This window comes from Micropterus salmoides, unplaced genomic scaffold, assembly GCF_014851395.1.
Source record: "Micropterus salmoides isolate LMB-PRFRI ecotype aquatic unplaced genomic scaffold, ASM1485139v1 Ms_hic_scaffold_10, whole genome shotgun sequence".
NCBI lineage: Eukaryota > Metazoa > Chordata > Actinopteri > Centrarchiformes > Centrarchidae > Micropterus > Micropterus salmoides.
In genome coordinates, this window is record NW_024040041.1 from 11,590,902 (window position 1) to 11,728,271 (window position 137,370).

A 137,370-nucleotide genomic window follows, 5' to 3' on the forward strand; every position below is an offset into this window, starting at 1 on the left:
CTCTCTGTACATTGAACACAGCTTATATAGGACATGTTTAGGTATCTGCTAAAAACCATATAAGGGCACAGTCCCTTCATACACACTAATCTCTACTCCCCCTATCACTGGGTCAGAGGTCAAATTCCATAGAAGGGTTCACTCTTTGCACACCCATCAATCATTACTTCCCTTTAAGGGTTCACTGTCCCCAGCTACAGAGCATTATGTTAAACTGTAATGGTCAAATGCACATATGTTATACACCACAGGAGAAAACACAGGGAGGCAGACAGGGAACAGAAAACCAAGGAAAAAAGCAGAATAACTGATAAAAAGGAGAAAAAACCAGGACACTCACCGTCAGCCGGGCTGCCACCACAGAAACACACACACACACACAAAATCGCCAGCTTTATTAGTCACTGCTGGCAACAGTGGAAATATTAAAGTAGCAACAATTAGAAAAACAAACACATTTTAAGCTTTGAAGAACAAAGAAGTACAGCTTTTCCTTTGTGGACAAGTGGCGTGAGAGAGGGAGCTGCTGTGACGAGAACCACCTCAGTCATGCTAAAGGCTAAAGTTTAATTTTACCTGACAACACATGAGGACAGACCCACACAGGTCCTGTGTCATAATCATCATCATAAACAACAGTCTGTTCTGTTCCCAGGCGTGACAGGTAAAACTGCAAGAAACCCAATCTGATCGTATGTCAGCTGAAAATTGCAGGTCTGCAATACATTGAAAGTTTAATAGTAACCGGTCTGCAGATCCCATCAGTTACACATCAAAAAACAACAGCACCAAAGCTTCAGTAGAAATCTCCAGAAAGCATGCGCCGTGACATGTTCATGTTGCTTCATCTGTTAACATTCTGTAACCACTGCTGATCAGACAGCAGTTATGCCTCACGATCTTTTACCAAGCATGCAACCTTTATAAGTACAATCAGCCACTCACAAAGCTCATATGGTTTAATGCAAATGGCTCCTGCAGGACTAGGAAAAACCAAAATGGATGTTCCCTGCTGTCATCAATAGATGAACCCTCTCACACTGCACGCCTGCATGCGAATGCTAAAAGACAAACAATAAGCTAAAGTTACCAAATTTCAATGTGGCTACGTTCTCAATATAAGGATCCGCAATTAGAAACAGCACGCACTCTGTCAAGCTGGCAATGTTTCAGCCCCTTGCTTCTCTCCCTGTTTCACAGAAATGAAACTCATGGAGCACGCACAAGTGTGCAAATAAACAATGAGTGCATTATTACATGCAGTTATAAACTGCATTGCATGAGATGATAATCATAACAATATGTCTCCAATGCACGTAGAAAGTCCAAGACAGACATGCAAAGAGACAGCAGTGGCAGATGCCCAGCATTATAACTGACTTACTGTTTCTGATTAAGCTCAGTCCTTGAACCCAACACAGAACAGAGCCAAATAGAGAGCATGCACACGCAGTCCTCCCTCCCTCTGTCTGTTTGTCTGTCTGTCTCCTAACTTGAACCGTTAGGAGACGGACAGTGTTGCAGCCATAACGCTCCACACAACACGCTAGTTACAATAAAAATGGATTATTATATCAGGTATCAGAAAGTATACTCCTAGCCACCCACAAAATACACACTCATACTGTGTGCATGTGTTCAAACAGTGTATGCAGTGTTCAAACAGTGTGTTTATAAAGCGTAGATACAAATCAAGCCTTTAATGACATCTTTGTGCCAAGTCAAAAGGAAATCACGATACAAAAAAAACACCAATTAAGTTGTTTCACAGTGAGATATGAGACCAGTTCTTAAAAGCAAAAACATTTTTTGTTCCACACATTTTTCTTCCTTGTCGAAACCTGACGCATTCATGACCTACAATGCAGCTCCACCGTCAATAGTTCGGTGTGTTATGCTAGTTAGCTGCTTGCCTCAATCAGAGGGGAGGAGCGGGCTACTACACAACTCCAGACTATTTTCATCTTCATACTTGTAGTCCTTGGCCGCAACTGACGCTGACTCAAGTGACATCAGCTCATCAGACTTCACGCTGCTCCTTCTGCAGCCACAACTTTACACCACAACGTTTTTCACAAGTGGTCCTCCTCAAGACCTGAAAACATTCTTTGATGTGTAAAATTTGTGTGCATATTTTGTTACTCAAGGAGGCGCGTTGTGATTTTTGCTGGCTATTTTAAAAGACCGCTGAAAGCAACTAACTCATGGACACAACAAATAAGCTGCGGATGGGGACACAAAATGGGCTGTAAGCCTGTTTCTGTCGGGTCTCCATGAGACACATTTTTATCACCTGATGAAGAAGATGAGTGGTAAAAGACTGATATAAAAGGCCAAAATATTCATAATAGGAGTAGCAGGCTGATCTGAGTACTGGTTTAGTACTGATGAAATGAAACTATACGCAGACACTATACTACTTGTAATGTCAGCTGACCTCTAGCCTTTCCTTAACTTTCTTTTTACCTAACTCGCTCTTTTGTAACTGGATACCACGACCACCTGGGGGCTTAGTTCATCTGTCTCTCTCTAAATGTTGTTTACTTGTGACACTGCAACAAGCAGCAGGCTGTCCATAACTTTCATTTTCCTCTATTTTCAAGATTGTTGTGATGATGTGGTGCTGCAGTAGAACAAAAGCTTCCATTATAATGCCATAAATGAAATTTTGTTTAAGGGCAGGGACATCTCTTCACCACAGGAAGCTAACAGTGGAAGAATAAAGGTGACGAACATATTCCTGCAATGCAGTGGGTCTAGACCAGGTCTACACCAGGTTGGCCTCATACGACGTCATGTCAACATGTAAAGTTTTCATGTGCAGCATATTTAGAAATTAACTTGTAATGTCATGCAATGTAGGTTATGCTACTTGTAGTGCTTGCCCAACACAAAAATATTTTGGCATGATTAAGTAACCGTCTGCCAAAAAGATAGTCTGTATGCATGCAGCCAGTATTCAAATACTGCAGCCACAAGTGTGGAAGAACAGCTGTTCAGACTTTTTTGAATTAGATCCGATTAAACTAAATTTTCAGACTCCTCTGAAATAAGGTTTGTGTCACAAGCCAACTCTGTTTGACATAGACTAAATTGATGCACTGTATGTTTGTTTGCTGTCATAGTACAAACTGGTTCTAGTGATATAATTAGAAATCATCAAAGCAAGGGTTTATGACTGCAGAGTGATTTGACTTTATGTGAAACAGGTGGCACTTACTCAGAAACAACACACCTCAGAGTCTCACTTATAACCACCATTTAAACCACAGCTGAAGTGGAATATGAACTGCACCATGATGTGTCATCTGCAGCGTTAATACTCTATAAACTATATGATAAAAAAGGAATTCACAATGGAAATGGCCTGATGTGGCCTAGTTTTGAAAGTCAAAATAGTGAAATGACTGTCAAGAGTGTCACAATACGAACATTTCTGCGATGAATCACACTAAAAGTCAATGCCCCCAGTCAAACAACAGCCTACTATTACAACAAATGAAGAAGTGCAGCAGAAGCACTGATTTGATCTTCCTCGTGGCCCCAGTCAACTGATTTGTTCACTACTGCTTTCCCTTCCAATCCTTCTTGAGTGATTTAAAATAATGCATTTCTGACTGCAGAAATCTCCATTTAAATGGCACTTGGCTACCTGGTTGAGCAAAGGTTAAAAAAAACTTTATCTTTATCTACATGCAAAATCTTAAACCGCCTGCTGAGACTGTTGCCAAAACCAGGCGCGAATGACATTTTACTTGATATGCCATTTATGTTAACTCTTTCAGGCAAGGTCACTCCACATACACTGGGTACATTCGCTCTTTTGAAATGACGGATGTTTTGATGTACAGCATCTGCATGTTTAATTACACATATCTGAATTAAAACCATTAATGAATAAATAAAATAATTAATCTAATAAAAAACACACGGGAGAGAGAGAGAGAGAGAGAGAAAGACACTAACTACTCTAACAATAAAAGGGCTCTTTAAAAAAACACAGGGACCAGGAACATTTAATAAATGCCTCCATTACTCGAATCTGTCACCTGTCTTTCTGTAAACGTCCTATGTGCTGTCACGTGGCCTTCTTCTTCTTGAAATTCTCCAAATAATCTGTCGGCTTCAAACGAACTGAAAGAGCAGAGGGGGCTCTTAGAGTTCAGTTTCACTTTCGGTTGTGTTTCAGAGAAACTGTCTGCCTGCCGCTAAAGCGAGTCCACGAGTTCAGGGAACCAGACCAGTGCACAGGCGGAGCCAGCAAGGCTATAAAGTCAGAGCAGTGTTTACCACGATTTACACACATGAGAGTGATGATTTGACGGGTGGAAATCACAGCTAGCAGGTCCACAAGTTACCTCCGAGCTGTCAAATGCGACGTACCCCTCCACCCGGCGCTGCGTCACGGATTACCTGCAGGACATTCACCGTTCTCGGCGCAGCTCTTGCACTTTGGGATTAATTTACACACAAACGGATCTTTAAGCCACTGTTAGAACAAAACGGTAAGACGTTTCACATTGGTGTTATGCTTCACCGTTGGGCTCTTTTAGCGGCCAAAAATGGTGCTTTGCAACATTCGTGGATGCTTTTTTTCCCTCTCTCTCTCTCTCTCTCTGGGATCTTGCAGTGGAAAATTCCGGATAAAAAATTGTGTGGACGGGTGTGTTTTAGCTTGTACAAAAAGTGGATGGCGTTTCATGCTTACTCCTGTTTGATTCTGTCCAGCTGTTAGAAGCAGTCAATGAAATGCACAAAGATAAACACTTGAAATCTGAACATGTGATGATTGATGTGGCACTGGAGCTAAAAATAAAAAAGAAGTCCCCCAAAATTACAACACCTGGTGATCATGATCTTTTCCTGGAATTTTAAACTTTTGATTAACTTGTAACACAGGTTTTAGGTCCTTTAAAACTAGACAAAAGAAAGTGAATCTCACACAAGAATAGGCCTGTTGATGTGTGATACATTGTTCTGTGTAACTTGTACTCAGCTGATGAGTAGTTAACTCAAACAGTCCAACAGATTCAGTCCAGGCTCCAGTGTTTAGTATTTCAAACCATTTATGTGCTGGAAAAAACATATGTAGAACAAAAACTTCTTTTAGTTGGAAATGTGTAAGCATTTTATCTCTATTTTTGTTTTCATCAGTGGCCGAAAAAAGTTTGATTTCAGCTTGAAATTTCAGTTACTTAGGCAGAATTGCTAAAGAAAAAAATACTGATCCTCTGTGTGTGTGTGTGTGTGTGTGTGTGTCTACAGCAGTGTACAGTAATCTGGCTGTGGCTGACATCAGCATTGACTGTATTCTAGCCAAACCGCAGATTCCAGTCATATCAAACACAGTACCCATCAATGGAAAATATAATGACTTTCTGACCTACACTCAGTCAATGAATTGTTCACACACACTTGAACTCACTCACACACACAAACACACACACACACACACACACACACACACACACAGTCTTTCTTCTTTTAGAGCCTTACATGGACATGAACAACCTGCTTTTAAAGTTGTGTGCTCTTAACTGACTTTAGTTTAGCAAGGCCACTGTAAAAAAAAAAAAGTAATTTAATAGTAATAAATGGATGTTTGTATTCAAGATAATAATCCTGTCTTTCTTGTCTTGTCTCTCTCAGGATGTCAGTGTGGTGGTTAGAGATGGGAGAGGGTCTGGGGCCACTCTCCCCTGTAGGATGGTAGCCGAAAGCACAGTGGAAGGCCTTGACAAAACCCAGTTGTCAAGCTCATCGTCATCATCGTCATCCTCCTCACTGTCATCATCGGTGGCCAGGCACGAGCTACCTCTAAGCCCGCACCACACAGAGTCGGCTCAGCTTCAGCGCCGGGTCGCTCCAGATCCCAACCCCAGATTGGTGTCCGTCCCTTCCGTGTATCTGACCCACTTCCCCACCTTCTCCTGCAAGGAGGACTGTGCGATCATCACAGACACAGCGTCCAAGCTCGAGCGCAGCTCCTTCTACTGGGGCCCTCTGGGAGTGGAGGACGCCCATCGCATGCTGCGGGACGCTCCACTGGGCAGCTTCCTCATCCGCGACAGCCGGCAGAAAGACGTTTTCTTCACGCTGTCCTACCACGCCAAAAGCGGGCCAGTCAGCGTGCGCATCGACTACAAGAGGCAAAAGTTCTCACTGGCGGGCAACGAGTGCTCCTTCCCAACGCTCTTTGCCCTCCTGGAGCATTACATAAATTCTCCCAAGAAGAGCCTGAGCATCCCGTACAGGAAATGGAAGCCAACGCTGCAGGAGCTGTGCAGGAAGCGCATCATGGAGCTGTGTGGTGGAGGAAACCGGGTCTCAGAACTGCCTCTCACCCATGTTGTCCAAGACTTCCTGTTGGAGTTCCCTTACAAACTGTGACCAGCTTGCCTTATAAAGTTTTTATAGTATTATTTTTTATTTCAAGAATGCAGCTTTTACCAAGTAGTGGTGAACAGGAGTGTTTGGTAAAGCCTGCCCATCATGTGGTGGATGCTAAGACTGCATCACTGTGGTTACAGATAAAAGCAGCTCCCTGTTTTGAGCTGAAAAGCTGCAAATCATTTAAGAGACATTATCACCTTTGTCAAATACAGGCGGTCTCCAATTGGAAAGAGTCCATGCATGGCATTTCGACATACATTACCTCCAGTGACTCAACTCCCAATTGCACACGGACAGAGCGCCTTTTGGGCTTGACGAAGCATGAAAAGTTGGAAAACGCTGCATTAAGAGAAAACTACAGACACAGTGGAGATATTACAGAGATAATAGAACTGGTGTGGTCAACTGTGGGGTCTGTTGCCCGTTTGTGGCCACCAGAGGAACAAAAATATTTGAAAGTGGATGGTGGAAGGACATTAAGAGGATCAACAGAATGGACTTTTAGAAACATCCAGGCATGTTGGGCGGTACGGTTGAAGCCATCACAAGTTGGTATGAGTAGGATTTTTTTTTGTAGCAGATTTTAATACTCTAATGTTGTTGAATGTTTACATCACACATGAATGTTTGCCAGCACTGATGGCTCAAATACCATTTGATGTCATTTTAAGTGCTATCATGAAGGTATTGGAGTCACGAGGTCTGGTGTTCAGTTGTACTGTATGTAGAGGCATCTCACCTCTTCAACCATCTCTGCTAGGCAGATACATTTTTCTTTACTGAATCAGATATATATAAATATTTGTATATGTATTATTTTTATTATGAAATAAAATGTATTTAAACTAACCTTGCTGGATTTTTTAATTTAGGTTCTTTCTGATTTCGGTATTTCTGTTCCCCAAACTATGTCATGTGCAGGGGTGGTAGGAGTTGTAGGGGTGGAGAGAGACAGAGGGGGAGGGACAAACACACACGCCCTCACAATCACACACTTTGTCCACGCTATGTCACAAACTATAAGACAGACAGACAGACAGACAGAAAGTATGACAAGGTAGCATACAGTATTGCCACCACAGTGATTCATCTCTGTAAAGTGACAGGTGGGTGGGATTTCATTGGTAGTAAATGGACTGTTAAACTCAAGACGCATGGTTACCAGAAACAAGGGCAGATGTGACACATAATGAAGCATGTGATTGTGTCTGCGTGTGTGTGTGTGTGGTGTAGTTTTAATCTAATGGGGACTGTGCGGATTAAAATTTCCTCAGGAGGAAGTGGGAATTTTTATAGGGTTAGTGGTTTGACAGAGACATCTTAGATCAAGGTCAGGGGTTAGACTTATGGTAAGCGTTTTGTATTTAGCATATGTTTAAAACGGTATCTAAATAAGCAGAGTGGAATAAAAGTAAGCAGTTGAAAAAAAAAAGCTTTACAGAAACTATAAAATAAAAGTGAGGTAGGACGCGAAAAAGAGATTTAATAAATGACTGCTTTTTGAACAAAGGACTGCCATTGTTCACTACACAGTGACTGTAAAATAATCTGTCTGTAATAGGTGTGGCAACACTGAACTAGGTAGGTTTAAACCTGGTAGGAGTGTATGACTCATAGGAGTTTGTGAGTTTGATAAACATACTGCACGCACTACATTTCTTTGAGCCCAGCTTCTCCTAAGACTAGTTTAGTGAAGCATTGCTTAAAAGGGTGGCAGCCTGAAACACATTAGTGATTTAACAGGAACCTTACACATTTTTACAGAGCTGTTGCATTCATTCAAACGGTTGTAGAGTAGACACTGATAAAACTTCTTGTCCTAAACACAGTTGAAAAGTTCAACAACTGCTTTGAATGTAACTTTCCTTGTTTAATGTAGCCTCATCGAAAATGTGGCGCATTCAGCTTGGGGAAGTATTATTGGACTGTTAAACAACAATGACAACGTTTATTTGCTTTCTTGCTGGGAGTTAGATGAGAAGATTAATATCACTGTTTGTACAGTAAGCTTTCACAACACACGGAGCCGGTTAGCTTAGCAGACTGGAAACGGGGAAGCGGCTAGCGAAGCTCTGTCACAAAGGCAACAAAATCTGCCTACTACTACCGCTAAAGTTCATTAAGTAACCCATTACACTTTGTTTTAATCCTTACAACAACAAAAAAAAGAAAAGCAACAAATTTAGTTTTACATGGGTTATGTGCCGGATTAGCTAACGTTATTTCTTGACTGGGCGCAGAAACACTGGTTTTTGTATAAATTAAACAAAAATGGGAATGACATCACACACGAGTTGACGGCGTTCCAGTTAACAAGTCGGAAAACCTCGCTCGGACAGCCATTGTTAACAACTGGCCAGGTTAGGTATTGATACGCCGGTTGATTGCATTGTGCGGTATTTACTCATACTAAACACTGTAGCAACACGACCACATACAGCGGTTGGACAGCACTTTGTGTACGAACATTTCTATGAGACACAAGTACACAGAAGGGCTAATAAACAGTATAAACTAGAGCTTTCACTAATTGTTGATACCCTGACAGCCATCTTGGATCGCGAAGTCGGGGTAGTGCGATTCTCCTGAAGTCGGGATTAAGGAGGCGTTCCCTTTGAACTCGGAAATTCCGACTTCCCATGTCAAATGGAACGCACCATTATTAGTGAGTTTTTATGGTGCAGGTGTATTTTGTTAAAGACAGACAAAGCCTGCCTTGTTTCTCTCTCTCTTTCGTATGTTTGTTCAAAGCTAAGCTAACTGGCTACTAGCTTCAACTTTATATATAACATTACTTACAGACGTGTGGTATCAAGTGATATTACAGAATTTGCGGGAACAGTAAACTAGACAAGATGAGCTGTGACTCCAACTAGCATTATCTTGAGAGAGCAGAATAATTTGGTAAAATTTTGTAGTTTCATGACATTTGTGAGAGTATGTGTCACTTTTTCAGATGGTGTAGTGTACTTTTCATGTCTAACTTGAGGTTTTAACCTTAACTAACCTCCAACCCCTTCCTCATACCTAACCAGAACTCCAACGCTAAAACCAAACCTTACCATAAGGCTTTGTGATCTTTTTGGGGGATTTTTTTTTATTCTCTTGGGTCTAGACAAAAGTAGCCACACACACACACAATGTTGAGTCATACTGAATATAATACTCACAACTTGATTCAAGTAAAGCCCGAGTAGTTTGAGTATATAATTATCTCAGCTTGAGCAAGAGGCTGAACAGGGGTGGAACACATACACAAACCACAGTGGAAGATGAGTCAGTGATGTAAACACTATGATAATGTAATATCTTAATTTTAATAGTACGTGTTATCAATCCTCACTTTTTTGAAGCTTTACTTGGTAAATGACCAGAGATTGGTCAGAGATTCAAGCACAAAGTGTGTGTTCTTGTGGGGCTGGGGGATGGTGAGGAGTGACTCACGTAGCAGTTTCATTGATAACTTTTCACTTTTCAGGACATTCCCGACTATTTAGAGAAGTGAAATGTGAAGTGAGGTGTTCTGTGATTGTATGCTTATCAGCTGATTTCAGTGGAATCCTCTGCTGGGAGTTTTCTGTCCTTTAAACAGACACACACACTCACACCTTTCTACAGAAATCAAGTAAAAACTGATGTATCAAAAGACATGCTCAGAAGAAGGCAGAGGACAAAGTGAGAATTGATAACAGGGAGATGTTCATTCCAAAAAAAATCACCTTGAAATTCGATGTGAACAAGAAGCTCTAATTTCGGCATTGTGATCTTATTGTACATTTATTAGGCTCAGTTGAATGAAATAGATTCTAACAGCATTATGAAGATGAATGATTCCCTGTGATGAAGGCTATTAGTTTTTACATAGACTATTAGCCAACCTATCTGGCAGCCTCACTGGTTGCTTGAGTTTGATTTCTTAGACAAGGCTTTCCTGTGAACAAACACCAAGGCCTGAGTTCCTTGTAAACCAGTTCTCCTTGAAAAGTCATGTAGAAAATAAGTTCTTTGTTTCTTCAGGCTTCTCCACAGAATTTCGTTTCCCATGAAGTGGAATATCTCATGATGATAACTACCTTGTAGGTAATTTTGTGGAAACTAGACTAGCTGTTTTGCTCTGTTTCAGTCTTTGTGCTAAGCTAAGCTAAGCTAAGTCGGCAATATTTATCAGACAAATATAACATCGACATCAATCTTCTAATTTCTCTCCACCAGAAAGTGAATAAGTCAGTTTCCCAAAATGTCAAACACATACATTTAGGGTTCTCTTAACTAGGCTAATTTCACGGCACAGCACTTACCAGAAATGACAATGGCTACATTCGACCACTTCTTCTTTTTAATGGCGAATTGCATGTGGGCGGATCATAATCGGAAACATTTGACGACCCGCCAAAATATCTGCCAGCTTTTTAGCTCATTTGACTTCTATTATTTTTATCTAAGGAGGCGTTCCCTTTGAAATATTGACCTTTGAACTCAGAAATTTCCGACTTCCCATGTCAAATGGAACGCACCATTATTAGTGAGTTTTTATGGTGCAGGTGTATTTTGTTAAAGACAGACAAAGCCTGCCTTGCTGTTTCTCTCTCTCTTTCGTATGTTTGTTCAAAGCTAAGCTAGCTGGCTACTAGCTTCAACTTTATATATAACATTACTTACAGATGTGTGGTATCAAGTGATATTACAGAATTTGCGGGAACAGTAAATTAGACAAGATGAGCTGTGACTCCAACTAGCATTATCTTGAGAGAGCAGAATAATTTGGTAAAATTTTGTAATTTCATGACATTTATGAGAGTGTCACTTTTTCAGATGGTGTAGTGTACTTTTCATGTCTAACTTGAGGTTTTAACCTTAACTAACCTCCAACCCCTTCCTCATAACTACCTTGTAGATAATTTTGTGGAAACTAGACTAGCTGTTTTGCTCTGTTTCAGTCTTTGTGCTAAGCTAAGCTAAGCTAAGCTACGTCGGCAATATTTATCAGACAAATATAACATCGACATCAATCTTCTAATTTCTCTCCACCAGAAAGTGAATAAGTCAGTTTCCCAAAATGTCAAACACATACATTTAGGGTTCTCTTAACTAGGCTAATTTCACGGCACGACAATGACTACATTCGACCACTTCTTTTTAATGGCGAATTGCATGTGGGCGGATCATAATCGGAAACATTTGACGACCCGCCAAAATATCTGCCAGCTTTTTAGCTCATTTGACTTCTATTATTTTTATCTAAGGAGACGTTCCCTTTGAAATTCCGACTTCCCATGTCAAATGGAACGCACCATTATTAGTGAGCTTTTAGGGTGCAGGTAGGTGTATTTTGTTAAAGACAGACAAAGCCTGCCTTGCTGTTTCTCTCTCTCTTTTGTATGTTTGTTCAAAGCTAAGCTAACTGGCTACTAGCTTCAACTTTATATATAGGCTATAAAAATGAATGTACTTTACTTGCTTGTGTGTGCAATTGCAACCACTGTAACTTCCTCTGCCTCCATTTTCAGAAGTTTGAAAATATGTTAGTAGTCCCTCCCCTTCAACTATGTAGACACAATGGCGACCACTGGGGTTTAATAGTGTCCAGTGTTCCACATTTAAGGTTTGGACTGTTATGAATATACTATCCGGGTACTCACAGTGCACTGCATTTTGTCGTAATTGTCAGTGTGATGCACAAATTGCTTTAGTCTGTTCCAGGCCACATTTTGGCCTTTGTCGTGGCTCAAAACCTGACATCCATAGAAATCTGCAGATAAATTCATACCCGATATGTTATGATCCACTAAAGTTAGGCACGACCTGAGATGAACAAATCCCTGTTTTTGTTATCTTCACCGCCATCTTGACTGTAAGGGGGCCGGGAGGGACAATTCAGTGAGATTAAACTCTTCATTGTTTGGGACGAGAGAGAGATCTTACTCTGTGCGGTGTGTTACATACTAAATAATTAAAAATGTGAATGAATGCTGCTTAAATTCATAAGTTTGGACTTGGTGTCCCTTTATTGTTTCCTTATTAAGTTTATACAGTTAGTTAAACCCAGGATGCTCGCTTAGACTACACTATAAAACTCTGCATACATCTATATAGGAAAACTCACACTATACTACATACTATGCAAAAAACTAGAATGCACTCTAGGTCTCAAACTATCTCTAACAAAACCAGGGATTATAAATGGTATTAATCTTTGGTAATAATTACAAACTCAGGGCTGTGCAGACTTAAACAGCCCAGCTGCACAGACAATTCTTCAAAGCTAAGATCTCTACAGTCAAACCTGCTGTGACTGCGGTTTAGTACAGAGAAAATGCACACGCAGACACACACTAGAGCACTTTAGTATGGTTGCAGTACCAGGAACCCATTCACATGTTTACGCACACACAACCAGACTTCCCTGAAGAGAGGAACCGCGATAAAAGCAACACATACAGACCACAAGATGACTGAGGGCTCCTGCAGCAGCCACAGAGGAACACATAGAAGGTAGAACGTGTAAAGGCAACGTCATCTTAGTCTTGCGACCGTCCTGTACACACACGCACTAGTATAAATTCAAGTTTACACCCGTTTGTACAACTGCAGTGGTGGTCGCAACACGTTTTCCCTTACACAAATTCTAGATGGACCTTAACGCTCAGTGTAAATCAGGGTTTTCTGGACCATGTTTTGGATTCTCAACATAGAAATGTGTTTGAAGACTCTCATTATTATATAAACAGTCTCACATTTCTATTTGTAATAAAATTGCATCGAGCAAAAACTGTGCTCCTTTGGCCATGAAACACAATCACTGGAAGCCTTTGCACAATCAGTTATGTAGTATTCAAGGGGGCGTGTGTTCCTGGGATTGGCAGTTCTTTTCTAATATTTCCTGTGGTTTTCTTGCTCAAACACTGAGGAGAACTACCTCTGCTGTTACTACAAGAGTGTGATTCTGTGAAGAAGGGAGGGAAACAATCACAAGTAAGAGAGAGAATGAGCACAGTCCCACAGTGGAAAAAAAACAAACAAACCCTCTTCTGTCTGCAAACACAATGACAAGACTCGTGCAGCTGCCTCACTGTTGTTAAGTAGAATAATTTATTGCAGTTCTTTATTTATTCCTCTGTTTCAGTTCATTAACAATAATTACAGGTTTAAAAGCCAAAAGCATTTACAGAGCATACAAACATATTACATACACACACACTACAATCAGAGACTAAAGTAACGGAAGCTAGTCACGACATGTTTAGAGAGAGGTTGCCAATGGTTACAGGCTACATAACGCCATGTTGTGTCCAAACATGGCGGCGTGTTCCTTCAAACCATCAGTAGCTGCTCTACAAATTGTGCCAAGCCTCTTCAGCACATCTGTAATCATCACTATCATTCTTCTGCTATTTACAGTAGCAAGGTGGAAAAACTAAGAGAAAAACAAGTATTGCTCCAATTTCTCCTTTATAAACTTCTTGATGACTGTACAGAGATAAAAAAAATAACAAGAACAATCGAGCGTTAAGACTTTAGCCGTATGATAATGGCACACAGAAGAAGAGTGTAAGCTGGAAAGCAAAGCCACAAGTCAATAAAAGGATTAAGGAGGATGAGGAGATAATGAGAAAATATGTTCTAAAGAATCCGTGACTGTGCTTTATCCTAACAGTTACAAATCAAGTCATGAATAAAGGATAAAATACACTGATCCCATTCACATTGATCAAACACAGCTGTTTGGAGAGACAAGTTGTCCGTTACATTCATCTCTCCCCTCATTGGTTAGCTTTTAGGATTATTGCAGTAGTAAAGCTTTATTCAAATGATTAAAAGGGGGCAGGGGGGGGTGGTTGTCCCTAGACACTGACCTCAGAGCAACATCTGACAAAATCTAAATGCTGCTTTTCCTAAACACAGCCGTGCATATTAACTACATTATACTACTTCTATATTATAATACTTTTTACTTCCTGAAAGGTATTTTATGGTTCACCAGTTGCTGGATGGAAAGAAAACATGTTTTTCTCAGCATCCTGTTTTGACATGAATTCAGTAAAGTATATAGATGAGATGCTCATTTATCTATTTAAACCCATTCCCAGATACATACTAAAACTGAGCTGAGGTCAGTGCCTGAGGGGCAATCAGCAGATACATTCAACCTAACGTTGTTGTGTAGACCTGAAGGCTCGTCTAACATCACTGATATCTAGTATACTGCATCGCTCCATGAGGCTGTCAGTGTTTCATTTAATCAAGCAAATAAAATTTTTAATCTATTTTTCTAAATATATCCAACAGTACTGTTCAATCAGTAAAACAGCAGCACACACCTGTGTTGCTACAGGCTAAAATACTTTATTTAGCAAACTACTCACTGGCCTGCCATCCCATTTTGTATGACTACATCTATAACTGTACCACTTTTGCAGCAGCTTTTGCTCCATTCAGATCGCTCCATTTCTTCTTTCAGTCATGGTTGCTGATTGGTGGATCACCTCTGTCAATGAACACATGATCTAATTCCTGCACGCTATGAGCTAAAGTATTACCATGGGAAGAAAGTTTGGGATCTGGAATGGAGGTTAAAATAAAAGCCAATCCAACGAGGTCAAAATTTGTTGATTACTGTTGCATATCTGAAAAAAATGCTTTGTTGCAGTGCACTCAAGCAACCCGTCCTAAACTGTCAGCCCAAGAGATCAACAGTAACAATGATGGAAACTGGCGTTGATAATAATCAAAAAGCCTGAGACCTGCTCCCTCCTTGCTCAAGATGCTATTTAATACATTTTCGTTTACAGACACAATTATTAAATGGAAAATTGACACACACACACACACACACACACACACACACACACGTACGTACACACGCACGCACACACGCGCACCTAGACAATGGCAGTTGTACGTGGCAGTAACTGCTGACGGGTCTGACATGCAGGGGTTAAAGGCAAATACAGCTGACTGTGTGTGTGTGTGTGTGTGTGTGTGTGTGTGTGTGTGTGTGTGTGTTAGCATAGACGTGACCACCACAACACAACATTAATGGTGAACCATTATGTGAACATAAAATAGAGCAGGTCTTTTAAAACCGCATGAGTGGATTGTTGCTGGTTACGCGCCTTCACACACGCTTGCTAAAAACACAATGGACACACTCAAATGCAGGGAAACCCAAATGTGCTTTAAGCCTTTCTTGAGTTCAACTGGAGTCCGTCTCGCCTCTCTATTCTCTCTGCGAGTAAAAAGAGTCTTTCTTCATGTGCAAACACAAATGCTGAGATGCCTCCAAAAGCCCCTTAGACTACTCACATCACACACTACAGGCCGCAACTTGAAAATATACCGCAGCCAAGCTGGATACTTTATCTCACATCACTGTCCTCTGTGTGTGTGTGTGTGTGTGTGTGTGTGTGTGTGTGTGTCAGAGAAAGAGAGAGGGGAGTTTGCCCGAATGTGTGTGTGTGCTGCTTAATCCAGTTCAGGTGAGTCTGGTGTTTCAGTGTTTATCCCTGCATCTTCTGTCTCCTCTATGTACTCTGTCACCATTGACTCGTCTCTTACTTGCAGCTCTACAGCAGAGACTTGGTCTCTATTCACTTCGAGCGGTTTGTCTTCACTCTCTGGCGCCTCGTCAGTGGGTGTGACCAACTCCGTCGTTGTGGTTTCCTCTTTTGCGGTCTCGTCTGTCTCGTCCATCGGCGACCCCTCTTCCTCATGCAGCTCCTCCTCTTTTAACTGCCCTCCTTTCCTACTCTGCTCTTTCTCTTCGTCGTCGTCGTCGTCCTCCTCCTCCTCTGCAATGGAGGCGTCTGGTCTCTGGAGGGAGTGCATTGCGGGATGCAGGTGCGGTGAATCGGCGGGGGGCAGCAGCGTGAGCGACTCCACACTGAGGGTGTCTGCGCTGTTGTCGGTGAGGAGGGAGATGGTGGGCTGGGACGCTGGGGTGAGGCTCGGGGCCAGGGCCGCGGCTGGGGCAGGGGGAGTAGAAGAGACTAGTGTTACTTCTCCTCCTTCTCCTTCTCCGCCTGAGGATGAGGGCGGGGTGTGCTCCAAAAACGTACCATCATCTAGAGGAGAGAATGAGGCAGGTGAGGTGAAGACACATTTTTATGCATTCTCCCTTTGGACCTAGTGTGACATGATGAGGCTTCTCTTTAATAAAGCCTTCAAAAAATGTTTGTCCTGCTCTGTAATAGGCTTGGCCCCATTGTCAGTTTAAATGACAACTGACGAAGAAGAAGGAGCAATTTTTGGGGTCCAAAACACTGTCATGGTCTCTGTACATATACATACATAAGTAAGCCCTTATTTGTCTCGTGCATGCTGTCCTTTATTTGAATCACTCTGTCTGAAGCTTACCATGCACTTAACAATTTACACTTGTACCTATCAGAGCTACGGCTGCAGAATTTACCGGGGTCGGGAAGAACAGATCAAGCTGTTGTTACCTTCTCTCTGACCTCAGAGGAAGAAACTACAATTCCACAAAGGCCTCATTAAAATGACGACATCTTGTACAGTACAGGAATGCGGAGTGTTAAGCGAAACTACTGCACAATCACAGGCATGGAAAACAGATTATATTGTTGTTACCATCTGTTTAGACCACAAAGCAACAGGTTACATAAAAGTGTGTAGGCTTAGCTGTCAATATCAAAGAGTTTAATATAAAAAATAAAGCTCTTTTGTAATGTGCTGTTTTCCATACAGTAAAATTAACTGCAGTTATGGCGCCATAGGGCCACTGAATGAAACACTGTCTATGCACATACAGTCCGTACCAAGAAACAGCCTGACCAGTTAAAACACTCTTATGACAGATTTTTCTTGCAGTGTCTAACCAACTTAGGACTGCTGATATGGAACATTCAATCATACATTTATGTAATTATGTAAAAACAGAAATTGTTAATCACCATATGGAGTCCCTTTTCATTTTTATCAATGCAGCGCTTTCTAAATTCTGTGATACTGTGATACTTTCACCTGCTCTGGAATCCAGTTCATCTGAGTTCATTAGAGTTAAGGTGAAACGGACTTCTCCAAACAAAGCATGGTGTACAAACGCCCTGAGTCATGAATAGCAGGAATCTACTGAGGTATGGGTGCAGATAACTTTTTACATTCACAAAGAAACACCACACATTCTCTGTGACTGTGTGACAGAGGAAGCCCTGTGTGTCCCTGGGCTACTTATATACCAACAGCTCAAGTGACACCCCCACAAACTGTGTGTGGGTGCGTGTGTACATTGAGGCATTTTCACTTAGGGGTGTACTCACTTTTGTTGCCAACAGTTTAGACATTATTGGCTGTGTGATTTGTTATTTTGAGGGGACAGCAAATTTACACTGTTATCCAAGATGTACACTCACTACTTTACACTGTAGCAAAGTGTCAGTTCTTCAGTGTTGTCACATGAAAAGATATAATCAAATATTTACAAAAATGTGAGGTGTACTCACTTTTATGAGATACTATATATATGTATAGTGCATCAGTTACACCCAACGCCCAATACTCTGTGTGTCAAGGTGGTATGTGTGTGCTATGTAGTGCAGATATACTGTGTAAGCCACACGTCAGCTCCATAAGTCTAGCTACATCACATTGTTTTCAAATTAGGCTCCTTTTGCCATTTGACTTTCCCAATAGTATTGGCTTTACAATCCAGCATAGAATCTGCACATTATAATGCACCTTATGTGCTTCTGTGTGTGTGTTTGTAGGTAATGTAGATGTACTGCGTGTGAGCTACCTGTGGGGCTCTGAGCTGATATAGTGCTTGCAGTAACAGAGTCACATCTTCCTGTGCTCCCACTCCCACTGGAGGGAGGCGAGGGGGAGGAGAGGGGCGAGGGACTGTGTTGCGATACACATTGAGCCACTGCAAAACCTGGAGATGCGCACATGGACATAGACACACACGCCTGTGTTACCATGGGTGGGCAAATATTTCATCTGACCATATCTAGCCCTTACATCCTTTCAGATGATGAATCTTGCCTTTCAATGTTTTTTTTCCGTCAATGTACGTGATATAAGAGTCTGAATATTGTGTGGCACACAGTATATACACACACATCATTATGTACCTATGCATTCTTTGCATATGTTCACATGTATGAATGAGAGACAGAGAAAATATTACTGCAATTTACTGAAAACACAATACACATGAATACTAATCAGAAAAACTGGCCTTTAGGTGAAAACATGTTGACTTTTGTTGACCTTTCTAGTGGCTATGAAAAAATTTCAATAAAAGTTGACTTAAGTTAGTTTCCACAGGAGCACGTTTCCTTGCTAAGACACACAAAGAGTCCTATTCAGGAACTGCAGCAGGTAATATAAACCTGACAAAAAGGATTTAGCAGGGACAGACAAGGCAACGAAAAGTCAACCTAAAATAAAACTATAGCAAAAGGTATTTAACATAAAAGGAAGTAACATGACTTTTAAAAAAATTAAACGTCAGTGGGGGTTTCTACACAAAGGCTCTAATCGAATCGAAACAACACTGACTCACTGTTACACTAAAGATCAAATCCCAAACCCATTTCCACAGCTAAGATACTATCACCCTTTGTTTTAGAGGGTCTTAGTAAACTTACAATTACCTGATATTCTATCATTATTATTATTATCATCATCATTATTATTATATTTCTCATAAAGAACCCAGTCTGTGTCAATTAGGGGTTTGAGTTTATTACAGTTGTTTTATGATGTTTGTAGGATCTGATCTAGTTTAGAGGTGTTCTGCTACTGATCTTTTTAGTGTCTACAATGTCCAGATTTAAAAACAGAGAAAAAAAGCATAAAAAGTTTTCTGGAGTTTCTGGATCTTCGAAGTAGTGGAGAGGATAAAGCAGTATATGTAGGCGGTGGACCCTTGTCACCTGGTACTTTATCGACGGAGGCGAAGACCGATCGACTCGCTGTGGGGTCGTTGGACGCCCGTCTTGACTGCTCATAGAACCGGAAAGGCAGGGCGCTGGGTGAAGCGTTGGCTGTCTGACCGAAACCCAACACCTCCGTCGCACTTGGCTGCACAGGAAGGTCCAACAGAGCTGTGTTTACAGGAAGCAGAGAGTGTAAGAGGGATATGAACACAGCAACATTAATGTGTCCCAGAAAGGGACTGAAGTCCAACTTTAGGAGAGGATGGGAAATTCCAAACAAAAAATAGTGTCCCTTGTGTGACTGATGGGTAATCCATCAGTATTTACAATACTAAAATATTTTTGATGATTTTATGTTTGAATGTACACATAGAAGGATCAGCCTCTTAGGCCGGGAGATGAAATTAGCATGGGGACATATTTACACTTTAGTTGTGGTCACATAATTCGTCTGGTTATACAAACCCTGTGCTGTTCACCTACCTTGTACTGTGAATTATCACAGATGACAGAAGTACAAGAAAAAGAAAGATACGAAACTGATAGCTAAACAAAATAAAGAAGTAATTTTTAATAAACATATTAATTGATTGATTATATTTGAATGACGAAAAGAAGGACACTGTCTAAATTCAGGGGATGATTGATACTGTGACGCTCTTAAAGACATTAGCTTTCACTTTTGTTGTAAGTAATTTCACTTCTACTAAATTTGAAGTGACTAATGATTCATTGTGATATTTTGGTTTGGCTTTTTTGTTATGTTTGCCAAAAATCTAAGAGGGCTTCATCCTTTTGTTGAGGATGTTGCTAAAAACAGTGCTAGCTGTACATGACTGATGACTAAATTTGATTGTTGTGTACTTTTTTCTATTTTCTCCCATTGCTTTCTATTTAACTGTACTGTACTTTCAAAGTAGATTCTGAAACACACTGCCCAGGACATCAGAGTGGCTGTCCCTTTTAAAAAAGAGGAAATGGGTCATTTGGACCATTAGGGCAGAAGGCTTAAAAGGCTTTTCTTATCACTCACCTGAAATCCTTTGCATCTTCATGCGTCGGGCTTGGATGCGACCCTTCGCCAGTCTCTGCTTGGCGATGATGCAGCGGATGTGGTCGGCGAAGATGAAGTTGGCCTGCAGAATGGGCAGGGGCTTGGCGTGGGGGTTGGAGCTGGGCTTGTGAATGACGATATTCAGCGCTCTGCTGTCGTCCTCAACGCCAGACACCTGCATGTCCTGTTGAGAGAGTTAGGGAGGGAGAGAGAAGGAGGGAACAAAAAGTGAGGAGAGAATGTCAGAGAGATTAAACCAAGATAGGGAGCGAGATAAATGTAAAGAGGGAGATTAGTGGGAAGGAAAAAGTGAAGGAAACAAAGACAGACAAAAAGAAGTGAAACAATTATTTGAGGAAAAGAGAATGAGATATACAAATGAATGGAAAGTGAGTCGAGAGGGCCATGGACATCAACTGCAAGTTAAGACCCAGTACTTAACATGTCATCCATAACAGAAAAAAGAAGACAATATATCGATTCAAAATACATAGGAAACACATTGTAAAAAAATAAAAAATAATCGGTTTCACAATAGCACATTGTGTATTTTCTGAAATTCAGATTTCAGATTTTTTCCTTCGAAAAATGAAATGCAATATCACTTTAATTTATTGTACACTGTTACTGGTAGACAGCATGACTGAACATGCTTGTACTTAAAGGTGACAGTAAAGTATGTTACTGTTTGCTCTCTCATGATATAGGTCTATCAGGTTTTCCAGTGAAACATGATATGAAGGGCTCAGGAAACAACAAATCAACACCTGGTGAATTAAGAAGATAAGAAGAGAAACAGGAGGGACAACTTGTTGGCAGAGCGGGGATTAAGAAAGACAAAAGAGGATGTAGCATTAAGTCTTTAGCACATAGACACATCCACACAGACAAAGAAACACCACGTTTCTCTTACTTGCAGAAGGCCGGCAAACTTGACGACACCCCATCCAAGCCGTTTGGTTTCTGGCTCGACCAGACTCATCTGGTACACATCAACAGCGAGGAACCTCTGGGCCTGGCCGCCATCTTTACTGACCACCATACAGGCTATTAGGTCACTGTTGTCTGAAAAAGATGGCAGGCATGACTATAAATGTATTGCTTTATAATTCAGGTTGAGGTCTGGCGGTGATCTTTACTAAATACAGTATCACCTCTTAGGATGTTAAAATATGCTGTTTGCACAAGATAACACGACGAAGAGTCAGCAGGCAGAGCAGGAAGAATCTGTTTTAGAATAATTATAATTATTAGTAGTTACTGTCATGCAACTTAAGTGAAGTAGGAGCCAGCAGACTGACACACTAGCATTGTCGACCCTAGAGCCACTAAAAATAACAATAGACTGTCTCACTGAATCACATTTTCTAATCAAGGTTTTAGTCTAATTAAGCTCTATGATAGACATGTCCCCTGTGGTCACTGTAATTATATAAAATATGTAATGGACATACAATAGACTGTACTGTAGATATGGACATTACTGTCTGATGGTATAACATCATTTAGATTAAAAAGTATTATATGTGAAAAGTCTCTAATGAAAACAATTAAACTTCCACAAACACAAGTTTAGGAATACAACTGCTAAAACTTACACAGAACACATACACAGTTAAGGATTATTTCACAGGAACATTTGATTACTAAGGACACTGCAGCTTTAACAGCCCTTAAAGACTTCTGTTTTATATTACCCATGAATAAAATGATTCATCTTCTTTAGAAAAACCTTGACGTATGATCTAAATTCCCATTATTGCCACTTTGGAGAAGAAAAAAAACTGCTTCCTGAAAAAAAACTTTAGATGAAACTACTTCTGTATGCTGAAAGCCTCAATGGCAGTGCTCCCATGGAAACTGCACTCACTGCAGGTCCTGTGAAATATGATAGCTACAGTAGCTTGGAATATTGATGTGGGGCACTGAATTTGATTGAATTTCTATTTATTGGACCAAAAATGATAGAATTAGAAAGATAATAAGTTAGCTAGCCTGCTATTTCCCAACTTTATGTTCAGTGGGAGTCTGGTGTTGAGTTTCCATTTCCATATTTAGCTGACGCTTTTATCCAAAGCGACAATTGCTATATATGTCAGAGATCGCACACGTCTGGAGCAACTAGGGGTTAAGGGTCTTTCTCAGGGACACATTGGTGGATGTGTCACAGTGTAGAGTTGAACACACCAAAGCCATGCGTCTTATCCATTGCGCCATCACCACCCCAGTTATGGGAAATGTCAGTTCAGAAGAACTATGAGTTAACATAGTTATCCATGTCTGTGAAGATTCTCAGTCATAGTTATCCAGTGAGTTAACAGTTTGGTTAACAGTTTGGACCCGATTTAAACGATCTAAGCACATGGGGTGAAGTGCATAGGGCACTTGTGTTTAGGGCGTGCCCAACTCCAATTCTGCTAGTTTATCAGCGGGAAAAAATGGTCACTGCGCCAGGCTCAGGGTTCAAATGGGTTGTACTTAGTCTGTGAATTAGGCCATTTTGGCGATACGGGGTGCTCAACGTCTGATTTTACATAGAACTACCAGTTTGCTCCCAATAAGTTAATATACAGCCTAATACAATACCGTGACGTGCATGCAGTTGTTGGCAGCAGTAATGCACCTAAAAGTCTGCACAAGACCGTTGAATGACAGGCGCGCGCGCGCGAGAGAGGGGTCTTCAAAAAGCCTCAGTTTAGCTGGGAATTTACAGTGTAAGTTGAATGAAAGCTCTGCAGCTTCTCAAGCGGAGCGACTGTGTGTAACCCTCCCGCGCTTGCAATCACCGCACACAAAAACACACACATGATTCGACTATAGGCAGGACTTGACGATTCTGATTCGACTATGTAAATCCTTAGTCGGGGACAGCCCTATAATAACATTAGAATATAGCTGGGTTGTCGAAGTTAGCCCACTGTATTAGTGCATGCACCCCATAGTCATAGGGAAGGAGCCGTTGTTTCATCAAAAACACAAACGATAGACCCTCCCCTGAGACACTTTTCACTGACTCGAAAGGTGTTAGTTCCTAATTTAGTGTAGTTGTATTTTTTTACTGGCAAGTTGTATATGACTTTATTTTAAGGCCAGATGTCCACACTAACTTACAGTTAATACATACTGACACAGCAGCTAGACAGAAGCACACAGTCAGTCAAAACAGACCGAGTGCTATACACACATACGGAGAGATAAGATGCTATTCTCCCACATGTCTGCAAGGACGAGATGATCAAGAAACTGTAAGTAAATGTGGAACTGATGATGACTGACACCACAGGTTTTGGTTTAAGTATCACCCACCCTCACTTGCTCTAAACTAGTAATACCACACTGACGTACAACCCCTTGCTAAACATCCCTTTCTCTTGCAGACTGACTTCCACTTTATAATATTTATGCTCTCTAGTTCCTTGATTTCTATTCTCCAGAATCCTGACCAATCCATCTTTAAACTGGTATGTGACTAATGTATGTGCAAAACCTGTTGGATCCATGTCCTTGAGTACATTTGGGTTTTTGTCTGTTTAAGAAGCCCCTTCAGTGCCGTAGTGTTTGCTCTGTGGGATCATTTACCCTATTTTAATAATAATAATAATAATGCATTTATATAGCGCTTTATCATGGAAGCTCAAAGCGCTTCACAGTGAAGTGGGGTGGGACTCACCTCAACCACCACCATTTTCAGTAATTGTGGTCTGTTTCTCGAGGTTAGACAGCTGTAGTGTATATCATACATGTGGCCTTCTGGCTTTTTGACTTTCTCTCTAACCAATATTAATAGATCAACGGGGTTTGCCAAGAACTTGACTTTACCCACTGAAGCTGTGAAAAGTACCTGCAGCTGGAGAGGTAGTCCCCGATTTACTACGACAGCAAAGGGAAGCTTACAGCTAAATGGTCAAAGAAATGAGGGGGAGTTTGACAGCTTAAATCCTCAGAATACCTCGGAAAAAACCCTCCTACCACCCACCTTCTACTTAACTTCTGACTACAGAAAGTGGGGTCAACTAGCCCAGTCAAAAGGCTTGAAAATGTGGGACAGCTAATAAACGTCATGTTGAATCCAGTAGTCTTTTTTTTTTTTTATTGAAAGAGATACAGGTTCAATCACTGAATTTGTTTAGCAGGGAAGCACCTTTCTATCTGGTTTCAGAAGGTACAGTATGTTTCCATGTATTAGTCAATGGAAGTTTTAATTTCACTCCTCCCAGAATAAGGAAGAACAAAAGGCATTTAGATGTTTAAGCAACTACAAAAGGACTGAAATTCTAAGGTCTTACAATGAGACCAAAATCATTTTAGTGTCTGAAGGCATACTGCTGTGTCATGACTCATCACTCATCAGGCCAGTTTCGCAATTGTTAATCATTTAGAAAATACATTGCTGATGCTATTTATTGCATAAATTCTTCAGAAACCTGGTTCTCTTATATCGTTTTTTTGACTTGGATGACCTAACTGAAGTGAGAAAACCTCTGTTCTATTCAGTCTGTAGTTCTGCCTTTTCTAACAGCAACCAACGTACCATTGAGCAAGATATGACATAAGCTGTTCAGTGAAAACACCAGACAAGAGTGCAGTGAGCACCTGCCAGCCTTAATGGTGTGTTTATGTTCCAACACTCCCTGTCCATGCAAGTACTCCCTTGAGATATTAAAGAGGTGGTATTATGCTAATTTTCAGGTTCAAAATCTTATTTAGGGGTTGTACCAGAACAGGTTTACATGGTTTAATTTTCAAAAAACACCATATTTTTTGTCATACTGCACATTGCTACAGCTCCTCTTTTCACCCTGTGTTGAAGGCTTCGTTTTAGCTACGGCGTGATACATCTTGTCTGTAAATGATCTTTGTTGGGAGTTGCACATGCACAGTTCTTAGTTAAGGACTACTAGCCAATCAGAAGCAGGGAAGGGCAGATCAGCGAAAGGCCGGTAATAGCCAATCAGAAACAGAGAAAGGCGGGTCAGCGGAAAGAAGGTAAACAGCTTCGATTCAGCTGTAGGCTACATGTTGCTGACCAGGTTGGCAATTTGGAGTGGTGAGTTATTAATCTGTAACAAAAATATCTTTCATCCATAAAGTTTTAATTGAGCTCTGTCTCTACATCACAGTAACAACTTCAATTCCATTGACTGCTTGGAGGGTAGCTAGTGTTTGGAAGGGAGAGGAGAGGTGTGTGCTGCAGCTCAGTGTTTTTCCACCGGTGTTTTTGAGGGCGTGTCGGAGTAGTCACTCAGCAAGCATTATGACACGTATTTTCATTGTGACGTCACAAGAAAGGGAAGTAAAGGTTGGACTACAAACGAGCTGTTTTCATGCAGTTCAGAGCAGTGTTTTCTGTGGGAGATGGGAACTCCCTTTGGGGTGGACTTTGGGCTTTTTCATTTTGCAAAAATAGTACATGCACAATAAAGGAGAGGGAAAAAGCCTAAAACCATAATACCACCTCTTTAAGGCTCCACATTACTCAAGGTACACAATGCAGTGACTGTATTCACTGGTGCGAGAACAAAACATGTGACTTTAGTTTCAAGCCTCAAAGGATATCTCTTCCTAAATAGATAACTGGTCATGTTCAGTAGAAATATATAAAGACATAAAAATCAGTGTCTTCAAAAGTGACTTTTGAGCAATTTGACACTTTTAACTACTTGCAAGAACCAAAAACAAGTAGTGGTTAATACTTTATAAATCCACTACGCAAGTTTTACAATGAAATAATCCATGTTAAACAGTATCAACATGAATTAATGTCTTCGCATGCTCATTGGAGGCAGACTTTCACACTTAAGGCAAAGTTCCTGTTGATGGGAATGCAACATCATCTTCCACTTGCAAGACCATCTCTGCAACCACAAGGCTACAACTCCACTCACACAATACAGGTGCAGAAATTGGAAAATGATTCAACAGTTACCAGAGGATGTGGTGAAATGGAGGCGGTGGCAGCCTTATGGTCAGAAAAAAGAGTTTGTGGGTGGCAGGTTGCCAGTTTAAATCCCCAAAACCCACAAGGAAAAACCCTCCCTCTCCCCACAATTACTCTGTATTGTGTTCTTAGTCAACCACCTTGCTTAAATGAAAGTGACAGTGACTTAGTAAAACGAAAAATGAACAGAAGTAAACCCAACAAAGGGAATAGTTTTTTTTAAAGCCCCGCATGGCTGGAGTTAAGCCATGCTCAGTTGACAGCAGTTGACAGCAATTGAAAACATTCTAGCCCTTGAGGCTAGCATAGTACTGTCAACAGAAATGAACTGAATAAAACTCACAATCCCATTTCCAGTTCTCACTGAAGAATCAACAACCCGTGTCTCCCCAACCATTTACTCATCATTTGTTTACGTCTGTTTCCCCATGAGATCACGTGAGGTTGTGCCTGCTCCTTCTGGCATAATCTGGATAGTCATATATATATAAATTCAAGTGACAAAAAATGACTGGAATCCATGTCACACCTGATATGACTTAAATCAATACCTCAATCTGCCACAGACTCTTTCGACTGGCATTTGGAATTATGAAAACTGTTACAGTTTCAACCACTGAATTCGATTTGAAAGTAAAGCTGCAGGGAGACATTCTGGTTTCACTAGGTATGTTTCCATCCATTAGTCAAGTGATTTTTTTGCGACACCCACCCCCATCCCAAAAAGAGGGGAGTGGAGAAAACATTTGAATTTGGTATGTTTTTATCACCAGGGTTTGGGACAAACGAAAGCCGAGCTTACACCAAATCACAAAATTGAAATGTCTTTCAAGAATTACAGCTACATCAGTTATTGATATCTGCTAATTATGTCTGTTTTCATGCAGTCTGAAGACAAAAATGCATTAAAAAAATGAAACTGGCAATATTCGTATGCAGAAACCAATGGTGACACAACTGTGACATGTCTCCAGAAAACATTTAATCTGAAGGCACACTGCTGTGTAATTGGTTTGATCCATTCATCAGGCCACTTTCATCAGGTTTACATCATTAGTTGTTCTGCAAATGTGTTTCCAAAAAGTACCGAAACTGCAGCTCAGTCATCACAGATGAAACGATAACTCTTAAATGCTTTGCCTACCTAAATTTGCAGTGGTACAAATAATATAAATAATATAATTATCTTAAAAAGTTTGTGATTTTCTTAAATGTTTATCCTTATAGGAAGGTAGATTTATTTTGTCAGGTTATAGAGTGAAATTGAGTTTGAAACTCCCTTCTGCTAAGTAGCAGACAATATGCAATAATATAGAAGCAAATATGAAAAGGGCAAACAGAAAAAAAAAAACAATCAGTGGGGCAGTGCTGAGGATGAATTAAAGTTTAAGAGTCTGATAGCTTGGGGGGGAAAGCTGCTCTGCAGTCTGGTGGTGTGGCAGCTGAAACTTCTATATCTCTTCCAGAAGGCAGCAGGGTGAACAGGCTGTGGCTGGGTGGGTACTGTCCACAGATGAACAGAGATGTGCAAAGAAAGTGTGAAAGAGGAAAAGAAAACAGACAGAGGAAAAGAGGCTTTCTTTGCTTGCATCACAACATAACTTAATATGGATACTCTATGACATATGACCTGAAATGGGGAATTTATGGTGAACACCAGTTTCTTTCTGAGATGTTCTGCTTCAAATAAAAATTAGGTAATGGGCTCATTTCAAATAATAGAGAGGAGGAGGAGACAACTTCCTGTCTACTCACCGACTCTACTCTCAAACTGAAAGCCATGAGTAAAATGGTATGTATTCTGTCATTTTGATTATTTTATTTATGTACACTGAAATTGTTAAGGTCCCCCCCCCACACACACTAGAGTCACCAGTTCATCTAATCTGCATGTTTTTTTTAACATATAAGTGAACATGCTACTAACATATTTCCACAGATTCAGAGATTAAGTAGAAGGCTGCTTATTCCATTGCTCTTGGTTGGTAAACAGTATTCCGCTGAGTCACACAATAACTAAATTCAGTGTTATGACACCAGCACATTAGGTACAGGTTGTAGGCCGTTCCTGATACATAAAAACATCATCCTGCTCGGTGTATAAAAGGTGTTTTGACACTGACAAGGCGTTTATGATTACGCCATTATATTTCTAAAAAGGAGGGGGGTGGGGGGGGGGTGGTAGTATAAGGAAACAATACAGGAAATATAACATCTTTTACTCATTTATTTAATCATTCTATGTTGGTTATTATCTCCCAAAGCTTCCTTTCTCTCCCAAAATGTTTCCATATGTTCCTTAAAGCAAAAGTTTGTCTCTTTTACAAATTTTGTAGTTAGTGGAGTGCTGTGCGGTCTATGTATTGTTTTAAGTAGTCACAACATGCATGCACATGTCAACCCCCCCCCCCAAAAAAAAGATTTACAGATTTGCAAAGTTTGTGCACTGAGCGTGTGTGACAGAGTCATCACTACTGTTCACATTACTGTGCAGCTGTACTTGTGATATCCTGCAAGGCAGAGCTAACCACGTACAAGTTTCCATAACACCATCTACACACCTGTGTACAGTAAGAGAAGGTTGTTCAGGTTATCTCAAGTGTGTGGGAAGCGGTGTGCGCAGATACTTGTGAGTGTGTCTGTATGCTCGTCTGTGACGTGGTGGTTGTGAATGTTTGCATGTGCATGTGTATGAATATTGCTTGTATGTCTGTGCTGTGCATCTATTTCTTCCTTTCGAATGTGAGAGTGTGTAAGTGCGTAAGAGAAAGTGTTTCAGATATTTATGCTGTAATTGTAGATTGATGGAGGTTCCCTTGGGGTAATTGTACACTGCAAGTTTCCATAACTCCTGCAGGGGTGGTAAGAGTTATTGTTTTCTTCTGCTCTTGTAGTTAGAGAGGCAAGTGTCTGTAATTGTCTTTCCTTGACTTTCTTAGATTATTCTTTTTTTGAACTAATTGGACTTAATTATATAATTTAAGGTGTCTATCCCCACCCTGACGTTTAACTATTTCCCCAAAGTGAAAAAAATGATGAATAAATAAGCACGTTAGTTATCCTGTGGTCTGGTTTTGTACAGTATACAGTGTGCCTCTGTTTCTCTGCATTTGTCTTACTGAGGTCTAAAACGTCGTCTGTCTTGATAAGGTCTTCAGGTCTGGTCAGAGGCAGCTGCGTCTCAGGTTCTCCCTGAAGCTGAAGCGATAAAGACCGCAACATGAAGAACACACGGATTGCCTGTAGAGAGAGTGGGGAAGCCCGTACAATAACACACAAACAGTTAGAGATGTCTATGTGAAATTAATCCTGTCTGAAATTGACAGTTACAACACACCGGTGAAAAGAACAAAGAAATTACAGCGCTCCTGAGAGACACTGACATCAATCACACAATGTTTTCATCACTGTCAGAATCAGACTAATCTCTCCCTGAATCAGATTCCACTTTATTGCCAAGTAGGTTCACAAATATAATGCATTTATAGGAATAAACATGAAATATATACATTTTAAAATATTAAATTAACACAGTATAAAAAATGTACAAGAATAATAAAGAAGATACCAAATATGGCAGTGAATGCAAAATCTGAGCTTTGTAGTGATGCCACTGTCATTTGTGACAAGGGTGTTGCAACCCCACACAGGTACTTTAAAATGTCAACTATTAAAATCCACTTGGTTGATTACATGTCCCAAGGCCTAAATAGGACACAACACATGGATTCCCAGGAATCTCACAACCTGTTTTGTCTCTGTGTGTGTGTGTGTCTCTCTGTGTGTGTGTGTCTCTGTGTGTGTGTGTGTCTCTGTCTGTCTGTCTGCCTGCCTGTGTCTCTCTCTCTCTGTCTGTCTGTGTCTCTCTCTCTGTCTGTGTGTCTCTGTGTGTGTGTGTCTGTGTGTGTGTGTGTGTCTCTGTGTGTGTGTGTCTCTGTCTGTCTGTCTGCCTGCCTGTGTCTCTCTCTCTGTCTGTCTGTGTCTCTCTCTCTGTCTGTGTGTCTCTGTGTGTGTGTGTGTGTGTGTCTGTGTGTCTCTGTGTGTGTGTGTGTCTCTCTCTGTGTGTGTGTGTGTGTCTCTCTCTCTGTGTGTGTGTGTGTCTCTCTCTCTGTGTGTGTGTGTGTCTCTCTCTCTGTGTGTGTGTGTCTCTCTCTGTGTGTGTGTGTGTCTCTCTCTGTGTGTGTGTGTGTGTGTCTCTCTCTGTGTGTGTGTGTGTGTGTGTCTCTCTCTGTGTGTGTGTGTGTGTGTCTCTCTCTCTCTGTGTGTGTGTGTGTGTCTCTGTGTGTGTGTGTGTGTGTCTCTCTCTCTCTGTGTGTGTGTGTGTCTCTGTGTGTGTGTGTGTCTCTCTGTGTGTGTGTCTCTGTGTGTGTGTGTGTGTGTCTGTGTGTGTGTATGTCTCTCTGTGTGTGTGTCTCTCTGTCTGTCTGTCTGTCTGTCTGTCTCTCTGTCTGTGTGTGTGTGTGTGTGTGTGTCTCTCTGTCTGTTTGTCTGTCTCTCTGTCTGTCTCTGTGTGTGTGTCTCTCTGTCTGTTTGTCTGTCTCTCTGTGTCTGTCTGTCAGTCTGTCTGTGTGTGTGTGGACGCACCCTGCGTGTCTTCTCTACGTCTCCACAGGGCAGTCTCTTGACGAAGTCGATGCCAGTCAGAGGGGTGCCAGTGGGCGGCAGCAGTATTGAGGCATCCATCATTAGATACTCCACATTAAGAGGTTTACTCTGCAACATAACACACAGGCACGAGTAGAGACAAACCCACGTACAGCACCGGCACATACATCAGCAACACCAAGGAAATCATGGAGGGGCAACAACCCCCCCCCCCCCCCCCAAAGCAAACGTGTCACCAACTAAAGGTCAACTAACCGTCATGCTCCTGTATTCATCTTCAAACATGTCCAGAAAGATCTCCTCGCCCTGTGATGACACAATAAAAAATTGGATGCCGGTTAAAAATAAGACAGATGGGAATGCGTGGAAAAATTGACGGACATTCAGGATGGACTTTAATACTGACTTTCATCGCCTTTTTGCATGAAGCATAACTCAGCTCTCGAAAAGCCACATGCATTCACACAATAAAAACTGTAATTGCATAAAAGCAGAAATGCATATTTTGTGTCTAGTTATACAGCTCTACATCCTCATCAGTTATAAACACATCTTAATTATCGTTTGTGCATACCAACTCCTCTTCTCATTTTCTTGTTTTGGCATCATGCTGGAACAGTGCCAAAGCAGTTGCTACTCAACTGTAAAACCCAATACACGCGGTTATATGTTGTAAGCCACAATGGAATGTTTCATGTTTTATTTGTTTGTTTGGTGCATCTGCTTTTTTTATTTGATAGTGACAGTAGAGATAGAGACAAAACAGAAACTGAGATATGGGCAATGACATGCAACAAAAAGGTCCCCCTAGGCGATGAGGGGAGCAGCTGTTTTGTTGTCCGTGGGGTGTACAGTGCCTGATTCTGATACTGAAAAGGACAAAAAGTTGTGAACATTTGTCATAAATACGGGAGAACTGTGGCCCCCGGAGAGAGAACCGGGGACAATGAAAAATGGGAATCTCCTGGGAAAGAGGCAAGTAAGGCCAGTAGGAAGAAGGACCTTACTGCATGCATTTATAAATTCTCTATAATTAAAACTCTGATATTACTGTATTTAACAAGCTACAGCCGTGTCCTGAAAACATCATCACATGCCCACATTCCGTCTTTCATGTTATCTCTTGGTCATATCCCATGTTAATGTCATATACTCAGCTGACTCATTGTCTGTGCGTGCAGAGTGTAAAAACAGTGTTTAGAGGTATACACACTCTAACGGCACTTTCTGATTATTATCATTATTTCTGTGGGCATAACGTAGAACATGAGCTTTGTTTGTGCTCATTGTCACATTTCTAGATGCAGGTAGCTGACCAGCGGAACCACATTCTTCTGTTACATTTTCTTATCTGGGGATGTGAAACTACCGCTGTCCCGCTTCTCTCAAACGTGATACTGCCAGCTATGGGCACAGACCCTGTTCATCTGCTGTGTGTTCCAGCACAAGTAAATAAATATGGAGGGAGAGGAATTCTTAAGTGACATCCCATAGGCAAAATTATGTTGTGAACCAAAACAGGAAATGCTGGACAGATAAGACAAGTTGTTTGGACACGAACAGTTGAGCACAGAGAATTGATGAATGTGGTACTAAAAGGAATGAAAAACAAATTAATTGAGTAAAGATCAACATTATTTATAATAGGAAGTGCTTAAGATATTTATATATATATTTTTTTATAACATCCAGTGTTTTCTCCTGCTTCATGTCAGATTAATTTAATCAGATGCAGACTTATCATTTCATTATTTAATCAAAATATACCTTACATACAGGAAGCCTCTATTCAATGGTTATGTTTGGAGTGTTGATGGCAGTGACAATTTCCTGAATACTGTACATCTTTTCTGCCTGTCTGGGCCTTGATGATCCGCGTGTTTTAATGGTGCAAAAGTCAGTCCAACTGAACTCCTGTGACTGATTCCAAAACTGATATCCAAAGATACTCAAAGAGAAACAGAAAGCACTGGATGCGTTTTGCCTACTTGTGTAAATATATCTATATTTATACTTTGTATAGTACACATGGGAAACACTTTCAGTTTTACCTATTACTAAACCTTCAGGGAAATGGTTTCAGTTATAATCAGTGGATACACTCACTCACGCACACTCCTACATGTGTTAGACAATAGGGACTTAACAGGTAGATTGAGATTCAGCTTTTGTTCGTGACAAGGTTCACAAGAAGAACTAATTTTAAACTGGCTGTTGGGCCTGTCTGGCTTTGTTCTTTTGTTACCCTACCTAAAGTACCTTTCTGTGCATTAGCCCAGTCCCAGCAGCAGTCTCTGTCTGAGCAGCCAGAACAGCTAAAGTTTTTCATGGTGTGACTGTTAGCTGAAATCTTACTGTGTTACAGCAGTCAGCAACAGTGAAATATATTGCATCAATATAATTTGTTAGACAAAGTCAGTCTATGTGTCTGTGTGTGTTTTCAAATCCCACTTGTGGCTTTAGTTGTCTTCCCCTTAGTGAGAGAAGCGCTTATTTCTGTAGGTTAGTGGTGCATGTGTGTGCGACCACTGGCCAGGTAAATGTCTGGTTATCCTAAAGAGTGTGCGCTGGTGTGTTGCTGTGTACACTCACCTTGTAGAATCTCCGCAGTAAATGCAGACTTTCTTCCCTAGCACCCTGCAAACAAAAAACATTAAGTATGAACAGTATCAACCATCAGTCACGTGACACACACACACAGAAATACAAACTTCAACTAATGTGTAAAAGGTCAAACAAAGTTAAGAAACAAACTGCCAGAAATCGTGTTGGATATAAAAAAGCAAAATTACCCAATGACTGCAATATTTGACGAACCCACACCAGTGTTTCCCTTATGAGTTCAGGAGCGGCGGTGCGCCACTGCTGAATTGTGACTGCCGCCACAAAAAGTTCCCACAATCATTATTATATCAGTGCGCTACTTATTTTCACTCACACAATGTGCGAGGAAGGTAACACTCAAGGTGCTTTTATAGGAGCAGCATAACTCCAATTCGGGAGGTGCGTAGCAAGTGTTTGATTGAGCGGCAGAATATTAGATTCTGGCAGTAAATGTACTCTGTCGGTTACAGTGTGTCAGCTTCTCAAGGCCAAGAAAAGTCTGTTTGTTGTTTCCCATCTGGTGGAAAAGTGAAGCCCGTTTGCACTAACTTAGCTAACATCTCCCCTCCCCTCAGACTGCGCAGTGTAGCAGGAAAGCTTATACAGTAGGCTGCGTCTTTTGGCTGCTGTAACTTAGCTCTATTTATAGAAAGTAACTGGTTGCTGTATTTTATTACTACCTACTTTTCCAATGTTGAGAACACCAGTTACAAACTTAGACTAAACTGGTGTAGCCTACAGCTCTGTCCTGTTCACAGACTGGTTCATTCTAAATTATTTTTCATATGAGTCTGAAAAAGTGGTTGTTAGGAAAAGAAAGGACAGTGGTGACTGCAGGAGCTGAGGTTAGTAAAGCAAATTAGTGATGCAAACTAGTCCTTTTAAGCTAATGAGGAGACGTTTCTTTTTGTATTTTAATGTGCAAATAAAATGCAGCTCAGAAGGGAGGTGGTTTTTCATGTTGCCTATTTTGTTATATTAATGTCTACAGATAAATGTCAAAAGCTGTCAAATAAAGACACAAAAGGCAAACATGAACAATCGTATCTGTAATGATTCTGAAGTCATATTAACAGGGTTTTCCTGCCATTAAGGCTCAGGGGGTGATTCCCAAAACATGCTGTTACATATTTTTTTATTGGAAAACGTAAAATATTCTTGCGGGAGAGCCCCACCCCCAGACATACTACGCGCACAAATTTTCTTCACTCAACTCCACCCTAGGGGAAACACTGCACGCTGGCTGTTCCTGAGAAAAGGTGACATCTATAAATGGTATTCACATCATTAACTTCTAGTGTATCCCTCACTTAATAGGAATCTGACACAATGTACTGTAACTGTTAGTGATGCCGTTTCTCCTGTGCTGCATTAACCACTTCCTCTGACATCAATAAATCCTTCCCTGGTTTCCCCAATCATATGAGGAATCAGAGAGTTAGAGGAAGGATAGGAAGTAGGTTTTCCTTGAACAATGTGAATCTGTTTGTGATTAACACTCAACAAACTAAAACTGGAAATGCCTGCCTTTTCTGTCAGAGATTAGAAACACGACTAGTCATCTATATCTGCAGGGCAGGAAGAGAATTAGCAGGGTGAGGAAAAATTCCCCATGATAATAAGTTTTCTGGAATTTTAGAAAGCCAGAAGTCACAACTTGACAGATACTTTAGCAAAATAATGATCATGATTCCTGGTAAGACCCTCAGCATTACCATTTCAGATAAAGGAGCACTGACCCATTTGAAAGGGGCTATTCATTAATATTAACCTATGTCAGAGGTGGGAAATTTTCTCAAGCAGAAACCCCCAGTGATGTTAAACTGACTTCAATTCACTTTTAAATTCAGTCAGATTTTTTTTTTAAATGAAATCCTGAAAACCAAAAAGCAACAGCACAAGTACTTCCTGTAAGTCCTGGGAGGAAAGGAAAGGGGAATGCAGTGAAAGAAAGGGTGGGGAGGAATTACCCTGAAGTGAGAGAAGAGGAAATAAAACATTTCCCAGAAAGACTAGGAAGAAAAATCGATGGCTGTGCAAAGCAAAGACAGGTAGCGAGAGAGAGAGAGGGAGAGAGGAAGAGCAGTTGATGAGGGGAGATGTGAGGTTTGGGCACAGTCCTAGGGGAGAGAAATCATGGTGGTCCAGCTTCAATCATACACCATCCGCTGAAATATGTCTTGCTCATAACCACCAATTAGCACTCATTGAAAACCCCCGCAGCTTCAGATTGTGAGGATGTTAAATGTAGAGGGGCTGTTTTACTGCACTGGAAGAAAACCTATGGATGACACAAGATCCAACCTTCCACCTCAGACCCTCTGATCCCTGACACTGTGTGTGTGTGTGTGTGTGTGTGTGTGTGTGTGTGTGTGAGACAGGTTTTACAGGCCTGTATGTATATGAGTAGTGTGTACATTTTGTGTATGCTGTACCTCCAGGCAGGCCAGATGGATGTCTTTGATTATACAGTGGCTTCCAGACAGCACAGACTGCTTTAATAAGAGGCAGCTCAGCTCCATGGTAGCTAGGCGCACTTTACCATCTACACATAAGAGAAATATATGATTAATAAACAAGGATAACTTACTGTAGTCCCATATTGGCCAAACAAAGCATTGTTTACATGGAATAATGTGTACAGTGTTAGTGTTAATATTTAATTAATGGGCTAAAATGTGTTTATAACGTGTATGAAATTAAATGTACATATGGTTTGAGCATAATAACAGCATCATCTACTACATATACAAACCCCATTTCCAGAAATGTAGGGATATTTTCCAAAATGTAATAAAAACTAAAATCTGTGATATTTCTTCAACCTTTATTTAACTGACAAAAGTACAAAGATTTTCAGTGGTTTTACAGACCAGCACAATTATTATTATTTTATGTATTTTGTTGATATAAACAAAGTTTCATGCCTGCAACACATTTAACAAAAGAATGGACAAAATTAAAATATGATTGAAAAGTGCACATCAGGATATATATAATATCCAAGTAACACCTGTTTTGAGGACAATAAGCAGGCTAATTGGTAACAGGTGAGGTGTCATGATTGGATATAATAGTAGCATCCGCCAAAAGGCTCAGTCTCTGCAAGTAAGGATGGGTCGTGGCTCACCCCTTTGTGCCAAAATTCATGAGAAAATTGTTAGTCAGTTCAAAGTGAACGATTCTCAATACAAGACTGCAGAGGGTTTAGGTCTTTCAAAGTCAACACTACATAATATTGTGAAAAGATTCAGGGAATTTGGAAACATCCAAGTCTAAAGGTGAAGTTCAGAAACCCCTGTTGGATGCATGTGCGTGACCTTCAAGGCCTCAGGTGGCACTGCCTAAGAAACCGTCACACTCTGTGACAAATATGAGGCCAATGTTTTCTTTCATTACGGCTCCGTCTCCTCCTGGCAACAATAACAGAAGCCATCTCTGCACAACACTTGGCGGTTTGCACCTTCCTTTCATACGTATTAAATACAGAAGCTGTTGCACTCACTTGAAATTACGTTTAGGCTTGGTAGATCACATTTCTTGTAGTAAATAAATGTATTTGCATGTTACGCCCCAAAATGTATATTCATAAACGCAAAAGTAAATGAACAACAGGTGCTATCTTGCACGTTTGAAAGACATCATTCTGCGTGCACACAGTTAGTAGATCAGCTCAAGTGCTAATTTGCTGGTGATATCAAGTTTGCACACGTTTTTACTCACGCAAACCTTTAGTAAATCAGGCCCAGAGTGCGTGTGCTTGACTGGCCTGCTGTCAGACCAGATCTGTCTCCTGTTGAAAATGTATGGCGCGTCATGAAGAGAAAAATCAGACACTGGTGACCACAGACTGTTGAGAAGCTTAAGTTTTCTATAAAGGTCAGTAAAACTACAGAAAATCTTTTCTTTGTACTTTTGCCAGTTAAATAAAGGTTCATGTGAATTAACAAATCCCAGATTTTAGGTTTTTTTTAATCACAGTTTGGAAAATATCTGTATAACTTTTTTGGAAATGGATTTCGTATTTTCGCTTGTATAGAACTTCTCATAGCACCTGTTTTTGGTTGCATGTTCAGTGTGAAAATATGCAAATAACATCCAAAGAAAAGAATAGTGTTTGTGTATGGAACCGCTTTAAATTTCATATTCAGAGCCATACTCAGTAATGGGAATTCAACAGAGGGACTGGCTCGTATGGGTCATTAAGATAACTAAAGATATTCAAAATGAGTTTGTGTGTGTGTGTGTGTGTGTGTGTGTGTGTGTGTGTGTGTGTGAGAGACCTGGTTGTGCTGCCTGGCTCATAACTCTGATCAGTCTCTCTACCAGCACCAGGCTGTAGGAGCTCTTCTCCTGGTCAGGAACCGGCAACTGCAAACGCTCCAAAAGATCTCGGTTTATACCTACAGCCAGGCGGACAGGCAGGGAGGCAGACCAGGTAAGAAAAAAAGTTGCACAGGAGATTTGGTGGCATAAACATGAACACTGATGGTATAGGCTTGTTAAAAAATTATGTAAACTTCAGTCCTGTGTCTACTACAAAATAATCTGAGGCAAGGCACCAACTCAATTAACAATATCAACGTGTTGTATCATAAAAGTGGCCATTATGACTCTATGGGTCATGCCAATTCTGCACTGGCCACCTCTATTATAGTAATTGTGTGTATTGTATTGTAACAGTGTACAGTCTCCTCCAACAGTATTGGAATGGTAAGGCAAATTCCTTGTTCACTGAAGACATTTATTTAAGATCAAAAGATGAGTGAGTTCACAATTTCAGCTTTTATTTCCTGGTATTCACATCTAGATGTGTTAAACAACTTAGGACATATCACAGTTTGTATTAGACCACAGCATTCTTAGGTGAGCAAAAGTAATGGAACAAATAATCTTAAAGTAAATAACATTTAATATTTGGTGGCATAAGCCTTGCTTGCAATAACTGGCTCAAGCCTGCGACCCATTGACATCACCAAACTGTTGCATTCTTCATTTGTGATGCTATTCCAGGCTTTTACCGCAGCTTCTTTCAGTTTGTTTGTTTCGGGATGTTTCTCCCTTCAGTCTCCTCTTAAGCAGGTGAAATGCATGCTCTATTGGGTTAAGGTCATGTGATTGACTTGGCCAGTCAAAAACCTTCTACTTTTTCCCTCTGATGAAGTCCTTTGTTTTGTTGGCAGTGTGCTTTGGCTCATTGTCCTGCTGCATGATAAACTTCCTCCCGATTAGTTTCAATGGGTTTCTCCATAAATTGGCAGACAAAATGTTTCTGTACACTTCTGAATTCATTCTGCTGCTACCATCATCAGTTACATCATCAATAAATATTAATGAGCCTGTTCCAGTAGCAGCCATGCTCGCCCAAGCCATGACATTACCTCCACCATGCTTCACAGATGAGCTTGTATGCTTCGAATCATAAGCAGGTCCTTTCTTTCTCCTCACTTTGGCCTTTCCATCACTTTGGTAGAGATAATCTTGGCCTCATCAGTCCATAAGATTGTGTTGCAGAACTTTTGCGGCTCATCTCTATACTTCTTTGCAAATTTCACAATGGCTTGCTTTTCTCCCATAGACAACTCTCTGGTCTTGATGTTGGTTTATCCTCTTTAACAGGAAATGCAGTCTTTATAGGATGAAAATTTAGACTAGTCATGCAGAGCTATTAAATGTTTGGACAATCAACCTAAAAGGCAACACCTGGGCAACAAGAAACAGTCACATGTTCCAATGAGAGCTGAAATTCTGAACTCATCTTTATGATCATAAACCCAATGTGTTCAGTGAACAAAAACAAAGGAATTTGCCATACCGTACTTTTGGAGGGGACTATATATTGAAACAAATCTTTTTTAGAAATATACGAAGTTCTGCACAGCCTATATGGATGCGGGTTAACTTAATGTACCAGAACATATCTAAATGAGCCAGTATAACCAACCAAATAAGTATAAAGGGCAACCTTTGCTGTGTGAGACGGCATAGAGCAGGCAGAGGACAAACAGGGCGTGGTAGTCATCGTTGGTGCAGTCGAGAGCACTGTACACCATGTCTAAGAACGGCCTGCAGAGAGAGAGAGAGAGAGAAGATATCAGCAGTCCACAGACACTTTTGTCTTTTATTTATTCTTTCCACTATCAGACGAATCTAACAGTTCAGCGTGTTCAGATGTGTGTTTACATGTACCTGCTCCTCTGTGTGTGTGTGCGGGTGGCGGCAGCAGTTTTCTCCTCATCGGTGATGTTCTGCTCCGTCAGCTCCGACACCTTACACTTCTCCATCACCACCATCTCGATCTCTGTGCACACACGCTTTGTACTTAACTTACGGAAGTGACTATAAATGTGAAGATTGACAAACACATCATTGCTCTGAAGTCACCAGTGATTATGAATGTTCACTCTGAAAATACTTCCTTCTCGACCTTCACCGGTTCAAAAAATATAGTAGCAGAAGATGGGCCAATCGTGCCATCATTGTCTGCTAACTATGACTAAAATATTGATTTTCATATCTGATTTTCGTAAGCATGTAAAATGTACGGAATATTTCAATCAATGTACATTCCTGTCTATCCTATTTATCACTTTTCTGATCAATCAGTTAAATAGGGTAGGTGTTGTAAGTGTTTTTTTTCCACCCCAAATGGTACATGTCTCATTTTGAAACTATCCGTTCCTCTACAGCCCACAATGACATTTGTGTTAAAAAAAAACAAACCCATGCTGTCAAATTCTGTGCAATGGGCCCTCAGAAGCCCTAAAGATTGTATAGTCCTGCAATGACTCTCTGCAAAAAGAGTCTATCAGCAAAAGTAAAGAAGGAATCATTTCAGATGAGTGAAATGGTCACACTTTTATTTAACACACACACACACACACACACACACACACACGGATGCTAACAAACATACACACATGCACACAGAGGAGGAGTGAGAGACAGGCGGAGAGGTGAGGAGCACAGGATGGATGGTGTGTCACCGTGGATATGGACTGTGGGCTGCCATGGAGGTTGTATTGGACATGTGATCCGTGGAAGCCATGGCAACCACGGGGTAATTAAGAGGTGCCAAACAGGGGGATGCAGCAGAAAGAGGGAGGGCCTCATCTCAAAACCAGCCAAAGAGGAATTTCTGATTAAAATTAGTGTCTTTCCACTTCTACTCTTTTTCTCCCGCATTTTGTCTTTTTGCCTCAACTTCTGACTCTTTCATTTTTTGACATTTGCTGTTTTCAGGAGTCATGCAAGTGCTTATCTTACTACTTATGAGGCTGCATAGTCTAATCTGAATTTGGCACAAAAAAAACAAAATACAGGAAATGCATGGAGATGACGGCAGCAGTCATGTGCACACAAAAACAGAGCACTTTTATAGTAAAAGTTTAGCTGCCATCATCTTTTTAGTTATTCTGTTTTTTTAAGAGTTAGTCTCCCTCTTTTCTGTTAAGAGACGAGGTGCTGCTGCTGTGGTGCCTGTTGGGTAACCAGGGTGCATCATGGGAGACTGCGTCTGATTGATGGGAGTAAAGAAACACTCACAAACACAGTCCTGTACTGCTGTATCTCAACGAGACACCCACTCACCTTCCGCCGTCTCCCCACTCGCTCTGCTTCCCTTAGAACTCCCTCCTCCTACTCCCTCTGTACCTTTTCCCTTCTCTCTCTCTCGGCCTCCCTCCCTCTCTCTCCTCCGCGGCCGTCATCGTCCCAGCCCTCCTCCCTCTCTCCTCCTCCTCCTCCTCCTCCTCCTCCTCCTCCCCCCCCTCCCCCAGTCCTTTCGTCCTCCTCCTCCTCGCCCAGGTTCTTGTAGTTTGGCCTCCTCTGAGTTCTCTTGCGCCCACGGTGGCGGGACAGCTCCAGGGAGCGCTCCAGAGACTCCGGGGGCTTGGCGAACCGACGCACACCTCCTGCACTGGCCTGGGGTGTTGGAGACGGACAGAGAGGAATCACAGAGGCAAGAGTGTGAGATGGGAAGAGACTGCATGCCTGGAGTAGGCCACAGAGTAGTAATTATTTTATCAAGTTATATTATGTCAGAATTCATTCTGGAGATCATTAAATAATTTTGTTATCAAGTGCTTTCATAGATGATTTTGGTTAAAATAAAGCTGTGGTGGTCACTTTGCTTCCTGGTTTTTAATATCTACAGGCAGATAATATACAAGTGAGAAAAAGAAAATGGCTGTATGATGAATGTATTTAGTCAGCTAAAGATATTCTGGATTAAACACACTCAGAGGCCTAGATACTTGGAAGAAACTGTCTCGTTTCCAGAAAGCAATATCACTGCAACCTAAATGCAAAAAACAGACACACAAACTTGCACGAGAACACATGCATACACAAAAACACACTTGCACAACTGATCACGTCCATATCTTATCACACATGCACACACAGAGCCTTACAGTAAATCCTTCTTGCACTATCTTGTTGATCAAAGTCAGTTAAAACACCCAAGCCACTTCCTCCCTGATAAACTCTCAAAGAAAAATGACCACTTGACACACATACACACAGTTTATAACTGGCTTTGAGGCTACTTCTGTGAAGCCATACTGGAACCAGAACCCATTCTCGCATATAGCCTTCAAACTTGCAGCAAAATGCAGATACGCACACAGGAAACAGCTGGTAAATGACACGATGCTGAACGAAGATGTCAACACTGACTTACAGTAAAACTGTGTATTCATAATGACAACAACTACTACTACTGATTCTAATGATGAAATTGAATACAGAATAGTGACTATTAAAAATTTTAATGTTTTTAATGGTTTGTGTTTCACATTAAGTCAGCCCCAGTTTTAGACCAAAACTCCTGTGCTAAAGCCTTAGCTACTCATTTCCACAGAATACTTTTTAATCCTTCTTGTAGTCAGCCACACTTTCAAAAACACTGATACCTGTATCACCTATCTGTTTCACTGGGTACATGGGAGCACTTAGGATTGTACTGTAGTTGCTGCTAAAAACACTCTGTGTATTCTGTCAGACATAAACCACAGACTAGTCAGTGTGTGTATTGCACCTGTTAGCTGACTCTGTTCTGGTAAACTGCTCACACTCTGAGCCTATGCTGAGAAATTAATGGAGGTCAGAGAGCATGTGAGGCGCACATGCACACACACACACACACACACACACACACACACACACACACACACACAGGGCACCATTTACAGTTCAAAGATATACTTGTGAATGCATAAAACTAAAACAGCTGCATGTGCTTTTCAAACAAAGATACTTGTACAGACATGCAAATGTTGACATGATGAATCTAACTGGTGCATTTGCAAGTAAACAGGGGTGCAAAACACAGAAAGAGATAGAGAGAGAGAAAAAAACACTTCTTCCAGGAAAGAGATCTAGGTTAGGTGAGCCAGCTCTGTCAGTGTTCCATCATGAGACCTAATTTCCTTCCACATCACAGACAAACAGGAAGGACCATTTGACCACGTGCATAAAACCGAACCCGTGCATCATCTTTCTGTGTTTATTTACAATAAATCCAACCATAACACGACAACAGCTCTATCTTATGTGGCAAAAACAATTAACATCTACAATCCAACATGCAATCACAAGAAATCATTCTGAAAAAATGCTGGTGTCCTAATGTGTCTGCAAACATGCAGGTATGAGCACATACCAGCAATGAACGAAGGACACAAACACACACACACACACACACACACACACACACACACCACTGCAGGTTAACTGCAAGTGAATAACACCGCCATCTGAAGTAGTAACCAATCTTCTATTCAGAGTAAGAAAATCTTAAGTGAGTCCTAAATATAGAAAACATTTCATTTGAGTTATGGGCCATGTTGAATTCTGTTTGAGGGAATTATCTGATAGAACATTCATTTCAGTGGCCTCCTGAGCGTATATACACACTATGCTGCTCTAATATTTGGAAAATTGCAACACAAATACAGCATGGCAAGTCCACAAAATGCAGAGAAAGAGAATAGCACTGCTGAATGAATAGCTGACAGGTACTAGTTTGGGTCTGGCTGCCTCCTGTTGTGGTAGACCGACACTGACATCACACCTCAACTCACATTCACTGAAAAGGTAGGCCGCTTCTTACAACAGTCACAGGTCTAGCACGCGCAAACACGCAGACACACAGACACACGCTGAGCAAAGAAAATAACCACAAGGGTTCTCAGAAACGCTCACTACCTCTGCACACCCACCTGGCTTCAAAAACAGATGGTCAAAAAAAATTAACAAAAGGGAAGGAGGTATGAGGGAAGAGAAACTGAATCACGGGCGAAGACAAAAATGGGAGGAAGAGAGAATTAGAAAAAGAATAGTGAGGCGAATCGGATGGGGAGGATGAGGGGGAGTTAAGGGGGAGATAGAGAAAGAAAAAAAAAAGAAAAAAGGGAAATAACACCAAGATACAGACGTAAATACCAAGAGATACTCGGAGAAAGCCCATACAAAGACAGACAGAACGTTTCAATCCAACGCTTAGAGGTGAGAAAAGACGGAAAAAAGGGAGAGTGTGTTTGAAAAATGTAAAGAAGAAAAACAATGTAAGTAATTTGCATATTGCTGCCTTGATGTGGCTGAATCACGGAGAAAACACATGACCCTGTGATCTCATAACCACCAACCTGAACTTCTGGAACTCTAGTCTGTCTGTGTATGTATGTATGTGTGCATGTGTGTGCGGGCACGTATCCATGCAGTCACCAACTTTGGTGTGCATTTCTTGTTTGTATGCTCCCAGCGTGTTTATGTACTAGTGTGACTGTACCTCAATGTACAATCTGCCGTGTGTGTGTCGAACATTACTGTGTTTCTGGTTTGTATGTTGGTCTGTACAGTGTGCGCTTACAGCGTGTGTGTGTGTGTGTGTTACCATGGTCTTCTGCGTGCTGTGTATATCCGTCTGTGGGGTGAAGACAGACAGGTCTCCATTGAGAATAACTTCGGCCAGGGCGTTGACCATAGGCTGATAGTGGATGATCAGAAACACCTGTAAAAACACACAGATATACCCAATAAAAACCAAAACCGTCTATAAAAACAACCCGTTCATTGCAAAGGAAAGGTAAGGTTCATAACTCAATTCTACATAAAATGTATTTTAAACGATGTACACCTGTAGGAGGACTTGATACTGCTCTTTTAACTGTGCTGCATGTCAAATAAAAGTGAACAGCTTACGTTGAATTTCAAAGTCAAATTTTGGAGTTCACTGAACAGGTTTACCTTACATGGGAAAGCAAAAGCAAAAGTAAAAGACAACCATAGCGGGATTCAGAACAGGACAAAACTGCCATAAAAATGTACAAAAGTGGACGGTATAAACTTTACTCTTTGAGCATAATTTCGTATTCCATGTGTAACAAATATCCTGAGGGATTAACCTATAGGATAAATAGGCAGCATGACTGGAGGATCAACATCCAACCACACAACTACAATATACCGGTGCTTTAGTGATGGCTGGTGGTGGCGTCTGATGTTTGTGCGTGTCTTGCTTACTTGAGACAGCAGGTAGAGGGACACCTGAGGGTTGATCTTTCGCTCTTCAGACTAAAGAAACAGAAAAATTTAAAGGCCAGTCAAGGTCACACATATAGCAGTCCTATAGCTAGTGCAGAAAGGGAAGGATTAGTGAAATGCATAATGAGATAAAACTGGAGAGAGTGAGGAGAGACAAAGCATGTTTAAGTAGTTCAGACCTTCACTTTAGCACGTGGACACACCACCTAGGGCTGGGCCGCATATCAGTATAATGAGGTATATGGAAATAATATAAAAAGAAATATAAAATTAGACAATACCATTTATACAGATATAGTTTGATGTTGAGTTAATTAATATGTTTACGCAAAGTCCTGCCAGCGTCTGATCCTCTCTCTCTCTCTCTCTCTCTCTCTCTCTCTCGTGCAGCCCCGCCCCTCTCTGTGTCTGTACGCAGCTGTCTACTCACAAACTCTCTAACAACACGAAGCGAGACACAGTGCTGGTAGCCACTGCTGAAGACCTGGCTTGTAAAAAGAAAAACAACAGTTCAGTGAGTGTTTCCCACACATGCGCTTTACTTTGACGGGCCGCCCAGGTATATTGGGCGACACATTGTAGCATTTATCAGAAAAACACATTCATTACGTTACAAGTCCGACACGGTGGATATTTTACAAGAGAGGACCAGGTAAAGCGACAGTGAACACACCAGTGCAGACGTCATTTGTTAGCTACCGTCATTAACTCATCTCTTTAGCATGCGGCGCAGCTGCTGCTGTGAACGGAATTGCGAGTGAAAAAAGTACAGAAGATAAGCGACTTTATATAACGTAGCCTACAACTGATGTCGCCGGAGCAGACACACGGAAAGAAGCATGGTACGCTGACGTGTTTGCAGCAGAGGTACGTTAGGTCTGTGAGTGTGAAGAGAACTGAAGGAGGCGGATTCAAAAAGTGAGTGACACTGAACATGGTAAATGAAGTATAATTAAAACGGTGAAACAAGCTACTACAAATAATAAAAAAAATGCCCGCTAAAACTGATGAGATTAATCACTAAAAAATAATTGTTAGTTGCAGCCTTCAATGGGCAAAAAATGTTTCATCGGTGAAATCACATTTAAATAAAAACCAAGATGACACTGTACCCACACACAGCATTTCTCTGACGTGTTCTTTAACACGTTAACTGGAAAAACACATACTTGCAAATGTGTTAAAACCATACACTGTAAAAAGGTTTTAACACATCATGTGCTAACAATTTGGCATTACCGTATTTTAGACATGCATGGAGGACGCAGCTTTTATACACTCACCTAAAGGATTATTAGGAACACCTGTTCAATTTCTCATTAATGCAATTATCTAATCAACCAATCACATGGCAGTTGCTTCAGTGCATTTAGGGGTGTGGTCCTGGTCAAGATAATCTCCTGAACTCCAAACTGAATGTCAGAATGGGAAAGAAAGGTGATTTAAGCAATTTTGAGCGTGGCATGGTTGTTGGTGCCAGACAGGCCGGTCTGAGTATTTCACAATCTGCTCAGGATTTTCACGCACAACCATTTCTAGGGTTTACAAAGAATGGTGTGAAAAGGGAAAAACATCCAGTGTGCGGCAGTCCTGTGGGCGAAAATGCCTTGTTGATGCTGGAGGTCAGAGGAGAATGGGCCGACTGATTCAAGCTGATAGAAGAGCAACTTTAACTGAAATAACCACTCGTTACAACCGAGGTATGCAGCAAAGCATTTGTGAAACCACAACACGTACCACTCATCTCCACTACAAATAGGAAAAAGAGGCTACAATTTGCAAGAGCTCACCAAAATTGGACAGTTGAAGACTGGAAAAATGTTGCCTGGTCTGATGAGTCTCGATTTCTGTTGAGACATTCAGATGGTGGAGTCAGAATTTGGCGTAAACAGAATGAGAACATGGATCCATCATGCCTTGTTACCACTGTGCAGGCTGGTGGTGGTGGTGTAATGGTGTGGGGGATGTTTTCTTGGCACACTTTAGGCCCCTTAGTGCCAACTGGGCATTGTTTAAATGCCACGGCCTACCTGAGCATTGTTTCTGACCATGTCCATCCCTTTATGGCCACCATGTACCCATCCTCTGATGGCTACTTCCAGCAGGATAATGCACCATGTCACAAAGCTCGAATCATTTCAAATTGGTTTCTTGAACATGACAATGAGTTCACTGTACTAAAATGGCCCCCACAGTCACCAGATCTCAACCCAATAGAGCATCTTTGGGATGTGGTGGAACGGGAGCTTCGTGCCCTGGATGTGAATCCCACAAATCTCCATCAACTGCAAGATGCTATCCTATCAATATGGGCCAACATTTCTAAAGAATGCTTTCAGCACCTTGTTGAATCAATGCCGTTCTGAAGGCGAAAGGGGGTCAAACACAGTATTAGTATGGTGTTCCTAATAATCCTTTAGGTGAGTGTATGACACAAGGGCTCCATTTAGACATGCAGGTCAGGGTTACATACCGTCTCTGGGATAACCAAAGAGTACACATAGAGGGGCAGGAACAGGCGGTTGAGGAGGTGGTCGGTCAAAACGTCATTAAGGAATTCACAGTTGATGATGAGGATATCGTTCAAGTAGTGGAGGTGGTCAAGGTGCTCTGCTACCAGGTCACTTAACTTTCCTCTGTTCTTATGTCTGGGACACAACAAAGAGAGTGGGATGTTACTTAGGTAGTGAAAGTGGTCAAAAACCAGAGACAGGCCTGACCCCTAGAGGCCACGGTGATAATTACACTAAGAAAGACCGATGGCACTTACTCTTCATCTGTCTGCACACACTTGTCCAGTTCGATGACATGGCTGCCAATAAACCAGACCAAGTTGCTGAAATATGGGACAGCTGTCTTATCACGGATGTAGTGCAGCATGTGCTGGTTGTCCACTGGAGAGAGTAAGGTGAGGATCAAGATCTGGGTTAGGGTAGTTCCCAAGGCTGCCCAAAGGTATGAAATCCCCCCCCCCCCCCACACACACACACACAAACACTCACACATATTCATACGCACACACACTTTGTGATCCCAGAGAACTAAGAGAATGTCACAGTTAAATATGATTTTTTTTTTTAAAACACCATTCAAATAAAAATAAGAGGAAAATTAACCAACCACATTAAGGCAAATTAAGTGTTAATACAATATAAAGGGAATACAGTTGAGTGGGATTAAGATGAAAGCCAGTTCAGTTTCAAATTGAAACAGTGTAACTTGGGCTATTTGCACTGTGAGTAGAGAAGAGCCTGTGATCTGAGCCTGCACTCATGAGTATGTCACACTCACTTTGACACCTTCTTAAGAGGAACTATCTTTAGACAAAAGCAAGATCTGAGCCATATTTGGTCCAACTCTGTATCAGTAGTAATGAAATTCACAAGATTAGTCACTGAGCGATGATACAAAAAAATGTAAGTTCATTAGTGTGCAAATGTTAAACCGGAACTCTGCAGATTTTACACATGAAGATGTGTTTACAGGTCTTGGGGAGAACTACAGCAAATGTGTAAAAGGTTTTCCTTTGTGGCTGCAGAAGGCGCTGTGTGAAGTCTGATAAATGACCTTAAGTGATGTGACGCGAGTCAGCATCGGTTTGGGCGGAAGACTACAAGTGAGAACACACAACAATCTGAGGTTGTGGAGAAGTGGATTTCACTCAAATCTCAGACTGAACTGTGTGCAGTTGAATTGCTTTGTGGGTAATGTAGTTGCCAGGTTTTAACAAGGAAGAAGAATGTGTGGAATATAAGACGATATCTCTGGTTCTGCAGCGTCCATTTTAAAAACGTCCTTAAATTCTTACTAGATAGAAACTACAGAGTAGAAAACCCTGACAGCTGTGTTTTGTTTAATTTGTGTGGAATAAGAGCATTTGTCTAACACAAAGGGCACTTTGAAAACAAAATTTAGACAATCAGAGGGAATAGGATACTTCTGTTCTGTGAATGACAGCTTAACTGACTAGAAATGTGAACAGTCCTGGTGGAGCAACACTTTCTCATGTAGTAGTCAAAATTCAAATAAAAGCCAATTTTGCAATGCCATGGGTCAAACTGGGACAAGTAGTGAATGAGCAGCCAAATCAAATGAAAGAATTATATAAACACCAGAAAACAAATAGACTAATCACAAGCTGCATCTACTCAAGAGCCACAGTGCCCAGCTTCCAGCTTAGTCCATTAGTGGATGGACTGAGAATTAAAGCAGAGGGGGACACTGACTAAATAACCAGAGTGACAAAAGCTGTCAAACCCATCACCAAAATGGCAACCACCATGTGGGGCTGAGCTGAAATTAAGTTTGTGGAGCAATTAACCCAAGATGAAATTTAAAAAAGGCATGCAGTTTTTCTGCATGTGTGTAGGTGGGTGATACAGAATGGTTTACAAGAACAACAATTGCAAGGATATTCATACCAGTACATTTATAACAGATACAATATTAGGAACAAATAGGGCTGGGTATCTGCAAACAATGGCATGTAATGTGCAATAATAACTCATTTTAAATCAACCAAACATTTTATATTTGAGGCATTAAAATCAATATAAGACAAGTCTCACATTAACAGCACTGATTGGTTTATTATTTAACACTTTTTTTTTTTTAGAACTGTATCTGCATCAATGTACTGTATGAACAACTGGTAACAGTAAAGGGGAAAACAAAATAACAACAAAACATGGTTCTAGGATACCCAGCCCTAAAAAAAAAAAAAAAGACTCAATGAATGGAACCAACTTACATGAAACTGGAGTTAGGCAGATGGGGCGCGTAGAGGGAGGAGGGAGAGGAGGAGAGAGACAAGGAGAGGAAGAGGAGGAGGAGTGGTTGTTGAAGAGGAGGAGAAGGAGGAGCAGGGAGAGGGGGAAACAGACACAGGGTTAATGTGAGTACAGGGACAGCTGTGGAGGGGTGGAGTTTGGGAAGGACCCTGCAGGTATTTTAACTAATAAACTGCAAACAATGGCACATCTGGCAAAGGAGCTTATATGTTACCTAAACATTTTACACTTATTTTTAGGATTTCACACTGTAGTAACATAATGACTAAAATATCTTGACGCCGTCTATTGTAAGGTCAAAACCCTTTTCCAGGTTGTCATTTGTTGCAGTGTGTGACCCAAGGAATCAGTAGGAAGCATCAAACAGTGGCTCTATAATGTTCAACATTATGATACTAAAAGCAATAGTAGTTTTCATTCATTCTGACCCATTTTCAGTCATTTTCAAGTCCTTAAGTCGTGGGTTAATCTAAAAATTAGTCATTAAATTTGCAAGTTTTTTTGCCACAATAAGCCACAGCTTTCACTGCATAAAGTCACAATGCAATGAATATTTTGCATTACAGCGGTGTCTCAGCCTGTGCTTTAGGATACAAATGTTCTTCTCAGAAGTTGGGGGAAAAAAGCCATCAGTCAGAGTTGCTGCACTGAGTTGATGCTTCCCGCTTTGACAGATTCTTTACTACAGCAAAGCTCATGTCCAACCAATCACTGATACATCCCCCACACCACTGCGCTACTTCTTAAGTGACTAGTATTTCTAATATAGTTAAAGTCAGTCAGTTGTGCGGTAACAGTAATGACGTCACAGTTTTACAATGCAAAGGATACACGCAGGACTAGACAAAACAGGTACGGAGACAGACAGGACGCTATTGTTGATATATGTTTCAGTGACTGTATGTTGAGGCAATGTTATGTATAGTGACGAGAGGCATGATGTGTGGAGAAAAGCCTATCCCGCTTAATGTCCCACCCGCCTCCCCTGGAGAGACCAGCTCCGAGCCCTGAGGAGCCCAGAGAGACGGCAGGAAGGAGAAGCAGAGCCGGACGCAGCACAGCGAAGAAAGCAACACAACCTTAGCAAAAATCCAATTGTTTACAGACTCACAGCATCACTGCTGTGCTGCTCCTGAACTCATAGGACATTTAGTTTGAACTTGAAGTGCTTATGCGTATGCACAATCGATTTGTGAGTGAGGGAGTTTCAACCACAACTTTGCATGCTGGGTAGACTGGACTTGCTGAAGAGTTAGCTTCTTTTAGTTTGTAAATATGTGCGCGTGGGACCAGGAAAGCAGTTATGCTGAACCTTATCCTTGTGTGCTACGCCGCACCAATGGCGTAGATCACAAGCGAAGTTCAAATTCATTATATATATATATATATATATATATATATATATATATATATATATACACATATACACACACACATACATATCTCATACATATATACATACATATAGATAGATAGATAGTAATAATGATAATTTTCCTCAATAATATAATAAATGTTAAATTTATATACTATTTGGTTTAATTAATTTGAATCACAGGCAAATCAGCACTTAATTTTTCTAATAAAAATATTAATTTTGTTGAGAAAATGATTTACTAATCATATTTGTTGAAAACAGATTTTTATCATAATAGTTTTGAATGTTCCACCTCAGATTTGTGAAGTGATCCAGTGTTTGTCACATTCTGACCATAAAGAAAAGTTTAACCACATAATTAACACAGGAGCAAAAATCAGCCTTTAAATTTGAAAGAAATAATGATTTGACATAAATCGTGATAATTACTGATATGAAATGTTTTTATCGTGATAACATTTTGTCCATATCGCCCAGCCCTAAATAAGAGTAAAGGATGACAGTGACTTATTGGATGCTGAATGTCCTTACGCGGTGCACATTGCAGTAAACTTTTTGCAACAAAACCAATGGCAAATGTCTGAATTAAGTAACTGCAGATGTTAGTGATTTAATGACAAATGTGTAGAATGAGAAAAAAGTGATAGTTTGAATCAGTATTTGACAATAGGGAATAAAACCCTTCATTTCTCCCCTTATAGTCAGATACTGCTGTATATAGATTTAAGTATTTTCACAGTTCCTGTAGTTCTGCCATTTCAGCTGTCAGAGATGCACTGAGCAAATAATTACTTTCTAGTCTATTTTGTCCTAATAGCAGATAGTATCACTGTGAGATGCTTGAAATTCTTTCCTTAGTAGCAGGTTGATGTGAATAATGAACAGATTTTCTTTGATTGCAAGATCTTTTGAAGAACTTCATAAAATAAAGGACTGTGTCCAATCATACTTCCGGAGAGCCACTCTTTTAAACGACAATGATAATAAATTGCATACAGAAGAAGGAAAAGAAACATTTAAGGCCAGAAATTCAGCAGGCTGTGTATTTGTGCGTGTTTGCTACAGCGTTACCTGTTAGTCATGCTCATGCACCAAAAGCAGCAGCAGGAAGAGGGAAGGATTACAAAGAACGGCGGTTTGCAGTCCCAGCATCCCGTGAGCGTGTTTGCACGTGTGTGTGTGTGAGTGTGTGTGTGTGTGTGTGTGTGTGTGTGTGTGTGTGTGTGTGGCCAGTATGTGCGCATGCTCGTTATTGGCACTCACCTTTGTAGACGTTGAGTGTGATGGTGCGGACTGCGATGCGGACCATGCTTTCAGGGTGGTTGAAAAACTTAATGGCCTCGGTGTACAGGGCAAAGTCATTAGTGTGCTGTGTGTGGGAGACAGAGAGGGGGCGCCGGTGAGCAAGGCACGGCATTGCACCGCCGTGCTCAGGCCACAGACGACCACAGAGAGAGAGACAGAGAGAAAGCAACTGGCGGACACAGAAATTCTGGGCAGTACTGCATTTTGATAAGAAAGGACTTCATGAAAAGAGCAAACTGGTATTTAGTTCCTATTTAACTGAGAAAATGTTCTATAAATTTTAATCTGCGCATTACTTTTTTTCAGACATACAGGCTGTGCAATTTCAAAAAAGTCAAAGTTATTTCAAGGTGTCACAGAGTTACTGTAAGAGTAAGCATGATCCTAAAGAAGGAGATGCTATATTGGATGGAAGATTAGCATTAGGCAAAAGAACACTGTAAGCTTTTGACATGAATGTTTTTGACCCATCCTGAAACATGATAGACACTCAAGTACAAATTGTACTAAAGAGACGTTTCCTCCTCACAATCTAACGGGACTAACAGTATTTTAGACGGTCAACACCGATTAACATAACAGCATGTTGCGCTTAGTATAAATGTGTATAAAAAAACCAGCAGCTCATCATCTTACAGTCATCTCTCTCTGTGCCAGTGTGTGATCCTCTACCCAAACATCCCTCAGTCACTGTGACCGCCAGCCAATCACAGGTGAGTGTCAGAGAGCAGTCACCCAGTGGTCATAGCAAATGAAGAAAGCTGACACCAAACCCAAGCCAGGAGTGTGCCATGATCTGCTCTTAATAGTGTCACGTGTGTATATCTGACAGCAACAGCAGAGGCCAAAGTAATCAGCTATCCTATAGCGCCCTCTGGAGGAGGATAAACTACAAATCAATAAATGATAGATTAATTACAATAAATAAAGTGAGAGGTTAATTATAAATAAGACAATTGTAAATAGTAAAAATTGCTTTCACACTGACCAGATGTCAGCCGAGTTGCTTACAACGCTACATCCAGAAACAAAAAAAGTCTTCCTTTGCATTCCAAAGAGGTAGGGTTTATATTTATTGTTTATTTCTAAATAATTTCAGAAAGTAAAATTAAGCTAAAATAAATAAATCTATTATAGGTTACTTAACCACATATATAAGTACTCTCAGATCTACACACTGGGTGTGGTTTTGGCTTCAGGGGTAAATCTACCAGCAACAGTACACCAATAACTTTCCCCAGCACACACAGGCCAGTGGAAGGATTAAAGCTACTGCTGAAACAATGACAGGTAAACAACATCTTCAGAGATTATTCAGGTGGACAGTATTCTTTGGTTTTATCATCTATTACCACAGACACACAAACACAGACACACAACTATTCTATATTCTTATATAACTTGCATTTGTTTATTACATATTTATATATTTCTACATCTATTTATGTCAGCTGTATGTCTGCGTGTAGCATCTTAACACCAAAGCAAATTTCTTTTATGTGTAAAACACTAGTTGGCAATAAAGCTCCTTCTGATTCTTCTGATTCTGACAAAAGACCTGAACTCTGAACTGTTCAATAATATTCGATGAATATTTTTACATAAAGAATAACAACTGTTTTGAAACTCAATTTCAGAGGAACAAGATATTGTTGCAAACACTGTGATCATTCTTTAGCATGACTATAATATATTAAACATTCCATCAAATGTAGGTAGGGAAGTATGCTGCTGAAGATTGGTGGATAGAAGTCACCTGAAGTCCAAACACAGGTTGACAAAAATTTTTAAAAATGTTTTTATTTTATTCATTTTTGTACAAATTAACTGACTGACTGACTCTTTAAAATATCACCAGTAATAAAATTGCAAAATTTAAGCATGCTGTCATTTTTCGCTCTCTGTGTACCTCAAACTCAACCACTCATCTTTTGTCTATTCAGTCGTTCCTCTTTCAAAGAGAGTGCACAAAAAGTTGTTGACATCGAATAAAAAATCCTCAACCCATCCCATCTCATCTGTCTATGGCCTCACCTCATTGTAGAAGAAGTGCACGGTGTGGTTGTTGAGTTTGAGCGACAGGGTCTTGAGGAAGGAGATATAGTAGGCCATAATCTCCTCGTCCGAGAAGTCAAACTTGTGGACGATGATGGAGTTCACGTGGTTGTTCGACAAGAGGTAATCTGACAAATGAAGAGAAACAAGCTCAGCCTTGTTCACCGAGCAAATGTTTTAGGAAGATGTTTTTTTTGTGAACTGCTGACAACCGTACCCTCTTAGCTTCACTACACTACTTTCATTTTTGCTCTCCTATCATCAGATCACTACTACTGCAGTGACTATTGTGTGCAGCGAACATGAGAAAAGACTATTTGTTTTGTCACAATTCCACAACTCTTGATTTTTTTAATACCGCCACAAGTTACCAAAGTGCAAACCTTACTTACTTCATACAAAGATGCCAACCAGCTGCATAAATGACAGCATATCACCAGCTGAGTCTTTGGTTGCCTAGCAACAACAAAAAATGTGGCAGGCTCCTATGCATTGTAGAGAAAGAAAGGCAATGCCCTGCATTGTTAAGCCTACAATATCCATCAAAAACATGGACACATCTACGAGCTGTACATTTCAAGGCAATTCAATACAACAGTCCTGTAATAAGTACAATCGGTGTATGTCACTGCTCACTTTCAATTCAGATTCAGACTAAACATTTTTCAGCAGTCTCAAAAAATTAAAAATTAAAATTGAAGAAATGTATTATTTTATTGCAATGCATTACTAGAGTTAGGCAATACGGCCACAAATGTTATGATGAAAATGTTCATATCATTCAATTTTAATAAATGTCAAACCATTATTTCTTTCAAGCTTAAAGGTTTTACGCTATTCTCTAATTTTCAATCTGTTCATTATTTACATCAACCTGTAGTGAAAGAATTTCAAGCATCTCACAGTGATATTATCTGCCATTAGGACAACAGACTAGAAAGTAAATATTTGCTCAGTACACTCATTACATCACATTACATTCAGTAATCCATTATTAGCTCAGCTTGTATTATTTTTGCTAACTCCTGATAAGTCACTGTCATCCTTTACTCTTATTTAGGGCTGGGCGATATGCCCAAAAATGTTATCACGATAAAAACATTTCATATCACTCGATATCGATAATTATCACAATATATGTCAAATCATTATTTCTTTGAAGTTTAAAGTCAGATTTTTGCTCCTGAGTGAAAATTTAAGAAACCAGATGGTTAGTTATGTGGTTAAACGTCTGACAACAACTGATGTCAAACAGTGGATCACTTAACAAATCTGAGATAGAAAATTCTAAACAATTGTGATAAATAGATGGAAAAATGAAGTGACAATAAATTCATGATTCAAATAAATTAAGTCAAACACTTATTGAACATTCATTAAACATTGGTTATATTGTTTTGAGGAAAATTATATTGTGATAATTATTATTGTTTTACTGCCCAGCTCTACGCATTAAATCATATATGTGATCCTATATTTTCAGCCGGTGTTGATTCAAATACTTACACAGGGAAGTCTCGTGGCTGATATTCTCAAATAGTATGTTGAGGGTCTGGAGGAGCTGGACGCACACGTAGCGTCCTGACTTCTGACGTAGGATGTTCAGAAAGAAGGCAAACATGTTCTTCTCCAAGAAGAAGCTGAACATACACAGCAGTGTACACACAAACACACAAAGGATTTAATTCATGATGACTTAATCTGATATATAATTATCAAAAAGAAGATTGTTTCTCTTTTGCAGCATCCTGGACTAGTGGTTAAGAAGCAAACCATACACCCACAACATCCCTGATCTGATTCTGGCAGTTGCATTTATACCCTTCTCTCTTCCTTTGTTTCCTATCTGTATCTATACTGTTACAATCTAATAAAAGCAATATGCAAAAAATGTTCAACCTTAATTTCTGTGCTGCATTATGCTGATGTCTTTTACTCACATACAGCTCATACCACCCTAAGAAACCTTGCAGTTTATCATTTCAAGCTAATGTTCACTGGACCAGATCATATGAAGATCATTCTCATAATGTTTAACTATTACTAAAAAAGCTGCACATTTATACAGCCAATGACTACAAAATACCGAACAGCTTCAAGCCTCGAAAATTATGGGTGACCCTTCATGCACTGTTCATGTCATTTATTCTAAGGGCTTCCTGATAGCAGAAAGTTTCAACATCCTGCACTTTCAACATCCTGTGTGGCTTTTCTGCTCTTCAAAGCCATTTCCTGTATCACATAATGAAGATGTGGCGAAGTGGACTGATAGAGGCGTTGACATGTAGCAGTCCCCAGAAACAAGTGCAATATGTAAGTGGTTTGGGGTGAAAAGACTTCCAAGAACAATTTCCTGCAATGTTTAACTGCATCTTAACTACATGAAATACACACATATAAGTGGTTGTCTATTGCTAGCTCAGCCGAACATAAATTTGCCAAGGGCTTACAAAATGCAAACATTACTACTGCTTTTTGTAAAATACGTTTTCTCTAGTCAAATGTTACCACTTTGTGGAGAGCCAGCATAACAGGAAGAAAATCAGCAATGTCTGAGATACAAAAACAGTTTTAATTTGTTTTGAATTGTTCACAGTCAGAAATAATGGGAGTTCGGTTGTTGACAATGCTGCTATACGGGAAGAATGGGGGTGGGAGTCTTAAATTTCCTATGAGTGTAAATTGGAGTATGATTATCCTGATATGTTTGTTATGTTGTTTGCCTTTTGAAACACCTCCAGATCAGGTGATAAAACATGACTAGTAAAGAAGCGATGAAGAGGAATCTTCCATGACTGACATCAAGATGCTCTTTGAAAATTCACAGTTCATTTGTTTACAAGTGTGCATCTGTTCAAACGCATCAGTGTGAGGTTATACAAGAGTGTGCACAATTAGCAAATCTTTTTGAATAGAGATTATTCAAATACAAGCAAATGTCACTTCGATTCCCATGCAGCAGTCACGTCTGCATATTTGGAGCTACTATGGGGAGGGATTTGGCATAAAGATGTTAACTCGTACTTACTCAAACACAGAGCTGTCATTCTGGTCCCCCCAGATGAGGATCTCTGTGATGGAGCGGATGGTCTCCACTAGAAGGTTTCGGTTGTGGTCTGTCACTGTGGTGTTTTTGGTCAGGACATGGTACATGTATCTGAGAGATGAATGGGTGGTATATGCAGGGAACAATGTGGTGAATGCACATCTCAGTTTTAATTTGTCAATATGTACAAATTTTTCTTTAAACTTAACAGCAGCAAGACAGGCTGCAGTGATCTAGAGATGTGTCTGGAAGCTGCTCCACAGGGCAGAATCATGAAACAACATGGGACATTGACAGCTCCAGTGGTGATAGAGATATGTCTGCTTTGAACCCTATGTTCAAATGAATCTCTTCTGGATGTAAAACAAAAAATTCATTGCTACGAGCCCACAAAAATAGCCTCTAACTTAATAATGGAACTTCTCCAAAATAGTGTAATGTAATAACCACCAAATTAAAGCCCCATGCACTTAACATCCTCACAGGTGTTTACAATTATTGTGCCTCATTAGAAACTCTTCTCAGGACTCTATGGGTGTGCCCAGACTGAGCTCGACTGATATCTCCCTCATACTGGTTAATTTGCTGCTCTTCTTGTTGTGGGACAACTTTAGGTTTTGCCATAGGCTTTGGTGACATCAGTTACTCAGTAACTCCAAGCATAGCTCCCTCCCTACTTAAACCTGAGCAGAGGTCTTTCCTGGACCACCTAGAAAAAACATCTGTGCGGGCTCTATAAGTCTTGACACTTCTATTTTCAGCTTATGTGGCCAGTTAATGTTCGATGTTCCATAACGTTACTGACTTTACCGTCCAAACCCATTAGAAGATTAACATTACAGTGTCATTTCTGTTTTAGGGTGGATTTTCACTTTAATGCTAACCATTACAAGCTAGCTAACATTTCTACCTCCCATGCCAAGCACAACAGAAACGGTATGGACTTTATTAGCTGACTGGACATCTGCAGTTAGTTAGCTACTATTATTTTAGCTGTTAACAACTGGGCTACTGATAACACGGACAGTCATTCTCAGTCGGTTATGATACATGCTAACGTTAGCATAACGAATGCTAGCTACTTACTTCAAATGGTCCAAGGAGTGGATGTTTTTCGCTTTCCCCTGTCCTCCAACCCAGCTCCGTGACCGGCCAAACATGGCTGCAGTTGTAACGGAGGTGATGTTTTGCCAGGCGCGTTATTTTGCTAAGGATAGCGTCCGCATCTATCCATTACACCCACTTTCCTTTACAGATAGCTTCTTAGCAAACAGAAGGTGATAGGCGGCGATAGCTGCGCTCAGCGGTCATTACGTAACAGAGCAGGCGGATGGTTTGTCTGGGAGTTGCTGTTCCCTCCCTACTGTGGACACTTGACACAGCATACAAGAGCGTGGGGAAGAAAACTACAACACTCTCTTCCCATGTTTGCAGTGACGATTAAAGCACGCGACACGTCCTCGCGAGGGGGCCATTAAACTGACTGACACCGTAAAGACCAATCACAGCAGAGCCTGTCATACGGTGAGCCAATCAACTGCCGTGGCCTCGGGTGTCCCTTTGTGGTGAGGAGGACTGTTTTGATGCAGTTGGCAAAAATATTAGAGAGGGCATTTACCTGTAAAAACATCGGCAGAAGCGTATGTTCGTGAGTGTTTCGAATTTCCCCGGTACGGATGTGTAACGTTACGCAAGAAAACGCCTAATACTTTGCTTGTAGAAATGTTCGCCTTTGTTTTCACTAGCATTGCGTGCTACTGTTTTTAGCCCTGGCCAAGTGGCATGGCGTGAATTCCGCAAACCCAAAGAACCAATGTTAAGAATGCGTCGAGCTAGCTAACGTGATATTTTGATACTGTCTGCCGGTTATTATTAGCTATGAACGTTATTCCCTTATGTCGACCTGTGCTGCTGTTTCCTTCTGGACCTTACAGATAAAGTAGCACTTACAAGCTGCCTCTCAGTCACTCTTTGCAGGACGGGACTAGCCGAAATGGACGCCCCAGCTCCATCACCCCAGAAAGATTTCTAGCGGTGACACCAGCGACTCCAGTCTGCCACATCCTGGCCCCGCACAAACGCAAGGACCCAAACCGTGGCTTCCTTTCTTTTCTATGACACACCCAATTTATGCCCAGCTAGATTCGGTAGAATCTCTGTTGGACGAACTTCCATATATGTTTTATCTGGGCCTGTTCTTTGTGAACGTCCTGATCCTCTACTATGCCTTTCTGATGGAGTACATCGTCCTGAATGTGGGGATAGTATTTCTGCCTGAGGACATGGACCAGGCGCTGGTGGACCTCGGGGTACTGTCCGACCCGGCCTCTGTGCCCTATGACGCGGACACAGAGCTGGATGTGTTTGAGGGGTATCTTGAGTGACAGTGCGAAAAATAAATGTACAGTTCATTCAGAAAGTATTGAGACACCTGCACTTTATTTCTTTACATTTTGTTATTTTGCAGCCTTATGCTAAAATCGTTTACATTAATTTCCCCCTCATTAATCTGCACTCAATACCCCAGAATCACAAAGAGAAAACAGGATTTTACACATTTTAGCAAATTTACTAAAGGGGAAAAAAACTGATAACACTGACTAATTATTCAGACCCTTTGCTATAATGCAGTTTAGCTCAGGTTTCTCCCATTTCTCTTGATCATCTTTGAGATGTTACTACACCTTGATTGGAGTCCACCTGTTGAAAATTCAATTCATTGGATACGATTTGGAAAGGTACGCACAGCTGACAATGCACATGACGTCTGCCAAGAAACTGTCTGCAGAGCTCAGAGACAGGATTGTGTTGATACACAAATCTGGGGAAGACTAAAAAATACCTTCTGCTGTGTTGTAGGTTTCCAAGGGGCCAGGGGCTTCCATAATTCTTAAATGGAAGAACCTTCATAGAGCTGACTGCCCGGCCAAACTAAACAATCAGGTGAGGCCTTGACAAGAGATGGGACCACGAACTCTGTGGTCCCCCTGGCTGAGCTCCAGAGATCCTGTATGGAGATGGGAGAAACTTCCAGGACAACCATCACTGCAACACTCTACTGATCTGGACTTAATGGCAGTTGGCCAGACAGAAGTTTCTCCTCAGTGGAAGATGCATGAACGCCTGCTTAGAGTTTGCAAAGAAACACCTAACTGACTCTCAGACTGTGAGAAACGAGATTCTCTGGTATGGAACCAAGAGTGAACTTCTTGGCCTCTGTTCTGAGCAACATGTCAGGCGGAAACCAGACACCACTCATCACCTGTGCAATACCATCCCAATGGACTCGAGGCTGTATGCTACCAAAGGTATTTCAGCTAAGTACTGAGTTCTGTTAATATTTCAGGTTTTTCTTTTAAACACATTTGCAAAATCAAAAGTCCTGTTTTTGCTTTGTCATTCTTTTTTTTATAAACATAGTTTTGTCATTAGGCTGCAAAGTAACAAAGTGTGCAAAAAGTGCAGGGGTCTGAAAACCTTCTGAATGCACTGTAAGTGGTGGTGATGCAGCGGTCCAGGGCAGACTGGACCAGTGTCAACAATCTCTGATGCTCTTTCTGCCTTTTTCTCAGACATATCAGTGGAAAAGTAAGCAGAGCGCACACACTATTCTGTGTTTTGGGTGTTGTGTCTGTTTCATGCTCAGAATGAGATGCTGAGAATAAAACGTTAGGTGCTATTGGACCCAGTGATTACCTCACAGGGCAACTGATGCAAATAAGAGGTGTTATTCTTGTGATCCTAAACACAGTTTTTATCCACAAAACTCACCCTTTTTTAATGTTGTGTTTTAACATGAGCTATAAGAAATGTTTTGGGGATGACCTGCTGTAACACTTATGTGTCACGTGTCTCCAGGTTGCCTCGGCTCAAAAGAAGGTAGCCTGAGGAAGAGAGATTCAGGCCTGCATCTGTCGCGCAGGAAGAGCACTCTGCACTGGATCGACTGTCAGTCTCTTGCCATTCTAAAAGCAATTGACTGCAGTCGGACACCATGGGGTTAGCACTGGCATCTTTGTTGCCCACTTTGGACACAATTAAAGATAAAAAGGAACCACGATGTGTTGCTAGTGGAAAGAGACAGCTTTTTTCCATGTGGATGAAAAACGGACGTACCAGAGATGTGGAGGATGATTCAGGTCGTCTGCATTGCAACCAGTTCAGATACACTTTACACTGAGCAGTTACCTGGGCTGCGCAAGATCTATTAGCAGGCTGCTGAAGGAAGTGAATTAAAAATTGCCACTTCAATCACAGTGTGACATCTCAGAAGAACTGGCAACTTTTTTTCACTGTGTGTCCTTTTGTTTTAATTTTTAAAAAACAGATTGTGTTGCTGCTTTGCATCATGAGGTGTAATTTGAAATGTGTCCATACTGTATGTCTTTCAGGGATGTACACACTTGACTCTCAGGAGCACAGTTAGGAACTTGTGCACTGGTAAGACATAACTGACACTGGCCATAGGCTGTGGCCTACAGGATTATGGGACAGGCTTTAATATTTTTAAAGCTCCCTAATGAATCAGGAGCACCATCCCACACTCACCTAACTCTTTAATACTCTCTGCATTACAGTAAAGTGTGCAGGGAGAGTTATTTCTTAGTCTTCTGATAACCTATATTGCATTAATATTTGGGGGCATATGCAAATTTCTTTTCCACTTAAAGTTAACTAATAGATTAGTTAAAGCAGCTGTGATCACAGCTGGCCAAATGTGTCAAACTGTTATCAGTATGAGTAGTGTCAAAGGCTGAAACCGCCTTAAGAAAGAGCGCCAGAAGAAGTGCTTCAGATACTTTTTCATCCATTTGTTGAATTTTTTTAATAACGTTAAAAATTTGTGTTTGACAGAAAAACACTACGCATGATGTTAGTTGGATGTTTAAAAAAAAGGAAATCTGTTTTTTTTGTGTTTTATTGCACTTCTGTTTTACGTTTTTATAATTTAGAATTCTATTCATAAAATGTATATTCTTGGCAGCAATAATTTACTGGATTTAAGCAATGGGGCAGTTCAATGGTAAGATTGAGATCCTACACAATTGTCAAATTATGCCACCTGGATGAGTGGAAGAAGATCGCCTTGTGTCAGTGATATTTTTGTAAAGGGATAGATCACTTGATTTACTAGATTTTTGTAAGCCTTGAAAGTACTGTACATGCTGTAGGTCTGAACAGCAGTTATAGCCCAGCTAATTAACTACATGTTGATTTTGGAAGCAATATTTTCTCAATGAATACAGGATGTGTCTGCCAGAATAAGCAACGTGTGCATAGAAATCATCGCAATGCATTTGTTGTCCAACAAATTACTGACACTTCACAGACAAAAATGTTTCAAAACATTGCACATGCAGGTTTCATACTCCAAACAAACTTTTGTTCAGACCTTTGCCTGACTTGTCAGTGTTTTGAACATTACATTCCGCTAGACAACCTTTCACCGAGATGGACCAACACTTGGTACACTAAGTGTAGCCAAATAATTGTTCACAGCCGCATCACGCGACGAAATAGAAAGAAAAGGCCATGCTGCAACTCAAGATGAAGGATGTAAGAAACAATTGTCAAACATGTTGACGGCAGTGCAGTTTAGAAGGAATAGGTTTTGAGATCAAACATTTTTTTTATGCCATGCAAGGCTGTTTCTCAAAGAGTTCATACCAGAACTCAACCAGTATCGATTAATGACGGCTGAAAACCAAATTCATTCTTTTTGGATTGACTGTGCTAGTAGTAAGCAATATTTTGGGGTGACATTAACAATGTTTCAATTGGATTGTGTAAACCAGTGTGTCCATAAGAATTATATCTTTGGCAGGATGAAAATTCATCTGAAACAGCATTTAGATCACGTGATGACGAAGCTCAGGACACATATTCAGTGTAAAACATGTTTGTATGGAATTTGATCAAAAATTCCTAAAATGATACCAGGTAAGGGCTTACTGTAGAGGAAAAGTAATCAAACTGCTAAGGTCAATGTCAGAACAATAAGTCTGGTATTAAAGTTGAAAAATGTTTAGAAATCACTAGTTGCAGCTAAAACTGTGCCCTTCCCTGGGCAATACAAAACGCTGCTGTCAGGTTCTGATCAACTCTGCTCACAGCATCTTAGCTTAGAGGAAACCTATGAGACTTCATGAGGACTGTGATGGATGAGAACCTTTGCTTGGATTGTTGGATGTCTCATCACCATGGACATACAGCCTTTACCCAGCCTCCACATCTGCTTCTTTGCAGACATGCACATGCTATAGCCTAATAAGCTAAGGATCGTAACAGAGTTTTATTTTACAATGTGTATTTAATAAACTTTGAGTGAATGCCAGCTTTTTGTCTCACTTCAACTGTCATATTTAGATGTAATTATTGATGATCATGCAATAGATGAAGAGGAGCAACAGGGAAGTTGTTCTGCTCATTTCATAATGTTTACCTGTAACCATGTGCTCTTTTGGTATCCCTTTGCATTTTGTCCACAAGAGAGCGTAGGTGCACCATACAACTGGTCAAACAGCAGTCTTCAGATTTATGCATCTCTAGAGCAGTGGTTCTCAAACATTTTCATGGACCACTAATCTCTCTCAAATTAAACCGCGGGCCCCCATTTGATAAAAGTGCCCTGGTTGCCCCTCTGATAGGATTTTTGCTTTTAGAAGTTTTGGTGTATGAAACCGATGACAAACACATTCTGCTATTGCCCTTTTTATGATCATCTGTAGCCTGTTTTCCTGGTCTACTGTGAAGATCCTGTTATTTGGCTGTGAGCATCCTGGTGCTCCAGCCTGCAGCCAAGTGGACTCTGCCCCCCTCCCGCTGTATCTAAATAAGGAATGGCTGCGTGTTTGACACCTGTTTCAGTCGTCCCGACAGTGACTCCTGACGTTTAAACTTCTCTAGCTTCTAAACTGTAAAGCTTTGACATTTAAAACTTAAGGATGTGTTAAAATACTAACTAATCATTCATGTGATCATGACCATGACACATGGAACAATAAACACAAGTCGTCATTTAAAAAAAGATCGCTTGAGTGAATTTACTTTCCGTGATTGAAAACAGCTTCTTTCGTATAACTCCGTGAAATTATGACGTATCCACCTGATTTTTCCCTGTTCTGTTAAGTAGGCCTACTGTGTTCTGTATGTGCTGAGGTAATTTGGCACATAGGCCTAGATATCCATAATGAAGGCTAGATGTCTCGTCCGCGCTGCTGGCCAAAGGAGGTCAACGTCTCCACCTGGCGGCCATCTTGTCACAGGCAGCTCGCTCACTAGTAACATTGTGTTTAAATGGTGCATGTACTTTCTAAATAACCATAACTTCCTCAATTTTATTAGCCTTTATTATGGATATCTCTGATTTGGCATATCAGACGTGTATGGTCTCCAAGAAAATCGCTGTTTCATTCGTCCCGCGTTTCAATCGTCCCGGCTCTCCCCTATATCACTCACTAAAATACAGAAAAAATAATTAAAAATAAATATTTTCTCCAAGGGCTGACCCCCAATTCATAGTTTTCAGTCACGTGACATTCGCGGTACCTGGAGGGGAAAACAACAGGCCAACATAGCGGCTCACACCGCGACTCCCCCGTAGAGACGCTGCGAAAGCAGTTACATTTATTTGGATCACCTCTCAACTTAAGAAAAACAAAGATATGAACACAAAGTGCAAGTGTACTTGGGCACTTCCGATCCATGTTACAGCATCCGCTGCCGCATTTCTATCGTCAAAAAGCGGCAGGTCCCTGCCGCCGCTCGACTGCGGTAATGTTTATGTTTACCTTGTGGGCAATCCCTCACCTAACACAGCTCAGGCTTGTCTCTTCCTCGATTTGTGCACCAGAAAGGACAATTACCATCCAGCATCATTTAATGCTGTAAATAAACATGTAAAAAGAAAAACACTTTAAATAAATGTTTTTAAAGTGTGTAAATAAATTCAAAATTGTAACCCTAACCATGGGTCGTCAGTGAGCATGTGTATGCGTAGCATGTGTGTGGTGGCCAGAGGAACACTTGCTGAAGACACTGAGCCCCAGCACCTCGCGGCACTTTCTGATAATTTATCACCGTTGATGAACTAAAGATGAATAAAGAATATTTTATCGTTTTTAAATAGCCGGTTACTTGAAATAGACCTGCGAGGAACCGCTACGTGCATGTAGTTGTCGGCAGCAGTAATGCATGTAGAAGTCACACAAGACCAGTGAATGACAGGCGAGAGAGAGAGAAAGAGAGAGAGAGAGAGAGAAATGCCAAATTGGCACAACGGACCATATATTTACCCTCCAGACTCTAATTGATCAAGAATTAAACATTAAGAAAAGAAAGGTATATGCCTATTTTGTTGACTTCCAAAAAGCCTTTGATTCCATCTGGCACAAGGGCCTTTTCTATAGGCTAAACTTGAAAGTTGGCATTGGAGGAAAAACATATGAGTTGATTAAGAACATGTATACAAAAAGTGAATGTGCCAGGGCCAGGGAGTGAGGCAGGGATGAACATTACATACACAGGGAACTTCAACATGGCTGTGAAAGATCTGAGGGACAAAGCAAGGAGAGCTTTCTATGCAATAAAAAGAAACATTAAAATCTATATTCCAATTGAAATCTGTCTTAAAATTTTCCAATTTGTACTAGAACCAAAAATTCTATATGGTAGCGGAATTTGGGGACCAAAACCTAATAATGAATTTGACAAATGGGACAAAACAAACATAGAATCTTTCCATACTGAGAGCATCCTGCAGGTGCAGAGAAAAATACCAAATAACCTGTGCAGAGCATAGCTCGGCCAATACCCCCTCTTACTAAAAATACAGAAAAGATCACTTAAACTGTACAATCACTTAAAATCAGTTAACCCCCAGGCATATCATCACAAAGCCCTAACATACCAGGAGCTGAAACCAGAGAAGAGTCCCCTCAGCCAGCTGGTCCTGTGGCTCTCTGCAGTAACAAGTCCCCAACAGCCTCAGGACACCAAATTATCAGCAAGCAGAAAGAAAAATATACTGAATACTGGAAAGAAACGACCATAACACAAAGTAAATTACAATGTTATCTGACCCTAAAAAGACAATTCACACTGGCAAATTACCTGAGTACAATAAAATGTCCTAAACTAAGAAAAATGTTGACAACATACAGACTGAGTGAACACAGCCTGGCCATAGAAAAGGGTCACCACAGACAGAGCTGGCTACCACAAGAGGAGAGACTCTACTCCCAGTGTGACAGAGGACATAATACATAAATAACCGTTATGTTTTTATTACCTTAGAATGAGCCATTCTATCTAAATACACCGCGGGTCCTTTTACATGGGGGTCCATGTTTCTACAGTAGCCCATATAGACAAATGGCTCTACAGAGGTCATTTCGTCACCACGTTCAATATGTGAAGAAGGTGTACTGTTAGTAGTAGTAGTAGTAGGAGTAGTCGATTGGTTTTATAGAAGAAAGGAAATAAAGTGTACATGGGACGCAAAGAAGTATACAGAACTTTGATTCATGTAAAATAATGTATTGCATATTTTTGCAAACATGTAATTTGTAATATGGTTATACACGTTTGTTTGCTGTCCCTGCAGAGTGAACTAGATGTCTGCAGTTGGTTGGAAGTACAACTTCACAAACTCGGGAAATGGGACCATCCGAGGAGCATGTGAATGCAGGTTGCTATTCACAACCCTCACCACTAGATGCCACTTAAACTTACACACTGAACCTTTAAGTTCTCTGATACTCATTTTTGTTTAATCTTACTTTTAAATTCCCACTTCAGTGATTTACTATTCAAGCCTCAGAGCCTCAGATATTCCTGACTTTTAATCTCAAGTATGGGTAAAGCCCCCAAAACACTTTATCCTTTATTTCCCATAATGCAACTCCACAACCTGTGTGGTAGATGTCTATGTCTTTCAAATATCACACCCTCCAGTTAGCATATTTTTATGCTATAAATTGTTTCCAACCCATTTCATCGTAATCTCAAGAGACACGAGAGGTCACCAGAAGGAACAAGTGTTTATGTTTTCAATACAGTTTACTCCCCCCCCCCCCCCTTTTTAACCATGAAGTCAAAATTAGGAGATGTCTGCCCTCACTTTGTACAGTCATTAACATTTTGGCTGAAAAAACATGGCGTTAAGAAAATGTAGTAATAATCAACTACTCAGAGTTGAAAACACCATGACACCATCATTAAAGGTCAGTTTGCATCAAAATAAAGAACAGAAACCTGTTGGGAAGGAAGTGAAAAGAAGTTGTTAATAAACCAATGACTTCAGTGAACATGTGAAATGATTGGTGAAAAACGGAAAGAAAAACGTGTACCTGCTGACAACATTAAACATTTTATTTACATTAAAGTGCCGGGTGATCAATAAGCAATCTATAATTTACAGCCACAGAAGGAGTGCAAACAAGTACAATTTCCTTCTTGTAAGTACAAAGTACTACTTGTGCCACAAAAAAAATAACAAAACAGTACATGGCACAGGTCCCTAACCCAATGACAACAGACAGAGAAAAATCTATAAACGGCACAGCCAACATCATGAGAAATACCACAGTGCAAATGTGCTTGTTGAATTTGTACCACACCCATGGAAACATGCAGTAGTACTGCTGGGTTCAGAAGGATTATTATTTCCTTGTTTCCTTTAGCGAGATTAACTGCTGAATAAAGCTGCAAAGCATTTTCCATATTTGCTTTATTTTCCAAGGTACAAGGTAGATTTATTCATCATTTTACAACACCGGGTTGTATAATGAGATTCATTTGTAGCTCACTTTACGCTACTCAGAAAAACAAACTTTATATACAAAAATGATAGTGGATGGGTGAATAAATAATAAGTCATAGAAATACAATTATTTTACATGGTGGAGTGCTGAGGATGACTTTCCACAGCCTTATAGAAGAAACTGCAGATAAGTCTGGTAGCAGGTGCGAACACTCTCCTGTCACAGTGATATGTTGAAAAAAGCTTGCCAGTAGGCACAAGTTCTTAGTACACTCTCAGGGATGTTATCAGGCTGAGCTATTTTCCTCATGTTCACTCTCAGGACACTTCTCACATCTGCTGTGGACAGCGAGAGTGACCGTTCTTCTGGAGGTGGAGTTGCTTTTGTAGCCTGTGATGTTTTTGATCGCCTACCTACCACATATCTTTGGTGTTATTGATGTTGAGGTCTCTCTCCAGCCCCTGCTGATGTCTCCACTTTGCCTTCTTGTTGCTAGCACACATGATTTAGAAAATGTATTTTGTAGTGTAAACATGCATGAGATCCACGATAAGTACTGTACTATCGTAAAGAGGTTTCAAATTGTTCTAATGCCAAAGGATCCGGCTGTCCTGCAGCTGAAGTCTCTCAAACACTCCATATGGAATACACTGGTTCCACATCCTGTTATGAGAAGAGGAATAAAGTAATGTAACATATTAGGGAATGGAATTAGGTAGCAATACTTCCTTTGTGGCTTGATTGATGATCTCGAACACACCCCCACACAAAGTTGTGTTTCGATTGGTTTTGGGGATATTACATCGAATTACATGAATTCCCTGAAGACTTACTAACCTAACCATAACAATTACCCTAACCATAACTTGCCTAAACTTACCCCAACCCTAAAAGTTTATGATTCAATATATGGGGACTTGCATTTTGTCCCCATTAGGAAGGCGAGTCACCACAATGTGACTGTGTAAACAGATTTAAGTTGCCAGATAAAGATTACATTAGCACCCGCCCATGCACACACACACACACACACACACACACACACACACAGACCCCCACCAACACACACACAAACAAACACGATTTTCTTACCTCAAAGTCTTCATTCTTTTACAGTTCCTCAGACTGACTCCTAGGCTGTGTGCGCCAACATCTGTTAGCTTGTTATACTTCACACTGTCAGACGAAAGAGAAACTTTTACACTTTAGGCAAGGCAACTTTATTTATTTAACACAATTCATACACGAGGCAGACTCACTGTGCTTCAGATAAAAACATGTTATACAATGCATAAAATATAAAAGAATGCATAAAATTACATTTAAATGAAAGAATGAAAGAATAAAATCAAAATGTAGTGCAAGGTTTACAGCTTTACAAAAGTTTGCACGGCACTTTCTACTACCCCTCTGGTCAGTCATCACACTGCTACAATTATTTGACACATCTTTTTCTCTCAGAGTATATGAAAGGTTTGTAGTCTAGTAGAAGGCCGATGGTAATTAATAATTATAAAATAAAAGTAATTTAACCTACCTATATACTTTTATATAATTGTATACTTTTAGGTAGTCTAATCTACAGCAATGCATCACATTCTATAACTTTGTAGTAACATAGGAACACTTTAGTTAAATCAATTCAAATCACCAAATTTGGAGATGCATGGTTTTCACTGGAGAGGAAGGGTATGAAAAATTGTATTCTGAAAAGAAACTTCAGCAGTCTTTCTAATGTTTGTTAAAAAGATTTGCCTCTGAGATGTAGTGGAGTAGAAATATAAAGTTGCATAAAATGTAAATACTCACATAAAGTTCCTTGAATTTGTACTTAAGTGCCGTGCTTAAGTAAATGTTCTTAGTTACATTCCACCACTGCATATTGGTAACAACATTCAGTTGTATCTAATCATATTTTACTGGTTCCTCTTTTGATGTATGTGTGTGTGTGTGTGTGTGTGTGTGTTTGTGTTTCTGTTGCAGGTTTGGTGACAATGATATACAGTACAAAATAGAACAATCGCAGTGCAGTTTCTCATTAATTAAATGAAATAAACAAGGTTACAGTTACTTTGTGTTTCTACAAGGTATTTGTTGCTGGGATGAGTACGATAAGAGGAAAACAAGTTATTGCAGCAGACACATAAATACACATAGCAATCATAAATTTCTAATGAAAATGTGAGATAAATATAGTCTTACTCCAGGTCAGTGAGGGAGGCCATGTGTGGCAGGACAGCTGCTAAACTCTCTGCCCCTTCATCAGAAATCACATTACTATAGAGACTGGAAAAAACAGAGGGAGGGAAAGGGAAGTGAAAAAGTGTTGTCTACAGTATGTGCTATTTTGGGTGTAGTTGTGTAGGGGTGTGTGTGTGTGTGTGTGTGTGTGCATTATATACCTTAAACAGTGCAGTTTGGGCAGATCCCTCAGCGTAGTTGACAGTTTCTTCACCCCTTCGTCACCAATACAATTCTGTGACAGACTAGAAACCAGAAAGAGAGAGCGCACACTTAGTTCTATCATCATATATCTACGTTAAAAATTAGATGATGTTTCTTTATTGTAAATCATCCAAGACTGGGATAAGATTGAAACCATATGAGAACATACTGTACTCACTTTAGAATCTCCAGGAAACAAAGTGAGACCAAAGCATCAGCCAATTTCTCTGCTCCTTTGTCCCCTATCTTACTGTTCTCAAGACTGTAGGAGAGAGAGAGCTACTGTCACACACAAGAAAAAAACACATAAACACAGAGATACCCATGCGCTGAAAGACAACTAGGAATAAGGTTGTGTATATTTACTCTAAGTGTTGCAGGTTATGTAGACCTGGCAGGAGCTCCCACAGCTTGGGAAGAGCCAGGGGACCATTCTCTGGACCTAGCCTAGAAGGAAAGACAATATCACCATCACCATCATCACCATCATCATCATCACCATCATAATAAATTCAGATGTCTAATGTCAGAGCTACTCACTCAAACTCCAGCTTGTGCAACTCATTGACAGCTGGTACGCCCTCTGCCAAGATGGAATGTGATTGGCTGAAACTAAAAGTAAACACACAAAAGACACATATACTGTAGTTTGTATGTTGCAAAACATAACTGAATGTATTGGCATGTGGTTGTGTCTGTGTGTGTGGTGTAATACCTGTCCGACAGCCTCTTGTGCATGTGTATGTTCACCATCTTTGCCAGGTGCTCTATGTGACACACTTGTGTGGCTTTCAGAGGGTGGATCTTGAATTTGGACACTGCCCCTTGTAGGAGACTTTCTTCACCACTCTGCTCTAGCTGCTCCCATAAGGTGATGGCATCAGCAATGCATGCCCTAGAAGACACCCAAGAGTCGACAGTGGTATCAGTGGAATGTCATTGGACACTGATGAAGGAATACATCGCCAACAAATGCAGAGCTCTCATGGAGCAAATGAGGGCAACCTAAAATTCTATGTGCTCTTTGGCCTTGGAAGTGCAAAAGATTATGTTAAAGCAGATAAAAACAGTTTAATTTATTAAGCACATATCCACTGGTTTTGGAAAGGGAATAAAAACACACCACTACACTCCAAACACTTTCCATGAAGTGTATCTTACTACATCCACATGTGCATGGCCTCGGAATGTGGCAAAATCTAAAGCTTGACAGATCTGCGCTACCCTGATTAGGGTTTCTAAGCTGTTCAGGGAAGGGGTTTAACAAGCTCAGTTGATACCAAGAATACTTTTGAGATGTGGATTGTAACCAGTACCTGTATGTGTTGATGTTGCTGAGCCCCACCAGAGCTCTGAGTCCAGAGATATGTATCCCAGAATCCTCTAGATCCAAACAGAAACTTCTACCTTCAGCTCCACCCCTTTCTAGAACATTCTGCACAGCGAAGACGTCCGCTGGGTTTAGTGGAACTCCATGAAATGTTAGGACTTCAGGAAGATTCGCTGCCAGGTGAGCAACTAATTGTGTGTTGCCGCTGTCTCTGCTACCATCACCATGTGTGAAACTTGCCTCATAAACATAGTGACAAGCCTCCAGGACCTGGGCGGGGCTCAGGTCACCAAGAGAAAGGCCTTCAATGTGTTTTGTTACTAAAGCTTGCTTGCCAACCACCACATCTCTAAATACTGTCTCTGTGCAAGAGTGAAGCCTCTGCAGCTCTGTCCTGTTGTGGAACAGGAGCCCGACCACAAATTGTTGAGTGAGCTCAAGCTCCTCCCTTTGAATTCGACGGCGTCCCTTTGGGACCAGCTGGAAAGGGAGGGTCTGGAGGAAAGTACGATCTGATGCATTCCTGGAAAAACAGAAAGTAAGAGAGAGTTAGGAAAATCAGAGTGGGTAGTGCAAGTGAAAGAGAAAAGAGGCTGGGAGTGGAAAAGGATATGCTCTTTCACTTTCAATCTAACAAGGGACAGAGTTTATTCAAATATGGTCACTTCTTTACCAAGGTCTTCAATTCACTCTATCAATCACTCCTCATTTTTTATGCATATTATTCAAATGGAAACATTGAATATGACTTTACTCTTTTGGGGCCATATTACAGGAAGTTCCTATCTTAAGTCTTAAGTTGACAGCTAGGAAGAGTCTAAGATAGGATTTTTCTCAATTTGGTATTACAGAAGCAAATCCCAACTAACTTTAGGAATCCTATCTTATCTTACTTCATCCTATCTTATCTCAGGTTAGGAAATCATAAATACTCAATCCGACATCGGTTATCAACCTTTAATGTCTGTTACCTAGCAACCGATGCTACTTTTCTGATTTTGCCAAGCTAAATGGTTGTTAATCGCTGTTTTTTGGTAGTTTTTTTAATGAAACACACACTGAAAATGGAGCAGAAACAACAACTATCATTGAACTTTAAGTCAGATGACTTAGAGGTGTCAAAAATCAGAATTCAAACGCTTAACTGGGGAAATTAAAGAGCGGATACAGTCTCGTTCTCGCATATCCAGTGTGACACCAAAATGTGTGACCTATTAGATCCTGTGACCCCAACGGGAAGTTAAGCGCCAGTGGCTTTGTTGACGATGTGAAGCGGCTGCAGTTTGGTTAGGTTTAGGCACCAAAAGTACTTGGTTGGGTTTAGGTACTAAAAGTACTTGGTTATGGTTAGGAAAACATCGTCGGGTTTTGGTTACAGAATCTGATAGGTCACAGATTTTGGTGTTACACCGGCATCCAACGGATCAGCGATATGAAGACACAGGTCACTGTAGTGTCCAAAGAGCAGATGAAACCGCTGGTTGCTCCTCCTGTGCTCCCTCACTGACCCCGGCAGAAACCCGTAGGCTACTCTTCTCGGGAAAGTTAATAATGACGAAAAGAAAATCATAATAATAAAGGGGGCTAACCTTTTTATATATAGTCTATGGGGCTAACATCATCATGTTTTTCATTGTATTTCTTGAATTTAATGATCTCCTCCTATCAAAGACTTGCATTAGGATCCTTGTTGTTACATCAAGCCTTTACATTAGCCCCTATGTTATGTAGTGAGACATTATCTAGCGTTACATTGCCTACAGCCTTTCTACTAACGAGTGTTTTGTCATCAAATGCATCGGTAGAATCAATTAAGTTCCGCCTGTTGACATTTTGTTGATTTTGTAAAAGTAATTAAAGAGCAACCATGTGGATTAAACGAGTTAGCAAACACTACCTGGTGGAAAAGTAAAAGTTAGGACAGCTCAACAGTTATCCTAAAGTTAGGAGAGTTTATTTAAGATTTTACGAAGTTAGGATGCTTCTGTAATACACTTTTCCTATCTTTAGTCAGGAAAGGAATGTTGACTTAGGAACTGTTAATCTGTAATGGCCTTTTTCCTAAATCAGTTCCTAACCCTTATTACGATGGTTACCAAGCAGTTACGATAGGATATGCCGGTTAGGAAGTTTCTGTAATACGGCCTGATGAATAAAGAGACTTTTACCTTGACAGAGACAAATGGACCCCTGCCAAGTAACTCTGAATGAAAGGGTTGGCCCACAACAGGATGTGTTTGTCACCGGTTTCAGTGTTTGCATTGTCGGTCCTCCCTCTCTTTCCCATCTTTTGTGCTTTCTCTCCTCCTCCTGTTTCTTCTCTGTCCTCTCTTCCTCCTCCCTCTTTCTCACCACTCGAGACAACCTGCCTCGTCCTCAGTTGATAAGACAAGAAGAGCCCTGTCCTGTGGCCGAATGCCTTGAGTTTTGTAGATATGGTCCGTCCTGTGGGGAGGATGGAGGAGTTTGTTTTGACCCCTTCCCAGGCCAAAGCACTCAGCTGAGACAGCAACTCTCTCTCCTCTGTTCTATCTACTTCCCCGCCAACACTCTTTATGTCCTCTCCATCCACTTCCTCTTCCTCCTGTATTTTTGCCCCCCTTGCTCTTTGGGTACGAGAACGAGTGCGAACCTCTGCACTCGACTTTGTCCGAGTATTTTTGGGATACTTCTTCATTTGAGAACTACTTGAGATTTGTGTCTGGGTTTCTTCTACAGATTGCACAGATATTTGTGTTTGAGGTTCAGCATGTGAGTGTATGCTCTTACTGTCCTTTTCAATTATTAGGCGAAGCACTTGATGGCAGAGCCCAGTTAAAGTTTTTGGTAGGACCTCCAAACCATTGGACTGTTCTAAAACCAAGCAGACCAACCGACATAGTCCGGGATTCCAGCAGAGGAGATGTGGATAGCTACAGTTTTTTAAGCAGTCCAAAGCAGACGCTCTGACGGCAGGATCAGTGAAGTATTGGGACAAATATGTCTCTACATTTGTGGAGGTGAAGCCACACACCTCCAAAAGGCTGTCCGTCCGTCTGAGTAGCTGACTGGCAGTGCCTCTTGGTCGGGTAGAGAGCAGAAGAGTACAGCCTGGAAGGAGGACCCTCTGAAGGATGGCAGAGTACAACTGTCTTACTGTGTAGATCTGTGCTTTACTGTCTTTCTGCAATGATGTTACCAGGTCTTTTTCCTGAGTCTGGAGCAGAGTTTCATAGTCCCGCAACTCAGCAAACCCATCAAAAATGATGAGCACGCGCTTAGGGGCTGCAAAGATTTGAGTGTACACTGCCTCTGGGTCCATGCAGGAAGGGGCAAAAGAGGACAGGTTTAACAGGAGAGTCTGAAGGCTGAAGGCCGGATCTGTTAAAGTGAGTGCTTTGCCGTCTAATAAGAAGATAAAGTCAAACTGGGGGATACAGTCTCTGGACCAGTCAAGACACAGTTTCTTGATCAGCGTTGTTTTTCCCATGCCAGCATTGCCGAGTAGCAATATGTAGCGTTTGGGTTTGTCTCCATTTGAGCCTTCGAAGATCTGAGTTGAAAAAAATACAAACAGGCACCAGTGAGTTGCAGCCAGTGATTTCAGCAATGTTTTTATTTACACAGCAATTAAAAATACTCACGCTCATAGTATTGAATTTGGCAGAAATGTACATCACTAGATCATAGCTGTTTTGAATAAAAGTGAAACTCTGACCTGACTCTGCCCCAACAAGCTTTTTTGCCGATCTGTGTGTCCCATGATGACTAGCTCCTTGTCCAGAAGTTTGTTCGTACTTTTTCCAGAGCGAAGAATCTCTCTCTGGCTCACTTGCACATCGACGTAATGAGAGTTTAGGCTAAGGCCTGTCTCCATTTCCTGGCAGGTTTGACTCATGTGGGCTTTAGCCTCCTGAATGTATTCCTTTACTACCTCTGAAAAACCAGCACAATTGAATAACAAGCTGATCAACGCATGATTTGTACTTTCAGGAAATTTTTGATCAAAGTAGAAGAGTGGAGTATAAGAATGTAGCAACTTACGTGGAATATCAAGGACAGTGGGGGATGGAGGAAGAGGTGATTCCTTACATGTAGACTCTGAAATTATCATGTCGTGATATTTGTAAGATGGCAATAACCCCACAGGCTTATTGCACAAGCAGAAAGAAATGAGACAGATATTGATACTCACCATGGCTGGGAGAGAGTGGTGAGGCACAAGGGGGAGACATGGCTTTGCTAGCTGTGTCCGACAAAGATCCTGGAGGGGATGAACTCATTTGGATTGGTGCTACTGCACCGTCCACTACAAATGCAAGAGGAGAATGATGAGGAGCCTGCATTCACAAACACACACACACACACACACACACACACACACACACACACACACACACACACACACACGTTCATTCCAGGTTAAAGGGGTTTTTACTCACCTGGGGAGAGGGGTGGCACTTGGCGTTTGCAGGGTGGTGAGGCAGCAGGAACTATATTAGAAATATGGGTTAGAGTATGTACTATTGATACAGTGCAATAAACAGATGTACATGAGGGGTTTAAGGCAAGTTAATGTAAATTATATAAAAACATTTCATATTGAAAGTGCCTCATATAGTGCACTGCAGACATTAAATAAAAGAGTAATTTAACATGCATTTAACTTAATAAAATACAAATTAAATGGAAAGAAACAAAAAATTTGGGAATGAAAACACAGATACAGATGGAGGGAGTTTTGGGTTAGATTTACAACAACAAATCTATTGGGAAGTGTATTAAAGCAGTACTGGGGAATTGTTTTTAAAAAAAACTTTTTAATTAAATTAATTAAATTAAATTTTTATACTTCATATTTGCTAAAACTCACTCTATGCTGACAGTAGGGCATTAAACAGACAATCTGTGAAAAATCAAGTTCCTCTGCATCCTTTTACTGCTCCTAATGTCATTAACAAGAATCCACCACTCCCAAGGTAAAACAACCAATCAGACCAGGAGCAGTATCTAACACAGTGTCAGTCTCTTCATTGCGTAACTTCAGAAGTTTCTCAAACACAATGTCTGAGAAAAAAACACCAGCAATGAAAGAACTGCCCATCCCTCCTTTGCCAGCAACAGCGTACAGTACAAAACACGTCTGTAAACATGTTACGGTTCCACACGAGTTTCTGGCTCATTGTGATTGAATCGATGGCACAACTGGAAAGGGGGCATGACAACAAACGGTGGGGAATAACATTTGAGGGGGTGTGTGGTACTAGTCTCTCATCCTGCTATTCAGACATTTTGGCAGCTGCCTAGACCTTAGAGCTGGTCCACTATGCCCTAGGCCGCGAAGCACTGGAGGAGCGTCTTTGAGAAGACGAGTAGATGCGAGAGTGACTGGGGTCTCATCGTGGGATGAGGTTACTCATTAATGATTCATCAATAATAAAGTTGTTTCTGATTCATTCCTCACTCGTTTCTTAATTATTTATTAATTTATTTATTAATAATCATTAACTAATCATTAGCTATTAGTTGGTCATTATAATTATAACTAATGATTCACTAGCAGTTAGTTCCTCTTCGTTCCCTAGTAACTATGCAAAATGTTGTGCACCCTGTTGTAAAGTGTTACCAGTTCTCTAATGACAGCTGGATCAAGGTTACACTTTTTAGTAGAAGCTTGCTTAATCTAGTTTTAGTTTTCAGGGTAACTGAAACTTGCATATCAACTGAGACTTAATTTCCTCTATGGGCACAATGTCAACAAAAATGGAGCACTATAAGCTTCAAAAGCAGGACATTTTACAGGGCTATTGCACTAGAGTGCACTAGATTGTACAGGTGTACCTAAAAAGAACTGGTAACTCAGATTATGTGGATACTTTACTCACCTAATATGTAAGTAGGTGTAGTAGCTGTATTGGAGAGTGGAAATCTAATAACTGGAGGAGAGAGCCTCAGTGTCTGAACGACCTGATATTGTGGAGTGTCTGGGATGGTGATAAACTGAATGGAGGGATGAAGATGAACGATTCTTGGAGGAGTCGTGGAGAGGCCTGCTGTCGCTGCTGGACTTGAGTCTGAGCCTGTGCCAGAGCCTGCAAAACAAGCAGTAACAACATTCTTATCATTCTCTGCCAACAGGTTTTGCCAACCTTGAGCGTATCAAAAAGGGAGGTTAAACAAAGAAAACAAGTGGATAGTTTAGTTTCCGAGGCCAAAACAACGATTCAGAGGCCAAGATTTAGTGTCATGAAGAAGACTTTCATATTTGCAGACTTAAGACTTGAAAATGAAGGCTCTCTTATCAACAGTCGGAGACTGACAACAGTGCACTGTAAGTGACAATCAACACTGTGGGTGACAAACAATTTTCATAGTATTGCGAAATCGGATATCTAACAAGCATCAAACTGATCTGGGGGAAGTCGAGGTAGAGTTCTTCTTTTGGTTCATCAATGCGACATCTTATCTGAAGCATTCAAGATTAAACTTCCCATTAGTCTGAAGCAGCCTTACATGGTTTGCATTGTATGTAAAATGTCATTTTATTTATGTAGTCTCATCTGCACAGTGCTCACATGTTGCTACATGAAACATATAACATACAATATAGTATGTAATTATGTACGTATGTAATTTAATAGTATGTAATATGACGTTAATACCCTGTTTTGCTTAACTGTCCACTTTGCAGCAATACTGATACAGACATTCTCGTTGGTTTCTCCAAGTGCAGTTAATTAGCTTTTTAATTTACTGCAGACCTGCACCTCTGAGGCAGATTCATTTTGCTTGTTGCCCCTTTAAATGTTTACAAAACCAACAGTGTCTTCCTCTGTTCCCCTAAGAATCAATTTACTGTAGGAATAGAAACTTACATTGAGTGACAGTTGGCTCCGCTTGTGCCTCCGCTTGTGCCTCTGTGGTTTTTGGTCGGCCTGCAAGGGTTGAAGAACCAACATTACCACATGAACACAGCCAGACAAAAAGCCCAGAACCACCAGTCTGAACATTATACTTCAGACGAAAAGCACTACACTACAGTTTTCTGTGGCCTCTAGTGGTGCTGTTTCAGGTTGCAACCACTACCTTCCCACGCGTGTGCTTGAACGATATTGGACGATAACAAAAACGGTTAGTGAGCTAGACTAAATATTATAAATTGTTGCCACACTTTATGATGCTGCATACCGCAGTAAGTAACGTTACTGTAGTGAATAGGTCCTCTGCTACTTGTTGTTGTCCTCTACAGTTATGTTGCATTATTGTATATTATGTGGGTCACGTAAGTTACTGCGACTGAGACCAGAAAAGTGGCTGTGTACCTGAGAATCGGTAAAATGACAATCGATGTAAATTGAAAGGCAGAATGCAAACATCATCAGATCCATGCTAATTTAGCTGGCTGCCCAGCTATTGGTTTTAGAAACAAATTGTTCCACATTGTGGTTTTTGTTACATCATTTCGTGCAGGCTAAAATCAACACTTTGACATTATACTGGTACACAGAATAGTAATATGGATCACGTTAGCTCGTAAAGTAATGTAGCCAGTTTACAACTAAAGTACTTTGCAACGGATAACTTTGGCAACAAACCTTGTTTTCGCCCAATGTGGATATGATTCTCATTTGTCCTGACGAGCTTCAGCACATAAATTGTTTTCGTTGTTTTTTATTCTTGCATTGAGTTTGTGTGTTTGGTGTTAGCAGACTCAATTTTGTTGTAGCTGTGTGTAGAGTTCAGAATCAGTAGGCAAGAGGCTCGGGAGCAGGAATCCAGAAAATCCGATTTTTTCACATAGATGCAGAATAGTGGCTATTTTTAAGCAAGCGAGAAAGCAGGTGTGTGGGTTATTTTTATGTGAGATTACAACCCGTTCACAAATAGGCAATAAAAAAGTGATTAATTGATGGTATGATTTCATAAAAAAATGACATATAGCCCCTTTAATGGAAAGAACCAATCATTATATACCATGGTGTTGGCAAGTTTTAGCTCCTTCTCTAAAAATCATGTTAGCATCTTTAGCCTTTTTGCTGACTATGCGTTTGCATGCTGTATAGTTACCAACTACCAACTATTAGACTCTTGAAACTTGCTTGAGTGGTGTAATTCACGACAACGAATATCAAGTTCGCATAATTGTACTTACTGTTGCATGATAATGAAGGTTAAACACAGATTCATTTGAAAAATCTGCACCTCATATCAATGTAACTTTGAAAAACATTGATGTTGACTTGACTATGATGGAGTGTTCAACTAAAGCAAGTTTCAAGAGTCAGAAAGTTTGGTTTTCATATTGTACAGAAATGAATAGAAACCAATGGCTGCCTGGAGCAGCAGAAAAAAACTAAATCGCATTCAAACACATAGCATGGTAGCATGGTTTGCAGAATGATTAAACATCAGCTATATTTCACAGTGACCCACATTTGAAGCCTCAGTTAACTTAAGAAATGAATAAAAGACTAAACCAAACAGTCTGGAAACGCACCTGCTGCTCTTTGCCTTTTTGGCCTAGGTGTGTTCTCATCAGTGCACCGTTGTGATCGAGGAACTGGAGAGGAAAAATATAAACAGAACATGTAAAGCTGCTACAAAAGCAAGTACAACTGAAACAAGTTCAAGCTTGCAAAATGTTGCGGCTGCGATCCCCAAAATTATGTTTCATATGGCATAGGGGTGATCAGGACAGTTTTCCAACAACTGAGCAGGCACTGAGCTGTAGTTAACAGGTTCTAGTTAGCGGCTGATCCTCTACCTCTGGGTCTTTTCCTCTTGTCATTTGTTTTGGCTGGTAGTTTGTTCTGCTGTCTCTGCTGGTGGGTGTCTGGCCTGGGCAACTCTGTTGGGATGGAGACGTCACCTGGCGTGCATGAAAGAAGAAGCAAAAGAATCAGTGAAGCAACTCGCAGACACCAGAGAAGGTATGATTTTCAGTACTGAGCTGAAAATGAGTAAGTTTCTCAGAACATCTTGAAGGTTTGAAAAAGGAAGTGGTAGACAAGGTAAAACCTAATGCAACTTTCGAACATCACCAAGTAAAAAGTTCCTTAAAGGGATAGTAAGTGATTATAATCCAATACTTAAATTCAACAAATATTTTTTCATGGTTTGCTAGCTCTCTGTTCTCTCAGTTTTCTTAGACAGCCCTGGCTCTATAAGTGGAAAACAAAGAAATTGCCGTGGACCTTCCACACAACATTGTTCTAGCCATTCAGCAACAGGTGCCATTAGAGGTCGTGCACAGGAGGACGGGGAGGGCAGTGGGAGAAAGAGTTCTATACAACGTACGCATTTGAATGCGTGGGACTCTAGGCACTGTGAAGAAGGACAGATGAGAAGAGTATAAATAGAGACAAAAGTTATATGGCCAGGCAAGGGCAAAGGTGTTTCAACGCTGGAGAAACTGCCAATATTTGAAAGTTGAGGGGCGGAGCTTCTGAGGGAGCACTGAAGGGAGAGGTATATTAGTTTGGCACTTGAGTTCAAATATCAACAATCCTTCTGAAGAATCACTTACTCTCCCTTTAAGTTGTCTGGGTTCTCATGGTATTGTATCCTATAGAGTGATGTGACTTATGTTTAGGGTCAGTCATGGCCTGTGGACTAGATTAACACATTATAATATCTAATAAAAGTTAGTAATCTAAATGTTTCAGTGTGTCTGTCTATCTATTATTCATCCACTGTCAACTGTGTATGTTTGTTTTAACATTTAGCATAACCTTTTATTTTCTCCTTGATTGCATGTTAATGTGTCAGCAGTTGCAAAATGAAAAGAGGAGCTCCTTACTGCAGTTGTTGAGTTCCTCCTCACAATTCCACCATGGATCGCCAAAGAGCACTTCTGTGTCTAAGTAAAATGACATGGAGGGAATTAGGCAATAGATAATGTGCAAGTCATGTGGCAAGCCGTTATTGTGTGTTATTGCAATCTGTACACTGAATTCATGAATGAATATGTGTGCAGAGGTTTGTTTGCAACTTACCCACTGTCTTTAACAGGTAATCTTCATTCATGTATTCAGATAAATCATCTGAAACACAAATAATGAGCATTAACGACAAATCATTTGTCAACGACAAAGCAACACTTTGCTTTCCTATCATTAATTTATAGTTACTAATGAATTCACAATTGATTCACATTTCACAATTCAGTGGACTATGCACGTCTGTTTCTGGGGCTGCTTTCCTAAATTCAGCATTTCTCAACTATTATGATTGAGTTTGAGTTGTACTAGATTACAGGACCAACAATTCATCAGCATCTATCAAGACAAGAGGCTGCAACAGCAGAAAACATCCACGTTCAGATGGGCTTGGCACCTCTTCGTAAAGGAGAACTCTGTCTGAATGACCAGGAGGAGACCAGGTGGAGCATGACCAGCTGCTACAGCCTCTAATTGGAGTCTTACAGATATCTGGGTAGCCCGTCCTGAACCTGAGGCCCCATTCACACTAGTTCGTTTTGGTTTAAAAACAAGTTTTCAAACGAATACGATCTCTGTCCACACCAGCGTTTTAGCTGCGTATCAGAGTTGATCTCCGTCTACATTAAAACGACTGAATCTAGTGGCCGCTCATGTACACTGGGCTTGCGTGTGCCAGTGTAAAAATGAAGCAGATGGTCTATTCTGTTACAGACGATAAGGCGAAAGAATAAAATACTCCAGACGAACAACCACACCAGATATTCTTTTGCATGGACCAAGTCAAAAACACTTTTAAGACTCAGAGAGCCAAGCATGAGCGTCTGCGTCATCGTTTCTAAAGTCATTCTTTTTTGCTCGTACATACTAAAAAGCCCTCCGTAGTTTCAAAACGAAAAACAGGGTCGGCAGCGTTTCCAAACTTCTCTGTTTTAAGTTTTTTTTTTTGCCGTTTTAGTCTGGACGGGAGGTGCAAACGTAGCAAAAGGTCTCCGTTTTAAAACCAAAACGCAGTAGTGTGGACAGGGCCTTAGGCTTAGATATGCAGCTAAAACTGTTAGAATGAATGAACGCATTAAAAAGGCCAGAGTTGTGCACTTAAAGTAAAAGTAACACAAATAGCGCATACAATAGCATTAGTGTTTAACTGTATTCCTGTGCCTATGTGGCATTCCTTGATCTGGTTATGTTGAAAATGTAAATGTAAATCGCTGATGTGTGATTATTTCATCAATCACCATCTTTATTGCTGCATTTCTGCCACAGTAGTGCAAACCATCAAATTCATACTGACCTGTTTATTATTTACCTTAGTGCAGTTGTTGGTGGTGGTCCTGGTGCAATAAGTAATGTTAAACTTATTGTATTATCTTCAGTTCTATATCAGTATATCTTACACAGTTTATCTTGAGTTTTGTTTCATTCAACAGGCTATTTAACAAGGTCTGCTTCATATTTTGGGTAAAGGTTTCTCACTTCATCATCTCACCTGTCTAGTTTGGTGAGATTTCAGATATTTTTCAGATATTTTATCTGGGCTCAATCAGTCACTGAATAAAGAAATGTGTCCAGTTACACCTCAAAGGTGATATTTTAATGTTTTTCCAGAAGTTTTATGAAGCAAACTATAGCAAACTTCCATGTAATCAGTGTGTTGATACTCAAACAATACAAACCTGGTAGATCCCCTAAATCAGGACAGATAATTTGGTCCAGTTCTATTTCCTGCATCTTGGCTCCTGATAACACACACACACACACACACACACACACAAAACATCACATGAGGATTTAGCATGTCTTGGTGAGTGTCATTGCTGGCAATTTTCTGTAATCAAGCTTTGCACGTTCCCACGTTATGTTTCAGAATTTCCTCATTGCTGAATGAATGAAAGACTTCCTGCACTCTTAAAGACTTTTAAAGAGCCAGCTTAAGAGGGAAAACAAATATTCTCAGCAAAAAGCAAAGAAAACAGATTTATCAAGCAACTCGCTAATACTTATTTGCAAACAAAACCGGTTTTATTTTCTTAGCTATGGTGTGTGTGTGGTTTATGTCTGAAATGGACATGTGGGGTTCTTCACTATCCCAAAACATATCTCAGGTACATGCTTGCCTCTGTCTCTGCAGCTACATAGGACGCTAAAAAGCTTCTTATGTCAAAAGAGAAAATAACTTTTATCTCCGACTTCTTTGCGAGTAGAGATGGATTTTTACGTACACTTGTCACTTTCACATTTTATTTTGTGCAGTCTGATAATAAGATGATATTTTATATAATAAAAATATTTAGAGAGAAGAAAAATGATGATTAAAGACAAGAATGGTAAAACAATAACAATAATAAAAATTGTGTTTAAGAAATGATTTAAAAGACGTCACTGATTCTGCAAGCCTTATCTCCTCAGGCAGGTTGTTCCAAAAGCCGAGGGTTCCTGATGGCAGAAGCACGGTCACCTTCAGATTTAAGTCTCGACCTTGGAACGGCCAGACTTGCCCAGAGATAGGCAGCATTTATGATACATATATCAAAAAATAAGTATTTCAAATACAAAATAGGATTTTGGAATTTAATAGGGTAAGTGAAAATAGCTTAATATTTTGTATCAAAATTCTTCAGTCTTTTGTATTTGGTAGTTTAAAAATACTGTGCAATACTTTGTGAGAAGTCTAAACGATGACATTATAAAAATGCTGCCTCTGATTGGTGCCTACTCAGTAATTTGCCCTACTGAGATCAGAACAGAAAATTGACCCGAAGAAGAAGGTCAAGGTGAAAAACGTGTAGGTGTGTTGCTCCATCGATTTTTGGCATAAATTGCTACAATTTTTGACAGTTCCTGTTTTCGTTGGTTGTGCATCCACCACCGGTGTTTGTTGTAGCTCACAACTTCTTGTCACGTCTAAATGTGGAATTGTTCCCAAATAAGTCTGCTATCGGACAAGACTGTGTGGGTACTGTATTTGAAAATGCATGCCTCCCAGGTCATTCTGAGTCAATGAGTTTTTCTAGGTCAGAGTTTCTGAGCAGGTTTCATTTTGGAGATGATTCTCATTTGAAAGAAGCAGAACTGGACAACTTTTTTGATGTGTGGTTTCGAAGCTTAGATCTGAATGTATAGTACACGCACATTTCTGGCGGTGGGCTTCACCTTAGCAGACATGGAACCAAGGCCACTCTCAATACGACTAATGTTTGAGATTAAACAATATGATTTCTGAATTTAAACTATTGAGTTGAAGAAATTGCTGTGCCATCCAACAGCTGACAACACTTTATGCATGCTTCTGTTGGTTGTTCTCTCAGAGTTGCAGAACTGCAGTATATGTTATAAATTAGCGATTTGAGGGACGCCACTGTGACTGAGGGGTTAGGATGCCTGCCATGAACTACAATATCCTGAGTTTACATACAAGTGGAACAATTACTTGCTCACTGTTGAAACCCAGTGACATGCGTGACAGCTTGTGCCAACGTTGCTAAGTCCTACTGGTAGTATTGTACTGTTATCTGTTTATACCTCGTCATTATCACTTATAATGCTTGTGGGTCACAAACTAAGGCATCACACAAACAAGCCCCACATGATCAAATGGCTACATTTGTATTATTCAAATGTAATATTGATTTAGCATGTTTGCATCATTACAAACCGATTGCATCAGTAATCTGTATGATGGGTGTTGAAGTTAAGCTTTAATATTATTCTGCCTGTCTGCTTTATCCTGGACACATCCTGCAAGCTTAACAAAACATTTATTGTAGGAAGTATCCACATCCATTCTTTGCTTCCTTCAGTTTAACTCGGACTAACATTAAGGCCAAGCTAAGTTATGCCTAGCGTTTAGTCACAAATGAAAGATAGGGGAGGCACTGTGACTCAGTGATTTGCACTTTTACCTTGTGCCTATTGGTATGAATGTTGATGGTGTTAAGTTGTTTTAGTCAGGACAACTCAACCTGCTGCATTGTACCTTCTACAGTTTCAGTTAAGAGACTATGTGTTGACGGTTTTCGATTGAGTCCTGGTACAGCCCCTTAGTATATAAAGTCAGAACACTAAATAACAGCCAGAACAAAGACCCGCTGCATTAATTGTGGACTTTCAACTCAGACTAGTAGCTTACTTTGAACACAGATTGCGTGTGAATCGTGTTACTCTGGGCATGCCGTTTGCAGGATAGAGGAGGTTAAGGGTGATAATACACTGGTTGCTCATGCTATTGTAGACTTTTTTTTAAATAAATAGTGGTGGGGGTGATTTGATAACAGGCAAAACAAAGAAGGACCAATATGAGACACTCGCCAGTTTAACACAGCACCATGTTGCATGCTCTGTCACAGTAACATCATCAAAACAACGCACAGGGTTGTACAGAAAGGTCATATTGCTAAAACACAGAATAATACTAGGTTAAAAACAAACAAGTAAAGGAATAGGTCATATCTGTTCATATTATATATTATTTTTCTATTTCTTTGAAATATACTGTGTTGCGTACTGATTGTTTATTTCTTTGTAATCTGTCATTTTGAGTATTGATGTTTTGGTGTGTTTTTTTCTCTTGTGTGTTGTGTGTGGACAAATCAATAATAACAAACACACGCAGCACAAAAAATGGCCAGGGTGAGAAAAAGCTATATATAATATAGCTACATCCTGGAAATGAATGAGTGAAATTCTTTGTTGCTGGTATAGTATGCTCACACACCCCTACACACAATACATCCTGCAACCTTGATTCTGTTTGGTGTTTTCACTTTCTTTTATTCACTGGAAGTCCCCAAAAACACCAGGATTTCACCGACTTCGCCCTACAACAAACTTTCATCTAACTTGCACAATTTTACACATTGGGGATATGATGGCTGAGCCACATAAAGGATATTTACACACATGCAATGGAGTTGACTTGCCTTATGATGGGTGAAAGTTTGGAACATACATACACACAAAACATCACTGTAAGCTATTAAACTGATGCATTTTTGGGGTCATAATTAACCTTATTTAAAGGCAGAACATACCAAATAGAAATTAAGCATTTTTAGATATTAACTTTTTTTTATAATGATCACCTAATGATGCAAGTCATAGAAAAAAACGTTTTCCTCTGTGTATTCTTTGGTAAAACAACTTGAAATCATAACAAAACGCCTAATTTACATTTGAAGAGATGTAGATGAAAGTGAAGACCCCCGAAATCTCTTCCTAAACATGCTTGCGCACTTTGGATAAACGCGCTTAAATCGCCCTATCGCAGTTGGGATAGCATTTATCTTACCGGGACGATCTTATTGGATGATGCTCAAATTCGCTGACCTCCTGCTGTATATTCCCTGTGCGATGAACTCTCAGTCGCGTTAATTACCGCCGTATGTCCTCATATACCCTATACCTAACAGTGCGCGCAATAACCTGCTCAGTCAAACAACACACTCTCAGCTTTTACTTTCATTTTGCCTTTCACTGTGCCTTTCACCTTCAAGAGACTGCTCCGGACATGATGAGGCAACGGTTTGTTTCTAGACCAAACTGCATGTTCTGTTTAGGTCTTAATGTAACTTCTGTCATTACATTTTTTTTGAAGCCCATCACCACTCATTCGCAATGATCAGTTGGCACAGGGTAACAGAGAGGATGTGGGTGACAAAGTCACACCTTGAACCTAAATAAATGAGCATTACCACTTTCACCAAAAGTACTGCGCTGAAATACTGGTGTTACTTTCTAAACCAGCAACCTGTTAGTTAAATAATTGAGTTCAGGAGTATTCTGCCAGAGTTTGAACTGGAGCAACAACAACTAAAAAAGAGCCTGTATGCTCTGGCTTCCTTTTCCATTTCCTTGATTATGATGATGATAAATAATTTTGAATCACCGGTTTCCTTAAAATATATATTGCTGGGTGAAGATGCCGCTCCACTCAACCTCCAGAGCGGCATCAAAAGAGCTCCATATCTTATGGAATTGCATCTCTTTCTTGCCCTCTGACAACTCATATTTTAGGAATGTTTTCCATTTTTGAAGGGTGCTTCCTAATTTTTGAGCTTCTGACATAATAATTTGCCATCCAGTTTCCACCCCCCCCAACAGTTTGAATGAGGCAGATCATTTGTGAAAATGTAACTTTACAATGAAGTTCTTTAAAACCATCTTTCAGTGTTCTCCCAAATCTTTCTAATTTTGTCACGATACCAGAAGCTATATGAGGCAGTCATTTTGCCACATTGTAAACAACTTAAAGAACCACTGCTCTGAATATTACTATATTATAGATAGTCTGTCCCAGGTGAGCTCACATCAGGTCCTCTGTGTCTGATGCCCTATTTCTTTTCTATTCAGTGCTATCTGAGTATGAGCTCTAACTACCTGCTACATCACAAACACACATGTTCATAGTTTTCTTCTTCAGCACTTTTTCCCAGCAAGGTCCTTGTATTATTTCTGTTCCAAATATTATAATATAATGCTCATCCATCCATCCATCCATCCATCGTCAACCGCTTATCCTGTGTACAGGGTCGCGGGGAGGCTGGAGCCAATCCCAGCAGACATCGGGTACACCCTGGACAGGTCAGCAGTAATATAATGCTTATATTGCTTGAAATATACTATTGCAACCCTGACTCCCTGTGTAACCACTAAACAACACAGATATGGCCTCTTGCTCTGGGCAAGGAAACATGAGGACTTCCGGTTATAAACTGGAAAGTACCTGTTCTACCAGTTTATCAGAATCTGGTGAACCACTTAGTGCCATGGTGCCACACAAACTCATACCATAAATGTCTGTCAACCTTAAAACAATACAGGCAAGCTGTTTTCTTTAGAAACAAAAGGTGAGTGTGTGGACATGCAGTATACATTCTATTTTCTACTGACCTGCTTTCTATTAATTTTTATTTTCCTTAATATCTTAATATGCAAAGTGATCAATTGTAACAAAGAATTTCCCCTCGGGGATCAATAAAGTATTTCTAATTCTTCACACAAACACACGCACGGTCACCACCGGTATATATGGTGCTCTAAGAGTAAGGAAGGGGACAGAGTGAGCAAGACAGAAGGTGGGAGGATGCAAAGACAAAGAGAGGGGCAGAAGAATTAAACTTTTTGTGATGAGCGTCTATGCTCAGGAAGAGCAAAAACACAAAGTTGGACATGTGCACAGTGTGGCATGTTAGAACAAAACTGTTGATCTTAATATTATTTTGAAGTTGTAACAGTGTTGACTGTGCTGAGTAATGGAATGCAACACTTGTTACCTAAATGATAAATAATAACAACTGCTGACTGGGAAATCAAAGGTCGGTCACACCTATTTGCATGAAAGCCAAGCGCCGCCCCTTTAATTTGGTCCTATTGCAGTTATCTCCACAGGGCTAAACATACTTTGCACCCAACATTCTTGTCTTCCACCAAAGCTTTGTGTTATATAACACTGATTCCCACAGCAAAGTCCATCATGGCTGTTTAGTGTCCAGTTCACCTCGCTTTGCATAACAAATATTTCCCTGATTTAACTCCTTGAAACCCAGTGTCTGATCTGTGGGTGCAGTACAGTACCAGCCTCCACCTTCTTTTGACACTCTGTTTTTGTTGCCTGGGGATTAGGCTACTCAAAATGAAACTGAAAGTAAGGCACACCCAATCCACCAAAACTTCTCCAGGTATTGACCCAAAATAGTAACTTTAGCTTTTCATGGAATAACCAACATTACTCATGCAGTGGGACAGAGCCGACTTTCATTTGGTGTTTGTTTTTCATGGAAATCAACAAAGGGAAAATGAGATGCACCCAGAGATCTTGGACAGAAGTTTCTTTCTGTGCTAACCATGATGTCAAGGCTTTGAGAGTGTTCTTATTGCCCCAGACAGAACAGAACAGAAAACACTGAGCAGGATTAAGAGCAAAAATTACATGATAATTTGACTGCAAACTCACCCCAGTGTGAATCCACCCTTTCCTTATCCTCTTTATCCTCATGGGTGTCTGTTATGCCATTAGTGCTGCACGTTTTGGTACCATAAGCAGTCCTGAAAACATTTTCTACATTGTCTAAAACACCTAATGCCATGCTGTGATCTGTGTTGGAGTACAAGTAGTTATCTTGTGCGTCAGTAGGATTGTCTTTTGCTCTGCAGGAAGAAAGTAAATATGCAAAGTCTCCTGTAAACCCTGCATCTGTGCCACACTGAATGTCTCCTGCCAAATGAAGCAGGTTGTCCGTTGTGTTTGTTGTCCTGTCAGCGACCCAGCAGACATTGAGATCACCCTCCAGCCTGTCTGTGATGTTGTTGTTAGTGTCCGTTGCCATGCAGGCTTTAACAGGTGAGGCACTCTTTTCTGTGCCAGAGACACTGAAATGATACCTGTTCAATGCAGGTGTTTCTGTGCCGTTTAATGTGGAGAAACACAGGCCTTTTGGTGCGTCGACGGCTCCCTCTGTATCCAGTGTGCCGCTTGTGACTTCAGCCTCTGTGCACCTAAAGATGTCAGCGTACAAATCAAGTGTCTTGCAAGCGACTGCAAGCTCTGTTTCCTCTTCCATATTCAAAACAGCGCATTGTGCTGCAATGTCTGCCGCTGTGTTTTCACTTGTTGCACAGCCAGCAGTCATACAAGGAACCAGAGGCAGCAACATCGTTTGTCCTCTGTCCCAGTGCTGCCACAGAGGGACAGCTATCCTTCTGGCCGCCTCCTCTACCTGCTCTAACCACTCCTTCTCATCCTCCAAAATCCCCTGAGCCCTTCTTTCATTATCACTCACTGCCTTCTGTGTTGATTTTGCACTTCTCAGCAGTTCTTTCATTTCACCATCTATAGCCAAACTGCATTGGTAGTCACATACTATCGGTGTAGAAAATAGCCTGTGATTTTGGTAGTGCTCATCAGACAGTGGATGAAATGTTGGCCTGGACCTTGTGCCGTTATGGTCATCCACTGACAATACAGGCTCCGATCTTGACTGGTTGTGGTCAGTGACGGCACATCCTGTGAGATGACCTTGGTTGAGGTGCCGGTGGGTGGCAGATCCTGGTTTACATGTTGTTTCTCTATGAACTGACTCAGGTGTGATCCCCTCAGTAAGTCGGTGCAGACTCAAGCTCTTGCTGTAGGCCTCCGAGATGATCTGCTCCTCCACCAAACACTCCAGAAGGGCTCGGATCTCAGCAGGAGAGGCCCTGGTCAGAGCCAGACGCACTCCGTCCAGAACTTCCTCGAACCGGGCCATGGCGACAACGGATGCCCCTGGACATTGATGACTAGATAAAGAGACAGCTACTAGTAGAGAAGATTAAGTTGGGTTTTTTTTTTAAGAGAAGCAATGATTATGTTCAGGAGGCGTTCTCATTTAAAGAGGGAGGAGTTTGTTTGGTTGGAGTGGGAGGGTCTGTTTGAAGAATTGTTTCAGTTTTTGTAAGATACTTAAGTGGCCTGGAGGGAGAGATGTCATTTTTATTAGGACATGAGGTAACAATACGCTGACACAGCCTGACCCTCACACTCCTGTTGTTTTGTTTATTCAGCAATTTTGTCTAATGGTACCTAATATTCTACTATTTTTCATTAAACCAGTAGTCTACAACATACTTTTTGTTTGATTTACACATCACGTTGAGTGCAGTATCACACCCCACACACTTGACTTTTTTGACACAATTACTCATTACTTATTCATTATTGCTTTTAAAACTTTTCACTGGATGTTTCATATTTCTGAGCACCGTCTACAATAAAAGTGACAAAGGAAGCCATTGTTTCACTGATTTAGGGACTTTTACTTTGTATGACAGACTACAACAATAGAGGAAATAGATGACAGATTGTTTATTTCCCTAATTAAAACCTCACCCAAATTCCATTTTGGGTCACTTATGATTCAAAGTTCTAGCACGAAAACTGGTTTGGCTGAACAATGAATGCCCAACTGCCATGCCGCGTTTTCACCATGCTTCATTTGCTTAGTATCACCAGATCCACACCTCACCACAGAAGTTATCTGCGATGTTAACAGTGGAAATGGGACTTGTTAAAGACATTACAAGACTTCAAAATTTTGGCGCCCACTGGTGTAAAGAATTCCCATACTGAAAAAGTTCACCGCACTGCTTTTTACACTGATTTTATTTAGTGAGAAACCTACTTTGTACCCTCTGTATAAGGTGTCCTATATATTGAACCCTTTACATCCAATACAATCCTTTGCAGAATTATATAATAGTAACATATTTGTTATGTAGGCTGTAATCTTTCGTTTTTCATTCTTTAAAAATGTCTATGAAGATTCTCAAGTCCAGTTGCCCTTGACTTTAACCTTCGTTGGATTCTTTAAAAATGTTTGCTTCTATTCTAGGAAATTAAAATTACAGTATTTTCTGTGATTTCTGTATTTTACATAGTCTGAACTGCCTAAAATGGAGGAAAATATGTCAGTGCTTAAAGTCATACTTTTATCATGCAACAGACTGCAACCCATGTAGCATATATTTAAGCATATGCCATGTGGGTCCTACAAAGAGAATGTGTGAGAAACATGTCTGCGTGGTTGTGATGGCTGTTGTTTTGTCTGTTAGCAGGATGCAGATGCAGTTTCACATGTGTTTTTTGGTTGACCCTGGAGGAACTACGACTATGCATGGCAAAAGTACACACAAGGACACGCACACAAAAATAAACATGGTGGGCAAGACTTGGGAGTACAGACCCTGTGAAGTGGTGTTTAAAACTGACCACATAGCCAATCACCATCACCATCAGTGAAATATGTTGGCAAAATACCTGAAGTGAGGTCTTTGGCAAGGTTATCTCAAATAATTTTTGATTTATGAATAAATTAAACAAAAAGGATTAATAGTTTGGTAAGTTTGATAGAAAATCCATTGACGTTGATTTCATGTTGGGTTATTTATTTTACAAATCAGTAGAAGCAAGTACTTTACAGAAAATAATATGTATTCAAAACAATTGTTCATAACAACGTAATAACTAACTAGTTTACTTAAAAACACAAATAGACAACAGGGAAACAACCTCTAGGTTATGTTGTTGTTGATATATTTACTGTAAAATAACTGAGTTACTCATGTCTGTCAATAAGTGAAGAAAATTTAAACCCACCATGAGCCAAACATTGGTACATTTTGCCTGCAGCTTTTATGGATTATTATTTGAATTCACATTTTTACATTCACTAGACATGTGCTGAAAACAAAGCAAACCATCCAACCATGGCTCTACAATCAATCAATGACAAAAACAAATCAAATGAGAAGTTGAAATCTTATACTTTGCTGATGATACAGTGCTTTGTATACAGATGACTTGATCAACTGAGTTTATATCCCACTGATTTGACTTTCTCTCCATACTTTTGGAGAGAACTTACTTTTGCTCATACTTTTGCTCACTGTCCCTGGTTACAGTGGGTCACACTGTAACCAGGGACAGTGAGCACCAGTGGATACACAAACACCATTCAAAATATCCTTGGGGGAAATGGTTAAATGCCTTATTTACTATATGATAATAGATTTAACTTCCCCAAATATGTTCTCCCCTACCACACAACAATGGGAGTGTCTCTACCTCTTTTCATCTGCTAACGGAAGTAACAATTGAAAGGGCAGAAAATTGTTTTATTCTTTACTTATAATCCTTCCAGAAATATATTTCCACAACAACAGTATATATTCAGGATCTTAGGGCGCAACAGTCTAATTTAACACTTTTACCATAAAAAAATTAATCTGGTGATAGTTTGTATTTTTCTTAATCTCAACACATTCCATGAAAAGTCTTACACAACGATGAATTGATTGAAGTATTGCCTGCGTTTCCAAAGCCTCATATAGCTTCCTCTAGAGCAGCACTGTTGTCCTAAATGATTAAAAAGTAGAATTGAGCCACATTGTAACACTGGAAGACATGTTGCATTGTTATGATGATACATACACTGGGTCCTGCTGCTATGACTACTCACTCAGATACCAAATGTGTATTAATCTACAGCTGAAAATAGTCCCCAACAAAAGCACTGTTTACTCCTGTTTCAGTAATGTTTGTAAAAACTACAGTGCCCATTTGCTGTAGCGTTATTAAAGATTTCCATTTTCAGTATGAACCAACAGACTTGTCACTTAGAGGCACATAGAGTCTGTGTAACGCTAAGAGTACTGAGACTGTGTAATGCTGCGCTGGTTTTGGTCTTCTCAGCTTTAAGGTTTCAAGTTACGTTTTTACAGAATGTATTGCTTATTAAATGCTTATCACACCGTGGAACTACTCCTTATTAAATTAAAATGAAAGGATCATTATCATCATCATCAAAGCTATATTGGCCGGCCACTGTAGAATAAACCACTGCACTCCAATGTCTCCAGTTCACCAAAGTGGTATGCAAGCTGCTGCCTGTCATGACTTGAAATGAAGACATTGAGATCATTCTGGCAGGCTTTGGTGAATGTTGCATTGTTAATGATATTAGCTTTCCTATATGTGTTTCTTATTCAGTAGTTTATCATCTCTACCACACTCTCATCACATGGCCGGCATCCGAGTGGGTTCAGGTGGCGCTCTGCTCCTCTGTCACACGGTTGGAACAGTAGTCCTTAATACCTGGCGGAGGAGAGAGGAGAGGAGTGGAGTGTGACGATGATGGACTTGATGAAGATTTCAAAGGACACAAACAAATATACGTGTTTTCAATGATGCAAAATCCTCGTGATTCATCTGGTTCACAAACCTAATTTAATTCCCCAACATTAATCTCATGGTGCAAGTATAGTTTTAAAATTGTATTCTCTCCTTCTTCCCCTTTAGCCGACTGCTTCCCATTTATAAAGCGATCACTTCTTCTTTCATTACATTTAATCGGGAATTGGGACGTCAAGTAAAACATCTAGGTCATCAAAAATAACTTCGCTGGAAGTATGAATACGTACATCTAACTTCTATACACAGGAATGTAACTATACACACTCTGAGGTCAGAGGTGGCAAAAGAGATGCTTGCGTATGTATTCCTGTTAACACTCACTCTGCACAATTATCTGGTAGGCTCTGGCAGCAGGAGAGTCGGGGACTTCATTTAGGAAAGACTTGCCCTCGTCACAGCTACGTGCTATCCTTGGGTCTAGAGGTACCTTTCCTAACAGGGGGAGATTTAGATCCGCACACATCTGCTCAGCTCCCCCACTGGTGGGAGGGAAGATCTGTGATGTGTTCTACAAGAGAGCACAAAGAAAAATATCACATGAATACTGCAGAATTTCACACATTCACTCATGATATGCAAAACAATACTCAGCCGCCCCAAAATATCTCTTGTACAGAGGCTGATTTAGCCGCCTGACCTGTTGCACTACCGTTAATAAAAAGCATTTTGCATTCAGTAACATTCGATCTCTGTCAGTCATGTTATCTGACGTTACTGGTTCTTGGATGAAACGATGTATGGACTACATTAATCTACAATCCACTGAAAAACATGCAGGCAAAAGTTGAGCCAGTGGAACATTAACAAGTGCTGTAGATGTGATGGTGACAGCTATAAACTCAAAATGCTTAGAGGACATAAAAATGAGACTAAAGCTAAACTAAAACTAACAAAAGTTAAGTGACTTAACTTGACCCTGATGACATCGCTCTGACATCATCAGGGTTCTGTTCTCAGACTTGCCAAAGCTCCCTCTAGAGCCACAGAAGACATTTTAGAGCTGTTTTAAACACTGATAGTTACGTGCAACAAATAAACCGATTCTTATATGGGCCCCTTTAAGAGCTGAGTAACTACATTAAAAAGATCTGTAAATGCAACATGCGTCTCTTCTTGTCGGACAGGAAAGACTTTCAGTAGAAAGTGTGCTGCAGGTGGATGTGATCGGAATCCCTCAGTAACAGACGGGGAAGGTTGGAAAATCTGTAGGTGTGAGATTTAAGAATCAGCCCTGCCCTGTCACATCTGATCCAATTATTCTAATTTAATAACATTTTAAAAATCCAATGATCAACGTCTAATGTATTAAGTGTTCTCTAGGAAGGACATAAATATTGAGGGGAAAACAGAAGTGTGTGTCATAGAAAGACACAGTACTTGGTCGATACATTTGTTTAAATGGTGAACTGCATGCAGTTGAGGAAACCTGAGCACTGCATGCTCATTTTGTGGTTTCTGTGAAGGCACTCCATCTCAGTCTGGGTGTTAACAAAGAACGGCTTCAAAGAGAAACAGGGGCAGCATTTGCTCATTTCGAGTGTAGCAGGGACTACAGCAGAGGGTGCCCCTGAACCTCTAACTGCTCCTTGGATGCTGCAATGGCTTTCCACAGCTCCTAGTTAGGTTAAATGCAGGGAACAAATTTCCCCTTGGAGTAAGACAAAGTATTAAAAAAACAAACATTTTGAGAACATGATAAAGATGGCTGCTTAGAAATTCTAACTGGCTTTCCTGTGAACAGATAAAGTAGCTCTGTGGTCATATTTGTTCTACGATGTCTGTAACCTCTTTTCCTCTTTGCTATGTGTGTTCTGTAGTTGGCAAAACTCTCCAGATATATGCTTGCTCATATGCTGACTTCTTAACACACACACACACACACACACACACACACACACACCTAGCTGTGATGAAATCTGTACTCCCAGTTTATATGTACATTGACTGTCTGTTTGCATCGCTGTGTATGTGCATGTCCATCTGTCAGTGACCTTGCATTTGGGACACACGAAGCCACTCATGTTCTCCACCACTCCAATGATCGGCAGTTTGACCTTCTGACAGAACCTTATCTCCTTACGCACATCCTGCAACGATACCTCCTAGAGACAGAGAAAGAGAGAAACGGAAATACAAAGACAGAAAGAGAAAGGCAAAGCAAGGGAGGAGGGAGGGAGAGGATACCTCAGAAGACAAGAGATGGGGTGGAAACAAAGACCCCGGTGAAAAGATAGAAAGAGAAAGGGTTAGCTCAAATTGTTTTCCCTTCCCTCACAACTGCTATCATAGTTCTGTTGAGAAGTCCCTGACAATCTAAGCAGTACCCACGTGTAAATATGTTAAAATGTCTGGGTGTGAAAAAACCCAGCAACCCGTCTCTTAATATTTACCAGACTGGCTCATTTGTCTGGGTAATTCCCACTGTGTGTATGGTTACTTTTGGTTAAGAGAGTGTTGACGGAATGAGGAAATGATTCTACTGCTGCCTGACATCACAGGTCCTGGTCTAATTTAAGTATTAGGTCAGATTTTGTCCCTCACTAAGCGCAGTAAAAATGTATTTAGAAACACACATCTACAGCTTCCCCGCGACCCAATCCCGGATAAGCGGATGAAGATGGATGGATGAATGGATCTACAGCTTTAAACAAGAACACAAATTTATTGTCACCACAGTAATTAGGATCTATGGTGAAATACAGTCAGTAGATTTGTTTATTTTAGTTGGGCAGTTTTTTATAGCAAGCTGACAGATGTTTATTTGTAGCAACAACAAGAAGTGCTACTAATTACTGTACAAGAACTGGAGTAAAAGCCACACTTGTTGACAAGACAGTGATGTTTGTAGCAGCTAGCCAGGAAATGCAAATGTGTTCATTGACCCAAGTAGTACATTTAAATGGATGTCACTGGGTGCTATTATTATAAAATTTTTTTGTCAATTCAACCATATACACACAGTGAAGCGAGACAGCGTTTCATCTGGACCATGGTGCTACATTATGTATGCAAACACTACATATAATCATGTCAGTGTGTTTATGTGTGCATCTGTGTGTCTAAAGGTTTGAGTCAGTCACTGTGGCTATGGCATCAGACTTGTTGGTGCCTGTACACACACGCTTAAGGTGTGTGTCCTTCCAAGAAACATGTGAAAGAATGTGAAATCAGCAACTAAAGCCTGTTCAGGGGTATGTTGTTTATGCGTGTCTGTAAAACAAACACATACCGTTTATACTAACAATAGATTTTAGAGAATTTTAGAAAAGTACACCTGTAAACCACGCATAGGGTAATTTTTTATGTACAGTGCTGCAATCATTTTACTGCTTTTATTGTATGTTCTGTAAACAAATAACTACTAAACATGCTGCATTTTAACTTTATATTATGGGTTTATGATAAAATAGCATCCTCTGTTGGTTGCTTTATGGTAGTTACATTTTGCACATACTCCTGCAAGCAGTTCTTTTTGAATAACACTGTAAAAATAAAAGAGAGAGGGAAACAACAGCTGTGCGGTTCTGGCTTAACTGATGCACTGGGATTACTTTACCGCCAATCGTTCTCCTGAGAATATACCACTATTTTGCAATAACAAAATGTTTCTTCAGTGTCTCAGACAGAGCTTATATATCATGTGTACTGTATCTGCAACATGTTCTATCTTCTAAAATGTTTTGGTTATCCCTTCAATACTGACACGTAGTAATACAGTACAGTGTGGTAAAGTCAGCAGAAGATATCAAGTGCATTCTGGGATACATCAATAACACAATTTAATTGTTCCCCTTGTCTCTCAATCTGCCGTGTACCTAGAATTTCCCAGAATTACCTACCATAACCAGCAACAACAGGTGGTAACTTAATTGAACTGACAGTCACAGCAGTAGTGGGTGTGAGGGGTTTTCCATTTGAGATACAATTAGATTAGATCCTTGCTGAACCCCTTGCTTAAAACACTACATTGCATAAAGCTCAACTGAGGTTACTCCTCTCTTCACCTATTGTAGTTTTCTTCCTTTATGACTGCTGAAAATTCAACACAAAAGGTCTTTCTTCAGGGACATTACAACAAATATCCCAGTGTATTGTCGTGTCACAAAGAGGCAAAGATATCCGTTTCCCCATTGGGCGTAACAGCAAGCTCATCAGCACCAAAGCAATGTTGTGTTTTGAGTAAAAGTTGCGATTCTTGCTTTTTAGCCCACAGGCAGCTCTCACTCTCTGTCTGTTAATATATCGTTGTGGCTTTTAGTGTCACTATCACTATGATTATTACTCACTACAGTTATGTAAAAACCACCCGCAGAACGAACAACTCCAGGTGGCTGAAATTCATTCTGGGAAATGTAGTAAATCACCAACTGAAGTACAAGTAGTCAAATCAGGTGGCGTGGAGCTAAGGAGTTTCCCTTCCCTTCCTATTAATGTTACACGCTGTGGTAACTGTCAAAGGTTATATGTCTGAGCGCGTGTGTGTGTGTGTATGCGCGCTACCTGTGGTGTGGTGATGATGACGGCTCCATCGATGTGGGTGGAGCTTAAGTATTGGACAATTGACAGGTGTTCATCAGAGGTGCCCGGGGGAGTGTCCACGATAAGGTAATCCAATTCACCCCAGTCAACATCTCTCAAAAACTGCTTGATCATCCCTGATTTTAGACAAACACCACACAGGTTATAGTTGTGTGGCATGTGGAAAAAGTAAAACCAATTTTACACACACACACACACACACACACACAACCATTCTTCTTGGGTCCTCTCCAGATCACAGCATCATCAGGGCTACTGAGCAGGAAGCCAATAGACATGACCGCCAGGTTGTCGTCCACATACTGCAACATACAGACACAGATACATTTATCATATAAGCAGTTTCTTTATTAACTTAAAAACTAAAGCAGGATTGTTTGAATTGACTCACCACAGGAGACCAGCCTGAGCCGCTCTGATGAACCTGTGCACAAGAGGACAGATTACAGAACTACTCTGAAGTAGAAGCTTAACATGAACTTATTATGTGTGGTACTATTACCAGAGGTGGTCCTTCAAAAGTACTGTTCCTTTGCAAAAACAAGTAGTAGTAAAAGTAGTCAAAAAATAAGACTACTGAGAAAAAAAACAACACCTGAAAATCAGTGTCTTATATTTCAGAAAAGTCTCATATCATATCGGATTTAGGCTCATCAGGAGTGTGCAGGAGCATCTTGGTTTGATTTTCTGTCTCTCTTCATCGGGGTACACCAATGAGTGTGACAAGTTAAATGCACACCGCTTGCACACTGTTATAATATTCACATTGCAGCAGAAAGCAGGAGTTGTAGTAGTTTTGAAGCACGATATAATGTGTGAGTATATTACTAAACTTATCAGCAGTAACACCACAGACACTCACTGCTCTCTGTCAGCTCGGGGTCAGCACGGTTCTCTGATGTACTGACCTCAGACCAGTGTTCCCTGCACTGTGCGCTGTTAATTCATCTGTAAATATTAGCTGCTAGTGCTATTTGAAAGCCATAACATAAATGTTACTCCTGTTGAAGCTTCTGCCATTTACAGTGGATATAAAAAGTCTACAAATCCCTGTTAAAATGCCAGGTTCTTGTGATGTAAAATAATGACAAAGATAAATCATGTCAGAACTTTTTCTACCTTTAATGTGACCTATAATGTGAACAATTCAATTGAAAAACAAACTGAAATCTTACCTAAATCTAAAATAAAAACCTTCCAATAACCTGGTTGCATAAGTGTGCAGACCCTAAAACTAATACTTTGTTGCAGCACCTTTTGATTTTATTACAGCAGTCAGTCTTTTTGGGTAGGTTCAGAACGGATAAAAGTTTATCTAATTTATCTTTGTCTCATTATTTTACATCACAAGAACGTGGCATTTTAACAGGGGAGTGTAGACTTCTTATATCTACTCTATCTGCTCTGAACAGAGTGGAGGTGTGACTGTGGTAGGATAATAGAACACCAGCAGACCTGGGACCAGCTGACCACCTGCCTCTTAATGGATCATACCTGCAACAATTTGAAGAACAATTTACTCAAATAAGACTGAGTAAATGTAACTTGCAACTACCCACCTCTAACTATTACAAATTATTCTTATTAACAAACAACTTTGACTAACCTGTTCTCCCTCTAAGCCCATGATCCTAGGAATTGATGGACCACAGATATCTACGTCCAGCAGAGCAACCTAAAAAACAGAGAGACAGCGAGCAGAAAAACAAAGAATGTTAGCAAGAACAGAGTGACCTAAAGTCCAGAGGGATAAAAACAAGAGAGGCTGTATCCACATTCTTTGTACTACAGCAGCTTTAAACACACTTTCAGCAGAGGCAAAGACATTGTTAGGTATTTAATCCTGCTGATATGTAGAGGAACATCAAATCTTAAGAACAAGGGAATGAGTTAAATATTAGAAGGATGAAACTTTGAAAACATGCAGCGGTTTAAAAGTTGGGCCTGATCTCTGTTGGAACATTTACATATTTATGACATAAAATAACTACAATCTACTGTAATCTGCCAGAAATTTCATTAAACTGCAGCTGGAATCATTATCTATTTTTACCTTTCTGTGACTCATCAGGTGACTCAACAATTCATGCCGGACATAATGCTGGAGCAATAATTAATACACGGTTGTTATGAAACAACCTTTTCCTTTTCACTGTTGCCTTCAGAAGACTAAACAAGGTGAAAGATCTGACTGGTTAGGAATGAGTTAAATGATTTGATTTTAAGTCTGCAGATGGCTACTGAACTTTCTGACCTTAAACCTCAGTTAAACCGTGTCTACAGTGACCTCTAGAGGTGTTAAGTTGATAGCTACATGCTACAGAAACATTAAACCTCAGGTACAGTGTAAATGGCATCTTCAAAGGGGTTCAGAGACCACTTGATTTTGTTCTAAACATCACAGGTTTGAGCTCATATTAATCCTCAGAAGTAAAACGTACATACGGTCTTCGACAACAAATAAAAAATATCATTCCGGCAGTAATATGTCTGAGTTTAAGTAAATAGTTTTTGTTGAAGTATTTGAACTACTAGCAGGTGGCTCTGTGCTTTACACAGTGAAAACCAAAATATTACCTCCTTCGTGCTGTCACTTGCTAGGGCGTGAGCCAAGTGAGCGCTGAAGGTACTCTTCCCTACTCCTCCTTTCCCAGACAGCACGAGGATCTTGTGTTTGACTGCTGACAACTTCTCTCCTATCTCTGCTATGGCTGCCGATGAAACAGGGAAGAGGAGATGAAGCACAAAGATGGGATGAAGAGGCAACACAAAACTCTCGAAGGAGACAAAGCAAGGGTTCGCATTAGTTATTTTAAAGCTACTAACTTTTGCTGTTCAATATAAATCTGCTTGACCATGAGTCAATTGATTACATTTTCATTCCACAACTTCTCCGGCCGGCCTGACTGTACATAGATGAGGTAACAGTCTTACCAGGGTCGGGGGCCTTGGTGGCTCCAGAAGCACACAGTTTCTGGTTGGGACAGCCCTGACATGACGATGACTTTCCTGCTTGCTCACTTGTTGTACCTGGGCAGTCTGAAGGGATTAAACAGTGTTATCAGTTATCAGTGTGTTGGCTTTATCAGATCATCTTAAACTGATCAGAACCCGATGCATGTTTCTGGCTGAAGTAAAACTCAAATTTAAGGTTAAATTATATTTGTTAAAACCTCTTCAACCTCACTACCAGCTGGTGGGGCCGTCATTTCAAACTCATGCTGAGCAGCCAAACTTTGATCAAACCCACAGGACGTTCTTTTAGATTCTAGTACAGATGCCAGAGTTTCCAAACATACCAAATATTTCACGATACAATATTTCATTTTCAAGAATCAGAATCAGAAGGAGCTTTATTGCCAAGAAGTATTTTACACATACGAGGAATTTGCTGTGGTGTTAAGGTGCTACACGTAGACAAACATACAGCCAATATAAATAAATGTAGAAATATATAAATATGGAATGGAAGAACAACGTTGCAGATATATACACGTGCATTATTCTGGGTCTGTGCCGTGCAGAAGTAACGCAACGGAAGAGAATATTGTGTACATATAAATATATAAACTGACAACATAAAAAGATACAACAGCAAAGATCAACAACCAACAACAAAAATGTGCTACATGCCAGGTCTGTGCTCGACTTGAGATGAAACAGTATTTACATGTGCAGAGACATTGGTATCATTTGCAAGGGGGGAGTGTCAGTGTGGGACCTGGGCCTTGTTAATGAGGCTTGTTGCAGACGGGAAGAAACTGTTTTTGTGGCTAGAGGTTTTGGTCCTGATGGACCGCAGCCTCCTGCCAGAGGGGAGAGTCTGAAACAGTTTTGTGTCCAGGGTGGGAGGAGTCAGCTCTTTCTCTCTCAGTTCTTCAGCTGCCGCAGGAAGTACATCCTCTGCTGGGCCTTCTTGGTGAGGGAGGTGACTTGGGGTCCGGGGAGATGATGGTGCCCAGGAAGTGGAAGGAGTCCACAGTAATGACTGGGGAGTCACACAGGATGATGGGGGAGGGTGGGGCTGGGCTCTTCCTGAAGTCCACGACCATCTCCACTGTCTTCAGAGCGTTGAGCTCCAGACTGTTGTGGCTGCACCAGGACACCAGCTGGTCGATCTCCCACCTGCAGATGGACTTATCTCCACCCGAGATGAGCCCAATGAGGGTGGTGTCATCCGCAAACTACAGGAGCTTGACAGACTGGTGACTGGAGGTGCAGGTATAGGTGTACAGGGAGAAGAGCAAAGGGGAAAGAACGCAGCCCTGAGGGGAACTGGTGCTGATGGTCCTGGAGTCAGAGACATGTTTTCCCAGCTTCACGTGCTGCTTCATGTCTGTCAGAAAATCAGTGATCCACCTGCAGGTGGAGTCAGGCATGTTCAGCTGAGAGAGCTTGTCCTGCAGCAGGGCTGTGATGATGGTGTCGAAAGCAGAGCTGAAATCCACAAACAGGATCCTGGTGTAGGTTCCTGGGGAGTCCAGGTACTGGAGGATGTAGTGAAGGGCCATGTTTACTGCATCATCTACAGACCTGTTGGCTCTGTAGGCGAACTGCAGGGGGTCCAGGAGTGGGTCTGTAATGGATTTTAGGTGGGACAACACAAGGCGTTCAAAGGACTTCATAACCACAGAGGTCAGGGCGACGGGTCTGTAGTCGTTTAGTCCAGTGGTCCTTGGTTTCTTGGGGACAGGGATGATGGTGGAGGCTTTGAAGCAGGCTGGCACATGACACGTCTCCAGTGAGGTGTTAAAAATGTCTGAACATCATAGACAGCTGATCAGCACAGTGCTTCAGGGTTTCTGCCTCCTGAAAAGACCGTTGACTTCCCTCTCTGTGATGGAGAGAGGAGGGGAGGGGGTGGAGCTGGCCAGCTCTGAGGAGGGAGGGGAAGATGTGGTGGACTGAGGATGAAGCTGAGTGGAGGAGTCACAGGTTCAGCTCATTTGCCAGGTGAGAATCGTTTATGGAGTGGAGGACTTTGATTGTGTTTTCATCAACAGTAAAGAATTATAGGATAGAATTATAGAAAACTGCATATTTAGGAGACTGAATGTGGTTCTGGGATAATTTTTAAAAGATCTAAAAACTGTTATATAAATACAATTTCATGTTGTGGGTGGGACACTGTAGTTAAATGTAGTGTGTTACTAAGAAATAAAAGGAACCGTGGTCACTTTCCACACTGATTCTGGACGCTGAGAACTGTGTCACAATGACTCAGCAACATTTCAGGGAGTAACTTGGAGTGGCAGTTCATCAAATAAACACATTCACTTGTAGAAAAAAGAAAAAACACTTTAAGTAAGTGCGTCACTGAATTTCACAATTCAACACGCGATTAATTTGATCTAAAAGACCCCAGCAGTACCAGTCCAGATGTATATTTCAACATGTGTTAATAGCTAACTGATAGTCTGCATTGATATAAAAACAAAAATATGGAAAGAAACGGTAACCTAACGGCGGTATCAACAGTAATAGAGACATTTCTAACAGTAACACTGAGTCGTTTGTTTAACCCCACCACCACAGCCTTACTATACAGTAAAGACGCGATTAGAAAAAGAGCCAACTATATTTTCTATGAAGTAAAAGTTATTATTTTATTTTTCAACTCACGTTCTGGTGCGTCTTCTGGTACGTCTGCCATCTTTGCACCAGTGTCCTCCCGTTAAGGTCTTCCCCCTTCGAAGGTTCCGGATACGCATAACAGGAGACAGAGTTGAACGATATCTTTAGCAAAGCAGTGAACAGTTAACGTTACAGGCCGAGTTGAATCGACTTCAGTTGTGTGGGCATGCAGGACTTTGCTTACGTTTCCAGTGCTTGAAGTGAACAAAAATACGCGCACTATCCTCAACCTTAAGGTGAAACTAGTGCTCAATAGGATTATAGTAGCAATTGTCACTAGTAAATATTATAACTTGACTTGACTTTGAGCAATATATACTTATTTTCCTGCATTCTGGAGACATATTCTGCACCAATTTAGGGTGGAAATGACTTTATTTATATGAAGGGGAACATAATTAAGGTGGCAGGTGACAATTCAAAATTTAAAAATATAATGGAATCTAATGCAGTAATCAGCTTTAGGACGATGCACATTTGTTTCTCCTATATTTCAATTGCATTGCATGTTTCTTATTGTGCATTGTTTCATTTGTCATTTAACATTTATTGTTGCTGTTGTTCTGAACATTTTTATGGAGAGGGCGGGGGAGAGTACAGTCAGCTTGGGAGAAGTCACGGTACCCCAAAGAGTAAACTGTGCCGCACACATCAAGCACTGTTTGTTTCTATTCTTTCTTCGAGTTTAACCAAGTAGACAATAACGAAAGCTGTATAGGCTATAATCCACAGACATGTTTAATGAAACATTGAAAAGTTGTAATATTTTGAAAAACAATAGAATATAACTCGAGAAAATAAACGGATGTATTTAGAAAAGATTACAACTTAATCATTGTGTGCAGTGACGGTAGCTGATTGGTGCTAAAGTTATGGGTTATTGTAAATATGGCCTGGAGATCACTGCTGCCCTGTCCTAACCTGTGCTGCTGTAGCCACCAACAGCCACCTGTGACCTATTTTTTAAAGTTTTGTGAAAACTCAAAAACAAAACAAATAATGAATCAAATACAGGTGCATATGATATGCACCAAAAAAACATCATTGTTTTCTTGACAGTGGTTGGCTCTGTTATTCCATCACTGCAGCCCAATGAAACATGGAGCCAATTTGTGACTAGAAAACAAAATTTATGAGGATGTACCATAAATAAATGAATACAATTAAATAATCTTAAATTAATTAATTAAATGATCTAACCAAAACATATTCTAACACCATTATATATATAATAATTATATATAGTATTGACAGTAGTCAGCAGTCACTCAGCATTTACACTCACCTAAAGGATTATTAGGAACACCATACTAATACTGTGTTTGACCCCCTTTCGCCTTCAGAACTGCCTTAATTCTACGTGGCATTGATTCAACAAGGTGCTGAAAGCATTCTTTAGAAATGTTGGCCCATATTGATAGGATAGCATCTTGCAGTTGATGGAGATTTGTGGGATGCACATCCAGGGCACGAAGCTCCCGTTCCACCACATCCCAAAGATGCTCCATTGGGTTGAGATCTGGTGACTGTGGGGGCCATTTTAGTACAGTGAACTCATTGTCATGTCCAAGAAACCAATTTGAAATGACTCGAGCTTTGTGACATGGTGCATTATTCATTCTGTTTACGCCAAATTCTGACTCTACCATCTGAATGTCTCAACAGAAATCGAGACTCATCAGACCAGGCAACATTTTTCCAGTCTTCAACTGTCCAATTTTGGTGAGCTCTTGCAAATTGTAGCCTCTTTTTCCTATTTGTAGTAGAGATGAGTGGTACCCGGTGGGGTCTTCTGCTGTTGTAGCCCATCCGCCTCAAGGTTGTGCGTGTTGTGGCTTCACAAATGCTTTGCTGCATACCTCGGTTGTAACGAGTGGTTATTTCAGTCAAAGCTCTTCTATCAGCTTGAATCAGTCGGCCCATTCTCCTCTGACCTCTAGCATCAACAAGGCATTTTCAAGGCACTGGACTGCCGCATACTGGATGTTTTTCCCTTTTCACATCATTCTTTGTAAACCCTAGAAATGGTTGTGCGTGAAAATCCCAGTAACTGAGCAGATTGTGAAATACTCAGACCGGCCCGTCTGGCACCAACAACCACGCCACGCTCAAAATTGCTTCAATCACCTTTCTTTCCCATTCTGACATTCAGTTTGGAGTTCAGGAGATTGTCTTGACCAGGACCACACCCCTAAATGCATTGAAGCAACTGCCATGTGATTGGTTGATTAGATAATTGTATTAATGAGAAATTGAACAGGTGTTCTTAATTATCCTTTAGGTGAGTGTAGAATTCCTCATTGACTAACTGTGTCCACTAGGGGATGCTATTGATTTAGTTATGCCAGTGTCCTTCCCCTACACACTTCTTCACACACACACACACACACACACACACACACACACACACACACACACACACACACCACACACACACACACACACACACAGAAAAAATAAGACCTGAAGAGATATGGAGAAGCGTGTACACAAGTTTCATACAACTTGAAATTAAAGCTGCTGCATTTTGAGAATGTATGGTTTCACGCAGTGCACATTCCTTTAATGGCAAGCTCTGCTGACACAAAGTATGTTGCAATTAAGCAAAATATTGAAGGTGCTCTATTTGGGATTTCAATCAGTATTTCTGTTAATGTGACATTTGAGTACATACCACATAATAAAGGTGAGCAGTTCAGTGATTCGGGAGGACCTCAAAGTGCAAGGAAGCATCAACAATGCAGTTGAGTATTGTTGTGTAAACAATTTATAGATATGTTAATTGGCCCGATAATAAGTTAATTTGACAAAGAGGCTTTAAAAAAATGCTACATCTCACATCTTTAAATTATGGCAAATCTTTTCCCCCCTTTCTAACCTTTCCTCACTCTGGGACTTCATAGGACAGGTGTATGTGTGTGTGTGTGTATGTGTGTTGCATATATTGTTATGTGGGTCTTTGCAGTCCACAGTTGTTTCTCTTTAAACACATTTAAACTTTGTGACCGAGCTGTTTTATTGGATCCCTGGGATTATAGGGAAAGGTGATTGGTCGTCTGACTTTGCAATACAAGAGCAAGGAGAAGTGTTAAGTGTCCAAGCGTATGTCTGTGCATGTCTGTGTGTGAGTTAAACATCCCTTGATCCTTTACTAGCATTTGCAAGTGCCTTGTCAGTATATGTCTACACACACACATTTCTGTTTTTTTAGAGGTAGGTTTATGTATTTAGAGCCCGTGTGTGTGCATGTGTGGGCCTTCCCCTCCCCCAATTATTTCCCCTGTTGAGTGTGTAATATGATATTTTCTTTGTGTTGTCCCATCCGTCTCTAACTGACAAACTCATTCACACAAACCATTAAAGAGTTTAATTCACTGCTTACCGCTGCTTTCACAAGCATGGTAGGTTGTTAACCAACAGTTGGCCAGAACACAGTGTATTTAAACACTCTTACTGTGTTGTCTGGGCACTGACACATCAACAGCCACAAAGATTTTTCAAAGATTGTAAATGGCTTTAAGAAGAAAGGGAATAGATATTAGGTATATCAGTATGATTCCATAAAATGTGTCTGATGTGTCAAGACTGTATGAATGTGTCCTGGATTTAGTAGACACAGGTGAGGCTGTCATAAATAGACATAGAGGAGGAGACGCTATTGATGCTGAAAGACAAAAAGGTGACAAACGTCTTTGAGTGACAGATAAAAGATAAAAAGAGAGATAGTGACAGACACTGAGACACATACAAAGACATGAACAGCACAGACAACGAGCGTACAGACAGGGTTATTATGTTATTATGTGTGTAATTCATCTCTCGAGGCTACATGAAAGTCTAAGCAGAGAAAAACAACAGTGCAGCTGGAGACTTTCGTTTGAAAGAGTAGTTTCCTTCCTCTTTTCCTTTCGCTATTCCTCCCATGCCTCTCCACAACCTTTAATGGAAGTGCTAAAAGGGTTGAAGTAGCTCTTTGAATGTAGGCAGAAGACAGTCAAAGCCAACATTAATTTGTCTGTTTGGGGGTTTGGGGTGTATTATAACCATATATAATAGTTAAATAGTCCCCTCCCTTTCCAATCTTTGTGCTAAACTAAGCTAAGGGGCTGCTGACTGTAGCTCTTATGGCTGGCTGGCTAACTGACAGATATAAGTGTAGCATTAATCTTCTCATTCAACTCTCAGCCAGAAAGCAAAAATTTCCCAAAATGTTGAACTCTTCCTTTAATGGCATAAGATGCAAAAATATTATTACACAAGATAAAGTTAAAAAGACTACGAGTAAGAGGGAGTCTACAGCCACGTAGCTATGACTCTAAGGCTGTATTTTAGCACCGCCATGTTTTGAATTCAATGCTAACAATGCTGACATGCTAATATTTAGCAGATATATTGCTTACGATGTTCACCATCTTAATTTAGCATGTTAGCTTGCTAACATTAGTGTTTTAACACTAGACACAAAATACAGCTGGGGCTGCTGGGAATTAGTTTTAGTCATTAATTTTTTGAAACTTTGACCTGATGATGGCACAAGATGAAAAGTTAAAGGTTCAATGTGTGAGTTTTAGTGTCATCTAGGGGTGAGGGTTGTAAATTGCAATCAGTGGTTCATGGTGCATTCACATGCTCCTCCGATGGTCCCATTTCCAACAGACTGAACAGGCTGTGGATGGGGTGGATACTGTCCTTTAGTTTCCTTTGGGCACTGTGTAGGCACCTCACCTCACCGATATCACTGATGCTCGGGAGATGGGTACCAATGATCTTCTGAGCAGTTTTAATCACCTGCTGCAGAGCCCTCCGGTCCTGGGCCGTGCACATCCCATGCCAGTTTGTGATGTTTCCAGTCAGGATGCTTTCAGTTGCTCCTCTGTAAAAACTGACAAGAACTTGGCGTGGGAATTTGGCCTTCCTAAGCTTCCTCAAGATATACAGTCGTTTCTGAGCTTTCTTCACCAGCGTGGAGATGTGAGACAACCATGTCAGGTTCTCTGTGATGCTGATTCCCAGGAACCTGAAACTGTTCACCTGCTCCACCTCAGCTCCACTGATGTAGACAGGAGTGTGTATCTTAGTCAGCGTATAAAAGAGGTGTTGGCTTCTGATCCCCAAACTTGAGACCTCTATAAATGAATGAATTATTTGATGCGTCTTTGTGGCCGTACACCTCCACAGTTTGCCCGGTTAGAACAATTAAGATGTTAATCTTCCCAATCCAGTGACACTCTCACACTCCTTTTCTTGCAACTTGTTTACTGTAGAATGAAATCTAGTATGAGTATATGTTTATGTGTATGTGTGACTGTGTGTGTGTTAACTGTGTGTGTTAACTATGTGTGGTAACTGTAAAGAGAATAAACAAATGACATTTCAGACATCTGATATAGTAATGAATAAAGATAATATAATAAACAAGTGCGAATAATGACAGACATGAGGACGAAATGAACAAAGATGGATAACTGCTGAAGAGAAAGCATGAACTAAATAAAGGAGCTTCCATATTTTACACACATGGACTGAAAAGGCTCTGTTGCATAGGCTTACTAATGACACACAGACTAGATAATTTTGTGATGGTCCCTTACTGACCCGTCAGCGTGTGCCGTACTAATAAATGGGAGGGAAAGTTCGACATAAACTATATATTGATTATATTACGGGAGGGAAGTCCAACCTAAACTATATATATATATATATATATATATATATTGATTATAAACATGAAAACAAACACAGCAATATATAATATATGCTACGAAGTGAGACAGGGTGATAAAACACACAGCAACATCACACGTGATAAACCGAACAAACTAGACACTGTACTCACTTCTCAAGGACGCACACGGAATATGGAAAGAAAAATGATATGAATGAAGCATTATCCAGAATATCCATTGTCCAGCAAAACTCCTCTCAACTAGAGACAAAAGATGTGACAACAGTGTCCTCCTGAACGGTTGCAACTGAAAGAGGGGAGACTGAAAACCGTCTCTTCGATTGAGGCACTTAATAGCTGACATGACATGGTCCAGGATGACACGAGGGCCGCATTCACGGTGCCACAGACTGCGCATGCATGTTAGGTGGTGCAGTCTATAGGCCGAGTGAGAGACCTTCTGAACAGCCGCCCCCGATTTTGTGGAGCAAAATTGAGAGTCAACCAGGTTTGTCTTGTGGGAGTGCTGGGAGTCTGATGAGCCGTGCAACTGGTCGTGTGTATGACTTGTCTTTGACTTGGATCAGGGCTGTCCGCACTCTACCATCAACCCCAGGGATGACAGCCGTAACCTTCCCAACTAACCACATAGCACGTGGGAGCTGCTGGTCTACTATAAGGACGATTGTTCCAACAGTTAGATCATCCCTCTCCTGTTGCCATTTGGAACGGGTCTGGAGAGAAGGTAGATAGTTCCGGATGAAGTGGATCCAGAATTGATCAGCCAAGGCTTGGCACTGTTTCCTTCTGCGACGGCTGAGGAGTTCTGTGTCTGAGATGACCTGTGGTGTAGATGGGTCAGGGCGCCCCATCAGCAACATGTTGGGAGTGATTGGATCTGGGTCTGCAACATCAGATGAGGTGTAACCCAGGGGCTTGGAGTTTACAATGCTCTCAACCTCAATGAGTATCGTTCTCAAGACTTCCTCTGTGACAGTCTGAGATCCCAGCGTGGTGTGCAGGGCAGACTTGATGGTGCGGATCTCACACTCCCAGGAACCTCCAAAGTGTGGAGCATGTAGAGGATTAAACCGGAAATGAATCTGCTGACTTGACAGTTGTGACTTTAGAGATGGGGTGAGTGAGTTGAATGCTTCTTTGAGTTCTGTGCTGCCACCCTTGAAGTTTGTTCCCTGGTCAGATAGTAGCTCATAGGGCTTTCCCCGTCTTGCGATGAAGCGACGGAGTCCCATCAGGAATGAGTCAGTGTCCATACTGACTAAAAGGTCAAGGTGCACAGCATGGGTGGTCAGGCGTTTGAACTCTATGCCCCACCGTTTATCTGTTCGCCGACCAATCTTAATGAGATATGGCCCCTAGCAGTCCACACCGGAGAAATGGAATGCTGGGCGATGAAGCCGTAAGCTAGAGGGCGGAAGGTCAGCCATTTTAGGGACGACTGGGTTACTGCGCCATTTTCGGTATTCTGGACAGGTGTATTGGTGTTTGCGAACAGCCTCTCTGCCACGAAGAATCTAGAACCGTCTGCGTAGCTCGGCAAAGACTCTCTCAGGTCCTGGATGGGCAAGGCGTGCGTCCTTAATTATCAGCTTGGTGATGTGATGATGAGGGTCAAGCACGACAGGATGTAGAGTGTCTTGGCAAAGGAAATCACATCTGTGGAGCCTCCCACGCGGATCAAGATTCTTGATCCGCGTGGGAGGAAGATTCAAGATTCCTGATCATACTCGGGAGCTAAGGTGAGTAATCTGCTGTTGGTTGGTACTGCTTTCTGAGATGTCAGGAGGTCAAATTCCTCTGGGAAACAGTCTCTCTGTACCTTCCTGAATAGGGCCAATTCAGCTTGCTTGTAATCCTCTACTGTTGGATCTGAGGCAGTAGCCGCCCCATGACGTGCTCGAACTGAAACGTCAAGCAGCTCGCTGAAGTTCCTGAAGGTGCTGGTATCAGGCAGACAGGGATCAGCTGTCACAGAGATGTGTCCACAGAAGCTGATCTTGCGAAGTTCAGCTGGATCGTCAGATGAGGAGATGTCTGGAGTTGCAGGCCAAGATGATTCATCTTGATGCAGGAATGCAGGTCTGTGGCTCCAGCGGTTGTGGCCAAGGAACTGTGATAGATTCAATCCTCGAGTTATGTTGTCAGCGGGGTTGTCTCTTGAGTTGACATAACACCAAACACTGCCTTCAGTCATCTCCTGAATGTCTGCCACTCTGGCACCAGCAAATACCTTATAACGGCAAGACTGTGACTGCAGCCAGGTGAGGACTGTAGTTGAGTCAGTCCAATATGTGATACTCGAGAAGGGGAGGGTGAGCTCCTTCCTCAGGACAGCAGCAAGCTGGGCACCAGTGTGAGCAGCACAGAGTTCTAGCCTCGGGATGGATTGCTGACGAACTGGAGCCACTCTGGATCTTGCGGCTAGGAACGATACTTGGATCGAACCTGCATGATCCACCGTCCGGATGTAGGCTATAGCCCCATATGCCTTCTCTGATGCATCTGAAAATATGTGAATGCTATGATTGCAGGTTGAGAAGTCCGTCTCTGGGTGCACATAACATCTGGGAAGTGAGATGGCAGGGAGGTGATGGAGTTCACTCTCCCAAGCATGCCACAGCTGAAGTAGATCGGTTGGTAGTTGAGGGTCATCCCAATCTCTTTTCTTGCTCCAGAGACGCTGCACCACTATTTTGGCTCGGGTGGTGTAAGGGATGAGCAGTCCAAGGGGGTCGTACTGTCTGGCCAAGACTCGATATATACTACGCATAGTAGGCTCAGGATGCTCAGTGTGACGTAACTGGTAGGTGATGATGTCAGACGTACAGTGCCATAGTAGTCCTAGAGCTCGCTCAGGTGGATCAGTCCCATCTGGTGATAGCCAGAGTTCGCTGCTATATGATTTCACTTCTGGCGGCAGGTGACCGATGACGGCTGGCACATTGGTAGCCCACTGGCGTAGCTCAAACCCGCCTTTGAGGAGGAGTTCCTGCAGCTGTTTGACAATTTGCTCTGCTTCTGATATGGAAGTGAAGCTCTGCAGGAGGTTGTCAACATAGAAGCAGCTCTCAACTGAGTGACGAGTGCCTTCACCTGGGCTACTGTGATCCAAGACGTGCTTCTGGAGGGCGAAGGTGGCACAGCATGGGCTGCATGTAGTGCCAAATGGCAACACTTGCCATTCTTAAACGTCGGGTGATTTGTTGTGAGCTTTATCACACCAGAGGAATCGGAGGAATGGTTTGTCCTCGGCTAAGAGGCGGACCTGATGAAACATCCCTTTGATATCACTACTGACTGCAATGGGATGTTCTCTGAAGCGGAGCAGCACACCAAGCAGAGTGGACCCTAGGGTGGGTCCTGGATGAAGATGTTCATTCAAGCTGGCACCTCGATGTGTGAATGAACAGTTGAACACAATGCGATCCTTTCCGTTATGCCGGACCATATGATGAGGTATGTACCAGGAGTTGACACTGGATTGCGATTCAGCTGGGGTGAGTTTCTTGATGTAACCAGCATCCAACAATTTGTTAATCTCCTGGTTGTAGGTATCTGCTTTAACAGGGTCTTTAGAGAGGCGTTTCTCAGTTCCACGCAGAAGACCCAGCACCGACTCCTTTGGTGCGTTGAGGGGGGGAACATTCTCTTTCCATAGCAGGAGGATAGCGTATCTCTGAATGCCATCTATGTCCACTCTGATGGTTTTCTCTTCCAGCATCCTGACTGCTGCTGTGTCTTGCTTAGATCGTGTGATGAGCTTCTCATTCTGATACGGCAGGACGTCCATCTGCCACAGTCTGGTCACATGACTGAGGAGTTCAGCGGATGGAGTCAAGGTGTTGGTAAGCAAGCAGTGAGGGGTGAAGGACTGGTGCTTCAGGACTTTGGCAGGACCTTGAAGTGTCCAACCAAGTAGTGTCTTGAGTGCAGCTGGTCCACCTGGCGGTCCTAAGTGCACGGGCTCGACTGGACTGAGGAGATGAGGATAGTCAGAGCCGATGAGTAGCAGCGGTTGTGCTTGAATGAATGAGTGGAGGGGCAGACCTCTGAGATGACGGTACATTGTCTGTAGCGTTTCAACAGGATGAGAATGTTTGGAAAGGCCAAGCTCTATGGAGGTGAATGCTCCGTGGATCCTGAATCGTTTCAGAGGGTGAAAGGCAGAGGACACAGAGAAGGAGACTGACCTGCCTGGAACAGTACTGATATCTTGACGAATTGTTCTGAGGGCGAGGTCCTCACTCGGACCCTGTAGGCCCAGCTCTTGAGCAGCACTGTGGAGGAGGATGGTGTGCTCTGACCCATCGTCCAGAATGGCATATGTTTCAAGCCTCCTTTTTCCATTGTAGAGAAGCACCTTAACCATCTTCAGCAGCACGCAGCTAGTTCTCCATGAGGGATCTAGGTAGTACGTCACTGGCTGTATAGGTCCTGAGCCTGACCTCTCTGGTCTGACAGGTGCTGATGAATTAACATCATGTAGTACTTCCAAGTGAACTTGATTGCATTGCTGACATTAAGCTTTGAGATAGCACTGTGCTGCTCTTCCACATCTCCAGCACCATTTATTAGTCTTGATCCAAGATATTTTCTGGTCCTTTGTAAATGCCTTAAACGCTGAGCACTGATTAAAGTAATGCTGGATATCATCACAGAAGGGGCAATACTTCTTGGGCTTCTCTGGATTAGTGATCTTGGACCTTGATTTTGTAGACAATTCTGATTCCTTGGCTGGTGGGTCGCATCCAAGTAACACTGTTGTGGAGTGAGCTGCAGACTTCTGTTTGACTTTTACACCTCTTTGGCGGTCAGGTTGCAAATCTTTGAATGGTCAGGAGGAATGTGTTTGGATTAATGAAGCACTTGAACTGTGCTCTCAGGTCATGTGGCAGCTTGGACAGAAGGCGTGAGATGTGTGACCCGCACTCCAGCTCCGTTCTCCCTTCTTTCCCCAGTTGATCCAGCATCCCTACTAGTGCCCTCACTTTTAGTGCAAACAACCGAAATCCTCTTCCATCACCACTCTTGACTGCTGGTTTAGCCAGGACCTCAGTGATACACTGCAAAGCCAATTTGTGAGGCTGGCCATACAGCTCCGTCAGTGAGGCCATAGTGTTGCTGTAGGGATACATACTATTGCTGTATGAGTCAGCAATGAGGAGTGCGTCTTCCAGCTTCAGATGGTCGACAAGGAGGTATTTGAAGCGCTCAGTGGCATCGGCAGGTAGGATATTGTCAAGCGCTATCTTCAAGCGAGCAAACTGACGGGGGATCATCATCAGTGAAGTGTGCGATGTGAGGCTTTGGGCCACGATATGTCATCTCCTGATGAGCTGGAGGGCGTGGCTCATTGTAGATTCTCCATCCTCTTGTGTCTGTAGGTGGCCAGTGCGGTGGGTCACCTGATGAGCGATGGAAGCAAGATGATTGGCCAAGGGGGAGAGTGTATGGCTCTGCGTAGTCTGGTGTGAGCACTGAAGGTGCAGCATGATCATAGTTTATGTTCATGCCCTTGAGACGATCTGTCAGCTCAGTAACATATGGAGGTTGATACTGATGATGTGATGATGTGATGATGTCTGCATGAATGAATCCTGAGGAGCAGAGCTGTCGGGAGGGAAGTATGACACTGGCGGTGGCGGTGGAGGAAATGGCTCACCAGCTTGATGTGGAGACAGTGGAGGAGATGAGTCCGGCCATGGCACATCCCGAAGGCCCTCCTCTGGTAGACCGGAAGGCTGTTTGGCATATAACAATGGAGCTGATACATAGTCTGGAGGAAAGGCCCTTGTAAAGGAGGCGCTGCTGTCCTCAAACTGGGGCTGCCTTTGATAGAGACCTTTATAACGTGAAGCAAACAGTTGAGATGCAGCTGATGGCTGTGGCGTGAGAGCACTGAAGAGTGTCTGCATCTCTTGTCTGAGCTGGTTATTGTCCTCTTTCATGTCTCTCAGTGCTGACAGGACCTCTTCTGTTGCAAAGCTCTGAGATGTCTGTCTATGGGGTATGACTTTAGATGCAGGATGATGCTTGCTATTTCCATTAGTGGAGTGATCATAGAGTGTGTTTGACTGTGGTCGGTGTCGTCTTGGAAGCTGCACCAGGAAGTCGTCAAGACAACGAGGTGGGTGAACATCGTGGCAAGGATGAGTATTACCAGGGAATGCCATCATATGCTGTGGAACTGTACATCTGGCTCGAAGGACCATATAAAAGAGGTGTTGGCTTCTGATCCCCAAACTTAAGACCTCTATAAATGAATGAATTATTTGAAGCGTCTTTGTGGCCATACACCTCCACAGTTTGCCCGGTTAGAACAATTAAGATGTTGGTAATCTTCCCAATCCAGTGACACTCTCACACTCCTTTTCTTGCCACTTGTTTATTGTAGAATGAAATCTAGTATGAGTATATGTTTATGTGTATGTGTTAACTATGTGTGGTAACTGTAAAGAGAATAAACAAATGACATTTTAGACATCTGAAATAGTAATGAATAAAGGCAATATAATACGAGATAAACAAGGACAGACATGAGGACGAAATGAACAAAGATGGATAACTGCTGAGGAGAAAGCATGAACTAAATAAAGGAGCTTCCATATTTTACACACATGGACTGAAAAGGCTCTGTTGCATAGGCTTACTAATGACACACAGACTAGATAATTTTGTGATGGTCCCTTACTGACCCGTCAGCGTGTGCCGTACTAATAAACGGGAGGGAAAGTCCGACATAAACTATATATTGATTATATTACATGAGGGAAGTCCAACCTAAACTATATATATATATATATATATATATATATATATATATATATTTTGATTATAAACATGAAAACAAACACAGCAAATATAATACAGTGGGTACGGAAAGTATTCAGACCCCTTTAAATTTTTCACTCTTTGTTTCATTGCAGCCATTTTCCAAAAATCAAAAAAGTTCATTTTATTTCTCAGTAATGTACACTCAGCACCCCATCTTGACAGAAAAAAACAGAAATGTTGAAATTTTTGCAAATTTATTAAAAAAGAAAAACTGAAATATCACATGGTCATAAGTATTCAGACCCTTTGCTCAGTATTTAGTAGAAGCACCCTTTTGATCTAATACAGCCATGAGTCGTTTTGGGAAAGATGCAACAAGTTTTTCACATCTGGATTTGGGTATCCTCTGCCATTCCTCCTTGCAGATCCTCTCCAGTTCTGTCAGGTTGGATGGTAAACGTTGGTGGACAGCCATTTTCAGGTCTCTCCAGAGATGCTCAATTGGGTTTAAGTCAGGGCTCTAGCTGGGCCATTCAAGAACAGCCACGGAGTTGTTGTGAAGCCACTCCTTCGTTATTTTAGCGGTGCGCTTAGGGTCATTGTCTTGTTGGAAGGTAAACCTTCGGCCCAGTCTGAGGTCCAGAGCACTCTGGAAAAGGTTTTCGTCCAGGATATCCCTGTACTTGGCCGCATTCATCTTTCCCTCGATTGCAACCAGTCGTCCTGTCCCTGCAGCTGAAAAACACCCCCACAGCATGATGCTGCCACCACCATGCTTCACTGTTGAGACTGTATTGGACAGGTGATGAGCACCTGTTTTTCTCCACACATACCGCTTAGAATTAAGGCCAAAAAGTTCTATCTTGGTCTCATCAGACCAGAGGATCTTATTTATCACCATCTTGGAGTCCTTCAGGTGTTTTTTAGCAAACTCCATGCGGGCTTTCATGTGTCTTGCACTGAGGAGAGGCTTCCGTCGGGCCACTCTGCCATAAAGCCCCGACTGGTGGATTGCTGCAGTGATGGTTGACTTACTACAACTTTCTCCCATCTCCCGACTGCATCTCTGGAGCTCAGCCACAGTGACCTTTGGGTTCTTCTTTACCTCTCTCACCAAGGCTCTTCTCCCCCGATAGCTCAGTTTGGCCGGACGGCCAGCTCTAGGAAGGGTTCTGGTCGTCCCAAACGTCTTCCATTTGAGGATTATGGAGGCCACTGTGCTCTTAGGAACCTTAAGTGCAGCAGAAATTTTTTTGTAACCTTGGCCAGATCTGTGCCTTGCCACAATTCTGTCTCTGAGCTCTTCAGGCAGTTCCTTTGACCTCATGATTCTCATTTGCTCTGACATGCACTGTGAGCTGTAAGGTCTTATATAGACAGGTGTGTGGCTTTCCTAATCAAGTCCAATCAGTATAATCAAACACAGCTGGACTCAAATGAAGGTGTAGAACCATCTCAAGGATGATCAGAAGAAATAGACAGCACCTGAGTTAAATATGAGTGTCACGGCAAAGGGTCTGAATACTGAATACCATGTGATATTTCAGTTTTTCTTTTTTAATAAATTTGCAAAAGTTTCTACATTTCTGTTTTTTTCTGTCAAGATGGGGTGCTGAGTGTACATTACTGAGAAATAAAATGAACTTTTTTGATTTTTGGAAAATGGCTGCAATGAAACAGAGTGAAAAATTTAAAGGGGTCTGAATACTTTCCATACCCACTGTATATGCTACGAAGTGAGACAGGGTGATAAAACACACAGCAACATCACACGTGATAAACCGAACAAACTAGACACTGTACTCACTTTTCAAGGATGCACATGGAATATGGAAAGAAAAAAGAACGCAGTCCAGGATATGAATGAAGCATTATCCAGAAGTCCAGCAAAACTCTAGAGAACTAGAACTAGAGACAAAAGATGTGACAACAGTGTCCTCCTGAACGGTTGCAACTGAAAGAGGGGAGAATGAAAACCGTCTCTTCGATTGAGGCACTTAATAGCTGACATGTCATGGTCCAGGATGACACGAGGGCCGCATTCACGGCGCCACAGACTGCGCATGCATGTTAGGTGGTGCAGTCTATAGACCGAGTGAGAGACCTTCTGAACACAGCGTCTTTCTAAAATCAACAATCAGCTCCTTGGTTTTGCTGACGTTGAGCAGTAGGTTGTTCTCTGAGCACCTCTATACAAGATTATGAATTTCCTCCCGATATGAAGTCTCATCGTTGTTTGAAATCCGGCCGATGATGGTGGTGTCATCTGCAAACTTCACAACAGAGTTCTCTTCATGTCAGGGGATGCAGTTGTGGGTGTGCAGCGTGAACAGGAGGGGTCTGAGTACACAGCCCCGGGACGATCCGGTTTTGAGCACTAGAGTGGAGGAGGTGAGTCCGCCAGTCTGACTGGGATCTGTTTGTGAGGAAGTCCAATATCCAATTGCTTGAGTGCTGAGTTTTCAGTTTCATGGGGGAGATTGTGTTGAATGCTGAGCTGAAATCAACAAACAGCATTCTGATGTAGGTGTTGTTTTTCTTAAGGTGTGTGAGGGCTGTAAACAACAAGCAGACATCTAGTTCACTCTACTTTGACAGTAAACTAACCATCATAACCATTTTACAAATTATATGTTTGCAAAATATGAATATGCAATATGTGATTTTGCATGACTCAAAGTTCTGTATACTTTTTATGTCCCGTGTATACTTTATTTCTCTTTTTGCAATAAAGATTAAATGAGGGAAAAAAATATTGTGATTATTCCGACACCACATGAATGCACAGCTCAGCTTGCTTTCCAAGCGCGCAGGAGAAGCTACCGTGGCTGACACACTCTGTTGGCTCTTGTGCTAAATAATATGTGTGGGCCTCCATTTGTCCAAACTGAAGAGCAGTTTGACTGTTCAGGTTACTGTAAAAACATGGCGGCGCAACATGGTGACATCCATGTAAGAGGACTCGCGGTGTATGTAGATAGAAATGGCTCATTCTAAGGTAATAAAAACACAATGGTTCATTATGTAAGGTTACACACCACTGAAAACATGGTTATGTATATATTTATAATGCATGTCTGTCAATAGATCCTCAGAAATATTACACACTGAACCTTTATATGTATAGGAGTTGTTGAGATATTTTAGAAAAAGTGATGGACCGACAGACATTGCCATCCATAGTCATGCCACTAGCAGGGCTACAATTTATGCATGTGTATAAATTAATTAAATTATTAAATTATCCAATAAAACATTGAATATATATTAACTGATGTAGTCATAAAAAAAAGTTGCTCTCAAGTTGAGTTGACTAGATAGGCCATCTAGATAGAAGTCAGACACATTCTGTCCATTCAGCAAGTGGTCTACGCACACACACACACGCGCACACACACACTCAGGTCAGATGTTGGTCACAGAGAGTTACTCAGCACAAAAGTTAAGCCTTGGCTGCACAAGCAGTCATCACACTATAAACAATGCCACTCTCTCTCTCTCTCTCTCTCTCACACACACACACACACACACACACACACACACACACACACACACACACACACACACACACACGCAACTCGCACTTTTTCAATAAGGATTAACAAAGGGAATTGTGTGTGTGTGTGTGTGTGTGTAAAAAGAGTGTGGCAGAGCAACGATGTCACACAACGAAAGGGGAAAGAGGAAGTAAGTTGTTTATGGAAAAAAGATGGGTGTGATCTGGACACGTTGCTGTTAAGGAACTGCATGTGAAAACTAATGAAGCACAGTAGGAAACAAAACGTTTGTGGATTTCATTTAATTTTTCAATGCTAATAAGACAGAGGTCTCGCATAGACTGCTACAATGCACTATTCTCATTACTTACCATGTCGGCCCTTGATCGTCTGCAGGTAATCTAAAATGCTGCCACGAGGCTACTCACTATGACAAATAGGCGGTCTCACAGTACCCCCATACTCAGATCTCTTCACTGGTTCCCTGTCACATACAGGATCCAGTTCAAAATTCTCTTTCTGCATATTCATCATATGCTTCCTTAGTGGTTTTTGTGCTTAAACCTAACCAAACCTTAAGCATAGTGGTATGAGAGCAAAACAAACGATGTTCTGCCGATAGGGTTAGGGTCAGATCAGAAAACTGCTATAAGTGCTGTTGTGGAGGGCAACTACTGAGTTCTCAACAGCAAAATCACCTGCCGTGCCAACACAGTGGCCTTATTGAAATGAATGAGAGGATCAGGGTAGCCTGGTGATTAGAGTCACTGCCCCACAAACAGAATGACATAATATCACAGGTTCAATCCTGTTTTGGGTTCCTCCTCCACCATTCTCCTGCCTCAGATCCTCCTCTTTCCTCCCTCTCTCATGAAATTCCCAGCTGCTATGGTCATGTTGGGTCATCCCTCTGAGACTATTTTAACTGTTTTAACGGCACCTTGCTGGCCAACACTCCGGTGTCTGACCACACGATATGGATGTGACTGTAGAGTGACAAAGATTTTGAAATTTCTTTTTGATAAACTGCAAGCAGTTTCACCTGTTTTAAGAGAGACTTTTAAAGTTCCCTTTTCATCTGAGAAACACATGTTGGGTACACAGGCCACACCCAACGAAAATGCAAAGTAACGCACACCCACGGGCATTAAAAATGGACTATGCAAAATCATTGCTCACCACCATAAGGAACACATTGTACATGCATACATTTTTTGATGGTGCTTTTGCATGTGTGTGTTTAGACACTCCCTGTATGATAACACATTCACATCTCTGCTTAAACTGGTTGGTTTTGTACTTTTATAGAGAAAAGGGTTAGAGAAACAGACTACTGAAGATGGACACAGACAAAGAAGTGATACATTTCTCGATATGCTAGAAAAAATGTCATATTAGCAACTACTGCTACTACTATAATCAAGTTGGGTCACAGGTGATAAAATGCTAAGTAAACAAACAAGATGAATAATTATTTTCTCCTAATTTGCAAAAAAACACTTAATCCTTGCTGCTCCCCACTCCCTCTGTTTAAGAGTGCAGAAACAGCTTCGTGCTTCATGTTATACACATGAACTTGCCAGTGAGAAGCTTTTAAGGACTAGTTTGACTTCTTTGGGAAATACACATGCTTGCGTTCTTGCTGAGAGTGAGACTAGAAGGCCACTCTCATGTCTGTAGGATAAATATGAAGCTACAGCCAGCAGCCTAGCTTAGCTTTGCACACCAGGGGGGAAACTGCTAGCCTGGTTCTGTCTGAAGATAATTGAATCCACCTACAAAATCCCTCCCTCTCGCTTTTTTAAATTAACACTTTGGTGTAATCGACATGTATGGAAATACGTGTAATTGCACTAAGCATATTCAACACAGTCAATAATGTCTTCATGCCTCCATCCCTCAGCCTTTGTCTCACCAGCCCGCAACTTGAACCACTGACCACATACATCACCCTGCTTCTGGGACCAAACTAACAGCCTGCCCTTCACCGCAAACAACTAAACTCAAACCTCCCAAATAAACCTCAGAATGCTGGCGTGGCTGATGAACGCAGGCTTTTTTTTTTTTGAGCAGCACTCACTTTAATGTTGTTTTGAAGTAGAGGATAGTGTAATGTTTGTACGTGTAAATGTGAGATGGGGGTGTGTTGGTGGGGGGATAGTTTCTGGACTTGACCTTTGACCAGCCGAAACCTTCACCCTTCAGCCTCCATCGCAAGGCTGAAGGTCTAAAAAGCTTACGTGCTTGTGAACACACACACACACACACACACACAAGTGTGAAGAGGTCAGAAGCCACTGGAAAGGAGAGTTTATGTGTTGGCTGATGGGAGGCTGGGCGGTGTCCCCTGCTCCCTCTCAGCTGTCCTGTCTTAGTGCCTGAAAAGCATAACCCCAGAATAACCATTGTTTTTTTTTCTGTCTTGGTTTGTATGTTTAGATTTGACAGGTGGGGGGTGGAGGGACAATGGAAATATCTTGGTTCCAAGGAAGGGAAGCCGGTTGTGTGTGTCGGAGTGTTTATGTAAAGGAAGGAAGATTAGCTAGCATCCTATTTCTTGCCATGCAGCGTTGGATAGAAGTGTTTTCCTCTGCATACAGTGCTTTCTAAACTTCGAAGACAGGAGGAAAAAACTTCACTGCATTTCTTACCATCCAAATGACACAGAAAGATGTGACTAGTTATACATCTGTCATACTAGTCATACTTTTTTTTTTTTATTTCTCAAAAGCAAAATATGAAGCTGGAATAAGCTGTGTGCATTAGTGGCACTGCAAAAATCTCATCAAAAATGGATTCTGCAAGGGGCTATTTTTAAAGGGATAGTAAATGATTGTAATCCAATACACTTTTTGTTAAATTCGGCAAATATTTCCTCACAGTTTGGCACCTCCCTGTTTTGTGTGTGCTCTGAAAAGAAAACTGGTTTTCCTACACAACCCTCCTCTGTAAATGGAAAGAAAGAAAGTGGTGGTGACCTTGAAACAAAACGTAGTTCCAGCCAGTAACACGTAGTGCTCATGCACAGGAGTGATTGGGGCAGTGTAAATGCTCCGTACTTGTATAGCGCCTTTTCTAGTCTTTTCGACCACTCAAAGCGCTTTTACACTACATCTGCATTCACCAGTCATACACATTCATACACTGAGCCTAAGTGCTCAAACAGAAATTAACATTCACACTCATTCATACACTGGCGGAACAGCCGCCAGGGGCAGTTGGGTTCAGTATCTTGACCAAGGACACGCAACCAGGGGGAGCCAGGGATTGAACGATTAACGGCCAACCCGCTCTACCTCCTGAGCCACAGCCGCCCCGGTGGGACAGAGGTTCTATACACAGGCAGATTTGAAGAAGGAGTGATGTTTGAGAAACAGCCAAAGAGAAAAAGAGCAGAAGAGTACAAACAGAGAAAAGAAAGACCAGATTCCTGTACCACGAAGCAAGATTTTAGTTTATCCAGGTAACTTCAGGGTTAATCCTGGGTTTTCAGTACCACAAATGTGGTTGACTTCTTACCGGGGTAGATTGCCATGGTAACTTATGCTGTACGGCTAACCTGCTCCGGAGCAGGTTATGTTCCAGATAAGAGAGCAATTCTGTGAAAACGCCGCCTACTGACCAATCAGCTCTCTTGGAAAATGACATCACCATCTGTAGGAAATCCCACAGACTGTTTTAGCCTATAGGCTGCTTTATGTTTGCAGCGGTGATGTGGAGAAACTTTTGACTATAGCGATATAATCCTACAGACAGGGCCGTGCAGAGACGTTTGGAAGGGCAGGTGCTCAAAGTATAAAAAGTGCACATGGAACAACAATTTAAATAGGACTCTTCTCATACTATTGACATAGAAATATATCGTTATGTATTCCTTGTTGACACCCAAGGAAATACCCAACTCTAGCATTAAAACACTGTGGGATGACATAACTTACAGGGAACAGTTGCTGTTGAGGGGTTGCTATGGATGCGGCTGCTGCAGCTGTTGTGTTGTTGCTGATACTACTGGAGGTGATCTGTGACTACAGATATTAAAACAACTATAGGATATATATTAGCAGATTAAACAAGTATGTGACCATAAAAAGATTGTTGAGTGGGACTAGCTCACAGTGACTGACCTGCTGTAATACTGCAGCATCTGCCAAGGCTGAGTGCTAGGGAGACACTCACAGAGCTGCACACAAAGAGCTGTAGGTAGAGGAAATTAGATACCAGATTTTAAAAAGTGTGGGAAATAATCTGAAAAGGAAACTTTAATGGGGAAAGGATGAGGGTGGCCATGGCAGGGGTAAGAGTGAGACAAACAAATCTATAGACAGAGGTGTGTGTGTCTGTGTTGCTTGCTTGTGTGTCTACAGAATGCAAATTAGTGATAATGATTTTATATATTGCATTGTGAATCTGAGATATATTTGGATTTTTATTGACTATATGTCTAATCATATATCTAAATAAATAAACTAGCATTAATCTTTTATAATATTCCTAACATCAAAGTAAAGAGTGAAGAAGAAACGGCCCTATTAGATTTCAGAAAAATGTATGAAATGTTGAATCTGGTATCTAATTTCCTCTACCTGCAACTCTTAGTGTGCAGCTCTGTGAGCGTCTCCCTAGCACTCAGCCTTGGCAGATGCTGCAGTATTACAGCAGGTCAGTGAGCCAGTCCCAAACACTCAACAACCTTTACATCTTTTCATGGTCACGTAATTGTTAAATCATCTAATGTATATGTTTGTTTTAACAATTCATACATTTTTCTGAAATCTTATAGGGCCATTTCTTCTTCACTCTTTACTTTGATGTCAGAAATATTATTTATTTTACATTGGCACTAACATTTTTGTATTTCCAGTTACAGTTACATTCCAGTTCCAATACATTATATGTATTTCCAGTTATTTAGTTTTTATTGTAGTTGAGCTGTTGTAAACACTGTTGCTGTCAAATGTAAATATATTCAATACTGTTGTGAATTTAATGATTTAAAAAAAAAAATTTAAAGGCTGAAGGAGGCTATAAATCGGAGGAATAGGCTTAGAATTTTACCAATGTTGTTACTTATTTTAAGGCACAAGGCTTTTATTAAGTTACTTTAATAATCCTAGTTCAAGTGCAAAGATTTTAGTCAAATTGCAGAAAAGATCAGACCTCTCGACGCCCGTGAAACTTTTCTCCCCCAAACAGAACGAAGTGAACAGAGAACCTTTGTTTATAGAGTAGAAGTATCGTTAGCTGTTGGCGTGTGGTCGTGTTGACACCTATCGTGCCGAAAAGTGATTGCCGTCTGCTGGAGCTGTATTGCCCAGTCTCATCAATCACTTTCTGGCAAGTGTAATAGAGTACTAGGTGAGCTATAATCTGTCAAATATGACTCTTCTGAATGAAATCAACTAATTTGAGGGCAGAAATAACCTTTCAGTCAATAAGAAAAGGCTTCAATCATTTTCTGGCAAGTGAAATACTGCATTTTAAGAGTTGTATTGGGCATTTAAAGGTATTATAACAGGTAAAAAAGAGTGGATTGTTTGGTAGGCCTACACAGCTAGTAAAATAATGCAGAGTCATAAGGATAATTGCAAAATTGTCTTCTTTTTCTATCTAAGTTGGCAGTAAGTCATGTTAATTAGGCTACAGCCCGTTTTCCAAATATAAACAAAGATATTACACATAGGCCTACCAAACATCAATTTTCGGCAGACGGTCACCGGCAGCTGATATTACTGCTACAGACAGGCGACACACAGCAATATACACAACAACTGTACATACTCTCTTTGCAACAATCCACAACAAGCACATTGCGGCAAACCCCTCTTACTGGCGGAATCGAAGGTGTCCCGTAGGCAGAGCTGCTGAATCACTAACGGTGTCTGAACGGGAGGGCTCGTCACAGATGAGGTCATCAGGTGAAAGGTCATCAATGGGGTCATTTTATTTACGAAATTATTATCAATTCATTTTACTGATAGTTTGATCGGGCATGCCTTCACAAAAGGGCCTTTACAAATTTTAAAATAAATACAATGAAAGTAAGTTTTGCGTTTGAAAAATCTTTGGGCAGCAAAAGGGCAGGTGCTCAAGCACCCATTTGCACCCCCCTCTGCACGCGTCTGCCTACAGAGACTGATTAAAAGACTTAAGCTATTGTTGTCTACAGGTTTTTACAGTACAGCAGGATAAGCCTACTTACTGCTTTGAAATGTGTTGAATATTTTTTATTTGCTCCCAGTTCGTTTCACACACCCTGACGCAGCCGTTAAAATAAATGGGTTTTATTTTTCTTATGTGAGACTGAATATTATGAGCAGTTTGGTAGGGATACTGAAATACTAAATTTTAATATGAACGTAGGCTATCTATTTTAGGTTAGTATAGCTTTCTTAGGCCAACTACAGAGAGTAGTCGTGTTCCTCCGCACTTTTTGCGATGTGGGCGCAAAAGGTGGGACGGTGAGTTTTCAGTAGCCTAAATGTTGAGATTCAGTCTTTCAACCACTATTTGAGCACATTTTATGGCATGAATGGAGTTTTCGTTTCATTGCTTTATGAAGTAAATTTAGAACAATGTTTGGAACACTTTTGAGTGTGTTAAATAAATTAATCTCATTTTTGAAGTGACGACAAGTTTTTTAAAGTGAGGTGGAAGACCACTTCTTCAGTGCCCGAGCTAGTTTATTTAGGCATTTACACTGTCTGCGATTTTCTGTCTCGCCTGCATGTGTCAGATGCAGGCGTGTTACTGTCGTATTTCTGTAGTGTTACAGTTTAATCCTCGTTCATAAAATATGACGCTCTGCTGACTTGTTCATGTCTGTGATTGGTCATCTGCTGCTAGCACCGCCTCTTTTATGTGAACGCGCTCACGGCTGAATTGGGAAACCCTGGGTTGACTTACCGAGTCAACCAGCTTCGTGGTACCGCTTGTCCCGATCGCGATTGTTAGGGTTAGTTAAACCAGATAACGAAAATATATCCTGGGTATGTTGAACTCGCTTCGTGGTACAGGCCCCAGGGTGAAGGCATTTCAACACTGTAGAAATCTCAGAGAAATGAAATTGGGGAGCAATGAACAGAGGAATGTATATGTTTGGCAGTTCAAATATAAACAATCCCTCTGCAGAATCACTTACTCTCTCTTTAACTGTCCAAATTCACTTCTAAACAATTAATATCAGAATGAGTCAAATCACTCATGGTTGTAATAATTTTTCTGACAAAAGCATTTTCACTGCTAACTCTCAACACATGTGTTAATAATAATTTCAGCTTCAAGAAAGAGTAGAACTGTTTTCATAAACAAATATGACAAACGTTTCTTTTCTGATATTGCCAGATAATTACACAATAACTACAATACAAAATCCGTAAATATGATTTGGTTTAGACTGATTAGGGATTAAACACAGTGTGTGTCTAAATTTGTGTGTGTGTGTGTGTGTGTATGTGTGTGTTTTGTGGGTGCATCTGTGTTTGTGTGTTCTTCAGCTGCAAGAGAAAGTGGTTATAAACCATGATGACTGTGTAAATTACATATCATTAATGGCGACCTTCTTATCAGTGCAATACTTGTGCCAGTGGTCATTTCCTTGTTGACTTGTGAGCTATGGGTGGCTCTGCCCTCTTTGTTTATGTGTGTGTACGTGTGCGTGTGTGCGCACGCGTGCATGTGTATGTGTGTTTGCAAGGGACAACCCTCGATATTGCTGGGCTCCTGACCTAAATCTCCCAGTCACTCCCAGTTTCTTGTCTTTCTCTATTTTGTTTTTCGGTTTAATTCCAGTGTGCTTCTCTCGGCTCTTCCTCTGTCCAACATTGTCTCATGTGGCCAGGTGCTTAAGCAAATGAATGAAAATCTGGGCATGCAAATGTAATGGAAAGTAGTGTGTGTTTGTAAGACTGTGTGTGTGTGTGTGTGTGTGTGTAATAGATAAAAAATAAGATATCACACATACACACACACTAAAGGGAAGGTGGATGCAAAAGTGGTGAAAGGTTCATAGTTGCAGAATCCTTTACTTCTTTCTGTTTGCTGATTATAACCTTGGTTTTATTATTTTATTATACCCAGGCTGTTCATGCAAACATTGACGTCAACTTAGCTACTTAAATAAGACACACAATTTAACACACATCCTTTTTAGAGATGTCTTTTCAGCCTCCTCTTTTAGCCAAGAATTCACCTAGATGGTAATGTTGAACATGACAAATGCATCTCCAAAGTGTATGCATACTCTTATATGACTGTATGTGACAAACCTTTCATAAATGGTCTGCACTTGTGTAGCGCCTTGCATCTTAATGGTCTGTGCTTCCGACCACTCAAAACGCTTTTAAACTACATCACATTCACCCATTAAATAGCAGAGGCAAAGGTGCCAACTGCCAGCAGAAACGGAAATACACATTCACACACTGATGGAACATCCATCAGGAGCAAATATTCAGTATCTTCGACAAGCAGACTGGGGGAGCCGGGGATCGAGCCACCAACGTTCTGATAAGTGGAAGAATGCTCAACACCCTGAGCCACAGCCAGCCCATAAACACAGGCAATGACTTTCGGCAGACCACCAATGGGTCTCAGTGCTGTAGTATTTATGATCCTCCGTGCAGCTGTCCAACAACGTCATCAGAAAAAATGTTGCAGTGACGACGCCTCTCTTTCATGTTTTGTATGTCAGTGTTTGTCAAAAGGGTCTGGATGACAGCATAAATACATAGCTTTCATAAAGTTGATTTAACAATTACCTAAAATTGGAGGAAGAAGATATTTAATAAAAATAGAAGTGTAAGCTTTGCAGTGCGAATGGAAAACATTTACAAAATTTCCTGAAAATGGAAATAGTTTTATCTGTATCTGCCAAAGCCTCTTCCTCCTGCTATCAGAGGAGAGGAAGGGAGGGAGGGAGGGAGGAGTGATGTGTAGAAAAGAGTTTGACCGCCAGCATTGTTCCACAATCACATCTGTCTGTTTTGGTCAATCAACATCTCTGTTTCTTTCTCTCTCTATAATTTTCTGTATATTTTCCCTTTCCAGAAATATTGCTTCTTTCCTCCACTATCTCTTAAATTTGTGTATTTTTCCCCCCTGTGCTGTTCAATCTGCCTCCTGCTGATTGCCCACAGTAGCCGGCCTCCACACACACACACACCACACACACACACACACACACACACACACACACACACACACACACACTTGCATTCTGTGAGAAACAGGAACAGGGGAGGAGGGGGGGTTACTTCCTGTCTGGCTGTAGACCTGTGTGTGTGTGGGTGTGGGTGTGTGTGTGGGTGTGGGTGTGGGTGTGTGTGTGTGTCTGGCATGCATCCAGGTGGTAGAAGTGCCGAAGAAGGAGAGACGAAGGGTGAGACTTTAGTTTTAATGGTCACACAGGAGGCACTACTGTAGGTGAAAGAAGCTAACATACAGCAGAAGGCAACAGCAGGCTCCACTTACTGCTGGTGGGAAAATGTATTTATTTTAAGTGTTGGAAACTCTGGAGGGGTTCAAAGTGAAGAAAAACATCTCATGTGCATGTTACATATTTTAAATTGTATTATATGTATTAAATGACTGACATTCTACAGTAAAAACTGTTGTACTTACGAAGGGTGAAGGGTAAGAGTAGTGCCAGTTTGTGCCTCTCATGTATTAGTGAAATGCTACATTCGAGCTCTGCATATTATTTTATGGAAAACAAAATAGCATGTGATGTTTGAAAAATTAACAAGGTCTAGAAAACCTGTGTCTCAGTGTATAGCCAGTGTATAACCAGAACAAATGCACAATTCTGAAATGTCAGGAGATACCACTATAACCCATAATAAAGTTTTTATTGATTTTGTGCAAAATAAGTATGTCAGAACACAGGTACAACTTGGGAAATGGATGAGCCTCAAAGACTCTGGTTAGAAGAAATGTTAGAGGATTCTGGTAATCCATCGAATGACACAGAATTTAAACATCCTCCTGAGCTTTTCAAAGATTAATTTTTCATAAAATTGTGCGCTTATCTCCTCTTGTGTATTAAATTCTCTACTTGGATGTAATACATGAGAGGAACAACCAGCCACAGCATTCATATTATATATCACAGTCTATTCTTTTATTTCTCTCTAATATGATACATATGACAATACATCACCCAGTAAAAGGCCTTTAAGCATAATAAGCATTTTTTTCTGCTTATAGTACTCATGTACATAAGTACAATTCTGACTGCAGGACTTTAACATGTAATTTTTTTAAATTTAAATAAATTGTTTTGAAAAGTTCTTCCAACACTGATAATGTTTGATGTGCACATTTAGATTAGCAGCAGTTGGGCCTCTTCCACGTTCATTATGCAATACTCTTCTGGGTCTTATTGGAAAACATGCCTAAAACATAATGTTTCACAATTTGGGCAGAGTCTGTCTAGTTCTCCTTGTTTGGAAGAAACACAGACAGAGACATGGAGTGAGAACATCCAGAATATATACACAGAAATAATAAACGACTTTGTAGTGATGACAGGAGAGGAAAGTGTGTATTACAGTTTTTCTCAATTGCTTAAACACGATAACCAAACTTTTGAATAAAAAATTCAAAACCCCAACTCCATTTTTCAAAAAGCACACCCATTTTCCTACACTACACACAAACCCCTTTCATTTCTCATTGCCTACACCACGTGGTCATTGAGAAAGCACTAACATTCAATATTGTTCACTCAAGTCAGCGCAGCTTAAGCTCAATTAGCACACAACTACCCAGGTGGAAACACAAACAGTGATCATACAACAGTCAGATACTAGCTTTCACTAGTATCTATTGTCACTTGTAGATCTCTTGCTGTATTGGTGCTTTATTGATGCTTGTATGTTGTTCCTCAAGTGTAAGTCGCTTTGGATAAAAGCGGTTGAGGACACCTGAGAGGTGGAGGAAGAGATTCTCTGGCTTGTCCCAGAACAAAGATGGGACGCTGGAGCAGAATGATTTTTGGTTGCTGTTTTGTGTATTGTACTTAACAGTACATTAAGGAATTTTTTTAAAAAAAGTGCAAATGTATACATCTTGTTTCATTTGATGTGTTCATATTACAGTTTTTCCTCAATTGTTTACACACATTTTCTGAAAGAATGCCTCATATTCTGAGAACTCTACACACAAATCAAAACCCCTCAATTCTCCTGCAAAATGAAACTTTACATTCAAAACAATGTTATTTCTTCTCAAAATGGTGTTGTTTTCAAATGACACACAAGCCATCATATGAATAGACATTCATAAGAACCAGTTGAACACTGATGTGCTCAATGTAAAACACTATGATGAATGGAAAACACTTCTCTATTCATCATAATGAGTTAGGCCTTTTTTTGTTCAGTGTTACACTTACGACAGTACATACATAAGTGTGTTGTAAAATATTTGAGAATATTGTTTTTATACTCAGAACACACAAATACACGGTAACAAATATATTTTATTTACAAAAACAATGTACATCCCATTCCCAACCAACACAAAGTTGCAATACACTACATTCAAAAACAGAAGAATTTACTGTACACAGTTACAGTAAAAAAAAGAAAAAAAAAACCCACACACCTAAACAGACTATGCTGCATCCTCTCTTCTGTTGTGGTCTGGCCACAGCACCTCATCCACATCACAAGCAATGTTTTCCCTGGCCAAGCAGCGGGGGAAATATTGCCTAGCATGGCGATTCCAGCCATGAAAAGCATCAGCTGCTATATCTCCACATGCATCCTCCATAGCTTGGAGATGAGGTATACGCGTTTGTGGATTTCGGTCATACACTTTCCATCTCCAGGCAGAAAAAAAAATAATTCCTCAATAGGATTGAGGAATGGAGAATATGGAGGGAGATAAACTAAAAAGCATGGGTGGGCAGTGAACCAGTTACGAACCAGAGCAGCCCTGTGGAAACTTACGTTGTCCCAAATAACGTAGCTGAGCTGCTCTGGGCCATCTACCTGATCTGGTGGAATGAGTGTGTTGTGTAGGGTGTCCAGGAATGTGATCAGATGGGCGGTGTTGTAGGGGCCAAGGGTAGCATGGTGATGGATGATGCCATGGTGGGTAATCGCTGCACACATTGTGATGGTCCCTCCGCGCTGGCCAGGGACTTCAACAATGGCACGCTGGCCGATGACATTCCTTCCCCTCTTTCGTCTTTTCATCATCAATGAAGATGAACTTGTGCTCCACTGCAGCCACCTCTAGCTCAAGGACTCTCTGAAACACACATGACAATATCAGAAATAGACATGAAGTGGTCACTATTGTGAAACACAATCATTGTGATTACAATATTGAAATATGTATAATTTACTGTATACAGAGTTGAGAGTATGCATCAATTGTGGGACTCACTTGCACATAGTTATATCGCAATTCTTTGACCCTTTCTGAATTGCGTTCAAATGGCACCCTGTAGATCTGCTTCATCCTGAGATGATTTCTGCGCAAGACACGGTCCAGTGTTGATAAGCTTACCCTATCAATATTTTGAAATATGTCATTGTTTCTATTATTTTTCTTTGTATTTGCTGTAATGTTATGACGTTGTTTTCTAGGACCATGTTTATGATTTCAGTTTCCTGTTCAGGAGACAGAAGACGTTCCCGACCACCTTGTGTTGGTAATCTTTCAGTTCTGCCAAACAAATAGTAAAATACTGTAAATACAAAGTAGGTATACATTTCCTAAATACTTGAAACATACTTTACAGTATTTTTACAGTCCTACAGAACAGTCCACAGGCAATACTGTACTATTACGGTCCTTGGCCGTCGCCGTCGCCGTCCTCGTCCTCGTCCTCGTCCTCGTCCTCTCACTCCTCTGGCTCTGCCTCTGTTTCCAATGTTAGCATCCATTGCTCCATTGAGGAGCTCACCTTTTATGCTAAAGCTCTGATTGCTAATTGGAAAACTGTGTGACGGGTGTTTGCCCTTGTGATGAGTCACTGTGCATATTTGAATGGCAGTGTGTTCCTTGTGAAAAGCAGAGAATTTTGTGTAGTGTTTTGAAAAAAGTGTGTTTTAGAACTGCAATTTGAGTGTAAAGCAGGAATTGTGCTTGTAGTTTAGCAGAATTGGTTCAGGGGGTTGGTGAATGAGTTACATGTTGTGGTCATTGCGTCTCAAGTACCAGAATTTGTGTGTAAACAATTGAGAAAAACTGTAAAGCATTTTGGGTTAGTGTGCACACCGTATTGTTTCCACCTATAGGTCTATGACAATAGCAGGTAACTGATATGTGTCTACAGTAACATGCAGTGTAAGTGGGTCTCTCAGAGTGTTTACCTGTGTGGTGGACACTTGACACCTTGCAGAGAGGTCAAACCTGTTACCACCACTCCTGTGTTTGTAATTAAAAGTGTGTTCTGGTGAGAGCAATGATGGGGGGACAGTTGCTTGCGCAGCTGAGGATGATGCAGGCAATAACTGTGGGCCTATGTGTGTGTGTGTGTGTGTGTGTTTGTGTGATGTTATGTGCAATGATGCGATGTTGAAATGATCCAAAAGTGGGCAGCAGGCTGACACACAGGTGAATAAAAGAGACACCTGGTGCAAGAATATCCAGTTTAATTATGCTATTCTGCAGAACACCACTTTGCCCATAAAAATCCAGGATTTGGTTTTAAATTCTTTTATGAAATTATGAGGTATGATCCTTCAGAAAAGAGAAAAACTGTGATCCGGTGACATTTTATGGACAGTTATTAGTCTAAGGATATAATAAATATCAATAAAAATATACAAACATGTAGAGTGTTATGACCCTGTGGTCATATTTTGTTGTTTGTTTATCTCTCCTGGCACTGTCAGCTGTTCTCCTCCATTAGAGTGTGTGTGTGAGTGTATGCAGGTACTGGAGAACAGGTGGACACACTGGATTGGTCCGGTTGAGCTGATTGGCACCTCCTGATTGGGCACCTGGATGACAGCAGCCATCTTAAGCCCTACTGACAGGAACTCTGCCCCTCTCTCTGCCATTCCCAACCTGCCTGAGGACTGTGTGTTATGTTTGTGTTTTATTGTACATAGTGAACGGTTGTGACTATATTCAACTTAGATTGTAAGTAGTATCGTAGTCCTTCTGATTGTCTTATGACAACCTGGTTTTGTTGGCTTTGCCATTTTTGTTGCTATGAAGCAATTTCCTTTGTAGCTATATTGTGTCAGCTACTAGCAGTGAGTAGGAGTGAGAAGCCCTTTTTTTTGTTTGCACTGTTTTCTCCTGTTTTTGGACTTAGAAGCCTAGTTTTAGAGCTTTGTCTTTTCTTTACCTTTTGGTTTTGGGTTTAGGAAAGATTTAGGTTTTCTTAGTGTTTTGGTTGTTGTTTTGGGCACTGCTCATCTCTGATGTATAATAAAAACTGCTAAATTGTATTTGTTGTGTGCTGGCCTTGTTTGGGAATGGGAAGAGTGGGAGGCCACACATTTATGTTACATCCAGGACACCCCTAGACCTTGGGATGTAACAAGAGGGTAGACATACTAATGGGCAAGGAATCCATTGAGAAAGCATATAAGAGAATTCATTGTGGATTAAGTGTTATAATGTGGCATCATCAGCTCACCATACAGATTCCATCCATTCCTCTCCTGCCTGCACAGCACGTTATGTGTGTGTGTGTGTGTGTTTCTCAGTGTATGCATACGTTATGCAATAACTCAATGTGAATGAGTGTGTGCACTCGGCATGTGTGAGATCAAATTGTGGTTCAACGAGAATTTTTGTCTATGGTAACCGGCTATTCTTGCACAGCAACGCGAGGCCCTTCAAAAGAATCCTAATAGCTTTACTGCCTGCTGTCTCACACAAGAACATGCGTACAAGGAGCGGTTAAGTAGTATCAAGGTAAATGATGTAAGCTTTGGCGAAATGTGTTTTTTTTTTGTTGCTCTCTGCCTGGAGCATGTCATAGACCTCTATAACAAGCACCCTTAGTGATCAAACTTTAAACTTAGTATGCCGTACACTAACTCCGTGATTCAAACCACAACATGGTGTAACTAACATGCCCACACAGATATCGCCCCAATTTAATGACCATTACCAACAGTTTCAGTCAGAAACAAAAAACTGATATGCTACCTGGAGAACACTATAGTAGGCCAACAAGGCAAAAAAATACAAAATCTTATATTTCTTCTTTTTGGTAGGCCTATTTATCAAAATGTCAAAGCAAACCATTTTTTTTTTAATTACAGTTTGACTTTAATCAGCATATAAGGGCATTCCTCCATGCTTAATGTCACGTCAGAGGGTCACCAAGCGCTCCCTCTGAATGTTCAATGTGCAAACATCGCCCCAGCTCATATGTAGTCTGTGCACAGCACTAATCAGCTCTGTGCCTAAAATGTGATTACTTGTAAATGCAACCTCACATTTAGTTCAGATGTAAAGATTTGAAACTTGTCAAACTGTTTACATCAGCCTGGGTGGATGGAGTCGTGCTCATTCCAGCAGCGATGGCAGTCCTGTGCTGTGGCCACCTGGAAAATGCAAAGAACTATGTGCCACATAACAAGCCTTCACAATGCCCTCTTCATTACCTCGTGCCTGTTTTGACTAACTGTCTCCTTATGACCCCACAAAACAATCCCATCCTGTCACAATGGTAACATTGGCCCACAGGGCACAGGGGAGAAACATCCAGATATCCTGAGGTCATAACGTGAACTCGATAATTGTTGAGGTTTTGGTTAAGTGTTGATTTTTCAGATATATGTTATTTGCATATGGCTAGTCTTGATGGGAGAGTTGTTTGTAGACTCAGCCCCAAAGCTGAAATGCCTTGAGAGATGGGTGCGACATTGTATAAACACAGGCCTTTCACACATTCAGCTGTAAATTAATAAAAATCAAAAAACGGTTATGCTGTAACACTGGAGACAGTAAAACAAGGAAATTATTCAGCTGGAGTAAAGTAGCTGGTTGAGTCTTCTGACACTAACAATCTAGCCTAAAAGAACACTTCTATTTTGAGAAATATACTTATTTGCTTTTTGTCCGAGAGTTAGATGAAAAAATTGATGCCACTCTCCTGTCTGCCTTTTAATAGGAACCAGCAGCCGTCAGCTGGTTAGCTTAGCATAAAGACTGCAAACTGGGACCCAGCTCATATTTACCAAAAAGACATGAGAGTGCTATCAATTTACTCATCTAACTCTCGGGAAGAAAGTAAAAACACAAACAAAAAAATTCAAACTAAACAAAAAATACAAAACAATTCAAAGAGGTAAAATGATGGGACAGAAAGCACAAGAAAGTCTGTAAGCACTCTGGAGCTGTCAGGCACTCTGCCCAAATATGCTCTTGTGTGTAAGAATGACAGCGGAAAATGCTGCAAAAGAAATTAAGTGCAACAGCTGACTGGGCTTGCTGGTGAGAGGGCAGAACAGGGGGATGAAAGCAG

At 41.0% G+C, this 137,370-nt stretch overlaps 5 protein-coding genes across 9 annotated transcripts; 2 read left to right on the forward strand and 3 right to left on the reverse strand.

Moving 5' to 3' along the window:
• Nucleotides 1-4,141: 4,141 nt before the first annotated feature.
• socs1a (suppressor of cytokine signaling 1a) lies at nucleotides 4,142-6,540 on the forward strand. The gene is made up of 2 exons (XM_038696259.1): nucleotides 4,142-4,505; nucleotides 5,650-6,540. Exon 2 carries the CDS (start codon nucleotides 5,707-5,709, stop codon nucleotides 6,388-6,390), a length of 684 nt encoding a protein of 227 aa, XP_038552187.1. The 5' UTR covers nucleotides 4,142-4,505; nucleotides 5,650-5,706; the 3' UTR covers nucleotides 6,391-6,540.
• Nucleotides 6,541-13,459: 6,919 nt separating this feature from the next.
• Nucleotides 13,460-58,979, reverse strand: clec16a (C-type lectin domain containing 16A). Its single transcript, XM_038696272.1, is given in 26 exon segments — nucleotides 13,460-16,454; nucleotides 18,146-18,283; nucleotides 19,290-19,460; nucleotides 20,326-20,530; nucleotides 21,260-21,411; nucleotides 29,404-29,524; nucleotides 30,869-30,997; nucleotides 31,145-31,195; nucleotides 33,482-33,526; nucleotides 35,929-36,038; nucleotides 37,777-37,896; nucleotides 39,459-39,559; nucleotides 39,683-39,794; nucleotides 41,084-41,165; nucleotides 41,168-41,416; nucleotides 44,391-44,507; nucleotides 45,020-45,070; nucleotides 46,831-46,887; nucleotides 47,514-47,688; nucleotides 47,811-47,934; nucleotides 49,791-49,796; nucleotides 52,472-52,577; nucleotides 54,548-54,696; nucleotides 56,075-56,208; nucleotides 57,597-57,725; nucleotides 58,701-58,979. Coding segments are annotated over 26 exon segments (3,507 nt in total). The 5' UTR covers nucleotides 58,775-58,979; the 3' UTR covers nucleotides 13,460-15,855.
• A 174-nt stretch (nucleotides 58,980-59,153) lies between these two features.
• dexi (Dexi homolog (mouse)) lies at nucleotides 59,154-63,948 on the forward strand. 3 transcript variants are annotated; one of them, XR_005441403.1, is made up of 3 exons: nucleotides 60,000-60,352; nucleotides 60,474-60,922; nucleotides 61,473-63,948. XR_005441403.1 is itself a non-coding variant. In XM_038696287.1 (2 exons), the coding sequence occupies exon 1, from the start codon at nucleotides 59,729-59,731 to the stop codon at nucleotides 59,996-59,998; it is 270 nt and encodes an 89-aa protein (XP_038552215.1). In that variant the 5' UTR covers nucleotides 59,154-59,728; the 3' UTR covers nucleotides 59,999-60,922; nucleotides 61,473-63,948. The 3 variants fall into 3 exon arrangements, 1 of the variants encoding a protein (XP_038552215.1); XM_038696287.1 differs by having other exon boundaries at nucleotides 59,154-60,922; XR_005441404.1 differs by having other exon boundaries at nucleotides 60,000-61,202.
• A 4,016-nt stretch (nucleotides 63,949-67,964) lies between these two features.
• On the reverse strand, nucleotides 67,965-91,488 carry ciita (class II, major histocompatibility complex, transactivator). Of its 2 annotated transcripts, none has more exons than XM_038696307.1 (22): nucleotides 90,021-91,488; nucleotides 83,746-83,808; nucleotides 82,127-82,174; nucleotides 81,931-81,990; nucleotides 80,896-81,000; nucleotides 80,629-80,691; nucleotides 79,007-79,066; nucleotides 78,017-78,223; nucleotides 76,574-76,624; nucleotides 76,327-76,440; nucleotides 76,176-76,232; nucleotides 75,850-76,067; nucleotides 74,321-75,684; nucleotides 72,139-72,675; nucleotides 71,538-71,717; nucleotides 71,363-71,434; nucleotides 71,189-71,269; nucleotides 71,001-71,084; nucleotides 70,780-70,863; nucleotides 70,580-70,663; nucleotides 69,470-69,553; nucleotides 67,965-69,040 (listed from the first exon to the last, which is right to left on the reverse strand). In XM_038696307.1, the coding sequence occupies exons 1-22, from the start codon at nucleotides 91,309-91,311 to the stop codon at nucleotides 68,965-68,967; spliced, it is 4,983 nt and encodes a 1,660-aa protein (XP_038552235.1). In that variant the 5' UTR covers nucleotides 91,312-91,488; the 3' UTR covers nucleotides 67,965-68,964. The 2 variants fall into 2 exon arrangements, with proteins under 2 accessions (XP_038552235.1, XP_038552244.1); XM_038696316.1 differs by lacking the exon at nucleotides 90,021-91,488 and adding an exon at nucleotides 87,357-87,678.
• A 1,477-nt stretch (nucleotides 91,489-92,965) lies between these two features.
• nubp1 (nucleotide binding protein 1 (MinD homolog, E. coli)) lies at nucleotides 92,966-105,097 on the reverse strand. 2 transcript variants are annotated; one of them, XM_038696329.1, is made up of 10 exons: nucleotides 104,955-105,096; nucleotides 102,267-102,371; nucleotides 101,910-102,043; nucleotides 100,939-101,007; nucleotides 99,724-99,756; nucleotides 99,544-99,634; nucleotides 99,294-99,448; nucleotides 96,785-96,895; nucleotides 95,115-95,301; nucleotides 92,966-94,694 (listed from the first exon to the last, which is right to left on the reverse strand). In XM_038696329.1, the coding sequence occupies exons 1-10, from the start codon at nucleotides 104,983-104,985 to the stop codon at nucleotides 94,642-94,644; spliced, it is 969 nt and encodes a 322-aa protein (XP_038552257.1). In that variant the 5' UTR covers nucleotides 104,986-105,096; the 3' UTR covers nucleotides 92,966-94,641. The 2 variants fall into 2 exon arrangements, with proteins under 2 accessions (XP_038552257.1, XP_038552265.1); XM_038696337.1 differs by lacking the exon at nucleotides 96,785-96,895 and having other exon boundaries at nucleotides 104,955-105,097.
• Between the last annotated feature and the right edge of the window lie 32,273 nt (nucleotides 105,098-137,370).

Excerpts from the sequence above, each read along its gene's own strand:
- socs1a (XM_038696259.1), top strand. The coding sequence starts at position 5,707 with ATGGTAGCCGAAAGCACAGTGGAAGGCCTTGACAAAACCCAGTTGTCA.
- dexi (XM_038696287.1), top strand. The coding sequence starts at position 59,729 with ATGACACACCCAATTTATGCCCAGCTAGATTCGGTAGAATCTCTGTTG.
- ciita (XM_038696307.1), bottom strand. The coding sequence starts at position 91,311 with ATGGCCCGGTTCGAGGAAGTTCTGGACGGAGTGCGTCTGGCTCTGACC. Across the intron at positions 80,692-80,895 it reads CAAGAGGAAAAGACCCAGAG|TTCCTCGATCACAACGGTGC; the intron begins GTAGAGGATCAG and ends TTTCCTCTCCAG. Across the intron at positions 75,685-75,849 it reads GCTTGTTGGGGCAGAGTCAG|ATCTTCGAAGGCTCAAATGG; the intron begins GTCAGAGTTTCA and ends TTTTCAACTCAG.
- nubp1 (XM_038696329.1), bottom strand. The coding sequence starts at position 104,985 with ATGGCAGACGTACCAGAAGACGCACCAGAAC. Across the intron at positions 101,008-101,909 it reads CAAGTGACAGCACGAAGGAG|GTTGCTCTGCTGGACGTAGA; the intron begins GTAATATTTTGG and ends TCTGTTTTTTAG. Across the intron at positions 96,896-99,293 it reads TCATCATCACCACACCACAG|GAGGTATCGTTGCAGGATGT; the intron begins GTAGCGCGCATA and ends CTCTGTCTCTAG.